At 43.5% G+C, this 144,179-nt stretch overlaps 1 protein-coding gene and 5 long non-coding RNA genes across 7 annotated transcripts; all 6 read right to left on the bottom strand.

Annotated features, from left to right (window-relative positions):
- Positions 1 to 17,627: 17,627 nt before the first annotated feature.
- Positions 17,628 to 22,712, bottom strand: LOC140693882 (uncharacterized). Of its 2 annotated transcripts, none has more exons than XR_012069589.1 (3): positions 22,661 to 22,712; positions 18,101 to 18,213; positions 17,628 to 17,892 (listed from the first exon to the last, which is right to left on the bottom strand). It is a non-coding gene; the product is annotated as an uncharacterized lncRNA (long non-coding RNA). The 2 variants fall into 2 exon arrangements; XR_012069588.1 differs by lacking the exon at positions 22,661 to 22,712 and adding an exon at positions 19,269 to 19,529 and having other exon boundaries at positions 18,101 to 18,171.
- Positions 22,713 to 38,847: 16,135 nt separating this feature from the next.
- LOC140693879 (uncharacterized) lies at positions 38,848 to 43,932 on the bottom strand. The gene is made up of 3 exons (XR_012069585.1): positions 43,881 to 43,932; positions 39,321 to 39,433; positions 38,848 to 39,112 (listed from the first exon to the last, which is right to left on the bottom strand). It is a non-coding gene; the product is annotated as an uncharacterized lncRNA (long non-coding RNA).
- Positions 43,933 to 44,152: 220 nt separating this feature from the next.
- Positions 44,153 to 49,237, bottom strand: LOC140693878 (uncharacterized). Its single transcript, XR_012069584.1, has 3 exons — positions 49,186 to 49,237; positions 44,626 to 44,738; positions 44,153 to 44,417 (listed from the first exon to the last, which is right to left on the bottom strand). It is a non-coding gene; the product is annotated as an uncharacterized lncRNA (long non-coding RNA).
- A 220-nt stretch (positions 49,238 to 49,457) lies between these two features.
- LOC140693880 (uncharacterized) lies at positions 49,458 to 54,542 on the bottom strand. Its single transcript, XR_012069586.1, has 3 exons — positions 54,491 to 54,542; positions 49,931 to 50,043; positions 49,458 to 49,722 (listed from the first exon to the last, which is right to left on the bottom strand). It is a non-coding gene; the product is annotated as an uncharacterized lncRNA (long non-coding RNA).
- A 220-nt stretch (positions 54,543 to 54,762) lies between these two features.
- Positions 54,763 to 59,847, bottom strand: LOC140693881 (uncharacterized). Its single transcript, XR_012069587.1, has 3 exons — positions 59,796 to 59,847; positions 55,236 to 55,348; positions 54,763 to 55,027 (listed from the first exon to the last, which is right to left on the bottom strand). It is a non-coding gene; the product is annotated as an uncharacterized lncRNA (long non-coding RNA).
- Positions 59,848 to 70,683: 10,836 nt separating this feature from the next.
- On the bottom strand, positions 70,684 to 136,636 carry LOC140693687 (uncharacterized). Its single transcript, XM_072957395.1, has 18 exons — positions 136,633 to 136,636; positions 134,841 to 136,225; positions 133,275 to 133,360; positions 132,874 to 132,993; positions 132,687 to 132,768; positions 131,993 to 132,031; positions 131,328 to 131,393; positions 130,472 to 130,535; positions 129,053 to 129,120; positions 126,972 to 127,103; positions 125,516 to 125,623; positions 123,554 to 123,664; positions 123,107 to 123,169; positions 120,796 to 120,880; positions 109,630 to 109,755; positions 102,095 to 102,247; positions 101,230 to 101,337; positions 70,684 to 70,942 (listed from the first exon to the last, which is right to left on the bottom strand). Exons 1-3 carry the CDS (start codon positions 136,634 to 136,636, stop codon positions 133,352 to 133,354), a joined length of 1,398 nt encoding a protein of 465 aa, XP_072813496.1. The 3' UTR covers positions 70,684 to 70,942; positions 101,230 to 101,337; positions 102,095 to 102,247; positions 109,630 to 109,755; positions 120,796 to 120,880; positions 123,107 to 123,169; positions 123,554 to 123,664; positions 125,516 to 125,623; positions 126,972 to 127,103; positions 129,053 to 129,120; positions 130,472 to 130,535; positions 131,328 to 131,393; positions 131,993 to 132,031; positions 132,687 to 132,768; positions 132,874 to 132,993; positions 133,275 to 133,351.
- Positions 136,637 to 144,179: the final 7,543 nt, after the last annotated feature.

The following is a 144,179-nucleotide window of genomic DNA, read 5'->3' as shown; positions in this document are numbered from 1 at the left end:
CGTCCAAAGGAGGTGGAATCCCAATAGACCTACCAGCAGCTGTATGATTCAAATCAACGAAGTTCATGAGCATCCCAGGGATTTAAAATGCCCCTGGAGGAAAGCAACATTGTCAGAAGAGAACCTCCAGAGGGGTTACAGCTGATATATCGGCAGCAATATTGCAGGACAGGGAGGAGTGCCAGGACATAGACCAAACCCTGAAGGGCAAAATGTGGCCATCTATAGTAGCCTAGGCCACATGACCGCCATTTCTAATAACGGCAGAGCTAGAGAATTCCACAGACCGGCAAATCTTAAAAGAATTCAGCAGTTCGAAACTTATCCTAAAAGAAAGGTTGAGAATTCTCCCCTGAATAGAAAAGCAGCAAGATGAAATGAAAAGAAGAAAACCATTATTGGAAATGCAAGAAGAGCATGAGTGGCAAAGAAGAAACCAGAAGAAGGCAAGGAGGACATCAATACCCTAAAGATGGGAGAGGGAAGCAGGAAATCATAGGTGATTGGAAGCACTATCTTAAGTGAATCAGCTTATATGACTCTCTGTTTGAAGCGAACGGAGAGATGCATGGCCTGACGTGTTTGCAAAACAAACGAGAAGCAGACCAACAAAAATCAAACAAACAAACATGCACCCAAAGGGTACGGTTGGCTGACATATACCAAGTGAACCAAGATTACTCAAAAGGAAATACTCAAGGTGATGTCAAGGATCATTCAGTACGCATCGACCCAGTATCGCTGCTTGCATGTACTCAGCACACTTGTATTCGGAAATCAGAAGCGTGCATTTATATTCGTTAATGTTGATTAATAAGAGCATATCGTGACCTAACCCAAATGCCGATTTGGAGTCAAATGGATTCCTAGTCCGTGATATAGACTTGCAAGTCTTCCAACAGGATGAATGAATGCCATATAAAACCCTACTTCGAGAAGAAATGGCATAAGCCTTTAACAAAGACAAGTAGATCTGCAACAGTGTACTAAGAGCAAAAGAGACAGACAGTAAATTGCACATTTGGGTTGGTTTCATTTCAAGGAATTTCAGCCCCCATGAAACCAATGGATCCATGTCCTGAGAGTGCGGGTGTTTCAGGAGACATCAACTGACGGAAATGTATTCCGGGTGGACAGATATTACAGGAACATAAGTTTCCTTTAGAGGGTCTCTGTGTACTGTGAACTGTTAGAAAGTTTAAAGACGTGTGAAACCATCAACAGAAAATGGACACACTTGCCTCCGTTGGTACTGTGCATACAGATCTGAAGAAAAGGAAAGAGGGAAGAACAAAGGCCCATGGGACGCTAGTGGGTAGAATCACATTTAGCTTAAGAACCTCTCGTCGGATGCAGCCCCTCCCCCAACACTGACAAGGTGCAGCAGCCATTTTGGATGGCAGTTACCCGTTGGATTCCAGGTGGAATGTTGCTGTGTACCGCGCGGCTTGTTGTGGCCGATGGATCCTAGGTAACCGGGCAGAGTTCTGTGGGTGGATCAGTGTGATGGAGGGGCTGCCGCCCTCTGTGGAGCTTAGCTTAGGTCTTTGGTCCGGGAAGCTCTGTCAGTTCGAGATACTGCTGCTGCCCAAAGACCTGAGTTCACGGGTCAGTTTCCAGAACCTGAAAGGGCAGACCGTGGAAGATCTGCCTGCCACCAGCTTACTGGTGAGGCTCCGAGGTACTTTCAGACATGCCCAGTCCTGTTGAAGTCGACTGTATGGGAGATACGAAGAGAAGCTGGCCGAAAAGCTGGCTGCACGGATTGAGGAGAGATGCGAACACATTGATGAGAGATGTTCTGCTACAATGGAGATTACTGGCCTGGAGACAGCTGTAGAGGATACCAGGCTCGAAAGACATTCATGAGACCTACTGAACCAAGCTGATACTGGCAGAAACATACGGAGTGCCAACGTGGACTTGAGGAAATTCCTCAAATCTCTGCTCCAAGAACGGGTCCAAGATCCCTGACATCTAAAAGAGAAGAGATGGCAGAGGTGATCAAAATGCTCATGTTCTTGGAAGAGGTCGTGAGAATCCACACGTCCCAAGGGGCATTTCCAAGCCATTCAGACCAAAGTGCACCAAGCCCAGGTAAGCCTTTTCCCAGGTTTGGGCCTAGATAACAAGCACTTGCTCTTCCCTCCCCTCCACTCAGGCATCCATTTGGAAGGATCAGTACCTGAGCTGCAATGAAGCCAGTTCGAGAATGGCAAGCCCCTCCTCGAATCAGAGTTCCTCCAGCTTTACCCTCTGTGAACAACAGTGAACTCCTTAAAGGTCTAAAAGTCTCGACTGAAATAGATAACATATGAATAATTACCTCACACAAAGAAACGATGGCCTTCCACTAGATTCAGCAAATGCTGGGTTTGTGTCTTCTCTGGGGTGAAGGGAGTGTGGTAAGTGAGGGGACTCTTTGACTGAACTTGTATATGTATTTGGCCTCAGTTTTTCAAGACAGTATAGGTAAATATTATAAGTCAGATAGTGAACGGAACTGTAAAAGTCGCCAATGACATTAAAGACACAGCTTATGTGGACATTCTTTCATTGAGTCAAGACCCCGTGGGCACTATATCATGGGGGTGCAGACTCGGTTGCTTTAAATTGCTTTACCCAACATGATCGGATGATTAAGCGTTCTCATCACTGATAGAAGAACACCTGGTTCTCAATAGACTAGCATAGCTGCAGCAGGGTTCTCAAAGCTATAATGCCTCTAGGTGATTTTGGATTCAAACCTAAATGTATATATTTGGTTTGTTTCCTCTTGTATTTTCCTAGAGAGGGATGTTACCCCTTGAAATGCCAACATTGGCCAGTAGGTGTCATTGGGAGTAAATTGCACCACATGCACAAGTGAAACCAAGGTTGGGGGTTATATCATGTTTCCAATAGCTATTTCATGGTTCCTGTTGGTTTCGGAGGCTTCAACAGTAAAGAGTTGACATGACCCCTTTTACAGTTTGGACTGATACTTTGCATTCTATCTGTCTATGTTTTCCTTAGAACTGACAAAATGTTACCGAAATTGACAAGTCTGGCTTCTAGGTCGATTTAGGATGTTTCAAAAACTAACTTCATTTTCGTATAACTCTCAAAACATGGAAATCAAATCTATTAAACTTTTTAAAGGCTGCAAATGAGAGATCAACACAATGTCAAAACTGGAGTCTTCGGAAAATCCCTCCCACCATGGCTGTATAGAAACACAGAGCTAAACAAAAATCACATATCTGGGAAGTGTATCTGGAAAGTGGTGATTCATCGATGCCCAGTTGGCAGAGAAGCATTACCAACTGCGCTCACTCGCTCCCATGTACACAGCAATGGAAACATCCACTCACCCAGCCCTTGGCACAGGACACTTGCCGAAGAGAGGTCTGTTACTCCCAAAGACAGGATAAGGCCTCAGAACCCCTGGAAGCAGGAGAAGGCAAAGCAGGGAATGGAAACCAATGCAAGGTCTGACCCCTGGTGATGGAGCAGCAAAGGTGAAACTCTGTTTAACTTGGACGCACACTCTCAAGCGGACAGGAGACATGGGATTGAAGGTGATGCGCTGAGTGTTAGAAGAGTGCAGAGCAGATGCTTGGCTGACAGAACTCAAAGAAACCAGCGCAAAATATCCCCACAGTTGATTCTGAGACCAAGATCCGAGCTGCCAAATTTGACGTAGCAGAGGCAGCGGTCAGGGAGGGATAGGGCTATGGATGATGGCACACGCTGAGTCTCAGGGATCTGGAGTGCGTTGTGGGATGTGGTGTGTCCTATCAAGAGAGCAAACCGACCTGTGACCCCAGTGAGAAGGCCACCACACCGGCACGCGAGGTTGAGTTTATCGATATGTCCCATGGCCACACCCAGTGCATCTGCAGGACCAGGGACCAATTGGGCATTTTGCCAATAGAGCACGTGTGGGGCTGAATCAGAGATATCGTGCATCTGGTCTGAGTGATCTAGGTGGCCTTGGGTTTGAAATCAGAATGAAAAGCCTTAGGATCTGCTACATTCATAACCTGGGCTGGGATTATGGTTTGGTTTCAGGCACAGGATACGCAACAGCTCTGTAGTTGCCTTCCTGCACCCGTGCCACAAGGATGAGAGGACAAGGAAGAGTGGTCCAAGTCCACAGCGTGAGAAGATGAAGCATTTCCTTCAGCATTATCTCCCAAAAGCAGATGCTCCATTTTAGATGGCACCGGCACGGTACGGCACCGAGGACACCAAGGTCGGTCTGCGGGATCATTCCACTGGCCCTGACGTGTGACATCCATTGATATGCTTCCACTGGTGTTTCTGTAGGCAGAGAAGCTCTGGGAAGAACTGGTTTCATTGGGACATTCCCGTGGCACTACAAAGCACAAGCGCACTCTCAGTTTGCAGTTTTGGAAACACTCCAAAGTGCCATGGAGCAGAATGCAGAGCTGAGAACCTTTAGAAGCTTCATTTCCACCAGAGGAAGTGTCCTGTGCACTTTTAGAATTGTGAGATAAGCGTAATCAAACTACGGTTATGCTAATCGAAATAGTATGGGGTGTTCATCACAATAAAGGCAACACCAGCAATTGGAGATATACCAGACAACAAACACAGGAACAGGACATGGCATCAATGTCTAGGAGAAACTGTCCTCACAGAAATCCCATGGAATTGCATAGAGCCAAGATTCCAAATTTTTCACTTAACAAAGCCCTAGAAGTCTACATTAGATACCTGATATTACCTGACCAGTAGAGGTGAAGAAGTGCAATGAAAGAAACAGGAAATACCATTTTCAGTTCCAAAGAGATTGAAGGCCCAAAACATAAGCTTTCAAAAACCTAGACTGCAAAACGCAATCCAGAGAAATAATTGAAAATGGAGGTGAGGGAAACACTGAAGAACAACAGTGTCTCAGAATCATAAAAGGCAGAATACCAGAAAAGGGGAAGAGAAAGCCTAAAGGCGAAACAAATAGTATCAGAAAACTCAGTGGATGAGATAATATCAGGGCTAAAATTCAGTCCTAAGCAGAACAAATAATGCAGAGGGACGCGTGAATGAATGTGAAGACAGGGGAACAGTAAACCCTCGGTCAGAAGCAGACATAGGAAAGCAAGTGCAAACCAATGAAAACATTGCTGTTGAATCCTGGGGTAAGACAAGGCATGAAAGACTAGCATTCGTAAGAGTCCCAGATGGAAAAGCAAGAGGTAAAGAAACAAAATATGTCTGAAAAGTTATCTGTAGAAAAATCAGACTGAAACTTGCTGAAAGCCTAGAAAGAATCATCTATGCGAATTCAGGAAGTACACAGCGTCCAAAGGAGGTGGAATCCCAATAGACCTACCAGCAGCTGTATGATTCAAATCAACGAAGTTCATGAGCATCCCAGGGATTTAAAATGCCCCTGGAGGAAAGCAACATTGTCAGAAGAGAACCTCCAGAGGGGTTTCAGCTGATATATCGGCAGCAATATTGCAGGACAGCGAGGAGTGCCAGGACATAGACCAAACCCTGAAGGGCAAAATGTGGCCATCTATAGTAGCCTAGGCCACATGACCGCCATTTCTAATAACGGCAGGGCTAGAGAATTCCACAGACCGGCAAATCTTAAAAGAATTCAGCAGTTCGAAACTTATCCTACAAGAAAGGTTGAGAATTCTCCCCTGAATAGAAAAGCAGCAAGATGAAATGGAAAGAAGAAAACCATTATTGGAAATGCAAGAAGAGCATGAGTGGCCAAGAAGAAACCAGAAGAAGGCAAGGAGGACATCAATACCCTAAAGATGGGAGAGGGAAGCAGGAAATCATAGGTGATTGGAAGCACTATCTTAAGTGAATCAGCTTATATGACTCTCTGTTTGAAGCGAACGGAGAGATGCATGGCCTGACGTGTTTGCAAAACAAACGAGAAGCAGACCAACAAAAATCAAACAAACAAACATGCACCCAAAGGGTACGGTTGGCTGACATATACCAAGCGAACCATGATTACTCAAAAGGAAATACTCAAGGTGATGTCAAGGATCATTCAGTACGCATCGACCCAGTATCGCTGCTTGCATGTACTCAGCACACTTGTATTCGGAAATCAGAGGCGTGCATTTATATTCGTTAATGTTGATTAATAAGAGCATATCGTGACCTAACCCAAATGCCGATTTGGAGTCAAATGGATTCCTAGTCCGTGATATAGACTTGCAAGTCTTCCAACAGGATGAATGAATGCCATATAAAACCCTACTTCGAGAAGAAATGGCATAAGCCTTTAACAAAGACAAGTAGCTCTGCAAAAGTGTACTAAGAGCAAAAGAGACAGACAGTAAAGTGCACATTTGGGTTGGTTTCATTTCTAGGAATTTCAGCCCCCATGAAACCAATGGATCCATGTCCTGAGAGTGCGGGTGTTTCAGGAGAAATCAACCGACGGTTATGTATTCCGGGTGGACAGATATTACAGGAACATAAGTTTCCTTTAGAGGGTCTCTGTGTACTTTGAACTGTTAGAAAGTTTAAAGACGTGTGAAACCATCAACAGAAAATGGACACACTTGCCTCCGTTGGTACTGTGCATACAGATCTGAAGAAAAGGAAAGAGGGAAGAACAAAGGCCCATGGGACGCTAGTGGGTAGAATCACATTTAGCTTAGGAACCTCTCGTCGGATGCAGCCCCTCCCCCAACACTGACAAGGTGCAGCAGCCATTGGGGATGGCAGTTACCCGTTGGATTCCAGGTGGAATGTTGCTGTGTACCGCGCGGCTTGTTGTGGCCGGTGGATCCTAGGTAACCGGGCAGAGTTCTGTGGGTGGATCAGTGTGATGGAGGGGCTGCCGCCCTCTGTGGAGCTTAGCTTAGGTCTTTGGTCCGGGAAGCTCTGTCAGTTCGAGATACTGCTGCTGCCCAAAGACCTGAGTTCACGGGTCAGTTTCCAGAACCTGAAAGGGCAGACCATGGAAGATCTGCCTGCCACCAGCTTACTGGTGAGGCTCCGAGCTACTTTCAGACATGCCCAGTCCTGTTGAAGTCGACTGTATGGGAGATACGAAGAGAAGCTGGCCGAAAAGCTGGCTGCACGGATTGAGGAGAGATGCGAACACATTGATGAGAGATGTTCTGCTACAATGGAGATTACTGGCCTGGAGACAGCTGTAGAGGATACCAGGCTCGAAAGACATTCATGAGACCTACTGAACCAAGCTGATACTGGCAGAAACATACGGAGTGCCAACGTGGACTTGAGGAAATTCCTCAAATCTCTGCTCCAAGAACGGGTCCAAGATCCCTGACATCTAAAAGAGAAGAGATGGCAGAGGTGATCAAAATGCTCATGTTCTTGGAAGAGGTCGTGAGAATCCACACGTCCCAAGGGGCATTTCCAAGCCATTCAGACCAAAGTGCACCAAGCCCAGGTAAGCCTTTTCCCAGGTTTGGGCCTAGATAACAAGCACTTGCTCTTCCCTCCCCTCCACTCAGGCATCCATTTGGAAGGATCAGTACCTGAGCTGCAATGAAGCCAGTTCGAGAATGGCAAGCCCCTCCTCGAATCAGAGTTCCTCCAGCTTTACCCTCTGTGAACAACAGTGAACTCCTTAAAGGTCTAAAAGTCTCGACTGAAATAGATAACATATGAATAATTACCTCACACAAAGAAACGATGGCCTTCCACTAGATTCAGCAAATGCTGGGTTTGTGTCTTCTCTGGGGTGAAGGGAGTGTGGTAAGTGAGGGGACTCTTTGACTGAACTTGTATATGTATTTGGCCTCAGTTTTTCAAGACAGTATAGGTAAATATTATAAGTCAGATAGTGAACGGAACTGTAAAAGTCGCCAATGACATTAAAGACACAGCTTATGTGGACATTCTTTCATTGAGTCAAGACCCCGTGGGCACTATATCATGGGGGTGCAGACTCGGTTGCTTTAAATTGCTTTACCCAACATGATCGGATGATTAAGCGTTCTCATCACTGATAGAAGAACACCTGGTTCTCAATAGACTAGCATAGCTGCAGCAGGGTTCTCAAAGCTATAATGCCTCTAGGTGATTTTGGATTCAAACCTAAATGTATATATTTGGTTTGTTTCCTCTTGTATTTTCCTAGAGAGGGATGTTACCCCTTGAAATGCCAACATTGGCCAGTAGGTGTCATTGGGAGTAAATTGCACCACATGCACAAGTGAAACCAAGGTTGGGGGTTATATCATGTTTCCAATAGCTATTTCATGGTTCCTGTTGGTTTCGGAGGCTTCAACAGTAAAGAGTTGACATGACCCCTTTTACAGTTTGGACTGCTACTTTGCATTCTATCTGTCTATGTTTTCCTTAGAACTGACAAAATGTTACCGAAATTGACAAGTCTGGCTTCTAGGTCGATTTAGGATGTTTCAAAAACTAACTTCATTTTCGTATAACTCTCAAAACATGGAAATCAAATCTATTAAACTTTTTAAAGGCTGCAAATGAGAGATCAACACAATGTCAAAACTGGAGTCTTCGGAAAATCCCTCCCACCATGGCTGTATAGAAACACAGAGCTAAACAAAAATCACATATCTGGGAAGTGTATCTGGAAAGTGGTGATTCATCGATGCCCAGTTGGCAGAGAAGCATTACCAACTGCGCTCACTCGCTCCCATGTACACAGCAATGGAAACATCCACTCACCCAGCCCTTGGCACAGGACACTTGCCGAAGAGAGGTCTGTTACTCCCAAAGACAGGATAAGGCCTCAGAACCCCTGGAAGCAGGAGAAGGCAAAGCAGGGAATGGAAACCAATGCAAGGTCTGACCCCTGGTGATGGAGCAGCAAAGGTGAAACTCTGTTTAACTTGGACGCACACTCTCAAGCGGACAGGAGACATGGGATTGAAGGTGATGCGCTGAGTGTTAGAAGAGTGCAGAGCAGATGCTTGGCTGACAGAACTCAAAGAAACCAGTGCAAAATATCCCCACAGTTGATTCTGAGACCAAGATCCGAGCTGCCAAATTTGACGTAGCAGAGGCAGCGGTCAGGGAGGGATAGGGCTATGGATGATGGCACACGCTGAGTCTCAGGGATCTGGAGTGCGTTGTGGGATGTGGTGTGTCCTATCAAGAGAGCAAACCGACCTGTAACCCCAGTGAGAAGGCCACCACACCGGCACGCGCGGTTGAGATTATCGATATGTCCCATGGCCACACCCAGTGCATCTGCAGGACCAGGGACCAATTGGGCATTTTGCCAATAGAGCACGTGTGGGGCTGAATCAGAGATATCGTGCATCTGGTCTGAGTGATCTAGGTGGCCTTGGGTTTGAAATCAGAATGAAAAGCCTTAGGATCTGCTACATTCATAACCTGGGCTGGGATTATGGTTTGGTTTCAGGCACAGGATACGCAACAGCTCTGTAGTTGCCTTCCTGCACCCGTGCCACAAGGATGAGAGGACAAGGAAGAGTGGTCCAAGTCCACAGCGTGAGAAGATGAAGCATTTCCTTCAGCATTATCTCCCAAAAGCAGATGCTCCATTTTAGATGGCACCGGCACGGTACGGCACCGAGGACACCAAGGTCGGTCTGCGGGATCATTCCACTGGCCCTGACGTGTGACATCCATTGATATGCTTCCACTGGTGTTTCTGTAGGCAGAGAAGCTCTGGGAAGAACTGGTTTCATTGGGACATTCCCGTGGCACTACAAAGCACAAGCGCACTCTCAGTTTGCAGTTTTGGAAACACTCCAAAGTGCCATGGAGCAGAATGCAGAGCTGAGAACCTTTAGAAGCTTCATTTCCACCAGAGGAAGTGTCCTGTGCACTTTTAGAATTGTGAGATAAGCGTAATCAAACTACGGTTATGCTAATCGAAATAGTATGGGGTGTTCATCACAATAAAGGCAACACCAGCAATTGGAGATATACCAGACAACAAACACAGGAACAGGACATGGCATCAATGTCTAGGAGAAACTGTCCTCACAGAAATCCCATGGAATTGCATAGAGCCAAGATTCCAAATTTTTCACTTAACAAAGCCCTAGAAGTCTACATTAGATACCTGATATTACCTGACCAGTAGAGGTGAAGAAGTGCAATGAAAGAAACAGGAAATACCATTTTCAGTTCCAAAGAGATTGAAGGCCCAAAACATAAGCTTTCAAAAACCTAGACTGCAAAACGCAATCCAGAGAAATAATTGAAAATGGAGGTGAGGGAAACACTGAAGAACAACAGTGTCTCAGAATCATAAAAGGCAGAATACCAGAAAAGGGGAAGAGAAAGCCTAAAGGCGAAACAAATAGTATCAGAAAACTCAGTGGATGAGATAATATCAGGGCTAAAATTCAGTCCTAAGCAGAACAAATAATGCAGAGGGACGCGTGAATGAATGTGAAGACAGGGGAACAGTAAACCCTCGGTCAGAAGCAGACATAGGAAAGCAAGTGCAAACCAATGAAAACATTGCTGTTGAATCCTGGGGTAAGACAAGGCATGAAAGACTAGCATTCGTAAGAGTCCCAGATGGAAAAGCAAGAGGTAAAGAAACAAAATATGTCTGAAAAGTTATCTGTAGAAAAATCAGACTGAAACTTGCTGAAAGCCTAGAAAGAATCATCTATGCGAATTCAGGAAGTACACAGCGTCCAAAGGAGGTGGAATCCCAATAGACCTACCAGCAGCTGTATGATTCAAATCAACGAAGTTCATGAGCATCCCAGGGATTTAAAATGCCCCTGGAGGAAAGCAACATTGTCAGAAGAGAACCTCCAGAGGGGTTTCAGCTGATATATCGGCAGCAATATTGCAGGACAGCGAGGAGTGCCAGGACATAGACCAAACCCTGAAGGGCAAAATGTGGCCATCTATAGTAGCCTAGGCCACATGACCGCCATTTCTAATAACGGCAGGGCTAGAGAATTCCACAGACCGGCAAATCTTAAAAGAATTCAGCAGTTCGAAAATTATCCTACAAGAAAGGTTGAGAATTCTCCCCTGAATAGAAAAGCAGCAAGATGAAATGGAAAGAAGAAAACCATTATTGGAAATGCAAGAAGAGCATGAGTGGCCAAGAAGAAACCAGAAGAAGGCAAGGAGGACATCAATACCCTAAAGATGGGAGAGGGAAGCAGGAAATCATAGGTGATTGGAAGCACTATCTTAAGTGAATCAGCTTATATGACTCTCTGTTTGAAGCGAACGGAGAGATGCATGGCCTGACGTGTTTGCAAAACAAACGAGAAGCAGACCAACAAAAATCAAACAAACAAACATGCACCCAAAGGGTACGGTTGGCTGACATATACCAAGCGAACCATGATTACTCAAAAGGAAATACTCAAGGTGATGTCAAGGATCATTCAGTACGCATCGACCCAGTATCGCTGCTTGCATGTACTCAGCACACTTGTATTCGGAAATCAGAGGCGTGCATTTATATTCGTTAATGTTGATTAATAAGAGCATATCGTGACCTAACCCAAATGCCGATTTGGAGTCAAATGGATTCCTAGTCCGTGATATAGACTTGCAAGTCTTCCAACAGGATGAATGAATGCCATATAAAACCCTACTTCGAGAAGAAATGGCATAAGCCTTTAACAAAGACAAGTAGCTCTGCAAAAGTGTACTAAGAGCAAAAGAGACAGACAGTAAAGTGCACATTTGGGTTGGTTTCATTTCTAGGAATTTCAGCCCCCATGAAACCAATGGATCCATGTCCTGAGAGTGCGGGTGTTTCAGGAGAAATCAACCGACGGTTATGTATTCCGGGTGGACAGATATTACAGGAACATAAGTTTCCTTTAGAGGGTCTCTGTGTACTTTGAACTGTTAGAAAGTTTAAAGACGTGTGAAACCATCAACAGAAAATGGACACACTTGCCTCCGTTGGTACTGTGCATACAGATCTGAAGAAAAGGAAAGAGGGAAGAACAAAGGCCCATGGGACGCTAGTGGGTAGAATCACATTTAGCTTAGGAACCTCTCGTCGTATGCAGCCCCTCCCCCAACACTGACAAGGTGCAGCAGCCATTGGGGATGGCAGTTACCCGTTGGATTCCAGGTGGAATGTTGCTGTGTACCGCGCGGCTTGTTGTGGCCGGTGGATCCTAGGTAACCGGGCAGAGTTCTGTGGGTGGATCAGTGTGATGGAGGGGCTGCCGCCCTCTGTGGAGCTTAGCTTAGGTCTTTGGTCCGGGAAGCTCTGTCAGTTCGAGATACTGCTGCTGCCCAAAGACCTGAGTTCACGGGTCAGTTTCCAGAACCTGAAAGGGCAGACCGTGGAAGATCTGCCTGCCACCAGCTTACTGGTGAGGCTCCGAGCTACTTTCAGACATGCCCAGTCCTGTTGAAGTCGACTGTATGGGAGATACGAAGAGAAGCTGGCCGAAAAGCTGGCTGCACGGATTGAGGAGAGATGCGAACACATTGATGAGAGATGTTCTGCTACAATGGAGATTACTGGCCTGGAGACAGCTGTAGAGGATACCAGGCTCGAAAGACATTCATGAGACCTACTGAACCAAGCTGATACTGGCAGAAACATACGGAGTGCCAACGTGGACTTGAGGAAATTCCTCAAATCTCTGCTCCAAGAACGGGTCCAAGATCCCTGACATCTAAAAGAGAAGAGATGGCAGAGGTGATCAAAATGCTCATGTTCTTGGAAGAGGTCGTGAGAATCCACACGTCCCAAGGGGCATTTCCAAGCCATTCAGACCAAAGTGCACCAAGCCCAGGTAAGCCTTTTCCCAGGTTTGGGCCTAGATAACAAGCACTTGCTCTTCCCTCCCCTCCACTCAGGCATCCATTTGGAAGGATCAGTACCTGAGCTGCAATGAAGCCAGTTCGAGAATGGCAAGCCCCTCCTCGAATCAGAGTTCCTCCAGCTTTACCCTCTGTGAACAACAGTGAACTCCTTAAAGGTCTAAAAGTCTCGACTGAAATAGATAACATATGAATAATTACCTCACACAAAGAAACGATGGCCTTCCACTAGATTCAGCAAATGCTGGGTTTGTGTCTTCTCTGGGGTGAAGGGAGTGTGGTAAGTGAGGGGACTCTTTGACTGAACTTGTATATGTATTTGGCCTCAGTTTTTCAAGACAGTATAGGTAAATATTATAAGTCAGATAGTGAACGGAACTGTAAAAGTCGCCAATGACATTAAAGACACAGCTTATGTGGACATTCTTTCATTGAGTCAAGACCCCGTGGGCACTATATCATGGGGGTGCAGACTCGGTTGCTTTAAATTGCTTTACCCAACATGATCGGATGATTAAGCGTTCTCATCACTGATAGAAGAACACCTGGTTCTCAATAGACTGGCATAGCTGCAGCAGGGTTCTCAAAGCTATAATGCCTCTAGGTGATTTTGGATTCAAACCTAAATGTATATATTTGGTTTGTTTCCTCTTGTATTTTCCTAGAGAGGGATGTTACCCCTTGAAATGCCAACATTGGCCAGTAGGTGTCATTGGGAGTAAATTGCACCACATGCACAAGTGAAAACAAGGTTGGGGGTTATATCATGTTTCCAATAGCTATTTCATGGTTCCTGTTGGTTTCGGAGGCTTCAACAGTAAAGAGTTGACATGACCCCTTTTACAGTTTGGACTGCTACTTTGCATTCTATCTGTCTATGTTTTCCTTAGAACTGACAAAATGTTACCAAAATTGACAAGTCTGGCTTCTAGGTCGATTTAGGATGTTTCAAAAACTAACTTCATTTTCGTATAACTCTCAAAACATGGAAATCAAATCTATTAAACTTTTTAAAGGCTGCAAATGAGAGATCAACACAATGTCAAAACTGGAGTCTTCGGAAAATCCCTCCCACCATGGCTGTATAGAAACACAGAGCTAAACAAAAATCACATATCTGGGAAGTGTATCTGGAAAGTGGTGATTCATCGATGCCCAGTTGGCAGAGAAGCATTACCAACTGCGCTCACTCGCTCCCATGTACACAGCAATGGAAACATCCACTCACCCAGCCCTTGGCACAGGACACTTGCCGAAGAGAGGTCTGTTACTCCCAAAGACAGGATAAGGCCTCAGAACCCCTGGAAGCAGGAGAAGGCAAAGCAGGGAATGGAAACCAATGCAAGGTCTGACCCCTGGTGATGGAGCAGCAAAGGTGAAACTCTGTTTAACTTGGACGCACACTCTCAAGCGGACAGGAGACATGGGATTGAAGGTGATGCGCTGAGTGTTAGAAGAGTGCAGAGCAGATGCTTGGCTGACAGAACTCAAAGAAACCAGTGCAAAATATCCCCACAGTTGATTCTGAGACCAAGATCCGAGCTGCCAAATTTGACGTAGCAGAGGCAGCGGTCAGGGAGGGATAGGGCTATGGATGATGGCACACGCTGAGTCTCAGGGATCTGGAGTGCGTTGTGGGATGTGGTGTGTCCTATCAAGAGAGCAAACCGACCTGTAACCCCAGTGAGAAGGCCACCACACCGGCACGCGCGGTTGAGATTATCGATATGTCCCATGGCCACACCCAGTGCATCTGCAGGACCAGGGACCAATTGGGCATTTTGCCAATAGAGCACGTGTGGGGCTGAATCAGAGATATCGTGCATCTGGTCTGAGTGATCTAGGTGGCCTTGGGTTTGAAATCAGAATGAAAAGCCTTAGGATCTGCTACATTCATAACCTGGGCTGGGATTATGGTTTGGTTTGAGGCACAGGATACGCAACAGCTCTGTAGTTGCCTTCGTGCACCCGTGCCACAAGGATGAGAGGACAAGTAAGAGTGGTCCAAGTCCACAGCGTGAGAAGATGAAGCATTTCCTTCAGCATTATCTCCCAAAAGCAGATGCTCCATTTTGTATGGCACCGGCACGGTACGGCACCGCGGACACCAAGGTCGGTCTGCGGGATCATTCCACTGGCCCTGACGTGTGACATCCATTGATATGCTTCCACTGGTGTTTCTGTAGGCAGAGAAGCTCTGGGAAGAACTGGTTTCATTGGGACATTCCCGTGGCACTACAAAGCACAAGCGCACTCTCAGTTTGCAGTTTTGGAAACACTCCAAAGTGCCATGGAGCAGAATGCAGAGCTGAGAACCTTTAGAAGCTTCATTTCCACCAGAGGAAGTGTCCTGTGCACTTTTAGAATTGTGAGATAAGCGTAATCAAACTACGGTTATGCTAATCGAAATAGTATGGGGTGTTCATCACAATAAAGGCAACACCAGCAATTGGAGATATACCAGACAACAAACACAGGAACAGGACATGGCATCAATGTCTAGGAGAAACTGTCCTCACAGAAATCCCATGGAATTGCATAGAGCCAAGATTCCAAATTTTTCACTTAACAAAGCCCTAGAAGTCTACATTAGATACCTGATATTACCTGACCAGTAGAGGTGAAGAAGTGCAATGAAAGAAACAGGAAATACCATTTTCAGTTCCAAAGAGATTGAAGGCCCAAAACATAAGCTTTCAAAAACCTAGACTGCAAAACGCAATCCAGAGAAATAATTGAAAATGGAGGTGAGGGAAACACTGAAGAACAACAGTGTCTCAGAATCATAAAAGGCAGAATACCAGAAAAGGGGAAGAGAAAGCCTAAAGGCGAAACAAATAGTATCAGAAAACTCAGTGGATGAGATAATATCAGGGCTAAAATTCAGTCCTAAGCAGACCAAATAATGCAGAGGGATGCGTGAATGAATGTGAAGACAGGGGAACAGTAAACCCTCGGTCAGAAGCAGACATAGGAAAGCAAGTGCAAACCAATGAAAACATTGCTGTTGAATCCTGGGGTAAGACAAGGCATGAAAGACTAGCATTCGTAAGAGTCCCAGATGGAAAAGCAAGAGGTAAAGAAACAAAAAATGTCTGAAAAGTTATCTGTAGAAAAATCAGACTGAAACTTGCTGAAAGCCTAGAAAGAATCATCTATGCGAATTCAGGAAGTACACAGCGTCCAAAGGAGGTGGAATCCCAATAGACCTACCAGCAGCTGTATGATTCAAATCAACGAAGTTCATGAGCATCCCAGGGATTTAAAATGCCCCTGGAGGAAAGCAACATTGTCAGAAGAGAACCTCCAGAGGGGTTTCAGCTGATATATCGGCAGCAATATTGCAGGACAGGGAGGAGTGCCAGGACATAGACCAAACCCTGAAGGGCAAAATGTGGCCATCTATAGTAGCCTAGGCCACATGACCGCCATTTCTAATAACGGCAGAGCTAGAGAATTCCACAGACCGGCAAATCTTAAAAGAATTCAGCAGTTCGAAACTTATCCTACAAGAAAGGTTGAGAATTCTCCCCTGAATAGAAAAGCAGCAAGATGAAATGGAAAGAAGAAAACCATTATTGGAAATGCAAGAAGAGCATGAGTGGCAAAGAAGAAACCAGAAGAAGGCAAGGAGGACATCAATACCCTAAAGATGGGAGAGGGAAGCAGGAAATCATAGGTGATTGGAAGCACTATCTTAAGTGAATCAGCTTATATGACTCTCTGTTTGAAGCGAACGGAGAGATGCATGGCCTGACGTGTTTGCAAAACAAACGAGAAGCAGACCAACAAAAATCAAACAAACAAACATGCACCCAAAGGGTACGGTTGGCTGACATATACCAAGCGAACCATGATTACTCAAAAGGAAATACTCAAGGTGATGTCAAGGATCATTCAGTACGCATCGACCCAGTATCGCTGCTTGCATGTACTCAGCACACTTGTATTCGGAAATCAGAGGCGTGCATTTATATTCGTTAATGTTGATTAATAAGAGCATATCTTGACCTAACCCAAATGCCGATTTGGAGTCAAATGGATTCCTTGTCCGTGATATAGACTTGCAAGTCTTCCAACAGGATGAATGAATGCCATATAAAACCCTACTTCGAGAAGAAATGGCATAAGCCTTTAACAAAGACAAGTAGCTCTGCAAAAGTGTACTAAGAGCAAAAGAGACAGACAGTAAATTGCACATTTGGGTTGGTTTCTTTTCTAGGAATTTCAGCCCCCATGAAACCAATGGATCCATGTCCTGAGAGTGCGGGTGTTTCAGGAGAAATCAACCGACGGTTATGTATTCCGGGTGGACAGATATTACAGGAACATAAGTTTCCTTTAGAGGGTCTCTGTGTACTGTGAACTGTTAGAAAGTTTAAAGACGTGTGAAACCATCAACAGAAAATGGACACACTTGCCTCCGATGGTACTGTGCATACAGATCTGAAGAAAAGGAAAGAGGGAAGAACAAAGGCCCATGGGACGCTAGTGGGTAGAATCACATTTAGCTTAGGAACCTCTCGTCGGATGCAGCCCCTCCCCCAACACTGACAAGGTGCAGCAGCCATTGGGGATGGCAGTTACCCGTTGGATTCCAGGTGGAATGTTGGTGTGTACCGCGAGGCTTGTTGTGGCCGGTGGATCCTAGGTAACCGGGCAGAGTTCTGTGGGTGGATCAGTGTGATGGAGGGGCTGCCGCCCTCTGTGGAGCTTAGCTTAGGTCTTTGGTCCGGGAAGCTCTGTCAGTTCGAGATACTGCTGCTGCCCAAAGACCTGAGTTCACGGGTCAGTTTCCAGAACCTGAAAGGGCAGACCGTGGAAGATCTGCCTGCCACCAGCTTACTGGTGAGGCTCCGAGCTACTTTCAGACATGCCCAGTCCTGTTGAAGTCGACTGTATGGGAGATACGAAGAGAAGCTGGCCGAAAAGCTGGCTGCACGGATTGAGGAGAGATGCGAACACATTGATGAGAGATGTTCTGCTACAATGGAGATTACTGGCCTGGAGACAGCTGTAGAGGATACCAGGCTCGAAAGACATTCATGAGACCTACTGAACCACGCTGATACTGGCAGAAACATACGGAGTGCCAACGTGGACTTGAGGAAATTCCTCAATTCTCTGCTCCAAGAACGGGTCCAAGATCCCTGACATCTAAAAGAGAAGAGATGGCAGAGGTGATCAAAACGCTCATGTTCTTGGAAGAGGTCGTGAGAATCCACACGCCCCAAGGGGCATTTCCAAGCCATTCAGACCAAAGTGCACCAAGACCAGGTAAGCTTTTTCCCAGGTTTGGGCCTAGATAACAAGCACTTGCTCTTCCCTCCCCTCCACTCAGGCATCCATTTGGAAGGATCAGTACCTGAGCTGCAATGAAGCCAGTTCGAGAATGGCAAGCCCCTCCTCGAATCAGAGTTCCTCCAGCTTTACCCTCTGTGAACAACAGTGAACTCCTTAAAGGTCTAAAAGTCTCGACTGAAGTAGATAGCATATGAATAATTATCTCACACAAAGAAACGATGGCCTTCCACTAGATTCAGCAAATGCTGGGTTTGTGTCTTCTCTGGGGTGAAGGGAGTGTGGTAAGGGAGGGGACTCTTTGACTGAACTTGTATATGTATTTGGCCTCAGTTTTTCAAGACAGTATAGGTAAATATTATAAGTCAGATAGTGAACGGAACTGTAAAAGTCGCCAATGACATTAAAGACACAGCTTATGTGGACATTCTTTCATTGAGTCAAGCCCCCGTGGGCACTATATCATGGGGGTGCAGACTCGGTTGCTTTAAATTGCTTTACCCAACATGATCGGATGATTAAGCGTTCTCATCACTGATAGAAGAACACCTGGTTCTCAATAGACTAGCATAGCTGCAGCAGGGTTCTCAAAGCTATAATGCCTCTAGGTGATTTTGGATTCAAACCTAAATGTATATATTTGGTTTGTTTCCTCTTGTATTTTCCTAGAGAGGGATGTTACCCCTTGAAATGCCAACATTGGCCAGTAGGTGTCATTGGGAGTAAATTGCACCACATGCACAAGTGAAAACAAGGTTGGGGGTTATATCATGTTTCCAATAGCTATTTCATGGTTCCTGTTGGTTTCGGAGGCTTCAACAGTAAAGAGTTGACATGACCCCTTTTACAGTTTGGACTGCTACTTTGCATTCTATCTGTCTATGTTTTCCTTAGAACTGACAAAATGTTACCGAAATTGACAAGTCTGGCTTCTAGGTCGATTTAGGATGTTTCAAAAACTAACTTCATTTTCGTATAACTCTCAAAACATGGAAATCAAATCTATTAAACTTTTTAAAGGCTGCAAATGAGAGATCAACACAATGTCAAAACTGGAGTCTTCGGAAAATCCCTCCCACCATGGCTGTATAGAAACACAGAGCTAAACAAAAATCACATATCTGGGAAGTGTATCTGGAAAGTGGTGATTCATCGATGCCCAGTTGGCAGAGAAGCATTACCAACTGCGCTCACTCGCTCCCATGTACACAGCAATGGAAACATCCACTCACCCAGCCCTTGGCACAGGACACTTGCCGAAGAGAGGTCTGTTACTCCCAAAGACAGGATAAGGCCTCAGAACCCCTGGAAGCAGGAGAAGGCAAAGCAGGGAATGGAAACCAATGCAAGGTCTGACCCCTGGTGATGGAGCAGCAAAGGTGAAACTCTGTTTAACTTGGACGCACACTCTCAAGCGGACAGGAGACATGGGATTGAAGGTGATGCGCTGAGTGTTAGAAGAGTGCAGAGCAGATGCTTGGCTGACAGAACTCAAAGAAACCAGCACAAAATATCCCCACAGTTGATTCTGAGACCAAGATCCGAGCTGCCAAATTTGACGTAGCAGAGGCAGCGGTCAGGGAGGGATAGGGCTATGGATGATGGCACACGCTGAGTCTCAGGGATCTGGAGTGCGTTGTGGGATGTGGTGTGTCCTATCAAGAGAGCAAACCGACCTGTGACCCCAGTGAGAAGGCCACCACACCGGCACGCGCGGTTGAGATTATCGATATGTCCCATGGCCACACCCAGTGCATCTGCAGGACCAGGGACCAATTGGGCATTTTGCCAATAGAGCACGTGTGGGGCTGAATCAGAGATATCGTGCATCTGGTCTGAGTGATCTAGGTGGCATTGGGTTTGAAATCAGAATGAAAAGCCTTAGGATCTGCTACATTCATAACCTGGGCTGGGATTATGGTTTGGTTTCAGGCACAGGATACGCAACAGCTCTGTAGTTGCCTTCGTGCACCCGTGCCACAAGGATGAGAGGACAAGTAAGAGTGGTCCAAGTCCACAGCGTGAGAAGATGAAGCATTTCCTTCAGCATTATCTCCCAAAAGCAGATGCTCCATTTTGGATGGCACCGGCACGGTACGGCACCGAGGACACCAAGGTCGGTCTGCGGGATCATTCCACTGGCCCTGACGTGTGACATCCATTGATATGCTTCCACTGGTGTTTCTGTAGGCAGAGAAGCTCTGGGAAGAACTGGTTTCATTGGGACATTCCCGTGGCACTACAAAGCACAAGCGCACTCTCAGTTTGCAGTTTTGGAAACACTCCAAAGTGCCATGGAGCAGAATGCAGAGCTGAGAACCTTTAGAAGCTTCATTTCCACCAGAGGAAGTGTCCTGTGCACTTTTAGAATTGTGAGATAAGCGTAATCAAACTACGGTTATGCTAATCGAAATAGTATGGGGTGTTCATCACAATAAAGGCAACACCAGCAATTGGAGATATACCAGACAACAAACACAGGAACAGGACATGGCATCAATGTCTAGGAGAAACTGTCCTCACAGAAATCCCATGGAATTGCATAGAGCCAAGATTCCAAATTTTTCACTTAACAAAGCCCTAGAAGTCTACATTAGATACCTGATATTACCTGACCAGTAGAGGTGAAGAAGTGCAATGAAAGAAACAGGAAATACCATTTTCAGTTCCAAAGAGATTGAAGGCCCAAAACATAAGCTTTCAAAAACCTAGACTGCAAAACGCAATCCAGAGAAATAATTGAAAATGGAGGTGAGGGAAACACTGAAGAACAACAGTGTCTCAGAATCATAAAAGGCAGAATACCAGAAAAGGGGAAGAGAAAGCCTAAAGGCGAAACAAATAGTATCAGAAAACTCAGTGGATGAGATAATATCAGGGCTAAAATTCAGTCCTAAGCAGACCAAATAATGCAGAGGGACGCGTGAATGAATGTGAAGACAGGGGAACAGTAAACCCTCGGTCAGAAGCAGACATAGGAAAGCAAGTGCAAACCAATGAAAACATTGCTGTTGAATCCTGGGGTAAGACAAGGCATGAAAGACTAGCATTCGTAAGAGTCCCAGATGGAAAAGCAAGAGGTAAAGAAACAAAAAATGTCTGAAAAGTTATCTGTAGAAAAATCAGACTGAAACTTGCTGAAAGCCTAGAAAGAATCATCTATGTGAATTCAGGAAGTACACAGCGTCCAAAGGAGGTGGAATCCCAATAGACCTACCAGCAGCTGTATGATTCAAATCAACGAAGTTCATGAGCATCCCAGGGATTTAAAATGCCCCTGGAGGAAAGCAACATTGTCAGAAGAGAACCTCCAGAGGGGTTTCAGCTGATATATCGGCAGCAATATTGCAGGACAGGGAGGAGTGCCAGGACATAGACCAAACCCTGAAGGGCAAAATGTGGCCATCTATAGTAGCCTAGGCCACATGACCGCCATTTCTAATAACGGCAGAGCTAGAGAATTCCACAGACCGGCAAATCTTAAAAGAATTCAGCAGTTCGAAACTTATCCTACAAGAAAGGTTGAGAATTCTCCCCTGAATAGAAAAGCAGCAAGATGAAATGGAAAGAAGAAAACCATTATTGGAAATGCAAGAAGAGCATGAGTGGCAAAGAAGAAACCAGAAGAAGGCAAGGAGGACATCAATACCCTAAAGATGGGAGAGGGAAGCAGGAAATCATAGGTGATTGGAAGCACTATCTTAAGTGAATCAGCTTATATGACTCTCTGTTTGAAGCGAACGGAGAGATGCATGGCCTGACGTGTTTGCAAAACAAACGAGAAGCAGACCAACAAAAATCAAACAAACAAACATGCACCCAAAGGGTACGGTTGGCTGACATATACCAAGCGAACCATGATTACTCAAAAGGAAGTACTCAAGGTGATGTCAAGGATCATTCAGTACGCATCGACCCAGTATCGCTGCTTGCATGTACTCAGCACACTTGTATTCGGAAATCAGAGGCGTGCATTTATATTCGTTAATGTTGATTAATAAGAGCATATCGTGACCTAACCCAAATGCCGATTTGGAGTCAAATGGATTCCTTGTCCGTGATATAGACTTGCAAGTCTTCCAACAGGATGAATGAATGCCATATAAAACCCTACTTCGAGAAGAAATGGCATAAGCCTTTAACAAAGACAAGTAGCTCTGCAAAAGTGTACTAAGAGCAAAAGAGACAGACAGTAAATTGCACATTTGGGTTGGTTTCATTTCTAGGAATTTCAGCCCCCATGAAACCAATGGATCCATGTCCTGAGAGTGCGGGTGTTTCAGGAGAAATCAACCGACGGTTATGTATTCCGGGTGGACAGATATTACAGGAACATAAGTTTCCTTTAGAGGGTCTCTGTGTACTGTGAACTGTTAGAAAGTTTAAAGACGTGTGAAACCATCAACAGAAAATGGACACACTTGCCTCCGATGGTACTGTGCATACAGATCTGAAGAAAAGGAAAGAGGGAAGAACAAAGGCCCATGGGACGCTAGTGGGTAGAATCACATTTAGCTTAGGAACCTCTCGTCGGATGCAGCCCCTCCCCCAACACTGACAAGGTGCAGCAGCCATTGGGGATGGCAGTTACCCGTTGGATTCCAGGTGGAATGTTGGTGTGTACCGCGAGGCTTGTTGTGGCCGGTGGATCCTAGGTAACCGGGCAGAGTTCTGTGGGTGGATCAGTGTGATGGAGGGGCTGCCGCCCTCTGTGGAGCTTAGCTTAGGTCTTTGGTCCGGGAAGCTCTGTCAGTTCGAGATACTGCTGCTGCCCAAAGACCTGAGTTCACGGGTCAGTTTCCAGAACCTGAAAGGGCAGACCGTGGAAGATCTGCCTGCCACCAGCTTACTGGTGAGGCTCCGAGCTACTTTCAGACATGCCCAGTCCTGTTGAAGTCGACTGTATGGGAGATACGAAGAGAAGCTGGCCGAAAAGCTGGCTGCACGGATTGAGGAGAGATGCGAACACATTGATGAGAGATGTTCTGCTACAATGGAGATTACTGGCCTGGAGACAGCTGTAGAGGATACCAGGCTCGAAAGACATTCATGAGACCTACTGAACCAAGCTGATACTGGCAGAAACATACGGAGTGCCAACGTGGACTTGAGGAAATTCCTCAATTCTCTGCTCCAAGAACGGGTCCAAGATCCCTGACATCTAAAAGAGAAGAGATGGCAGAGGTGATCAAAACGCTCATGTTCTTGGAAGAGGTCGTGAGAATCCACACGCCCCAAGGGGCATTTCCAAGCCATTCAGACCAAAGTGCACCAAGACCAGGTAAGCTTTTTCCCAGGTTTGGGCCTAGATAACAAGCACTTGCTCTTCCCTCCCCTCCACTCAGGCATCCATTTGGAAGGATCAGTACCTGAGCTGCAATGAAGCCAGTTCGAGAATGGCAAGCCCCTCCTCGAATCAGAGTTCCTCCAGCTTTACCCTCTGTGAACAACAGTGAACTCCTTAAAGGTCTAAAAGTCTCGACTGAAGTAGATAGCGTATGAATAATTACCTCACACAAAGAAACGATGGCCTTCCACTAGATTCAGCAAATGCTGGGTTTGTGTCTTCTCTGGGGTGAAGGGAGTGTGGTAAGGGAGGGGACTCTTTGACTGAACTTGTATATGTATTTGGCCTCAGTTTTTCAAGACAGTATAGGTAAATATTATAAGTCAGATAGTGAACGGAACTGTAAAAGTCGCCAATGACATTAAAGACACAGCTTATGTGGACATTCTTTCATTGAGTCAAGCCCCCGTGGGCACTATATCATGGGGGTGCAGACTCGGTTGCTTTAAATTGCTTTACCCAACATGATCGGATGATTAAGCGTTCTCATCACTGATAGAAGAACACCTGGTTCTCAATAGACTAGCATAGCTGCAGCAGGGTTCTCAAAGCTATAATGCCTCTAGGTGATTTTGGATTCAAACCTAAATGTATATATTTGGTTTGTTTCCTCTTGTATTTTCCTAGAGAGGGATGTTACCCCTTGAAATGCCAACATTGGCCAGTAGGTGTCATTGGGAGTAAATTGCACCACATGCACAAGTGAAAACAAGGTTGGGGGTTATATCATGTTTCCAATAGCTATTTCATGGTTCCTGTTGGTTTCGGAGGCTTCAACAGTAAAGAGTTGACATGACCCCTTTTACAGTTTGGACTGCTACTTTGCATTCTATCTGTCTATGTTTTCCTTAGAACTGACAAAATGTTACCGAAATTGACAAGTCTGGCTTCTAGGTCGATTTAGGATGTTTCAAAAACTAACTTCATTTTCGTATAACTCTCAAAACATGGAAATCAAATCTATTAAACTTTTTAAAGGCTGCAAATGAGAGATCAACACAATGTCAAAACTGGAGTCTTCGGAAAATCCCTCCCACCATGGCTGTATAGAAACACAGAGCTAAACAAAAATCACATATCTGGGAAGTGTATCTGGAAAGTGGTGATTCATCGATGCCCAGTTGGCAGAGAAGCATTACCAACTGCGCTCACTCGCTCCCATGTACACAGCAATGGAAACATCCACTCACCCAGCCCTTGGCACAGGACACTTGCCGAAGAGAGGTCTGTTACTCCCAAAGACAGGATAAGGCCTCAGAACCCCTGGAAGCAGGAGAAGGCAAAGCAGGGAATGGAAACCAATGCAAGGTCTGACCCCTGGTGATGGAGCAGCAAAGGTGAAACTCTGTTTAACTTGGACGCACACTCTCAAGCGGACAGGAGACATGGGATTGAAGGTGATGCGCTGAGTGTAAGAAGAGTGCAGAGCAGATGCTTGGCTGACAGAACTCAAAGAAACCAGCGCAAAATATCCCCACAGTTGATTCTGAGACCAAGATCCGAGCTGCCAAATTTGACGTAGCAGAGGCAGCGGTCAGGGAGGGATAGGGCTATGGATGATGGCACACGCTGAGTCTCAGGGATCTGGAGTGCGTTGTGGGATGTGGTGTGTCCTATCAAGAGAGCAAACCGACCTGTGACCCCAGTGAGAAGGCCACCACACCGGCACGCGCGGTTGAGATTATCGATATGTCCCATGGCCACACCCAGTGCATCTGCAGGACCAGGGACCAATTGGGCATTTTGCCAATAGAGCACGTGTGGGGCTGAATCAGAGATATCGTGCATCTGGTCTGAGTGATCTAGGTGGCCTTGGGTTTGAAATCAGAATGAAAAGCCTTAGGATCTGCTACATTCATAACCTGGGCTGGCATTATGGTTTCGTTTGAGGCACAGGATACGCAACAGCTCTGTAGTTGCCTTCGTGCACCCGTGCCACAAGGATGAGAGGACAAGTAAGAGTGGTCCAAGTCCACAGCGTGAGAAGATGAAGCATTTCCTTCAGCATTATCTCCCAAAAGCAGATGCTCCATTTTGGATGGCACCGGCACGGTACGGCACCGAGGACACCAAGGTCGGTCTGCGGGATCATTCCACTGGCCCTGACGTGTGACATCCATTGATATGCTTCCACTGGTGTTTCTGTAGGCAGAGAAGCTCTGGGAAGAACTGGTTTCATTGGGACATTCCCGTGGCACTACAAAGCACAAGCGCACTCTCAGTTTGCAGTTTTGGAAACACTCCAAAGTGACATGGAGCAGAATGCAGAGCTGAGAACCTTTAGAAGCTTCATTTCCACCAGAGGAAGTGTCCTGTGCACTTTTAGAATTGTGAGATAAGCGTAATCAAACTACGGTTATGCTAATCGAAATAGTATGGGGTGTTCATCACAATAAAGGCAACACCAGCAATTGGAGATATACCAGACAACAAACACAGGAACAGGACATGGCATCAATGTCTAGGAGAAACTGTCCTCACAGAAATCCCATGGAATTGCATAGAGCCAAGATTCCAAATTTTTCACTTAAGAAAGCCCTAGAAGTCTACATTAGATACCTGATATTACCTGACCAGTAGAGGTGAAGAAGTGCAATGAAAGAAACAGGAAATACCATTTTCAGTTCCAAAGAGATTGAAGGCCCAAAACATAAGCTTTCAAAAACCTAGACTGCAAAACGCAATCCAGAGAAATAATTGAAAATGGAGGTGAGGGAAACACTGAAGAACAACAGTGTCTCAGAATCATAAAAGGCAGAATACCAGAAAAGGGGAAGAGAAAGCCTAAAGGCGAAACAAATAGTATCAGAAAACTCAGTGGATGAGATAATATCAGGGCTAAAATTCAGTCCTAAGCAGACCAAATAATGCAGAGGGACGCGTGAATGAATGTGAAGACAGGGGAACAGTAAACCCTCGGTCAGAAGCAGACATAGGAAAGCAAGTGCAAACCAATGAAAACATTGCTGTTGAATCCTGGGGTAAGACAAGGCATGAAAGACTAGCATTCGTAAGAGTCCCAGATGGAAAAGCAAGAGGTAAAGAAACAAAAAATGTCTGAAAAGTTATCTGTAGAAAAATCAGACTGAAACTTGCTGAAAGCCTAGAAAGAATCATCTATGCGAATTCAGGAAGTACACAGCGTCCAAAGGAGGTGGAATCCCAATAGACCTACCAGCAGCTGTATGATTCAAATCAACGAAGTTCATGAGCATCCCAGGGATTTAAAATGCCCCTGGAGGAAAGCAACATTGTCAGAAGAGAACCTCCAGAGGGGTTTCAGCTGATATATCGGCAGCAATATTGCAGGACAGGGAGGAGTGCCAGGACATAGACCAAACCCTGAAGGGCAAAATGTGGCCATCTATAGTAGCCTAGGCCACATGACCGCCATTTCTAATAACGGCAGAGCTAGAGAATTCCACAGACCGGCAAATCTTAAAAGAATTCAGCAGTTCGAAACTTATCCTACAAGAAAGGTTGAGAATTCTCCCCTGAATAGAAAAGCAGCAAGATGAAATGGAAAGAAGAAAACCATTATTGGAAATGCAAGAAGAGCATGAGTGGCAAAGAAGAAACCAGAAGAAGGCAAGGAGGACATCAATACCCTAAAGATGGGAGAGGGAAGCAGGAAATCATAGGTGATTGGAAGCACTATCTTAAGTGAATCAGCTTATATGACTCTCTGTTTGAAGCGAACGGAGAGATGCATGGCCTGACGTGTTTGCAAAACAAACGAGAAGCAGACCAACAAAAATCAAACAAACAAACATGCACCCAAAGGGTACGGTTGGCTGACATATACCAAGCGAACCATGATTACTCAAAAGGAAGTACTCAAGGTGATGTCAAGGATCATTCAGTACGCATCGACCCAGTATCGCTGCTTGCATGTACTCAGCACACTTGTATTCGGAAATCAGAGGCGTGCATTTATATTCGTTAATGTTGATTAATAAGAGCATATCGTGACCTAACCCAAATGCCGATTTGGAGTCAAATGGATTCCTTGTCCGTGATATAGACTTGCAAGTCTTCCAACAGGATGAATGAATGCCATATAAAACCCTACTTCGAGAAGAAATGGCATAAGCCTTTAACAAAGACAAGTAGCTCTGCAAAAGTGTACTAAGAGCAAAAGAGACAGACAGTAAATTGCACATTTGGGTTGGTTTCATTTCTAGGAATTTCAGCCCCCATGAAACCAATGGATCCATGTCCTGAGAGTGCGGGTGTTTCAGGAGAAATCAACCGACGGTTATGTATTCCGGGTGGACAGATATTACAGGAACATAAGTTTCCTTTAGAGGGTCTCTGTGTACTGTGAACTGTTAGAAAGTTTAAAGACGTGTGAAACCATCAACAGAAAATGGACACACTTGCCTCCGATGGTACTGTGCATACAGATCTGAAGAAAAGGAAAGAGGGAAGAACAAAGGCCCATGGGACGCTAGTGGGTAGAATCACATTTAGCTTAGGAACCTCTCGTCGGATGCAGCCCCTCCCCCAACACTGACAAGGTGCAGCAGCCATTGGGGATGGCAGTTACCCGTTGGATTCCAGGTGGAATGTTGGTGTGTACCGCGAGGCTTGTTGTGGCCGGTGGATCCTAGGTAACCGGGCAGAGTTCTGTGGGTGGATCAGTGTGATGGAGGGGCTGCCGCCCTCTGTGGAGCTTAGCTTAGGTCTTTGGTCCGGGAAGCTCTGTCAGTTCGAGATACTGCTGCTGCCCAAAGACCTGAGTTCACGGGTCAGTTTCCAGAACCTGAAAGGGCAGACCGTGGAAGATCTGCCTGCCACCAGCTTACTGGTGAGGCTCCGAGCTACTTTCAGACATGCCCAGTCCTGTTGAAGTCGACTGTATGGGAGATACGAAGAGAAGCTGGCCGAAAAGCTGGCTGCACGGATTGAGGAGAGATGCGAACACATTGATGAGAGATGTTCTGCTACAATGGAGATTACTGGCCTGGAGACAGCTGTAGAGGATACCAGGCTCGAAAGACATTCATGAGACCTACTGAACCAAGCTGATACTGGCAGAAACATACGGAGTGCCAACGTGGACTTGAGGAAATTCCTCAATTCTCTGCTCCAAGAACGGGTCCAAGATCCCTGACATCTAAAAGAGAAGAGATGGCAGAGGTGATCAAAACGCTCATGTTCTTGGAAGAGGTCGTGAGAATCCACACGCCCCAAGGGGCATTTCCAAGCCATTCAGACCAAAGTGCACCAAGACCAGGTAAGCTTTTTCCCAGGTTTGGGCCTAGATAACAAGCACTTGCTCTTCCCTCCCCTCCACTCAGGCATCCATTTGGAAGGATCAGTACCTGAGCTGCAATGAAGCCAGTTCGAGAATGGCAAGCCCCTCCTCGAATCAGAGTTCCTCCAGCTTTACCCTCTGTGAACAACAGTGAACTCCTTAAAGGTCTAAAAGTCTCGACTGAAGTAGATAGCGTATGAATAATTACCTCACACAAAGAAACGATGGCCTTCCACTAGATTCAGCAAATGCTGGGTTTGTGTCTTCTCTGGGGTGAAGGGAGTGTGGTAAGGGAGGGGACTCTTTGACTGAACTTGTATATGTATTTGGCCTCAGTTTTTCAAGACAGTATAGGTAAATATTATAAGTCAGATAGTGAACGGAACTGTAAAAGTCGCCAATGACATTAAAGACACAGCTTATGTGGACATTCTTTCATTGAGTCAAGCCCCCGTGGGCACTATATCATGGGGGTGCAGACTCGGTTGCTTTAAATTGCTTTACCCAACATGATCGGATGATTAAGCGTTCTCATCACTGATAGAAGAACACCTGGTTCTCAATAGACTAGCATAGCTGCAGCAGGGTTCTCAAAGCTATAATGCCTCTAGGTGATTTTGGATTCAAACCTAAATGTATATATTTGGTTTGTTTCCTCTTGTATTTTCCTAGAGAGGGATGTTACCCCTTGAAATGCCAACATTGGCCAGTAGGTGTCATTGGGAGTAAATTGCACCACATGCACAAGTGAAAACAAGGTTGGGGGTTATATCATGTTTCCAATAGCTATTTCATGGTTCCTGTTGGTTTCGGAGGCTTCAACAGTAAAGAGTTGACATGACCCCTTTTACAGTTTGGACTGCTACTTTGCATTCTATCTGTCTATGTTTTCCTTAGAACTGACAAAATGTTACCGAAATTGACAAGTCTGGCTTCTAGGTCGATTTAGGATGTTTCAAAAACTAACTTCATTTTCGTATAACTCTCAAAACATGGAAATCAAATCTATTAAACTTTTTAAAGGCTGCAAATGAGAGATCAACACAATGTCAAAACTGGAGTCTTCGGAAAATCCCTCCCACCATGGCTGTATAGAAACACAGAGCTAAACAAAAATCACATATCTGGGAAGTGTATCTGGAAAGTGGTGATTCATCGATGCCCAGTTGGCAGAGAAGCATTACCAACTGCGCTCACTCGCTCCCATGTACACAGCAATGGAAACATCCACTCACCCAGCCCTTGGCACAGGACACTTGCCGAAGAGAGGTCTGTTACTCCCAAAGACAGGATAAGGCCTCAGAACCCCTGGAAGCAGGAGAAGGCAAAGCAGGGAATGGAAACCAATGCAAGGTCTGACCCCTGGTGATGGAGCAGCAAAGGTGAAACTCTGTTTAACTTGGACGCACACTCTCAAGCGGACAGGAGACATGGGATTGAAGGTGATGCGCTGAGTGTAAGAAGAGTGCAGAGCAGATGCTTGGCTGACAGAACTCAAAGAAACCAGCGCAAAATATCCCCACAGTTGATTCTGAGACCAAGATCCGAGCTGCCAAATTTGACGTAGCAGAGGCAGCGGTCAGGGAGGGATAGGGCTATGGATGATGGCACACGCTGAGTCTCAGGGATCTGGAGTGCGTTGTGGGATGTGGTGTGTCCTATCAAGAGAGCAAACCGACCTGTGACCCCAGTGAGAAGGCCACCACACCGGCACGCGCGGTTGAGATTATCGATATGTCCCATGGCCACACCCAGTGCATCTGCAGGACCAGGGACCAATTGGGCATTTTGCCAATAGAGCACGTGTGGGGCTGAATCAGAGATATCGTGCATCTGGTCTGAGTGATCTAGGTGGCCTTGGGTTTGAAATCAGAATGAAAAGCCTTAGGATCTGCTACATTCATAACCTGGGCTGGCATTATGGTTTCGTTTGAGGCACAGGATACGCAACAGCTCTGTAGTTGCCTTCGTGCACCCGTGCCACAAGGATGAGAGGACAAGTAAGAGTGGTCCAAGTCCACAGCGTGAGAAGATGAAGCATTTCCTTCAGCATTATCTCCCAAAAGCAGATGCTCCATTTTGGATGGCACCGGCACGGTACGGCACCGAGGACACCAAGGTCGGTCTGCGGGATCATTCCACTGGCCCTGACGTGTGACATCCATTGATATGCTTCCACTGGTGTTTCTGTAGGCAGAGAAGCTCTGGGAAGAACTGGTTTCATTGGGACATTCCCGTGGCACTACAAAGCACAAGCGCACTCTCAGTTTGCAGTTTTGGAAACACTCCAAAGTGACATGGAGCAGAATGCAGAGCTGAGAACCTTTAGAAGCTTCATTTCCACCAGAGGAAGTGTCCTGTGCACTTTTAGAATTGTGAGATAAGCGTAATCAAACTACGGTTATGCTAATCGAAATAGTATGGGGTGTTCATCACAATAAAGGCAACACCAGCAATTGGAGATATACCAGACAACAAACACAGGAACAGGACATGGCATCAATGTCTAGGAGAAACTGTCCTCACAGAAATCCCATGGAATTGCATAGAGCCAAGATTCCAAATTTTTCACTTAAGAAAGCCCTAGAAGTCTACATTAGATACCTGATATTACCTGACCAGTAGAGGTGAAGAAGTGCAATGAAAGAAACAGGAAATACCATTTTCAGTTCCAAAGAGATTGAAGGCCCAAAACATAAGCTTTCAAAAACCTAGACTGCAAAACGCAATCCAGAGAAATAATTGAAAATGGAGGTGAGGGAAACACTGAAGAACAACAGTGTCTCAGAATCATAAAAGGCAGAATACCAGAAAAGGGGAAGAGAAAGCCTAAAGGCGAAACAAATAGTATCAGAAAACTCAGTGGATGAGATAATATCAGGGCTAAAATTCAGTCCTAAGCAGACCAAATAATGCAGAGGGACGCGTGAATGAATGTGAAGACAGGGGAACAGTAAACCCTCGGTCAGAAGCAGACATAGGAAAGCAAGTGCAAACCAATGAAAACATTGCTGTTGAATCCTGGGGTAAGACAAGGCATGAAAGACTAGCATTCGTAAGAGTCCCAGATGGAAAAGCAAGAGGTAAAGAAACAAAAAATGTCTGAAAAGTTATCTGTAGAAAAATCAGACTGAAACTTGCTGAAAGCCTAGAAAGAATCATCTATGCGAATTCAGGAAGTACACAGCGTCCAAAGGAGGTGGAATCCCAATAGACCTACCAGCAGCTGTATGATTCAAATCAACGAAGTTCATGAGCATCCCAGGGATTTAAAATGCCCCTGGAGGAAAGCAACATTGTCAGAAGAGAACCTCCAGAGGGGTTTCAGCTGATATATCGGCAGCAATATTGCAGGACAGGGAGGAGTGCCAGGACATAGACCAAACCCTGAAGGGCAAAATGTGGCCATCTATAGTAGCCTAGGCCACATGACCGCCATTTCTAATAACGGCAGAGCTAGAGAATTCCACAGACCGGCAAATCTTAAAAGAATTCAGCAGTTCGAAACTTATCCTACAAGAAAGGTTGAGAATTCTCCCCTGAATAGAAAAGCAGCAAGATGAAATGGAAAGAAGAAAACCATTATTGGAAATGCAAGAAGAGCATGAGTGGCAAAGAAGAAACCAGAAGAAGGCAAGGAGGACATCAATACCCTAAAGATGGGAGAGGGAAGCAGGAAATCATAGGTGATTGGAAGCACTATCTTAAGTGAATCAGCTTATATGACTCTCTGTTTGAAGCGAACGGAGAGATGCATGGCCTGACGTGTTTGCAAAACAAACGAGAAGCAGACCAACAAAAATCAAACAAACAAACATGCACCCAAAGGGTACGGTTGGCTGACATATACCAAGCGAACCATGATTACTCAAAAGGAAGTACTCAAGGTGATGTCAAGGATCATTCAGTACGCATCGACCCAGTATCGCTGCTTGCATGTACTCAGCACACTTGTATTCGGAAATCAGAGGCGTGCATTTATATTCGTTAATGTTGATTAATAAGAGCATATCGTGACCTAACCCAAATGCCGATTTGGAGTCAAATGGATTCCTTGTCCGTGATATAGACTTGCAAGTCTTCCAACAGGATGAATGAATGCCATATAAAACCCTACTTCGAGAAGAAATGGCATAAGCCTTTAACAAAGACAAGTAGCTCTGCAAAAGTGTACTAAGAGCAAAAGAGACAGACAGTAAATTGCACATTTGGGTTGGTTTCATTTCTAGGAATTTCAGCCCCCATGAAACCAATGGATCCATGTCCTGAGAGTGCGGGTGTTTCAGGAGAAATCAACCGACGGTTATGTATTCCGGGTGGACAGATATTACAGGAACATAAGTTTCCTTTAGAGGGTCTCTGTGTACTGTGAACTGTTAGAAAGTTTAAAGACGTGTGAAACCATCAACAGAAAATGGACACACTTGCCTCCGATGGTACTGTGCATACAGATCTGAAGAAAAGGAAAGAGGGAAGAACAAAGGCCCATGGGACGCTAGTGGGTAGAATCACATTTAGCTTAGGAACCTCTCGTCGGATGCAGCCCCTCCCCCAACACTGACAAGGTGCAGCAGCCATTGGGGATGGCAGTTACCCGTTGGATTCCAGGTGGAATGTTGGTGTGTACCGCGAGGCTTGTTGTGGCCGGTGGATCCTAGGTAACCGGGCAGAGTTCTGTGGGTGGATCAGTGTGATGGAGGGGCTGCCGCCCTCTGTGGAGCTTAGCTTAGGTCTTTGGTCCGGGAAGCTCTGTCAGTTCGAGATACTGCTGCTGCCCAAAGACCTGAGTTCACGGGTCAGTTTCCAGAACCTGAAAGGGCAGACCGTGGAAGATCTGCCTGCCACCAGCTTACTGGTGAGGCTCCGAGCTACTTTCAGACATGCCCAGTCCTGTTGAAGTCGACTGTATGGGAGATACGAAGAGAAGCTGGCCGAAAAGCTGGCTGCACGGATTGAGGAGAGATGCGAACACATTGATGAGAGATGTTCTGCTACAATGGAGATTACTGGCCTGGAGACAGCTGTAGAGGATACCAGGCTCGAAAGACATTCATGAGACCTACTGAACCAAGCTGATACTGGCAGAAACATACGGAGTGCCAACGTGGACTTGAGGAAATTCCTCAATTCTCTGCTCCAAGAACGGGTCCAAGATCCCTGACATCTAAAAGAGAAGAGATGGCAGAGGTGATCAAAACGCTCATGTTCTTGGAAGAGGTCGTGAGAATCCACACGCCCCAAGGGGCATTTCCAAGCCATTCAGACCAAAGTGCACCAAGACCAGGTAAGCTTTTTCCCAGGTTTGGGCCTAGATAACAAGCACTTGCTCTTCCCTCCCCTCCACTCAGGCATCCATTTGGAAGGATCAGTACCTGAGCTGCAATGAAGCCAGTTCGAGAATGGCAAGCCCCTCCTCGAATCAGAGTTCCTCCAGCTTTACCCTCTGTGAACAACAGTGAACTCCTTAAAGGTCTAAAAGTCTCGACTGAAGTAGATAGCGTATGAATAATTACCTCACACAAAGAAACGATGGCCTTCCACTAGATTCAGCAAATGCTGGGTTTGTGTCTTCTCTGGGGTGAAGGGAGTGTGGTAAGGGAGGGGACTCTTTGACTGAACTTGTATATGTATTTGGCCTCAGTTTTTCAAGACAGTATAGGTAAATATTATAAGTCAGATAGTGAACGGAACTGTAAAAGTCGCCAATGACATTAAAGACACAGCTTATGTGGACATTCTTTCATTGAGTCAAGCCCCCGTGGGCACTATATCATGGGGGTGCAGACTCGGTTGCTTTAAATTGCTTTACCCAACATGATCGGATGATTAAGCGTTCTCATCACTGATAGAAGAACACCTGGTTCTCAATAGACTAGCATAGCTGCAGCAGGGTTCTCAAAGCTATAATGCCTCTAGGTGATTTTGGATTCAAACCTAAATGTATATATTTGGTTTGTTTCCTCTTGTATTTTCCTAGAGAGGGATGTTACCCCTTGAAATGCCAACATTGGCCAGTAGGTGTCATTGGGAGTAAATTGCACCACATGCACAAGTGAAAACAAGGTTGGGGGTTATATCATGTTTCCAATAGCTATTTCATGGTTCCTGTTGGTTTCGGAGGCTTCAACAGTAAAGAGTTGACATGACCCCTTTTACAGTTTGGACTGCTACTTTGCATTCTATCTGTCTATGTTTTCCTTAGAACTGACAAAATGTTACCGAAATTGACAAGTCTGGCTTCTAGGTCGATTTAGGATGTTTCAAAAACTAACTTCATTTTCGTATAACTCTCAAAACATGGAAATCAAATCTATTAAACTTTTTAAAGGCTGCAAATGAGAGATCAACACAATGTCAAAACTGGAGTCTTCGGAAAATCCCTCCCACCATGGCTGTATAGAAACACAGAGCTAAACAAAAATCACATATCTGGGAAGTGTATCTGGAAAGTGGTGATTCATCGATGCCCAGTTGGCAGAGAAGCATTACCAACTGCGCTCACTCGCTCCCATGTACACAGCAATGGAAACATCCACTCACCCAGCCCTTGGCACAGGACACTTGCCGAAGAGAGGTCTGTTACTCCCAAAGACAGGATAAGGCCTCAGAACCCCTGGAAGCAGGAGAAGGCAAAGCAGGGAATGGAAACCAATGCAAGGTCTGACCCCTGGTGATGGAGCAGCAAAGGTGAAACTCTGTTTAACTTGGACGCACACTCTCAAGCGGACAGGAGACATGGGATTGAAGGTGATGCGCTGAGTGTTAGAAGAGTGCAGAGCAGATGCTTGGCTGACAGAACTCAAAGAAACCAGCGCAAAATATCCCCACAGTTGATTCTGAGACCAAGATCCGAGCTGCCAAATTTGACGTAGCAGAGGCAGCGGTCAGGGAGGGATAGGGCTATGGATGATGGCACACGCTGAGTCTCAGGGATCTGGAGTGCGTTGTGGGATGTGGTGTGTCCTATCAAGAGAGCAAACCGACCTGTGACCCCAGTGAGAAGGCCACCACACCGGCACGCGCGGTTGAGATTATCGATATGTCCCATGGCCACACCCAGTGCATCTGCAGGACCAGGGACCAATTGGGCATTTTGCCAATAGAGCACGTGTGGGGCTGAATCAGAGATATCGTGCATCTGGTCTGAGTGTTCTAGGTGGCCTTGGGTTTGAAATCAGAATGAAAAGCCTTAGGATCTGCTACATTCATAACCTGGGCTGGCATTATGGTTTCGTTTGAGGCACAGGATACGCAACAGCTCTGTAGTTGCCTTCGTGCACCCGTGCCACAAGGATGAGAGGACAAGTAAGAGTGGTCCAAGTCCACAGCGTGAGAAGATGAAGCATTTCCTTCAGCATTATCTCCCAAAAGCAGATGCTCCATTTTGGATGGCACCGGCACGGTACGGCACCGAGGACACCAAGGTCGGTCTGCGGGATCATTCCACTGGCCCTGACGTGTGACATCCATTGATATGCTTCCACTGGTGTTTCTGTAGGCAGAGAAGCTCTGGGAAGAACTGGTTTCATTGGGACATTCCCGTGGCACTACAAAGCACAAGCGCACTCTCAGTTTGCAGTTTTGGAAACACTCCAAAGTGACATGGAGCAGAATGCAGAGCTGAGAACCTTTAGAAGCTTCATTTCCACCAGAGGAAGTGTCCTGTGCACTTTTAGAATTGTGAGATAAGCGTAATCAAACTACGGTTATGCTAATCGAAATAGTATGGGGTGTTCATCACAATAAAGGCAACACCAGCAATTGGAGATATACCAGACAACAAACACAGGAACAGGACATGGCATCAATGTCTAGGAGAAACTGTCCTCACAGAAATCCCATGGAATTGCATAGAGCCAAGATTCCAAATTTTTCACTTAACAAAGCCCTAGAAGTCTACATTAGATACCTGATATTACCTGACCAGTAGAGGTGAAGAAGTGCAATGAAAGAAACAGGAAATACCATTTTCAGTTCCAAAGAGATTGAAGGCCCAAAACATAAGCTTTCAAAAACCTAGACTGCAAAACGCAATCCAGAGAAATAATTGAAAATGGAGGTGAGGGAAACACTGAAGAACAACAGTGTCTCAGAATCATAAAAGGCAGAATACCAGAAAAGGGGAAGAGAAAGCCTAAAGGCGAAACAAATAGTATCAGAAAACTCAGTGGATGAGATAATATCAGGGCTAAAATTCAGTCCTAAGCAGACCAAATAATGCAGAGGGACGCGTGAATGAATGTGAAGACAGGGGAACAGTAAACCCTCGGTCAGAAGCAGACATAGGAAAGCAAGTGCAAACCAATGAAAACATTGCTGTTGAATCCTGGGGTAAGACAAGGCATGAAAGACTAGCATTCGTAAGAGTCCCAGATGGAAAAGCAAGAGGTAAAGAAACAAAAAATGTCTGAAAAGTTATCTGTAGAAAAATCAGACTGAAACTTGCTGAAAGCCTAGAAAGAATCATCTATGCGAATTCAGGAAGTACACAGCGTCCAAAGGAGGTGGAATCCCAATAGACCTACCAGCAGCTGTATGATTCAAATCAACGAAGTTCATGAGCATCCCAGGGATTTAAAATGCCCCTGGAGGAAAGCAACATTGTCAGAAGAGAACCTCCAGAGGGGTTTCAGCTGATATATCGGCAGCAATATTGCAGGACAGGGAGGAGTGCCAGGACATAGACCAAACCCTGAAGGGCAAAATGTGGCCATCTATAGTAGCCTAGGCCACATGACCGCCATTTCTAATAACGGCAGAGCTAGAGAATTCCACAGACCGGCAAATCTTAAAAGAATTCAGCAGTTCGAAACTTATCCTACAAGAAAGGTTGAGAATTCTCCCCTGAATAGAAAAGCAGCAAGATGAAATGGAAAGAAGAAAACCATTATTGGAAATGCAAGAAGAGCATGAGTGGCAAAGAAGAAACCAGAAGAAGGCAAGGAGGACATCAATACCCTAAAGATGGGAGAGGGAAGCAGGAAATCATAGGTGATTGGAAGCACTATCTTAAGTGAATCAGCTTATATGACTCTCTGTTTGAAGCGAACGGAGAGATGCATGGCCTGACGTGTTTGCAAAACAAACGAGAAGCAGACCAACAAAAATCAAACAAACAAACATGCACCCAAAGGGTACGGTTGGCTGACATATACCAAGCGAACCATGATTACTCAAAAGGAAGTACTCAAGGTGATGTCAAGGATCATTCAGTACGCATCGACCCAGTATCGCTGCTTGCATGTACTCAGCACACTTGTATTCGGAAATCAGAGGCGTGCATTTATATTCGTTAATGTTGATTAATAAGAGCATATCGTGACCTAACCCAAATGCCGATTTGGAGTCAAATGGATTCCTTGTCCGTGATATAGACTTGCAAGTCTTCCAACAGGATGAATGAATGCCATATAAAACCCTACTTCGAGAAGAAATGGCATAAGCCTTTAACAAAGACAAGTAGCTCTGCAAAAGTGTACTAAGAGCAAAAGAGACAGACAGTAAATTGCACATTTGGGTTGGTTTCATTTCTAGGAATTTCAGCCCCCATGAAACCAATGGATCCATGTCCTGAGAGTGCGGGTGTTTCAGGAGAAATCAACCGACGGTTATGTATTCCGGGTGGACAGATATTACAGGAACATAAGTTTCCTTTAGAGGGTCTCTGTGTACTGTGAACTGTTAGAAAGTTTAAAGACGTGTGAAACCATCAACAGAAAATGGACACACTTGCCTCCGATGGTACTGTGCATACAGATCTGAAGAAAAGGAAAGAGGGAAGAACAAAGGCCCATGGGACGCTAGTGGGTAGAATCACATTTAGCTTAGGAACCTCTCGTCGGATGCAGCCCCTCCCCCAACACTGACAAGGTGCAGCAGCCATTGGGGATGGCATTTACCCGTTGGATTCCAGGTGGAATGTTGGTGTGTACCGCGAGGCTTGTTGTGGCCGGTGGATCCTAGGTAACCGGGCAGAGTTCTGTGGGTGGATCAGTGTGATGGAGGGGCTGCCGCCCTCTGTGGAGCTTAGCTTAGGTCTTTGGTCCGGGAAGCTCTGTCAGTTCGAGATACTGCTGCTGCCCAAAGACCTGAGTTCACGGGTCAGTTTCCAGAACCTGAAAGGGCAGACCGTGGAAGATCTGCCTGCCACCAGCTTACTGGTGAGGCTCCGAGCTACTTTCAGACATGCCCAGTCCTGTTGAAGTCGACTGTATGGGAGATACGAAGAGAAGCTGGCCGAAAAGCTGGCTGCACGGATTGAGGAGAGATGCGAACACATTGATGAGAGATGTTCTGCTACAATGGAGATTACTGGCCTGGAGACAGCTGTAGAGGATACCAGGCTCGAAAGACATTCATGAGACCTACTGAACCACGCTGATACTGGCAGAAACATACGGAGTGCCAACGTGGACTTGAGGAAATTCCTCAATTCTCTGCTCCAAGAACGGGTCCAAGATCCCTGACATCTAAAAGAGAAGAGATGGCAGAGGTGATCAAAACGCTCATGTTCTTGGAAGAGGTCGTGAGAATCCACACGCCCCAAGGGGCATTTCCAAGCCATTCAGACCAAAGTGCACCAAGACCAGGTAAGCTTTTTCCCAGGTTTGGGCCTAGATAACAAGCACTTGCTCTTCCCTCCCCTCCACTCAGGCATCCATTTGGAAGGATCAGTACCTGAGCTGCAATGAAGCCAGTTCGAGAATGGCAAGCCCCTCCTCGAATCAGAGTTCCTCCAGCTTTACCCTCTGTGAACAACAGTGAACTCCTTAAAGGTCTAAAAGTCTCGACTGAAGTAGATAGCGTATGAATAATTACCTCACACAAAGAAACGATGGCCTTCCACTAGATTCAGCAAATGCTGGGTTTGTGTCTTCTCTGGGGTGAAGGGAGTGTGGTAAGGGAGGGGACTCTTTGACTGAACTTGTATATGTATTTGGCCTCAGTTTTTCAAGACAGTATAGGTAAATATTATAAGTCAGATAGTGAACGGAACTGTAAAAGTCGCCAATGACATTAAAGACACAGCTTATGTGGACATTCTTTCATTGAGTCAAGCCCCCGTGGGCACTATATCATGGGGGTGCAGACTCGGTTGCTTTAAATTGCTTTACCCAACATGATCGGATGATTAAGCGTTCTCATCACTGATAGAAGAACACCTGGTTCTCAATAGACTAGCATAGCTGCAGCAGGGTTCTCAAAGCTATAATGCCTCTAGGTGATTTTGGATTCAAACCTAAATGTATATATTTGGTTTGTTTCCTCTTGTATTTTCCTAGAGAGGGATGTTACCCCTTGAAATGCCAACATTGGCCAGTAGGTGTCATTGGGAGTAAATTGCACCACATGCACAAGTGAAAACAAGGTTGGGGGTTATATCATGTTTCCAATAGCTATTTCATGGTTCCTGTTGGTTTCGGAGGCTTCAACAGTAAAGAGTTGACATGACCCCTTTTACAGTTTGGACTGCTACTTTGCATTCTATCTGTCTATGTTTTCCTTAGAACTGACAAAATGTTACCGAAATTGACAAGTCTGGCTTCTAGGTCGATTTAGGATGTTTCAAAAACTAACTTCATTTTCGTATAACTCTCAAAACATGGAAATCAAATCTATTAAACTTTTTAAAGGCTGCAAATGAGAGATCAACACAATGTCAAAACTGGAGTCTTCGGAAAATCCCTCCCACCATGGCTGTATAGAAACACAGAGCTAAACAAAAATCACATATCTGGGAAGTGTATCTGGAAAGTGGTGATTCATCGATGCCCAGTTGGCAGAGAAGCATTACCAACTGCGCTCACTCGCTCCCATGTACACAGCAATGGAAACATCCACTCACCCAGCCCTTGGCACAGGACACTTGCCGAAGAGAGGTCTGTTACTCCCAAAGACAGGATAAGGCCTCAGAACCCCTGGAAGCAGGAGAAGGCAAAGCAGGGAATGGAAACCAATGCAAGGTCTGACCCCTGGTGATGGAGCAGCAAAGGTGAAACTCTGTTTAACTTGGACGCACACTCTCAAGCGGACAGGAGACATGGGATTGAAGGTGATGCGCTGAGTGTAAGAAGAGTGCAGAGCAGATGCTTGGCTGACAGAACTCAAAGAAACCAGCGCAAAATATCCCCACAGTTGATTCTGAGACCAAGATCCGAGCTGCCAAATTTGACGTAGCAGAGGCAGCGGTCAGGGAGGGATAGGGCTATGGATGATGGCACACGCTGAGTCTCAGGGATCTGGAGTGCGTTGTGGGATGTGGTGTGTCCTATCAAGAGAGCAAACCGACCTGTAACCCCAGTGAGAAGGCCACCACACCGGCACGCGCGGTTGAGATTATCGATATGTCCCATGGCCACACCCAGTGCATCTGCAGGACCAGGGACCAATTGGGCATTTTGCCAATAGAGCACGTGTGGGGCTGAATCAGAGATATCGTGCATCTGGTCTGAGTGATCTAGGTGGCCTTGGGTTTGAAATCAGAATGAAAAGCCTTAGGATCTGCTACATTCATAACCTGGGCTGGCATTATGGTTTCGTTTGAGGCACAGGATACGCAACAGCTCTGTAGTTGCCTTCGTGCACCCGTGCCACAAGGATGAGAGGACAAGTAAGAGTGGTCCAAGTCCACAGCGTGAGAAGATGAAGCATTTCCTTCAGCATTATCTCCCAAAAGCAGATGCTCCATTTTGGATGGCACCGGCACGGTACGGCACCGAGGACACCAAGGTCGGTCTGCGGGATCATTCCACTGGCCCTGACGTGTGACATCCATTGATATGCTTCCACTGGTGTTTCTGTAGGCAGAGAAGCTCTGGGAAGAACTGGTTTCATTGGGACATTCCCGTGGCACTACAAAGCACAAGCGCACTCTCAGTTTGCAGTTTTGGAAACACTCCAAAGTGCCATGGAGCAGAATGCAGAGCTGAGAACCTTTAGAAGCTTCATTTCCACCAGAGGAAGTGTCCTGTGCACTTTTAGAATTGTGAGATAAGCGTAATCAAACTACGGTTATGCTAATCGAAATAGTATGGGGTGTTCATCACAATAAAGGCAACACCAGCAATTGGAGATATACCAGACAACAAACACAGGAACAGGACATGGCATCAATGTCTAGGAGAAACTGTCCTCACAGAAATCCCATGGAATTGCATAGAGCCAAGATTCCAAATTTTTCACTTAACAAAGCCCTAGAAGTCTACATTAGATACCTGATATTACCTGACCAGTAGAGGTGAAGAAGTGCAATGAAAGAAACAGGAAATACCATTTTCAGTTCCAAAGAGATTGAAGGCCCAAAACATAAGCTTTCAAAAACCTAGACTGCAAAACGCAATCCAGAGAAATAATTGAAAATGGAGGTGAGGGAAACACTGAAGAACAACAGTGTCTCAGAATCATAAAAGGCAGAATACCAGAAAAGGGGAAGAGAAAGCCTAAAGGCGAAACAAATAGTATCAGAAAACTCAGTGGATGAGATAATATCAGGGCTAAAATTCAGTCCTAAGCAGACCAAATAATGCAGAGGGACGCGTGAATGAATGTGAAGACAGGGGAACAGTAAACCCTCGGTCAGAAGCAGACATAGGAAAGCAAGTGCAAACCAATGAAAACATTGCTGTTGAATCCTGGGGTAAGACAAGGCATGAAAGACTAGCATTCGTAAGAGTCCCAGATGGAAAAGCAAGAGGTAAAGAAACAAAAAATGTCTGAAAAGTTATCTGAAGAAAAATCAGACTGAAACTTGCTGAAAGCCTAGAAAGAATCATCTATGTGAATTCAGGAAGTACACAGCGTCCAAAGGAGGTGGAATCCCAATAGACCTACCAGCAGCTGTATGATTCAAATCAACGAAGTTCATGAGCATCCCAGGGATTTAAAATGCCCCTGGAGGAAAGCAACATTGTCAGAAGAGAACCTCCAGAGGGGTTTCAGCTGATATATCGGCAGCAATATTGCAGGACAGGGAGGAGTGCCAGGACATAGACCAAACCCTGAAGGGCAAAATGTGGCCATCTATAGTAGCCTAGGCCACATGACCGCCATTTCTAATAACGGCAGAGCTAGAGAATTCCACAGACCGGCAAATCTTAAAAGAATTCAGCAGTTCGAAACTTATCCTACAAGAAAGGTTGAGAATTCTCCCCTGAATAGAAAAGCAGCAAGATGAAATGGAAAGAAGAAAACCATTATTGGAAATGCAAGAAGAGCATGAGTGGCAAAGAAGAAACCAGAAGAAGGCAAGGAGGACATCAATACCCTAAAGATGGGAGAGGGAAGCAGGAAATCATAGGTGATTGGAAGCACTATCTTAAGTGAATCAGCTTATATGACTCTCTGTTTGAAGCGAACGGAGAGATGCATGGCCTGACGTGTTTGCAAAACAAACGAGAAGCAGACCAACAAAAATCAAACAAACAAACATGCACCCAAAGGGTACGGTTGGCTGACATATACCAAGCGAACCATGATTACTCAAAAGGAAATACTCAAGGTGATGTCAAGGATCATTCAGTACGCATCGACCCAGTATCGCTGCTTGCATGTACTCAGCACACTTGTATTCGGAAATCAGAGGCGTGCATTTATATTCGTTAATGTTGATTAATAAGAGCATATCGTGACCTAACCCAAATGCCGATTTGGAGTCAAATGGATTCCTTGTCCGTGATATAGACTTGCAAGTCTTCCAACAGGATGAATGAATGCCATATAAAACCCTACTTCGAGAAGAAATGGCATAAGCCTTTAACAAAGACAAGTAGCTCTGCAAAAGTGTACTAAGAGCAAAAGAGACAGACAGTAAATTGCACATTTGGGTTGGTTTCATTTCTAGGAATTTCAGCCCCCATGAAACCAATGGATCCATGTCCTGAGAGTGCGGGTGTTTCAGGAGAAATCAACCGACGGTTATGTATTCCGGGTGGACAGATATTACAGGAACATAAGTTTCCTTTAGAGGGTCTCTGTGTACTGTGAACTGTTAGAAAGTTTAAAGACGTGTGAAACCATCAACAGAAAATGGACACACTTGCCTCCGATGGTACTGTGCATACAGATCTGAAGAAAAGGAAAGAGGGAAGAACAAAGGCCCATGGGACGCTAGTGGGTAGAATCACATTTAGCTTAGGAACCTCTCGTCGGATGCAGCCCCTCCCCCAACACTGACAAGGTGCAGCAGCCATTGGGGATGGCAGTTACCCGTTGGATTCCAGGTGGAATGTTGGTGTGTACCGCGAGGCTTGTTGTGGCCGGTGGATCCTAGGTAACCGGGCAGAGTTCTGTGGGTGGATCAGTGTGATGGAGGGGCTGCCGCCCTCTGTGGAGCTTAGCTTAGGTCTTTGGTCTGGGAAGCTCTGTCAGTTCGAGATACTGCTGCTGCCCAAAGACCTGAGTTCACGGGTCAGTTTCCAGAACCTGAAAGGGCAGACCGTGGAAGATCTGCCTGCCACCAGCTTACTGGTGAGGCTCCGAGCTACTTTCAGACATGCCCAGTCCTGTTGAAGTCGACTGTATGGGAGATACGAAGAGAAGCTGGCCGAAAAGCTGGCTGCACGGATTGAGGAGAGATGCGAACACATTGATGAGAGATGTTCTGCTACAATGGAGATTACTGGCCTGGAGACAGCTGTAGAGGATACCAGGCTCGAAAGACATTCATGAGACCTACTGAACCACGCTGATACTGGCAGAAACATACGGAGTGCCAACGTGGACTTGAGGAAATTCCTCAATTCTCTGCTCCAAGAACGGGTCCAAGATCCCTGACATCTAAAAGAGAAGAGATGGCAGAGGTGATCAAAACGCTCATGTTCTTGGAAGAGGTCGTGAGAATCCACACGCCCCAAGGGGCATTTCCAAGCCATTCAGACCAAAGTGCACCAAGACCAGGTAAGCTTTTTCCCAGGTTTGGGCCTAGATAACAAGCACTTGCTCTTCCCTCCCCTCCACTCAGGCATCCATTTGGAAGGATCAGTACCTGAGCTGCAATGAAGCCAGTTCGAGAATGGCAAGCCCCTCCTCGAATCAGAGTTCCTCCAGCTTTACCCTCTGTGAACAACAGTGAACTCCTTAAAGGTCTAAAAGTCTCGACTGAAGTAGATAGCGTATGAATAATTACCTCACACAAAGAAACGATGGCCTTCCACTAGATTCAGCAAATGCTGGGTTTGTGTCTTCTCTGGGGTGAAGGGAGTGTGGTAAGGGAGGGGACTCTTTGACTGAACTTGTATATGTATTTGGCCTCAGTTTTTCAAGACAGTATAGGTAAATATTATAAGTCAGATAGTGAACGGAACTGTAAAAGTCGCCAATGACATTAAAGACACAGCTTATGTGGACATTCTTTCATTGAGTCAAGCCCCCGTGGGCACTATATCATGGGGGTGCAGACTCGGTTGCTTTAAATTGCTTTACCCAACATGATCGGATGATTAAGCGTTCTCATCACTGATAGAAGAACACCTGGTTCTCAATAGACTAGCATAGCTGCAGCAGGGTTCTCAAAGCTATAATGCCTCTAGGTGATTTTGGATTCAAACCTAAATGTATATATTTGGTTTGTTTCCTCTTGTATTTTCCTAGAGAGGGATGTTACCCCTTGAAATGCCAACATTGGCCAGTAGGTGTCATTGGGAGTAAATTGCACCACATGCACAAGTGAAAACAAGGTTGGGGGTTATATCATGTTTCCAATAGCTATTTCATGGTTCCTGTTGGTTTCGGAGGCTTCAACAGTAAAGAGTTGACATGACCCCTTTTACAGTTTGGACTGCTACTTTGCATTCTATCTGTCTATGTTTTCCTTAGAACTGACAAAATGTTACCGAAATTGACAAGTCTGGCTTCTAGGTCGATTTAGGATGTTTCAAAAACTAACTTCATTTTCGTATAACTCTCAAAACATGGAAATCAAATCTATTAAACTTTTTAAAGGCTGCAAATGAGAGATCAACACAATGTCAAAACTGGAGTCTTCGGAAAATCCCTCCCACCATGGCTGTATAGAAACACAGAGCTAAACAAAAATCACATATCTGGGAAGTGTATCTGGAAAGTGGTGATTCATCGATGCCCAGTTGGCAGAGAAGCATTACCAACTGCGCTCACTCGCTCCCATGTACACAGCAATGGAAACATCCACTCACCCAGCCCTTGGCACAGGACACTTGCCGAAGAGAGGTCTGTTACTCCCAAAGACAGGATAAGGCCTCAGAACCCCTGGAAGCAGGAGAAGGCAAAGCAGGGAATGGAAACCAATGCAAGGTCTGACCCCTGGTGATGGAGCAGCAAAGGTGAAACTCTGTTTAACTTGGACGCACACTCTCAAGCGGACAGGAGACATGGGATTGAAGGTGATGCGCTGAGTGTTAGAAGAGTGCAGAGCAGATGCTTGGCTGACAGAACTCAAAGAAACCAGCGCAAAATATCCCCACAGTTGATTCTGAGACCAAGATCCGAGCTGCCAAATTTGACGTAGCAGAGGCAGCGGTCAGGGAGGGATAGGGATATGGATGATGGCACACGCTGAGTCTCAGGGATCTGGAGTGCGTTGTGGGATGTGGTGTGTCCTATCAAGAGAGCAAACCGACCTGTGACCCCAGTGAGAAGGCCACCACACCGGCACGCGTGGTTGAGATTATCGATATGTCCCATGGCCACACCCAGTGCATCTGCAGGACCAGGGACCAATTGGGCATTTTGCCAATAGAGCACGTGTGGGGCTGAATCAGAGATATCGTGCATCTGGTCTGAGTGATCTAGGTGGCCTTGGGTTTGAAATCAGAATGAAAAGCCTTAGGATCTGCTACATTCATAACCTGGGCTGGCATTATGGTTTCGTTTGAGGCACAGGATACGCAACAGCTCTGTAGTTGCCTTCGTGCACCCGTGCCACAAGGATGAGAGGACAAGTAAGAGTGGTCCAAGTCCACAGCGTGAGAAGATGAAGCATTTCCTTCAGCATTATCTCCCAAAAGCAGATGCTCCATTTTGGATGGCACCGGCACGGTACGGCACCGAGGACACCAAGGTCGGTCTGCGGGATCATTCCACTGGCCCTGACGTGTGACATCCATTGATATGCTTCCACTGGTGTTTCTGTAGGCAGAGAAGCTCTGGGAAGAACTGGTTTCATTGGGACATTCCCGTGGCACTACAAAGCACAAGCGCACTCTCAGTTTGCAGTTTTGGAAACACTCCAAAGTGACATGGAGCAGAATGCAGAGCTGAGAACCTTTAGAAGCTTCATTTCCACCAGAGGAAGTGTCCTGTGCACTTTTAGAATTGTGAGATAAGCGTAATCAAACTACGGTTATGCTAATCGAAATAGTATGGGGTGTTCATCACAATAAAGGCAACACCAGCAATTGGAGATATACCAGACAACAAACACAGGAACAGGACATGGCATCAATGTCTAGGAGAAACTGTCCTCACAGAAATCCCATGGAATTGCATAGAGCCAAGATTCCAAATTTTTCACTTAAGAAAGCCCTAGAAGTCTACATTAGATACCTGATATTACCTGACCAGTAGAGGTGAAGAAGTGCAATGAAAGAAACAGGAAATACCATTTTCAGTTCCAAAGAGATTGAAGGCCCAAAACATAAGCTTTCAAAAACCTAGACTGCAAAACGCAATCCAGAGAAATAATTGAAAATGGAGGTGAGGGAAACACTGAAGAACAACAGTGTCTCAGAATCATAAAAGGCAGAATACCAGAAAAGGGGAAGAGAAAGCCTAAAGGCGAAACAAATAGTATCAGAAAACTCAGTGGATGAGATAATATCAGGGCTAAAATTCAGTCCTAAGCAGACCAAATAATGCAGAGGGACGCGTGAATGAATGTGAAGACAGGGGAACAGTAAACCCTCGGTCAGAAGCAGACATAGGAAAGCAAGTGCAAACCAATGAAAACATTGCTGTTGAATCCTGGGGTAAGACAAGGCATGAAAGACTAGCATTCGTAAGAGTCCCAGATGGAAAAGCAAGAGGTAAAGAAACAAAAAATGTCTGAAAAGTTATCTGTAGAAAAATCAGACTGAAACTTGCTGAAAGCCTAGAAAGAATCATCTATGCGAATTCAGGAAGTACACAGCGTCCAAAGGAGGTGGAATCCCAATAGACCTACCAGCAGCTGTATGATTCAAATCAACGAAGTTCATGAGCATCCCAGGGATTTAAAATGCCCCTGGAGGAAAGCAACATTGTCAGAAGAGAACCTCCAGAGGGGTTTCAGCTGATATATCGGCAGCAATATTGCAGGACAGGGAGGAGTGCCAGGACATAGACCAAACCCTGAAGGGCAAAATGTGGCCATCTATAGTAGCCTAGGCCACATGACCGCCATTTCTAATAACGGCAGAGCTAGAGAATTCCACAGACCGGCAAATCTTAAAAGAATTCAGCAGTTCGAAACTTATCCTACAAGAAAGGTTGAGAATTCTCCCCTGAATAGAAAAGCAGCAAGATGAAATGGAAAGAAGAAAACCATTATTGGAAATGCAAGAAGAGCATGAGTGGCAAAGAAGAAACCAGAAGAAGGCAAGGAGGACATCAATACCCTAAAGATGGGAGAGGGAAGCAGGAAATCATAGGTGATTGGAAGCACTATCTTAAGTGAATCAGCTTATATGACTCTCTGTTTGAAGCGAACGGAGAGATGCATGGCCTGACGTGTTTGCAAAACAAACGAGAAGCAGACCAACAAAAATCAAACAAACAAACATGCACCCAAAGGGTACGGTTGGCTGACATATACCAAGCGAACCATGATTACTCAAAAGGAAATACTCAAGGTGATGTCAAGGATCATTCAGTACGCATCGACCCAGTATCGCTGCTTGCATGTACTCAGCACACTTGTATTCGGAAATCAGAGGCGTGCATTTATATTCGTTAATGTTGATTAATAAGAGCATATCGTGACCTAACCCAAATGCCGATTTGGAGTCAAATGGATTCCTTGTCCGTGATATAGACTTGCAAGTCTTCCAACAGGATGAATGAATGCCATATAAAACCCTACTTCGAGAAGAAATGGCATAAGCCTTTAACAAAGACAAGTAGCTCTGCAAAAGTGTACTAAGAGCAAAAGAGACAGACAGTAAATTGCACATTTGGGTTGGTTTCATTTCTAGGAATTTCAGCCCCCATGAAACCAATGGATCCATGTCCTGAGAGTGCGGGTGTTTCAGGAGAAATCAACCGACGGTTATGTATTCCGGGTGGACAGATATTACAGGAACATAAGTTTCCTTTAGAGGGTCTCTGTGTACTGTGAACTGTTAGAAAGTTTAAAGACGTGTGAAACCATCAACAGAAAATGGACACACTTGCCTCCGATGGTACTGTGCATACAGATCTGAAGAAAAGGAAAGAGGGAAGAACAAAGGCCCATGGGACGCTAGTGGGTAGAATCACATTTAGCTTAGGAACCTCTCGTCGGATGCAGCCCCTCCCCCAACACTGACAAGGTGCAGCAGCCATTGGGGATGGCAGTTACCCGTTGGATTCCAGGTGGAATGTTGGTGTGTACCGCGAGGCTTGTTGTGGCCGGTGGATCCTAGGTAACCGGGCAGAGTTCTGTGGGTGGATCAGTGTGATGGAGGGGCTGCCGCCCTCTGTGGAGCTTAGCTTAGGTCTTTGGTCTGGGAAGCTCTGTCAGTTCGAGATACTGCTGCTGCCCAAAGACCTGAGTTCACGGGTCAGTTTCCAGAACCTGAAAGGGCAGACCGTGGAAGATCTGCCTGCCACCAGCTTACTGGTGAGGCTCCGAGCTACTTTCAGACATGCCCAGTCCTGTTGAAGTCGACTGTATGGGAGATACGAAGAGAAGCTGGCCGAAAAGCTGGCTGCACGGATTGAGGAGAGATGCGAACACATTGATGAGAGATGTTCTGCTACAATGGAGATTACTGGCCTGGAGACAGCTGTAGAGGATACCAGGCTCGAAAGACATTCATGAGACCTACTGAACCACGCTGATACTGGCAGAAACATACGGAGTGCCAACGTGGACTTGAGGAAATTCCTCAATTCTCTGCTCCAAGAACGGGTCCAAGATCCCTGACATCTAAAAGAGAAGAGATGGCAGAGGTGATCAAAACGCTCATGTTCTTGGAAGAGGTCGTGAGAATCCACACGCCCCAAGGGGCATTTCCAAGCCATTCAGACCAAAGTGCACCAAGACCAGGTAAGCTTTTTCCCAGGTTTGGGCCTAGATAACAAGCACTTGCTCTTCCCTCCCCTCCACTCAGGCATCCATTTGGAAGGATCAGTACCTGAGCTGCAATGAAGCCAGTTCGAGAATGGCAAGCCCCTCCTCGAATCAGAGTTCCTCCAGCTTTACCCTCTGTGAACAACAGTGAACTCCTTAAAGGTCTAAAAGTCTCGACTGAAGTAGATAGCGTATGAATAATTACCTCACACAAAGAAACGATGGCCTTCCACTAGATTCAGCAAATGCTGGGTTTGTGTCTTCTCTGGGGTGAAGGGAGTGTGGTAAGGGAGGGGACTCTTTGACTGAACTTGTATATGTATTTGGCCTCAGTTTTTCAAGACAGTATAGGTAAATATTATAAGTCAGATAGTGAACGGAACTGTAAAAGTCGCCAATGACATTAAAGACACAGCTTATGTGGACATTCTTTCATTGAGTCAAGCCCCCGTGGGCACTATATCATGGGGGTGCAGACTCGGTTGCTTTAAATTGCTTTACCCAACATGATCGGATGATTAAGCGTTCTCATCACTGATAGAAGAACACCTGGTTCTCAATAGACTAGCATAGCTGCAGCAGGGTTCTCAAAGCTATAATGCCTCTAGGTGATTTTGGATTCAAACCTAAATGTATATATTTGGTTTGTTTCCTCTTGTATTTTCCTAGAGAGGGATGTTACCCCTTGAAATGCCAACATTGGCCAGTAGGTGTCATTGGGAGTAAATTGCACCACATGCACAAGTGAAAACAAGGTTGGGGGTTATATCATGTTTCCAATAGCTATTTCATGGTTCCTGTTGGTTTCGGAGGCTTCAACAGTAAAGAGTTGACATGACCCCTTTTACAGTTTGGACTGCTACTTTGCATTCTATCTGTCTATGTTTTCCTTAGAACTGACAAAATGTTACCGAAATTGACAAGTCTGGCTTCTAGGTCGATTTAGGATGTTTCAAAAACTAACTTCATTTTCGTATAACTCTCAAAACATGGAAATCAAATCTATTAAACTTTTTAAAGGCTGCAAATGAGAGATCAACACAATGTCAAAACTGGAGTCTTCGGAATATCCCTCCCACCATGGCTGTATAGAAACACAGAGCTAAACAAAAATCACATATCTGGGAAGTGTATCTGGAAAGTGGTGATTCATCGATGCCCAGTTGGCAGAGAAGCATTACCAACTGCGCTCACTCGCTCCCATGTACACAGCAATGGAAACATCCACTCACCCAGCCCTTGGCACAGGACACTTGCCGAAGAGAGGTCTGTTACTCCCAAAGACAGGATAAGGCCTCAGAACCCCTGGAAGCAGGAGAAGGCAAAGCAGGGAATGGAAACCAATGCAAGGTCTGACCCCTGGTGATGGAGCAGCAAAGGTGAAACTCTGTTTAACTTGGACGCACACTCTCAAGCGGACAGGAGACATGGGATTGAAGGTGATGCGCTGAGTGTTAGAAGAGTGCAGAGCAGATGCTTGGCTGACAGAACTCAAAGAAACCAGCGCAAAATATCCCCACAGTTGATTCTGAGACCAAGATCCGAGCTGCCAAATTTGACGTAGCAGAGGCAGCGGTCAGGGAGGGATAGGGCTATGGATGATGGCACACGCTGAGTCTCAGGGATCTGGAGTGCGTTGTGGGATGTGGTGTGTCCTATCAAGAGAGCAAACCGACCTGTGACCCCAGTGAGAAGGCCACCACACCGGCACGCGCGGTTGAGATTATCGATATGTCCCATGGCCACACCCAGTGCATCTGCAGGACCAGGGACCAATTGGGCATTTTGCCAATAGAGCACGTGTGGGGCTGAATCAGAGACATCGTGCATTTGGTCTGAGGGATCCAGGGGGCCTTGGGTTTGAAATCAGAATGAAAAGCCTTAGGATCTGCTACATTCATAACCTGGGCTGGGATTATGGTTTGGTTTGAGGCACAGGATGCGCAACAGCTCTTTAGTTGCCTTCGTGCACCCGTGCCACAAGGATGAGAGGACAAGTAAGAGTGGTCCAAGTCCACAGCGTGAGAAGATGAAGCATTTCCTTCAGCATTATCTCCCAAAAGCAGATGCTCCATTTTGGATGGCACCGGCACGGTACGGCACCGAGGACACCAAGGTCGGTCTGCGGGATCATTCCACTGGCCCTGACGTGTGACATCCATTGATATGCTTCCACTGGTGTTTCTGTAGGCAGAGAAGCTCTGGGAAGAACTGGTTTCATTGGGACATTCCCGTGGCACTACAAAGCACAAGCGCACTCTCAGTTTGCAGTTTTGGAAACACTCCAAAGTGCCATGGAGCAGAATGCAGAGCTGAGAACCTTTAGAAGCTTCATTTCCACCAGAGGAAGTGTCCTGTGCACTTTTAGAATTGTGAGATAAGCGTAATCAAACTACGGTTATGCTAATCGAAATAGTATGGGGTGTTCATCACAATAAAGGCAACACCAGCAATTGGAGATATACCAGACAACAAACACAGGAACAGGACATGGCATCAATGTCTAGGAGAAACTGTCCTCACAGAAATCCCATGGAATTGCATAGAGCCAAGATTCCAAATTTTTCACTTAACAAAGCCCTAGAAGTCTACATTAGATACCTGATATTACCTGACCAGTAGAGGTGAAGAAGTGCAATGAAAGAAACAGGAAATACCATTTTCAGTTCCAAAGAGATTGAAGGCCCAAAACATAAGCTTTCAAAAACCTAGACTGCAAAACGCAATCCAGAGAAATAATTGAAAATGGAGGTGAGGGAAACACTGAAGAACAACAGTGTCTCAGAATCATAAAAGGCAGAATACCAGAAAAGGGGAAGAGAAAGCCTAAAGGCGAAACAAATAGTATCAGAAAACTCAGTGGATGAGATAATATCAGGGCTAAAATTCAGTCCTAAGCAGACCAAATAATGCAGAGGGACGCGTGAATGAATGTGAAGACAGGGGAACAGTAAACCCTCGGTCAGAAGCAGACATAGGAAAGCAAGTGCAAACCAATGAAAACATTGCTGTTGAATCCTGGGGTAAGACAAGGCATGAAAGACTAGCATTCGTAAGAGTCCCAGATGGAAAAGCAAGAGGTAAAGAAACAAAAAATGTCTGAAAAGTTATCTGTAGAAAAATCAGACTGAAACTTGCTGAAAGCCTAGAAAGAATCATCTATGCGAATTCAGGAAGTACACAGCGTCCAAAGGAGGTGGAATCCCAATAGACCTACCAGCAGCTGTATGATTCAAATCAACGAAGTTCATGAGCATCCCAGGGATTTAAAATGCCCCTGGAGGAAAGCAACATTGTCAGAAGAGAACCTCCAGAGGGGTTTCAGCTGATATATCGGCAGCAATATTGCAGGACAGGGAGGAGTGCCAGGACATAGACCAAACCCTGAAGGGCAAAATGTGGCCATCTATAGTAGCCTAGGCCACATGACCGCCATTTCTAATAACGGCAGAGCTAGAGAATTCCACAGACCGGCAAATCTTAAAAGAATTCAGCAGTTCGAAACTTATCCTACAAGAAAGGTTGAGAATTCTCCCCTGAATAGAAAAGCAGCAAGATGAAATGGAAAGAAGAAAACCATTATTGGAAATGCAAGAAGAGCATGAGTGGCAAAGAAGAAACCAGAAGAAGGCAAGGAGGACATCAATACCCTAAAGATGGGAGAGGGAAGCAGGAAATCATAGGTGATTGGAAGCACTATCTTAAGTGAATCAGCTTATATGACTCTCTGTTTGAAGCGAACGGAGAGATGCATGGCCTGACGTGTTTGCAAAACAAACGAGAAGCAGACCAACAAAAATCAAACAAACAAACATGCACCCAAAGGGTACGGTTGGCTGACATATACCAAGCGAACCATGATTACTCAAAAGGAAATACTCAAGGTGATGTCAAGGATCATTCAGTACGCATCGACCCAGTATCGCTGCTTGCATGTACTCAGCACACTTGTATTCGGAAATCAGAGGCGTGCATTTATATTCGTTAATGTTGATTAATAAGAGCATATCGTGACCTAACCCAAATGCCGATTTGGAGTCAAATGGATTCCTTGTCCGTGATATAGACTTGCAAGTCTTCCAACAGGATGAATGAATGCCATATAAAACCCTACTTCGAGAAGAAATGGCATAAGCCTTTAACAAAGACAAGTAGCTCTGCAAAAGTGTACTAAGAGCAAAAGAGACAGACAGTAAATTGCACATTTGGGTTGGTTTCATTTCTAGGAATTTCAGCCCCCATGAAACCAATGGATCCATGTCCTGAGAGTGCGGGTGTTTCAGGAGAAATCAACCGACGGTTATGTATTCCGGGTGGACAGATATTACAGGAACATAAGTTTCCTTTAGAGGGTCTCTGTGTACTGTGAACTGTTAGAAAGTTTAAAGACGTGTGAAACCATCAACAGAAAATGGACACACTTGCCTCCGATGGTACTGTGCATACAGATCTGAAGAAAAGGAAAGAGGGAAGAACAAAGGCCCATGGGACGCTAGTGGGTAGAATCACATTTAGCTTAGGAACCTCTCGTCGGATGCAGCCCCTCCCCCAACACTGACAAGGTGCAGCAGCCATTGGGGATGGCAGTTACCCGTTGGATTCCAGGTGGAATGTTGGTGTGTACCGCGAGGCTTGTTGTGGCCGGTGGATCCTAGGTAACCGGGCAGAGTTCTGTGGGTGGATCAGTGTGATGGAGGGGCTGCCGCCCTCTGTGGAGCTTAGCTTAGGTCTTTGGTCCGGGAAGCTCTGTCAGTTCGAGATACTGCTGCTGCCCAAAGACCTGAGTTCACGGGTCAGTTTCCAGAACCTGAAAGGGCAGACCGTGGAAGATCTGCCTGCCACCAGCTTACTGGTGAGGCTCCGAGCTACTTTCAGACATGCCCAGTCCTGTTGAAGTCGACTGTATGGGAGATACGAAGAGAAGCTGGCCGAAAAGCTGGCTGCACGGATTGAGGAGAGATGCGAACACATTGATGAGAGATGTTCTGCTACAATGGAGATTACTGGCCTGGAGACAGCTGTAGAGGATACCAGGCTCGAAAGACATTCATGAGACCTACTGAACCACGCTGATACTGGCAGAAACATACGGAGTGCCAACGTGGACTTGAGGAAATTCCTCAATTCTCTGCTCCAAGAACGGGTCCAAGATCCCTGACATCTAAAAGAGAAGAGATGGCAGAGGTGATCAAAACGCTCATGTTCTTGGAAGAGGTCGTGAGAATCCACACGCCCCAAGGGGCATTTCCAAGCCATTCAGACCAAAGTGCACCAAGACCAGGTAAGCTTTTTCCCAGGTTTGGGCCTAGATAACAAGCACTTGCTCTTCCCTCCCCTCCACTCAGGCATCCATTTGGAAGGATCAGTACCTGAGCTGCAATGAAGCCAGTTCGAGAATGGCAAGCCCCTCCTCGAATCAGAGTTCCTCCAGCTTTACCCTCTGTGAACAACAGTGAACTCCTTAAAGGTCTAAAAGTCTCGACTGAAGTAGATAGCGTATGAATAATTACCTCACACAAAGAAACGATGGCCTTCCACTAGATTCAGCAAATGCTGGGTTTGTGTCTTCTCTGGGGTGAAGGGAGTGTGGTAAGGGAGGGGACTCTTTGACTGAACTTGTATATGTATTTGGCCTCAGTTTTTCAAGACAGTATAGGTAAATATTATAAGTCAGATAGTGAACGGAACTGTAAAAGTCGCCAATGACATTAAAGACACAGCTTATGTGGACATTCTTTCATTGAGTCAAGCCCCCGTGGGCACTATATCATGGGGGTGCAGACTCGGTTGCTTTAAATTGCTTTACCCAACATGATCGGATGATTAAGCGTTCTCATCACTGATAGAAGAACACCTGGTTCTCAATAGACTAGCATAGCTGCAGCAGGGTTCTCAAAGCTATAATGCCTCTAGGTGATTTTGGATTCAAACCTAAATGTATATATTTGGTTTGTTTCCTCTTGTATTTTCCTAGAGAGGGATGTTACCCCTTGAAATGCCAACATTGGCCAGTAGGTGTCATTGGGAGTAAATTGCACCACATGCACAAGTGAAAACAAGGTTGGGGGTTATATCATGTTTCCAATAGCTATTTCATGGTTCCTGTTGGTTTCGGAGGCTTCAACAGTAAAGAGTTGACATGACCCCTTTTACAGTTTGGACTGCTACTTTGCATTCTATCTGTCTATGTTTTCCTTAGAACTGACAAAATGTTACCGAAATTGACAAGTCTGGCTTCTAGGTCGATTTAGGATGTTTCAAAAACTAACTTCATTTTCGTATAACTCTCAAAACATGGAAATCAAATCTATTAAACTTTTTAAAGGCTGCAAATGAGAGATCAACACAATGTCAAAACTGGAGTCTTCGGAAAATCCCTCCCACCATGGCTGTATAGAAACACAGAGCTAAACAAAAATCACATATCTGGGAAGTGTATCTGGAAAGTGGTGATTCATCGATGCCCAGTTGGCAGAGAAGCATTACCAACTGCGCTCACTCGCTCCCATGTACACAGCAATGGAAACATCCACTCACCCAGCCCTTGGCACAGGACACTTGCCGAAGAGAGGTCTGTTACTCCCAAAGACAGGATAAGGCCTCAGAACCCCTGGAAGCAGGAGAAGGCAAAGCAGGGAATGGAAACCAATGCAAGGTCTGACCCCTGGTGATGGAGCAGCAAAGGTGAAACTCTGTTTAACTTGGACGCACACTCTCAAGCGGACAGGAGACATGGGATTGAAGGTGATGCGCTGAGTGTTAGAAGAGTGCAGAGCAGATGCTTGGCTGACAGAACTCAAAGAAACCAGCGCAAAATATCCCCACAGTTGATTCTGAGACCAAGATCCGAGCTGCCAAATTTGACGTAGCAGAGGCAGCGGTCAGGGAGGGATAGGGCTATGGATGATTGCACACGCTGAGTCTCAGGGATCTGGAGTGCGTTGTGGGATGTGGTGTGTCCTATCAAGAGAGCAAACCGACCTGTGACCCCAGTGAGAAGACCACCACACCGGCACGCGCGGTTGAGATTATCGATATGTCCCATGGCCACACCCAGTGCATCTGCAGGACCAGGGACCAATTGGGCATTTTGCCAATAGAGCACGTGTGGGGCTGAATCAGAGATATCGTGCATCTGGTCTGAGTGATCTAGGTGGCCTTGGGTTTGAAATCAGAATGAAAAGCCTTAGGATCTGCTACATTCATAACCTGGGCTGGGATTATGGTTTGGTTTGAGGCACAGGATACGCAACAGCTCTGTAGTTGCCTTCGTGCAGCCGTGCCACAAGGATGAGAGGACAAGTAGGAGTGGTTCAAGTCCACAGCGTGAGAAGATGAAGCATTTCCTTCAGCATTATCTCCCAAAAGCAGATGCTCCATTTTGGATGGCACCGGCACGGTACGGCACCGCGGACACCAAGGTCGGTCTGCGGGATCATTCCACTGGCCCTGACGTGTGACATCCATTGATATGCTTCCACTGGTGTTTCTGTAGGCAGAGAAGCTCTGGGAAGAACTGGTTTCATTGGGACATTCCCGTGGCACTACAAAGCACAAGCGCACTCTCAGTTTGCAGTTTTGGAAACACTCCAAAGTGCCATGGAGCAGAATGCAGAGCTGAGAACCTTTAGAAGCTTCATTTCCACCAGAGGAAGTGTCCTGTGCACTTTTAGAATTGTGAGATAAGCGTAATCAAACTACGGTTATGCTAATCGAAGTAGTATGGGGTGTTCATCACAATAAAGGCAACACCAGCAATTGGAGATATACCAGACAACAAACACAGGAACAGGACATGGCATCAATGTCTAGGAGAAACTGTCCTCACAGAAATCCCATGGAATTGCATAGAGCCAAGATTCCAAATTTTTCACTTAAGAAAGCCCTAGAAGTCTACATTAGATACCTGATATTACCTGACCAGTAGAGGTGAAGAAGTGCAATGAAAGAAACAGGAAATACCATTTTCAGTTCCAAAGAGATTGAAGGCCCAAAACATAAGCTTTCAAAAACCTAGACTGCAAAACGCAATCCAGAGAAATAATTGAAAATGGAGGTGAGGGAAACACTGAAGAACAACAGTGTCTCAGAATCATAAAAGGCAGAATACCAGAAAAGGGGAAGAGAAAGCCTAAAGGCGAAACAAATAGTATCAGAAAACTCAGTGGATGAGATAATATCAGGGCTAAAATTCAGTCCTAAGCAGACCAAATAATGCAGAGGGACGCGTGAATGAATGTGAAGACAGGGGAACAGTAAACCCTCGGTCAGAAGCAGACATAGGAAAGCAAGTGCAAACCAATGAAAACATTGCTGTTGAATCCTGGGGTAAGACAAGGCATGAAAGACTAGCATTCGTAAGAGTCCCAGATGGAAAAGCAAGAGGTAAAGAAACAAAAAATGTCTGAAAAGTTATCTGTAGAAAAATCAGACTGAAACTTGCTGAAAGCCTAGAAAGAATCATCTATGCGAATTCAGGAAGTACACAGCGTCCAAAGGAGGTGGAATCCCAATAGACCTACCAGCAGCTGTATGATTCAAATCAACGAAGTTCATGAGCATCCCAGGGATTTAAAATGCCCCTGGAGGAAAGCAACATTGTCAGAAGAGAACCTCCAGAGGGGTTTCAGCTGATATATCGGCAGCAATATTGCAGGACAGGGAGGAGTGCCAGGACATAGACCAAACCCTGAAGGGCAAAATGTGGCCATCTATAGTAGCCTAGGCCACATGACCGCCATTTCTAATAACGGCAGAGCTAGAGAATTCCACAGACCGGCAAATCTTAAAAGAATTCAGCAGTTCGAAACTTATCCTACAAGAAAGGTTGAGAATTCTCCCCTGAATAGAAAAGCAGCAAGATGAAATGGAAAGAAGAAAACCATTATTGGAAATGCAAGAAGAGCATGAGTGGCCAAGAAGAAACCAGAAGAAGGCAAGGAGGACATCAATACCCTAAAGATGGGAGAGGGAAGCAGGAAATCATAGGTGATTGGAAGCACTATCTTAAGTGAATCAGCTTATATGACTCTCTGTTTGAAGCGAACGGAGAGATGCATGGCCTGACGTGTTTGCAAAACAAACGAGAAGCAGACCAACAAAAATCAAACAAACAAACATGCACCCAAAGGGTACGGTTGGCTGACATATACCAAGCGAACCATGATTACTCAAAAGGAAATACTCAAGGTGATGTCAAGGATCATTCAGTACGCATCGACCCAGTATCGCTGCTTGCATGTACTCAGCACACTTGTATTCGGAAATCAGAGGCGTGCATTTATATTCGTTAATGTTGATTAATAAGAGCATATCGTGACCTAACCCAAATGCCGATTTGGAGTCAAATGGATTCCTTGTCCGTGATATAGACTTGCAAGTCTTCCAACAGGATGAATGAATGCCATATAAAACCCTACTTCGAGAAGAAATGGCATAAGCCTTTAACAAAGACAAGTAGCTCTGCAAAAGTGTACTAAGAGCAAAAGAGACAGACAGTAAAGTGCACATTGGGGTTGGTTTCATTTCTAGGAATTTCAGCCCCCATGAAACCAATGGATCCATGTCCTGAGAGTGCGGGTGTTTCAGCAGAAATCAACCGACGGTTATGTATTCCGGGTGGACAGATATTACAGGAACATAAGTTTCCTTTAGAGGGTCTCTGTGTACTGTGAACTGTTAGAAAGTTTAAAGACGTGTGAAACCATCAACAGAAAATGGACACACTTGCCTCCGATGGTACTGTGCATACAGATCTGAAGAAAAGGAAAGAGGGAAGAACAAAGGCCCATGGGACGCTAGTGGGTAGAATCACATTTAGCTTAGGAACCTCTCGTCGGATGCAGCCCCTCCCCCAACACTGACAAGGTGCAGCAGCCATTGGGGATGGCAGTTACCCGTTGGATTCCAGGTGGAATGTTGGTGTGTACCGCGAGGCTTGTTGTGGCCGGTGGATCCTAGGTAACCGGGCAGAGTTCTGTGGGTGGATCAGTGTGATGGAGGGGCTGCCGCCCTCTGTGGAGCTTAGCTTAGGTCTTTGGTCCGGGAAGCTCTGTCAGTTCGAGATACTGCTGCTGCCCAAAGACCTGAGTTCACGGGTCAGTTTCCAGAACCTGAAAGGGCAGACCGTGGAAGATCTGCCTGCCACCAGCTTACTGGTGAGGCTCCGAGCTACTTTCAGACATGCCCAGTCCTGTTGAAGTCGACTGTATGGGAGATACGAAGAGAAGCTGGCCGAAAAGCTGGCTGCACGGATTGAGGAGAGATGCGAACACATTGATGAGAGATGTTCTGCTACAATGGAGATTACTGGCCTGGAGACAGCTGTAGAGGATACCAGGCTTGAAAGACATTCATGAGACCTACTGAACCACGCTGATACTGGCAGAAACATACGGAGTGCCAACGTGGACTTGAGGAAATTCCTCAATTCTCTGCTCCAAGAACGGGTCCAAGATCCCTGACATCTAAAAGAGAAGAGATGGCAGAGGTGATCAAAACGCTCATGTTCTTGGAAGAGGTCGTGAGAATCCACACGCCCCAAGGGGCATTTCCAAGCCATTCAGACCAAAGTGCACCAAGACCAGGTAAGCTTTTTCCCAGGTTTGGGCCTAGATAACAAGCACTTGCTCTTCCCTCCCCTCCACTCAGGCATCCATTTGGAAGGATCAGTACCTGAGCTGCAATGAAGCCAGTTCGAGAATGGCAAGCCCCTCCTCGAATCAGAGTTCCTCCAGCTTTACCCTCTGTGAACAACAGTGAATTCCTTAAAGGTCTAAAAGTCTCGACTGAAGTAGATAGCGTATGAATAATTACCTCACACAAAGAAACGATGGCCTTCCACTAGATTCAGCAAATGCTGGGTTTGTGTCTTCTCTGGGGTGAAGGGAGTGTGGTAAGTGAGGGGACTCTTTGACTGAACTTGTATATGTATTTGGCCTCAGTTTTTCAAGACAGTATAGGTAAATATTATAAGTCAGATAGTGAACGGAACTGTAAAAGTCGCCAATGACATTAAAGACACAGCTTATGTGGACATTCTTTCATTGAGTCAAGCCCCCGTGGGCACTATATCATGGGGGTGCAGACTCGGTTGCTTTAAATTGCTTTACCCAACATGATCGGATGATTAAGCGTTCTCATCACTGATAGAAGAACACCTGGTTCTCAATAGACTAGCATAGCTGCAGCAGGGTTCTCAAAGCTATAATGCCTCTAGGTGATTTTGGATTCAAACCTAAATGTATATATTTGGTTTGTTTCCTCTTGTATTTTCCTAGAGAGGGATGTTACCCCTTGAAATGCCAACATTGGCCAGTAGGTGTCATTGGGAGTAAATTGCACCACATGCACAAGTGAAAACAAGGTTGGGGGTTATATCATGTTTCCAATAGCTATTTCATGGTTCCTGTTGGTTTCGGAGGCTTCAACAGTAAAGAGTTGACATGACCCCTTTTACAGTTTGGACTGCTACTTTGCATTCTATCTGTCTATGTTTTCCTTAGAACTGACAAAATGTTACCGAAATTGACAAGTCTGGCTTCTAGGTCGATTTAGGATGTTTCAAAAACTAACTTCATTTTCGTATAACTCTCAAAACATGGAAATCAAATCTATTAAACTTTTTAAAGGCTGCAAATGAGAGATCAACACAATGTCAAAACTGGAGTCTTCGGAAAATCCCTCCCACCATGGCTGTATAGAAACACAGAGCTAAACAAAAATCACATATCTGGGAAGTGTATCTGGAAAGTGGTGATTCATCGATGCCCAGTTGGCAGAGAAGCATTACCAACTGCGCTCACTCGCTCCCATGTACACAGCAATGGAAACATCCACTCACCCAGCCCTTGGCACAGGACACTTGCCGAAGAGAGGTCTGTTACTCCCAAAGACAGGATAAGGCCTCAGAACCCCTGGAAGCAGGAGAAGGCAAAGCAGGGAATGGAAACCAATGCAAGGTCTGACCCCTGGTGATGGAGCAGCAAAGGTGAAACTCTGTTTAACTTGGACGCACACTCTCAAGCGGACAGGAGACATGGGATTGAAGGTGATGCGCTGAGTGTTAGAAGAGTGCAGAGCAGATGCTTGGCTGACAGAACTCAAAGAAACCAGCGCAAAATATCCCCACAGTTGATTCTGAGACCAAGATCCGAGCTGCCAAATTTGACGTAGCAGAGGCAGCGGTCAGGGAGGGATAGGGCTATGGATGATGGCACACGCTGAGTCTCAGGGATCTGGAGTGCGTTGTGGGATGTGGTGTGTCCTATCAAGAGAGCAAACCGACCTGTAACCCCAGTGAGAAGGCCACCACACCGGCACGCGCGGTTGAGATTATCGATATGTCCCATGGCCACACCCAGTGCATCTGCAGGACCAGGGACCAATTGGGCATTTTGCCAATAGAGCACGTGTGGGGCTGAATCAGAGATATCGTGCATCTGGTCTGAGTGATCTAGGTGGCCTTGGGTTTGAAATCAGAATGAAAAGCCTTAGGATCTGCTACATTCATAACATGGGCTGGGATTATGGTTTGGTTTGAGGCACAGGATACGCAACAGCTCTGTAGTTGCCTTCGTGCACCCGTGCCACAAGGATGAGAGGACAAGTAAGAGTGGTCCAAGTCCACAGCGTGAGAAGATGAAGCATTTCCTTCAGCATTATCTCCCAAAAGCAGATGATCCATTTTGGATGGCACCGGCACGGTACGGCACCGAGGACACCAAGGTCGGTCTGCGGGATCATTCCACTGGCCCTGACGTGTGACATCCATTGATATGCTTCCACTGGTGTTTCTGTAGGCAGAGAAGCTCTGGGAAGAACTGGTTTCATTGGGACATTCCCGTGGCACTACAAAGCACAAGCGCACTCTCAGTTTGCAGTTTTGGAAACACTCCAAAGTGACATGGAGCAGAATGCAGAGCTGAGAACCTTTAGAAGCTTCATTTCCACCAGAGGAAGTGTCCTGTGCACTTTTAGAATTGTGAGATAAGCGTAATCAAACTACGGTTATGCTAATCGAAATAGTATGGGGTGTTCATCACAATAAAGGCAACACCAGCAATTGGAGATATACCAGACAACAAACACAGGAACAGGACATGGCATCAATGTCTAGGAGAAACTGTCCTCACAGAAATCCCATGGAATTGCATAGAGCCAAGATTCCAAATTTTTCACTTAAGAAAGCCCTAGAAGTCTACATTAGATACCTGATATTACCTGACCAGTAGAGGTGAAGAAGTGCAATGAAAGAAACAGGAAATACCATTTTCAGTTCCAAAGAGATTGAAGGCCCAAAACATAAGCTTTCAAAAACCTAGACTGCAAAACGCAATCCAGAGAAATAATTGAAAATGGAGGTGAGGGAAACACTGAAGAACAACAGTGTCTCAGAATCATAAAAGGCAGAATACCAGAAAAGGGGAAGAGAAAGCCTAAAGGCGAAACAAATAGTATCAGAAAACTCAGTGGATGAGATAATATCAGGGCTAAAATTCAGTCCTAAGCAGACCAAATAATGCAGAGGGACGCGTGAATGAATGTGAAGACAGGGGAACAGTAAACCCTCGGTCAGAAGCAGACATAGGAAAGCAAGTGCAAACCAATGAAAACATTGCTGTTGAATCCTGGGGTAAGACAAGGCATGAAAGACTAGCATTCGTAAGAGTCCCAGATGGAAAAGCAAGAGGTAAAGAAACAAAAAATGTCTGAAAAGTTATCTGTAGAAAAATCAGACTGAAACTTGCTGAAAGCCTAGAAAGAATCATCTATGCGAATTCAGGAAGTACACAGCGTCCAAAGGAGGTGGAATCCCAATAGACCTACCAGCAGCTGTATGATTCAAATCAACGAAGTTCATGAGCATCCCAGGGATTTAAAATGCCCCTGGAGGAAAGCAACATTGTCAGAAGAGAACCTCCAGAGGGGTTTCAGCTGATATATCGGCAGCAATATTGCAGGACAGGGAGGAGTGCCAGGACATAGACCAAACCCTGAAGGGCAAAATGTGGCCATCTATAGTAGCCTAGGCCACATGACCGCCATTTCTAATAACGGCAGGGCTAGAGAATTCCACAGACCGGCAAATCTTAAAAGAATTCAGCAGTTCGAAACTTATCCTACAAGAAAGGTTGAGAATTCTCCCCTGAATAGAAAAGCAGCAAGATGAAATGGAAAGAAGAAAACCATTATTGGAAATGCAAGAAGAGCATGAGTGGCAAAGAAGAAACCAGAAGAAGGCAAGGAGGACATCAATACCCTAAAGATGGGAGAGGGAAGCAGGAAATCATAGGTGATTGGAAGCACTATCTTAAGTGAATCAGCTTATATGACTCTCTGTTTGAAGCGAACGGAGAGATGCATGGCCTGACGTGTTTGCAAAACAAACGAGAAGCAGACCAACAAAAATCAAACAAACAAACATGCACCCAAAGGGTACGGTTGGCTGACATATACCAAGCGAACCATGATTACTCAAAAGGAAATACTCAAGGTGATGTCAAGGATCATTCAGTACGCATCGACCCAGTATCGCTGCTTGCATGTACTCAGCACACTTGTATTCGGAAATCAGAGGCGTGCATTTATATTCGTTAATGTTGATTAATAAGAGCATATCGTGACCTAACCCAAATGCCGATTTGGAGTCAAATGGATTCCTTGTCCGTGATATAGACTTGCAAGTCTTCCAACAGGATGAATGAATGCCATATAAAACCCTACTTCGAGAAGAAATGGCATAAGCCTTTAACAAAGACAAGTAGCTCTGCAAAAGTGTACTAAGAGCAAAAGAGACAGACAGTAAAGTGCACATTGGGGTTGGTTTCATTTCTAGGAATTTCAGCCCCCATGAAACCAATGGATCCATGTCCTGAGAGTGCGGGTGTTTCAGCAGAAATCAACCGACGGTTATGTATTCTGGGTGGACAGATATTACAGGAACATAAGTTTCCTTTAGAGGGTCTCTGTGTACTGTGAACTGTTAGAAAGTTTAAAGACGTGTGAAACCATCAACAGAAAATGGACACACTTGCCTCCGATGGTACTGTGCATACAGATCTGAAGAAAAGGAAAGAGGGAAGAACAAAGGCCCATGGGACGCTAGTGGGTAGAATCACATTTAGCTTAGGAACCTCTCGTCGGATGCAGCCCCTCCCCCAACACTGACAAGGTGCAGCAGCCATTGGGGATGGCAGTTACCCGTTGGATTCCAGGTGGAATGTTGGTGTGTACCGCGAGGCTTGTTGTGGCCGGTGGATCCTAGGTAACCGGGCAGAGTTCTGTGGGTGGATCAGTGTGATGGAGGGGCTGCCGCCCTCTGTGGAGCTTAGCTTAGGTCTTTGGTCCGGGAAGCTCTGTCAGTTCGAGATACTGCTGCTGCCCAAAGACCTGAGTTCACGGGTCAGTTTCCAGAACCTGAAAGGGCAGACCGTGGAAGATCTGCCTGCCACCAGCTTACTGGTGAGGCTCCGAGCTACTTTCAGACATGCCCAGTCCTGTTGAAGTCGACTGTATGGGAGATACGAAGAGAAGCTGGCCGAAAAGCTGGCTGCACGGATTGAGGAGAGATGCGAACACATTGATGAGAGATGTTCTGCTACAATGGAGATTACTGGCCTGGAGACAGCTGTAGAGGATACCAGGCTCGAAAGACATTCATGAGACCTACTGAACCAAGCTGATACTGGCAGAAACATACGGAGTGCCAACGTGGACTTGAGGAAATTCCTCAATTCTCTGCTCCAAGAACGGGTCCAAGATCCCTGACATCTAAAAGAGAAGAGATGGCAGAGGTGATCAAAACGCTCATGTTCTTGGAAGAGGTCGTGAGAATCCACACGCCCCAAGGGGCATTTCCAAGCCATTCAGACCAAAGTGCACCAAGACCAGGTAAGCTTTTTCCCAGGTTTGGGCCTAGATAACAAGCACTTGCTCTTCCCTCCCCTCCACTCAGGCATCCATTTGGAAGGATCAGTACCTGAGCTGCAATGAAGCCAGTTCGAGAATGGCAAGCCCCTCCTCGAATCAGAGTTCCTCCAGCTTTACCCTCTGTGAACAACAGTGAATTCCTTAAAGGTCTAAAAGTCTCGACTGAAGTAGATAGCGTATGAATAATTACCTCACACAAAGAAACGATGGCCTTCCACTAGATTCAGCAAATGCTGGGTTTGTGTCTTCTCTGGGGTGAAGGGAGTGTGGTAAGTGAGGGGACTCTTTGACTGAACTTGTATATGTATTTGGCCTCAGTTTTTCAAGACAGTATAGGTAAATATTATAAGTCAGATAGTGAACGGAACTGTAAAAGTCGCCAATGACATTAAAGACACAGCTTATGTGGACATTCTTTCATTGAGTCAAGCCCCCGTGGGCACTATATCATGGGGGTGCAGACTCGGTTGCTTTAAATTGCTTTACCCAACATGATCGGATGATTAAGCGTTCTCATCACTGATAGAAGAACACCTGGTTCTCAATAGACTAGCATAGCTGCAGCAGGGTTCTCAAAGCTATAATGCCTCTAGGTGATTTTGGATTCAAACCTAAATGTATATATTTGGTTTGTTTCCTCTTGTATTTTCCTAGAGAGGGATGTTACCCCTTGAAATGCCAACATTGGCCAGTAGGTGTCATTGGGAGTAAATTGCACCACATGCACAAGTGAAAACAAGGTTGGGGGTTATATCATGTTTCCAATAGCTATTTCATGGTTCCTGTTGGTTTCGGAGGCTTCAACAGTAAAGAGTTGACATGACCCCTTTTACAGTTTGGACTGCTACTTTGCATTCTATCTGTCTATGTTTTCCTTAGAACTGACAAAATGTTACCGAAATTGACAAGTCTGGCTTCTAGGTCGATTTAGGATGTTTCAAAAACTAACTTCATTTTCGTATAACTCTCAAAACATGGAAATCAAATCTATTAAACTTTTTAAAGGCTGCAAATGAGAGATCAACACAATGTCAAAACTGGAGTCTTCGGAAAATCCCTCCCACCATGGCTGTATAGAAACACAGAGCTAAACAAAAATCACATATCTGGGAAGTGTATCTGGAAAGTGGTGATTCATCGATGCCCAGTTGGCAGAGAAGCATTACCAACTGCGCTCACTCGCTCCCATGTACACAGCAATGGAAACATCCACTCACCCAGCCCTTGGCACAGGACACTTGCCGAAGAGAGGTCTGTTACTCCCAAAGACAGGATAAGGCCTCAGAACCCCTGGAAGCAGGAGAAGGCAAAGCAGGGAATGGAAACCAATGCAAGGTCTGACCCCTGGTGATGGAGCAGCAAAGGTGAAACTCTGTTTAACTTGGACGCACACTCTCAAGCGGACAGGAGACATGGGATTGAAGGTGATGCGCTGAGTGTTAGAAGAGTGCAGAGCAGATGCTTGGCTGACAGAACTCAAAGAAACCAGCGCAAAATATCCCCACAGTTGATTCTGAGACCAAGATCCGAGCTGCCAAATTTGACGTAGCAGAGGCAGCGGTCAGGGAGGGATAGGGCTATGGATGATGGCACACGCTGAGTCTCAGGGATCTGGAGTGCGTTGTGGGATGTGGTGTGTCCTATCAAGAGAGCAAACCGACCTGTGACCCCAGTGAGAAGGCCACCACACCGGCACGCGCGGTTGAGATTATCGATATGTCCCATGGCCACACCCAGTGCATCTGCAGGACCAGGGACCAATTGGGCATTTTGCCAATAGAGCACGTGTGGGGCTGAATCAGAGACATCGTGCATTTGGTCTGAGGGATCCAGGGGGCCTTGGGTTTGAAATCAGAATGAAAAGCCTTAGGATCTGCTACATTCATAACCTGGGCTGGGATTATGGTTTGGTTTGAGGCACAGGATGCGCAACAGCTCTTTAGTTGCCTTCGTGCACCCGTGCCACAAGGATGAGAGGACAAGTAAGAGTGGTCCAAGTCCACAGCGTGAGAAGATGAAGCATTTCCTTCAGCATTATCTCCCAAAAGCAGATGCTCCATTTTGGATGGCACCGGCACGGTACGGCACCGAGGACACCAAGGTCGGTCTGCGGGATCATTCCACTGGCCCTGACGTGTGACATCCATTGATATGCTTCCACTGGTGTTTCTGTAGGCAGAGAAGCTCTGGGAAGAACTGGTTTCATTGGGACATTCCCGTGGCACTACAAAGCACAAGCGCACTCTCAGTTTGCAGTTTTGGAAACACTCCAAAGTGACATGGAGCAGAATGCAGAGCTGAGAACCTTTAGAAGCTTCATTTCCACCAGAGGAAGTGTCCTGTGCACTTTTAGAATTGTGAGATAAGCGTAATCAAACTACGGTTATGCTAATCGAAATAGTATGGGGTGTTCATCACAATAAAGGCAACACCAGCAATTGGAGATATACCAGACAACAAACACAGGAACAGGACATGGCATCAATGTCTAGGAGAAACTGTCCTCACAGAAATCCCATGGAATTGCATAGAGCCAAGATTCCAAATTTTTCACTTAACAAAGCCCTAGAAGTCTACATTAGATACCTGATATTACCTGACCAGTAGAGGTGAAGAAGTGCAATGAAAGAAACAGGAAATACCATTTTCAGTTCCAAAGAGATTGAAGGCCCAAAACATAAGCTTTCAAAAACCTAGACTGCAAAACGCAATCCAGAGAAATAATTGAAAATGGAGGTGAGGGAAACACTGAAGAACAACAGTGTCTCAGAATCATAAAAGGCAGAATACCAGAAAAGGGGAAGAGAAAGCCTAAAGGCGAAACAAATAGTATCAGAAAACTCAGTGGATGAGATAATATCAGGGCTAAAATTCAGTCCTAAGCAGACCAAATAATGCAGAGGGACGCGTGAATGAATGTGAAGACAGGGGAACAGTAAACCCTCGGTCAGAAGCAGACATAGGAAAGCAAGTGCAAACCAATGAAAACATTGCTGTTGAATCCTGGGGTAAGACAAGGCATGAAAGACTAGCATTCGTAAGAGTCCCAGATGGAAAAGCAAGAGGTAAAGAAACAAAAAATGTCTGAAAAGTTATCTGTAGAAAAATCAGACTGAAACTTGCTGAAAGCCTAGAAAGAATCATCTATGCGAATTCAGGAAGTACACAGCGTCCAAAGGAGGTGGAATCCCAATAGACCTACCAGCAGCTGTATGATTCAAATCAACGAAGTTCATGAGCATCCCAGGGATTTAAAATGCCCCTGGAGGAAAGCAACATTGTCAGAAGAGAACCTCCAGAGGGGTTTCAGCTGATATATCGGCAGCAATATTGCAGGACAGGGAGGAGTGCCAGGACATAGACCAAACCCTGAAGGGCAAAATGTGGCCATCTATAGTAGCCTAGGCCACATGACCGCCATTTCTAATAACGGCAGAGCTAGAGAATTCCACAGACCGGCAAAACTTAAAAGAATTCAGCAGTTCGAAACTTATCCTACAAGAAAGGTTGAGAATTCTCCCCTGAATAGAAAAGCAGCAAGATGAAATGGAAAGAAGAAAACCATTATTGGAAATGCAAGAAGAGCATGAGTGGCAAAGAAGAAACCAGAAGAAGGCAAGGAGGACATCAATACCCTAAAGATGGGAGAGGGAAGCAGGAAATCATAGGTGATTGGAAGCACTATCTTAAGTGAATCAGCTTATATGACTCTCTGTTTGAAGCGAACGGAGAGATGCATGGCCTGACGTGTTTGCAAAACAAACGAGAAGCAGACCAACAAAAATCAAACAAACAAACATGCACCCAAAGGGTACGGTTGGCTGACATATACCAAGCGAACCATGATTACTCAAAAGGAAATACTCAAGGTGATGTCAAGGATCATTCAGTACGCATCGACCCAGTATCGCTGCTTGCATGTACTCAGCACACTTGTATTCGGAAATCAGAGGCGTGCATTTATATTCGTTAATGTTGATTAATAAGAGCATATCGTGACCTAACCCAAATGCCGATTTGGAGTCAAATGGATTCCTTGTCCGTGATATAGACTTGCAAGTCTTCCAACAGGATGAATGAATGCCATATAAAACCCTACTTCGAGAAGAAATGGCATAAGCCTTTAACAAAGACAAGTAGCTCTGCAAAAGTGTACTAAGAGCAAAAGAGACAGACAGTAAAGTGCACATTGGGGTTGGTTTCATTTCTAGGAATTTCAGCCCCCATGAAACCAATGGATCCATGTCCTGAGAGTGCGGGTGTTTCAGCAGAAATCAACCGACGGAAATGTATTCCGGGTGTACGGATATTACTGGAACATAAGTTTCCTTTAGAGGGTCTCTGGGTACTGTGAACTGTTAGAAAGTTTAAAGACGTGTGAAACCATCAACTGAAAATGGACACACTTGCCTCCGTTGGTACTGTGCATACAGATCTGAAGAAAAGGAAAGAGGGAAGTACAAAGGCCCATTGGACGCTAGTGGGTAGAATCACATTTAGCTTAGGAACCTCTCGTCGGATGCAGCCCCTCCCCCAACACTGACAAGATGCAGCAGCCTTTGGGGATGGCAGTTACCGGTTGGATTCCAGGTGGAATGTTGGTTTGTACCGCGAGGCTTGTTGTGGCCGGTGGATCCTAGGTAACCGGGCAGAGTTCTGTGGTTGGATCCGTGTGATGGAGGGGCTGCCACTCTCTGTGGAGCTCAGCTTAGGTCTTTGGTCCGGGAAGCTCTGTCAGTTCGAGATACTGCTGCTGCCCAAAGACCTGAGTTCACGGGTCAGTTTCCAGAACCTGAAAGGGCAGACCGTGGAAGATCTGCCTGCCACCAGCTTACTGGTGAGGCTCCGAGCTACTTTCAGACATGCCCAGTCCTGTTGAAGTCGACTGTATGGGAGATACGAAGAGAAGCTGGCCGAAAAGCTGGCTGCACGGATTGAGGAGAGATGCGAACACATTGATGAGAGATGTTCTGCTACAATGGAGATTACTGGCCTGGAGACAGCTGTAGAGGATACCAGGCTTGAAAGACATTCATGAGACCTACTGAACCACGCTGATACTGGCAGAAACATACGGAGTGCCAACGTGGACTTGAGGAAATTCCTCAATTCTCTGCTCCAAGAACGGGTCCAAGATCCCTGACATCTAAAAGAGAAGAGATGGCAGAGGTGATCAAAACGCTCATGTTCTTGGAAGAGGTCGTGAGAATCCACACGCCCCAAGGGGCATTTCCAAGCCATTCAGACCAAAGTGCACCAAGACCAGGTAAGCTTTTTCCCAGGTTTGGGCCTAGATAACAAGCACTTGCTCTTCCCTCCCCTCCACTCAGGCATCCATTTGGAAGGATCAGTACCTGAGCTGCAATGAAGCCAGTTCGAGAATGGCAAGCCCCTCCTCGAATCAGAGTTCCTCCAGCTTTACCCTCTGTGAACAACAGTGAATTCCTTAAAGGTCTAAAAGTCTCGACTGAAGTAGATAGCGTATGAATAATTACCTCACACAAAGAAACGATGGCCTTCCACTAGATTCAGCAAATGCTGGGTTTGTGTCTTCTCTGGGGTGAAGGGAGTGTGGTAAGTGAGGGGACTCTTTGACTGAACTTGTATATGTATTTGGCCTCAGTTTTTCAAGACAGTATAGGTAAATATTATAAGTCAGATAGTGAACGGAACTGTAAAAGTCGCCAATGACATTAAAGACACAGCTTATGTGGACATTCTTTCATTGAGTCAAGCCCCCGTGGGCACTATATCATGGGGGTGCAGACTCGGTTGCTTTAAATTGCTTTACCCAACATGATCGGATGATTAAGCGTTCTCATCACTGATAGAAGAACACCTGGTTCTCAATAGACTAGCATAGCTGCAGCAGGGTTCTCAAAGCTATAATGCCTCTAGGTGATTTTGGATTCAAACCTAAATGTATATATTTGGTTTGTTTCCTCTTGTATTTTCCTAGAGAGGGATGTTACCCCTTGAAATGCCAACATTGGCCAGTAGGTGTCATTGGGAGTAAATTGCACCACATGCACAAGTGAAAACAAGGTTGGGGGTTATATCATGTTTCCAATAGCTATTTCATGGTTCCTGTTGGTTTCGGAGGCTTCAACAGTAAAGAGTTGACATGACCCCTTTTACAGTTTGGACTGCTACTTTGCATTCTATCTGTCTATGTTTTCCTTAGAACTGACAAAATGTTACCGAAATTGACAAGTCTGGCTTCTAGGTCGATTTAGGATGTTTCAAAAACTAACTTCATTTTCGTATAACTCTCAAAACATGGAAATCAAATCTATTAAACTTTTTAAAGGCTGCAAATGAGAGATCAACACAATGTCAAAACTGGAGTCTTCGGAAAATCCCTCCCACCATGGCTGTATAGAAACACAGAGCTAAACAAAAATCACATATCTGGGAAGTGTATCTGGAAAGTGGTGATTCATCGATGCCCAGTTGGCAGAGAAGCATTACCAACTGCGCTCACTCGCTCCCATGTACACAGCAATGGAAACATCCACTCACCCAGCCCTTGGCACAGGACACTTGCCGAAGAGAGGTCTGTTACTCCCAAAGACAGGATAAGGCCTCAGAACCCCTGGAAGCAGGAGAAGGCAAAGCAGGGAATGGAAACCAATGCAAGGTCTGACCCCTGGTGATGGAGCAGCAAAGGTGAAACTCTGTTTAACTTGGACGCACACTCTCAAGCGGACAGGAGACATGGGATTGAAGGTGATGCGCTGAGTGTTAGAAGAGTGCAGAGCAGATGCTTGGCTGACAGAACTCAAAGAAACCAGCGCAAAATATCCCCACAGTTGATTCTGAGACCAAGATCCGAGCTGCCAAATTTGACGTAGCAGAGGCAGCGGTCAGGGAGGGATAGGGCTATGGATGATGGCACACGCTGAGTCTCAGGGATCTGGAGTGCGTTGTGGGATGTGGTGTGTCCTATCAAGAGAGCAAACCGACCTGTAACCCCAGTGAGAAGGCCACCACACCGGCACGCGCGGTTGAGATTATCGATATGTCCCATGGCCACACCCAGTGCATCTGCAGGACCAGGGACCAATTGGGCATTTTGCCAATAGAGCACGTGTGGGGCTGAATCAGAGATATCGTGCATCTGGTCTGAGTGATCTAGGTGGCCTTGGGTTTGAAATCAGAATGAAAAGCCTTAGGATCTGCTACATTCATAACATGGGCTGGGATTATGGTTTGGTTTGAGGCACAGGATACGCAACAGCTCTGTAGTTGCCTTCGTGCACCCGTGCCACAAGGATGAGAGGACAAGTAAGAGTGGTCCAAGTCCACAGCGTGAGAAGATGAAGCATTTCCTTCAGCATTATCTCCCAAAAGCAGATGATCCATTTTGGATGGCACCGGCACGGTACGGCACCGAGGACACCAAGGTCGGTCTGCGGGATCATTCCACTGGCCCTGACGTGTGACATCCATTGATATGCTTCCACTGGTGTTTCTGTAGGCAGAGAAGCTCTGGGAAGAACTGGTTTCATTGGGACATTCCCGTGGCACTACAAAGCACAAGCGCACTCTCAGTTTGCAGTTTTGGAAACACTCCAAAGTGACATGGAGCAGAATGCAGAGCTGAGAACCTTTAGAAGCTTCATTTCCACCAGAGGAAGTGTCCTGTGCACTTTTAGAATTGTGAGATAAGCGTAATCAAACTACGGTTATGCTAATCGAAATAGTATGGGGTGTTCATCACAATAAAGGCAACACCAGCAATTGGAGATATACCAGACAACAAACACAGGAACAGGACATGGCATCAATGTCTAGGAGAAACTGTCCTCACAGAAATCCCATGGAATTGCATAGAGCCAAGATTCCAAATTTTTCACTTAACAAAGCCCTAGAAGTCTACATTAGATACCTGATATTACCTGACCAGTAGAGGTGAAGAAGTGCAATGAAAGAAACAGGAAATACCATTTTCAGTTCCAAAGAGATTGAAGGCCCAAAACATAAGCTTTCAAAAACCTAGACTGCAAAACGCAATCCAGAGAAATAATTGAAAATGGAGGTGAGGGAAACACTGAAGAACAACAGTGTCTCAGAATCATAAAAGGCAGAATACCAGAAAAGGGGAAGAGAAAGCCTAAAGGCGAAACAAATAGTATCAGAAAACTCAGTGGATGAGATAATATCAGGGCTAAAATTCAGTCCTAAGCAGACCAAATAATGCAGAGGGACGCGTGAATGAATGTGAAGACAGGGGAACAGTAAACCCTCGGTCAGAAGCAGACATAGGAAAGCAAGTGCAAACCAATGAAAACATTGCTGTTGAATCCTGGGGTAAGACAAGGCATGAAAGACTAGCATTCGTAAGAGTCCCAGATGGAAAAGCAAGAGGTAAAGAAACAAAAAATGTCTGAAAAGTTATCTGTAGAAAAATCAGACTGAAACTTGCTGAAAGCCTAGAAAGAATCATCTATGCGAATTCAGGAAGTACACAGCGTCCAAAGGAGGTGGAATCCCAATAGACCTACCAGCAGCTGTATGATTCAAATCAACGAAGTTCATGAGCATCCCAGGGATTTAAAATGCCCCTGGAGGAAAGCAACATTGTCAGAAGAGAACCTCCAGAGGGGTTTCAGCTGATATATCGGCAGCAATATTGCAGGACAGGGAGGAGTGCCAGGACATAGACCAAACCCTGAAGGGCAAAATGTGGCCATCTATAGTAGCCTAGGCCACATGACCGCCATTTCTAATAACGGCAGGGCTAGAGAATTCCACAGACCGGCAAATCTTAAAAGAATTCAGCAGTTCGAAACTTATCCTACAAGAAAGGTTGAGAATTCTCCCCTGAATAGAAAAGCAGCAAGATGAAATGGAAAGAAGAAAACCATTATTGGAAATGCAAGAAGAGCATGAGTGGCAAAGAAGAAACCAGAAGAAGGCAAGGAGGACATCAATACCCTAAAGATGGGAGAGGGAAGCAGGAAATCATAGGTGATTGGAAGCACTATCTTAAGTGAATCAGCTTATATGACTCTCTGTTTGAAGCGAACGGAGAGATGCATGGCCTGACGTGTTTGCAAAACAAACGAGAAGCAGACCAACAAAAATCAAACAAACAAACATGCACCCAAAGGGTACGGTTGGCTGACATATACCAAGCGAACCATGATTACTCAAAAGGAAATACTCAAGGTGATGTCAAGGATCATTCAGTACGCATCGACCCAGTATCGCTGCTTGCATGTACTCAGCACACTTGTATTCGGAAATCAGAGGCGTGCATTTATATTCGTTAATGTTGATTAATAAGAGCATATCGTGACCTAACCCAAATGCCGATTTGGAGTCAAATGGATTCCTTGTCCGTGATATAGACTTGCAAGTCTTCCAACAGGATGAATGAATGCCATATAAAACCCTACTTCGAGAAGAAATGGCATAAGCCTTTAACAAAGACAAGTAGCTCTGCAAAAGTGTACTAAGAGCAAAAGAGACAGACAGTAAAGTGCACATTGGGGTTGGTTTCATTTCTAGGAATTTCAGCCCCCATGAAACCAATGGATCCATGTCCTGAGAGTGCGGGTGTTTCAGCAGAAATCAACCGACGGAAATGTATTCTGGGTGGACAGATATTACAGGAACATAAGTTTCCTTTAGAGGGTCTCTGTGTACTGTGAACTGTTAGAAAGTTTAAAGACGTGTGAAACCATCAACAGAAAATGGACACACTTGCCTCCGATGGTACTGTGCATACAGATCTGAAGAAAAGGAAAGAGGGAAGAACAAAGGCCCATGGGACGCTAGTGGGTAGAATCACATTTAGCTTAGGAACCTCTCGTCGGATGCAGCCCCTCCCCCAACACTGACAAGGTGCAGCAGCCATTGGGGATGGCAGTTACCCGTTGGATTCCAGGTGGAATGTTGGTGTGTACCGCGAGGCTTGTTGTGGCCGGTGGATCCTAGGTAACCGGGCAGAGTTCTGTGGGTGGATCAGTGTGATGGAGGGGCTGCCGCCCTCTGTGGAGCTTAGCTTAGGTCTTTGGTCCGGGAAGCTCTGTCAGTTCGAGATACTGCTGCTGCCCAAAGACCTGAGTTCACGGGTCAGTTTCCAGAACCTGAAAGGGCAGACCGTGGAAGATCTGCCTGCCACCAGCTTACTGGTGAGGCTCCGAGCTACTTTCAGACATGCCCAGTCCTGTTGAAGTCGACTGTATGGGAGATACGAAGAGAAGCTGGCCGAAAAGCTGGCTGCACGGATTGAGGAGAGATGCGAACACATTGATGAGAGATGTTCTGCTACAATGGAGATTACTGGCCTGGAGACAGCTGTAGAGGATACCAGGCTCGAAAGACATTCATGAGACCTACTGAACCAAGCTGATACTGGCAGAAACATACGGAGTGCCAACGTGGACTTGAGGAAATTCCTCAATTCTCTGCTCCAAGAACGGGTCCAAGATCCCTGACATCTAAAAGAGAAGAGATGGCAGAGGTGATCAAAACGCTCATGTTCTTGGAAGAGGTCGTGAGAATCCACACGCCCCAAGGGGCATTTCCAAGCCATTCAGACCAAAGTGCACCAAGACCAGGTAAGCTTTTTCCCAGGTTTGGGCCTAGATAACAAGCACTTGCTCTTCCCTCCCCTCCACTCAGGCATCCATTTGGAAGGATCAGTACCTGAGCTGCAATGAAGCCAGTTCGAGAATGGCAAGCCCCTCCTCGAATCAGAGTTCCTCCAGCTTTACCCTCTGTGAACAACAGTGAATTCCTTAAAGGTCTAAAATTCTCGACTGAAGTAGATAGCGTATGAATAATTACCTCACACAAAGAAACGATGGCCTTCCACTAGATTCAGCAAATGCTGGGTTTGTGTCTTCTCTGGGGTGAAGGGAGTGTGGTAAGTGAGGGGACTCTTTGACTGAACTTGTATATGTATTTGGCCTCAGTTTTTCAAGACAGTATAGGTAAATATTATAAGTCAGATAGTGAACGGAACTGTAAAAGTCGCCAATGACATTAAAGACACAGCTTATGTGGACATTCTTTCATTGAGTCAAGCCCCCGTGGGCACTATATCATGGGGGTGCAGACTCGGTTGCTTTAAATTGCTTTACCCAACATGATCGGATGATTAAGCGTTCTCATCACTGATAGAAGAACACCTGGTTCTCAATAGACTAGCATAGCTGCAGCAGGGTTCTCAAAGCTATAATGCCTCTAGGTGATTTTGGATTCAAACCAAAATGTATATATTTGGTTTGTTTCCTCTTGTATTTTCCTAGAGAGGGATGTTACCCCTTGAAATGCCAACATTGGCCAGTAGGTGTCATTGGGAGTAAATTGCACCACATGCACAAGTGAAAACAAGGTTGGGGGTTATATCATGTTTCCAATAGCTATTTCATGGTTCCTGTTGGTTTCGGAGGCTTCAACAGTAAAGAGTTGACATGACCCCTTTTACAGTTTGGACTGCTACTTTGCATTCTATCTGTCTATGTTTTCCTTAGAACTGACAAAATGTTACCGAAATTGACAAGTCTGGCTTCTAGGTCGATTTAGGATGTTTCAAAAACTAACTTCATTTTCGTATAACTCTCAAAACATGGAAATCAAATCTATTAAACTTTTTAAAGGCTGCAAATGAGAGATCAACACAATGTCAAAACTGGAGTCTTCGGAAAATCCCTCCCACCATGGCTGTATAGAAACACAGAGCTAAACAAAAATCACATATCTGGGAAGTGTATCTGGAAAGTGGTGATTCATCGATGCCCAGTTGGCAGAGAAGCATTACCAACTGCGCTCACTCGCTCCCATGTACACAGCAATGGAAACATCCACTCACCCAGCCCTTGGCACAGGACACTTGCCGAAGAGAGGTCTGTTACTCCCAAAGACAGGATAAGGCCTCAGAACCCCTGGAAGCAGGAGAAGGCAAAGCAGGGAATGGAAACCAATGCAAGGTCTGACCCCTGGTGATGGAGCAGCAAAGGTGAAACTCTGTTTAACTTGGACGCACACTCTCAAGCGGACAGGAGACATGGGATTGAAGGTGATGCGCTGAGTGTTAGAAGAGTGCAGAGCAGATGCTTGGCTGACAGAACTCAAAGAAACCAGCGCAAAATATCCCCACAGTTGATTCTGAGACCAAGATCCGAGCTGCCAAATTTGACGTAGCAGAGGCAGCGGTCAGGGAGGGATAGGGCTATGGATGATGGCACACGCTGAGTCTCAGGGATCTGGAGTGCGTTGTGGGATGTGGTGTGTCCTATCAAGAGAGCAAACCGACCTGTGACCCCAGTGAGAAGGCCACCACACCGGCACGCGCGGTTGAGATTATCGATATGTCCCATGGCCACACCCAGTGCATCTGCAGGACCAGGGACCAATTGGGCATTTTGCCAATAGAGCACGTGTGGGGCTGAATCAGAGACATCGTGCATTTGGTCTGAGGGATCCAGGGGGCCTTGGGTTTGAAATCAGAATGAAAAGCCTTAGGATCTGCTACATTCATAACCTGGGCTGGGATTATGGTTTGGTTTGAGGCACAGGATGCGCAACAGCTCTTTAGTTGCCTTCGTGCACCCGTGCCACAAGGATGAGAGGACAAGTAAGAGTGGTCCAAGTCCACAGCGTGAGAAGATGAAGCATTTCCTTCAGCATTATCTCCCAAAAGCAGATGCTCCATTTTGGATGGCACCGGCACGGTACGGCACCGAGGACACCAAGGTCGGTCTGCGGGATCATTCCACTGGCCCTGACGTGTGACATCCATTGATATGCTTCCACTGGTGTTTCTGTAGGCAGAGAAGCTCTGGGAAGAACTGGTTTCATTGGGACATTCCCGTGGCACTACAAAGCACAAGCGCACTCTCAGTTTGCAGTTTTGGAAACACTCCAAAGTGACATGGAGCAGAATGCAGAGCTGAGAACCTTTAGAAGCTTCATTTCCACCAGAGGAAGTGTCCTGTGCACTTTTAGAATTGTGAGATAAGCGTAATCAAACTACGGTTATGCTAATCGAAATAGTATGGGGTGTTCATCACAATAAAGGCAACACCAGCAATTGGAGATATACCAGACAACAAACACAGGAACAGGACATGGCATCAATGTCTAGGAGAAACTGTCCTCACAGAAATCCCATGGAATTGCATAGAGCCAAGATTCCAAATTTTTCACTTAAGAAAGCCCTAGAAGTCTACATTAGATACCTGATATTACCTGACCAGTAGAGGTGAAGAAGTGCAATGAAAGAAACAGGAAATACCATTTTCAGTTCCAAAGAGATTGAAGGCCCAAAACATAAGCTTTCAAAAACCTAGACTGCAAAACGCAATCCAGAGAAATAATTGAAAATGGAGGTGAGGGAAACACTGAAGAACAACAGTGTCTCAGAATCATAAAAGGCAGAATACCAGAAAAGGGGAAGAGAAAGCCTAAAGGCGAAACAAATAGTATCAGAAAACTCAGTGGATGAGATAATATCAGGGCTAAAATTCAGTCCTAAGCAGACCAAATAATGCAGAGGGACGCGTGAATGAATGTGAAGACAGGGGAACAGTAAACCCTCGGTCAGAAGCAGACATAGGAAAGCAAGTGCAAACCAATGAAAACATTGCTGTTGAATCCTGGGGTAAGACAAGGCATGAAAGACTAGCATTCGTAAGAGTCCCAGATGGAAAAGCAAGAGGTAAAGAAACAAAAAATGTCTGAAAAGTTATCTGTAGAAAAATCAGACTGAAACTTGCTGAAAGCCTAGAAAGAATCATCTATGCGAATTCAGGAAGTACACAGCGTCCAAAGGAGGTGGAATCCCAATAGACCTACCAGCAGCTGTATGATTCAAATCAACGAAGTTCATGAGCATCCCAGGGATTTAAAATGCCCCTGGAGGAAAGCAACATTGTCAGAAGAGAACCTCCAGAGGGGTTTCAGCTGATATATCGGCAGCAATATTGCAGGACAGGGAGGAGTGCCAGGACATAGACCAAACCCTGAAGGGCAAAATGTGGCCATCTATAGTAGCCTAGGCCACATGACCGCCATTTCTAATAACGGCAGAGCTAGAGAATTCCACAGACCGGCAAAACTTAAAAGAATTCAGCAGTTCGAAACTTATCCTACAAGAAAGGTTGAGAATTCTCCCCTGAATAGAAAAGCAGCAAGATGAAATGGAAAGAAGAAAACCATTATTGGAAATGCAAGAAGAGCATGAGTGGCAAAGAAGAAACCAGAAGAAGGCAAGGAGGACATCAATACCCTAAAGATGGGAGAGGGAAGCAGGAAATCATAGGTGATTGGAAGCACTATCTTAAGTGAATCAGCTTATATGACTCTCTGTTTGAAGCGAACGGAGAGATGCATGGCCTGACGTGTTTGCAAAACAAACGAGAAGCAGACCAACAAAAATCAAACAAACAAACATGCACCCAAAGGGTACGGTTGGCTGACATATACCAAGCGAACCATGATTACTCAAAAGGAAATACTCAAGGTGATGTCAAGGATCATTCAGTACGCATCGACCCAGTATCGCTGCTTGCATGTACTCAGCACACTTGTATTCGGAAATCAGAGGCGTGCATTTATATTCGTTAATGTTGATTAATAAGAGCATATCGTGACCTAACCCAAATGCCGATTTGGAGTCAAATGGATTCCTTGTCCGTGATATAGACTTGCAAGTCTTCCAACAGGATGAATGAATGCCATATAAAACCCTACTTCGAGAAGAAATGGCATAAGCCTTTAACAAAGACAAGTAGCTCTGCAAAAGTGTACTAAGAGCAAAAGAGACAGACAGTAAAGTGCACATTGGGGTTGGTTTCATTTCTAGGAATTTCAGCCCCCATGAAACCAATGGATCCATGTCCTGAGAGTGCGGGTGTTTCAGCAGAAATCAACCGACGGAAATGTATTCCGGGTGTACGGATATTACTGGAACATAAGTTTCCTTTAGAGGGTCTCTGGGTACTGTGAACTGTTAGAAAGTTTAAAGACGTGTGAAACCATCAACTGAAAATGGACACACTTGCCTCCGTTGGTACTGTGCATACAGATCTGAAGAAAAGGAAAGAGGGAAGTACAAAGGCCCATTGGACGCTAGTGGGTAGAATCACATTTAGCTTAGGAACCTCTCGTCGGATGCAGCCCCTCCCCCAACACTGACAAGATGCAGCAGCCTTTGGGGATGGCAGTTACCGGTTGGATTCCAGGTGGAATGTTGGTTTGTACCGCGAGGCTTGTTGTGGCCGGTGGATCCTAGGTAACCGGGCAGAGTTCTGTGGTTGGATCCGTGTGATGGAGGGGCTGCCACTCTCTGTGGAGCTCAGCTTAGGTCTTTGGTCCGGGAAGCTCTGTCAGTTCGAGATACTGCTGCTGCCCAAAGACCTGAGTTCACGGGTCAGTTTCCAGACCTGAAAGGCCAGATGGTGGAAGATCTGCCTGTCATCACCTTACTGGTGAGTCTCCGAGGTACCTTCAGACTTGCCCAGTCCTGTTGAAGTCGACTGTATGGGAGACACGAAGAGAAGCTGTCCGAAAAGCTGGCTGCATGGATTGAGGAGAGATGCGAACACATTGATGAGAGAAGTTCTGCTACAATGGAGATTACTGGCCTGGAGACAGCTGTAGAGGATACCAGGCTCGAAAGACATTCATGAGACCTATTGAACCTCGCTGATACTGGCAGAAACATACGGAGTGCCAACGTGGACTTGAGGAAGTTCCTCAATTCTCTGCTCCAAGAACGGGTCCAAGAACCCTGACGTCTAAAAGGGAAGAGATGGCAGAGGTGATCAAAACGCTCATATTCTTGGAAGAGGCCTTGAGAATCCACACGTCCCAAGGGACATTTCCAAGCCATTCAGACCAAAGTGCACCAAGACCAGGTAAGCCTTTTACCATGTTAGGGCCCAGCTAACAAGCACTTGCTCTTCCGTCCACTCCACTCAGGCATCCATTTGGGAGGATCAGTACCTGAGCTGCAATGAAGCCAGTACGGGAAGGGCAAGCCCCTCCTCGAATTAGATTTCCTCCAGCTACACACTCTGCGAAAACAGTGAACTCCTTAAAGGTCAAAGAGTCTCGACTGAAATAGATAGGAATTGAATACTTAGCACACACAAAGAAACGAAGGCCTTCCGCTAGATTCAGCAAATGCTGGGTTTGTGTCTTCTCTGGGGTGAAGGGAGAGTGGTAAATGAGGGGAAATTTGACGAACTTGAATATGTACTAGGCCTCAGTTTTTCAAGACAGTATAGGTAAATATTATAAGTCAGATAGTGAACTGAACTGTAAAAGTCGCCAATGACATTAAAAACACAGCTTATGTGGACAGTCTTTCAATTGAGTTAAGCCCACGGGTGCACTATATCATGGGGCTGCAGACACGGTTGCGTTAAATTGCTTTACCCAACATGATCGGATGATTAAGCGTTCTCATCACTGATAGAAGAACACCTTGTTCTCAATAGCCTAGCATAGCTGCAGCAGCGTTCTCTAAGCTATAATGCCTCTAGGTGCTTTTGGATTCAAACCTAAAGTATATATTTGGTTTGTTTTTTCTTGTATTTTCCTAGAGAGGGATGTTACCCCTTGAAATGCCAACATTGGCCACTAGGTGTCATTGGGAGTAAAGGGCACCACATGCACAAGTGAATTTAAGGTTGGGGGTTATTTCATGTTTCCAGTAGCTATTTCATGATTCCTGTTGGTTTCGGAGGCTTCAACAGTAAAGAGTTGATATGACCACTTTTACACTTTGGACTGCTACTTTGCATTCTATCTGTCTATATTTTCCTTAGAGCTGACAAAATGTTACCGAAATTGACAAGTCTGACTTCTAGGTCGATTTAGGATTTTGGAAAAACTAACTTTATTTTCGTATAACTCCCAAAACATGGAAATCAATTCTATTAAACTTTTTAAAGACTGCAAATTAGACACCAACACCATGTGAAAACTGGAGTCTTCCGACAATCTCTCCCCCCACGGCTGTATAGAAACAAAGAGCTAAACAAAAATCACATATCTGGGAAGTGTATCTGGAAAGTGTTGATTCACCGATGCCCAGTTGGCAGAGAAACAGTGCAACCTGCGCTCACTCGCTCCCATGTACACAGCAATGGAAACATCCTCTCACCCAGCCCTTGGCACAGGACACTTGCCGAAGAGTGGTCTGTTACTTCCAAAGACAGGATGAGGCCTCAGAACACCTGGAAGCTGGAGAAGGCAAAGCAGGGAATGGAAACCAGTGCACGGTCTGACCCCTGGTGATGGAGCAGCAAAGGTGAAACTCTGTTTAACTTGGACGCACACTCTCAAGCGAAGAGTAGACATGGGATTGAAGGTTATGCACTGAGTGTTAGAAGAGTGCACAGCAGATGCTTGGCTGACAGAACTCAAAGAAACCAGCGCAAAATATCCCCACAGTTGATTCTGAGACCAAGATCCGAGCTGCCAAATTTGACGTAGCAGAGGCAGCGGTCAGGGAGTGTTAGGGCTACGGATGAGGGCACACGCTGAGTCTCAGGGATCTGGAGTGCGTTGTGGGATGTGGTGGTCCCTATCAAGAGAGCAAACCGACTTGTGACCCCAATGAGAAGGCCACCACACCGGCACACGCGGTTGAGATTATCGATATGTCCCATGGCCACACCCAGTGCATCTGCAGGACCAGGGACCAATTGGGCATTTTGCCAATAGAGCACGTGTGGGGCTGAATCAGAGATATCGTGCATTTGGTCTGAGGGATCCAGGGGGCCTTGGGTTTGAAATCAGAATGAAAAGCCTTAGGATCTGCTACATTCATAACCTGGGCTGGGATTATGGTTTGGTTTGAGGCACAGGATGCGCAACAGCTCTGTGGTTGCCTTCGTGCACCCGAGCCACAAGGATGAGAGGACAAGGAAGTGTGGTCCAAGTCCACAGCGTGAGAAGATGAAGCATATCCTTCAGCATTATCTCCCAAAATCAGATGCTACATTTTGGATGGCACCGGCACGGTACGGCACCGAGGACACCAAGGTCGGTCTGCGGGATCATTCCACTGGCCCTGATGTGTGACATCCATTGATATGCTTCCACTGGTGTTTCTGTAGGCAGAGAAGCTCTGGGAAGAACTGGTTTCATTGGGACATTCTCATGGAACTTCAAAGCACAAGCGCACTCTCAGTTGGCTGTTTTGGAAACACTCCAAAGTGACATAGAGCAGAATGCAGAGCTGAGAACCTTTAGAAGCTTCATTTCCACCAAAGGAAGTGTACTGTGCACTTTCAGAAATGTGAGATAAGCGTAATCAAAATGAGGTTTTGCTAATCGAAATAGTATGGGTTGTTCATCACATCAAAGGCAACACCAGCAAATGGAGATATACCAGACAACACACAGGAACAGGACATGGCATCAATGTCTAGGAGAATTTGTCCTCACAGAAATCCCATGGAATTGCATAGAGTCAAGATTCCAAATTTTTCACTTAACAAAGCTCTAGAAGTCTATATTAGATACCTGATATTACCTGACCAGTAGAATTGACGAAGTACAGTAAAAGAAACAGGAAGTACCATTTTCAGTTCCAAAGAGATTGAAGGCCCAAAAGATAAGCTTTCAAACAACTAGACTGCAAAACGCAATCCAGAGAAAGCATTGAAAACGGAGGTGAGGGAAACACTGAAGAACAACAGTGTCTCAGAATCACAAAAGGCAGAATACCAGAAAAGGGGAAGAGAAAGCCTAATAACGAGCCAAATAATATCAGAAAACTCAATGGATGAGATAATATCTGGGCTAAAATTCAGTCCTAATCAGACTAGATAATGCAGAGTGACGCGTGAATGACTGTGAAGACATGGGAACAGAAATCCCTCGGTCAGAAGCTGACAGAGGAAAGCAAGTGCAAACCAATGAAAACATTGCTGTTGAATCCTCGGGTTAGACAAGGCATGAAAGACTAGGATTCGTAAGAGTCCCAGATGGAAAAGCAAGAGATAAAGTAACAAAAATTTTCTGAAAAGTTATCTGTAGAAAAATCAGACTGAAACTTGCCGAAAGCCATGATAGAATCTTCTATGCGAATTCAGGAAGTACACAGCATCCAAAGGAGGTGGAATCCCAATAGACCTACCAGCAGCTGTATGATTCAAATCAACGAAGTTCATGAGCATCCCAGGGATTTAAAATGCGCCTGGAGGAAAGCAACATAGTCACAAGAGAACCTCCAGAGGGGTTTCAGCTGATATATCGGCAGCAATATTGCAGGACAGGGAGGAGTGCCAGGACATAGACCATATCCTGAATGGTATTTGGGTATTTCAAGCTGATACCTAAATATGGCAACTCTGTCTTTTAGTTAGATTTAGCATATTTCTAAAACTATCTTAATTTTTTACCCTTCCCATAGTATGTAATTCATTTCTGTTAACTATTTAAAGTCTGCAATGGAGGTATGTACACATTGTCAGACTTGGATACTTCGAACACATCCTTCCACCATTGATATAGAGAAAAATATCTAAACAAGGATTAAGTGTCTGTGAGTTATGTCTAAATTGTGTTAATTTATCCATGCCAAACTGGCAGAGTACCAGTGCAATCTTCGCTCACTCTCTCCCATGTATACAGCAAGATAAGCATCCACTCTCACGGCCCTTGGCTCAGGATCCCTGCTGAATAATGGCCAAACATCTCTTACTTCAAAAGTCAGAAAGAATTCTCACATAACCTGGAAAGAGTAGAAGGCAAAGTAGAGAATGGAAATCAGTGCAGGACCTGACCTTTGGTGAAGGAGCAGTAAAGGGGAAACTGTGTTTTACTAGGATGCACACTCTAAAGTTGACAGGTCATTTAAGATGGAAGACGATGCGCTGAGGGTTAAAACAGTGCCTAGTGGAGTTTGATTGACATAACGGAAAGCAATAATCACAAAATTTCTCTTCAATTGATTCCCAGACCAAGACTCCATCTGCCAATTTTGAGCTAGGTGTGCCTGTGGAATCTGTGTGTTAGGGGTGTGGCTGATGTCTCAAATTTATTCCCAGGGATTTCGAGATTGTTTTGGGCTGTGGTTGGTACTATCTAGAGAACAGATCTGCCTGGGTCCTCTCTTAATATTAAATCTGCTGGCATATGTGTTGTAGATTAGCTTAGTAACCCAGGGCCTTAATCACAGCCATTTCACATTCACAGTATAATTGCTTATTTTCTCCATAAAGGAGAAATGGTCTCAATCAGAGCCATCTTTATCTGGTTTCTAGAATCCAGGGCAATTAATCTTGAAATAAGATTCTATAGCCAAAAGATCTGCAACTTTCATAGGCAGGATTGAAATTTCTTATTGTCCAATGCAGAGGTTTTTGAAATGCTCCATGCTTGCCTTTGAGTTCCCATGCCTTATTGACAAGAGTTCTTGGAGCAGAGATCTGCTGAAAAATAGGAGAATTTGAAGCTTTTCCATCAACCTTGCCTACCACATGCTAATGCAACTATAGTTGTGGTGCTGACCCAGTACTACACTTAGGACCCAATTGTGGCACTGCAGGATTGTTTCAGCAGTTTCTAATGCGTGACATCATTAGATTTGTTTCCACTTTTGTTTTTGCTTGCAGAGAATCTGAGGGCACCCATTATAAAATTTTGACTTTTCCGTGGCAACAGTAAGGACGAATGTACTTTCATGAGTGTATATTGGAAAAATTCCCTCTCTACATATCCAGCCTGCAGCCCAGAAACCATTTGGAAACCTCTATTCCAGCAAAAATTACTAGTCCCAGCACTGTCAGAGCTATGATAAACATTTAACCAAAATGACACTCTGCTAACTTTACTAGAATAGGTTATATTCACCACAACAAAAACCACAGTAGCAATCATAGATATAACAGGCAACGGACACAGAAGGAATGCATGGCATCATTACATACCAAAAACAATCCTCACAGCATTAAAACTAAATGTGCACAGAAATGATTTCACTTACAAAAGCCGTTCAAGCCTATAATAGATAACTGATAATCCTTAACCCATAGCGATAGAGAGATATAATAAAGTTAAAAGAACTATTCCAAATTTTCAAAAGACAGGAGTCTCCTGAAAGAACATCCAATGTATTAGACCCCCAAAATTTACTAGAACATGACTTGAAAAGGGAGGACATAAAAACACTGAAGGAAATCTTGAGTCTATGAATACAAATGCAGGCTAGTATAAATGGAAAGAGAAACACTTTAGATGAGCCAAATATAATCGGAAAACTCAATGGTGAGAATAGCTAAGCTAAAGACAGTCCAAATCGGACTAGATAATGCACAGGAACAAATAAATGACTTAGAAAACAGGATAACCGCAATCACTCAGTCAGAACACGACATAGAAAAGCAAGTGAAAACCAATGCAAGCAATGCAACTGAAACCTGGGATAAGAGAAAACATACCAGTGTATGACTCATAGGGATCCCACATGGAAAAGAATAAAGACAAATGGTTTGAAAAGGTATTTGAAGAAATCAGACTGAAATTTTCTTAAACCAAATATAGAACCGGCTATCTCAACACAGCAAGCACAGAGCGTCCAAGCATAATGAACCCCAGTAGGCCTACGACAATATATATTCTAATTTAAATGGCAAAAATTGATAATAAGGAAATGATTCTAAATGCACCAAAATAGAAACAAGTGTATTGCAAGAGAACTTTTTAATGTCTTCAGCTGATTTCTCAACAGATAGATTGGTAATTTTTTCTTCCCTCTTTCCTTTTGTGTTGATCTCTATTCCAAGAACTGATGAAAGGCAGAGTCCTTCAGTCTAAACAAGATGAGTTGGCAGAGATTCTAAAAGTGTTCAAGTTCTTGGAAGAGGTCATCAGAATCAACACATCTCAAGGGGCTTTTTCAGAAAATACGAGACCATGCACCAAGCCCTGTTTATCCTTTTCCCAGGAGTGGGCCAATGTATTAAGACTTGCTGTTCCTTCACACTCAACCAGCCATGCAGGTATACCCTCAGTCTGCTACTGCAGGAGAATTAGAGTCAGGTCCAATTTTACCAATACTGTAGGGAGAACCTGAACCTGCTACTGCAGGAGACACAGCACTGTGTCCCATTTCACCAATCTTTCAAGGAGACCCTAAGCCTACTCCTGCAGGAGACTCAGAGCCGAATCACATTCCACCAGCTTTGTAGGAAGACCATCATGCCTTCACTTGCAATGGATCCAGGAATGTGTCCAATTACACTAGCCTTGTAGGGAGACCTTGAGCCTGTTCCTGCAGGAGAAACAGATCTCTGTCATATTCCACCATCCCTCCAGGAAGATGCAGGGCCTCCTCCTGCAGGAGACTCAGGAATTGGTCCAATTTCACCAGTCCTGCAGGAGACCCAGGACTGGGTCCCATTACATCAATCATGCACTAAGACCTTGAATTGGGTCCAATTCCACTAGCCTTGCTGGGTGACCCGCAAGCCTGATCCTGCAGGAAAATTAGAGATACGTCATATTCCAGAAGCCCTGCAGGAAGACTGAAAGCCTGCTTCTGCAGGAGACCCAGGAATAGGTCCAAATACGCCAGCCTTGCTGGGAGAGCACAAACCTGATCCTGCAGGTGATACACAGTGAGGTCCAATTCCAACAGCCCTGCAGGGATATCCTGAGGCCACTTCGGCAGGAAACACATGACTGGGTCACATTCCAATACCCCAGAAGGGAGACCGTGAGCCTGCTACTCCAGGAAACCCAGAACTTCGTCCCATTCCACCAAACCTGCAGTCCAACACTAAGACTGCATCTGCAGAAAACACAGTGCGGGTCACATAACACCAGCCCTGTAGTGAGACTACAAACCTACTCCTGGGGGAGACCAAGCCATTCACAGAGAACATGAGCCAGCTCCTGCAGAAGAACAAGAGTTGTGTGACATTCTACCAGCTCTGCAGGTAATCCATAGGCTTGCTCCTGCAGAAGACAGACATCCCAGTCCAATTCCATCAGCCTCTCCAGGGAGAACCCCAGCCTCCTCCTGCAGGAGAGCCAGAACTAGATCCCATTCCACCAACCCTGCATGGAAACACTGAGCTTGCTCCTGCAGCATACCCACAGCCAAGTCATATTCCACAAACCCTGCAGGGAGACACTGAGCCTGCAGTTGTAAGAGACCTAGGACTGGGACCAATTCCAACAGCTCTCCAGGGAATCCCTCACCTGCTCCCATAGGAGACTAAGAGCCATCAGTTCTGGTGGGGTCCCTGAGCCTGCATCTGCAAAAGAACCACAGGGTGGAGTCATATTCCACCAGCCCTGCAAAGAGAACAGAACCTGCTACTGCAGGAGACACAGGACTAGGTCCCATTCCACCAACCTTGCAGGGATACCCTGAGCCTTGGACCAAGGAATGGGACAAATTCTGCTAACCTTCTAGGGAGACCATGAGCTTCTCCTGCAAGAGAACCAGAGATGGGTCATATTACAGTATTCTTCCAGGAAGACCCAAGGCCTGCTCCTGCAGGAGATGCAAGAGCAGGCCCAATTCCACCAGCCTGAAGGCAGAGTCCAAATCTGTTCTGGCAGGTGACCTAGAGAAGGGGCCCATTCCACCAGCCCTACAGGGAGACTCTGAGCCTACTACTACAGGAGACTCAGGAATGGGTCCCACTAAACCAACCCTGAAGGGAGACACAGAATATACACTTGCAGGAACCACAGAGCCAGGACACATTTCATCAGCCCTGTAGTGACCCCTGAGCTGGGTCCAATTACACTATCCTTGCAAGGAGACTCTGTGCCTACTCCTGAAGCAGAACCAGTGATGGGTCATGTTCCAACAGCCCTGCAGGAAGACCTGGAGCTACTTCTGCAGAAGACTCAGGACAGGGTCTGATTCCACCATCCCAGCAGTGAGAAAACTAGCCTGCTCCTGCAAGTGACCAAGGTCTGAGTCATATTCAACTAGCCATGCAGGAAGAACATAAGCCTGCTATTGCAGGAAACTCAGAACCATGTGCCATTCCAGCAACACTGCTAGGAGACTCTGAGCCTGCCCCTGCAGGAAACAGAAACCCAGTCACATTCCACAAGCCCTGCAGGGATACCAGAGCCTGCACATGCAGGAGACCCAGGCCTGGGCCAATTCTACCAACCCTGTGGAAAGACCCTGAATCAGCTCTAGCATTAGACTAAGAGCCATGTCACATTCCACCAGCCCTACAGGTAATTTATCAGCCTGCAACCTACACCTTCAAAAGACCCAAGAATTGGACCAATTCCAATGGCACTGCAGGGAGACCATGAGCCATGTCCAATTCCACTAGCCCTGCAGGAAGGCCCCGAGCCTACTCCTGCAGGAGAACCTGAGATTGGTCATGTTGCAAGATGAGCCTGCTCCTCCAGGAGACCCAGCACTATGTCCCATCTACCAGCCCTGCAGGGAAACCCTGAGACTGTCCCTTCAGGAGAACCACAACTGAGTCACATTTCACTAGCAATGCAGGGAGACTTAGAGCCTACACCTTCAAGACACCCAAGAATTGGAACAATTCCAGCAGCACTGCAGGGACACCATTAGCCAGGTCCAATTCCTCTAGCCCTGCATGTAGACCCTGAGCATGCTCCTGTAGGAGACCCAGCACTGGGTCTCATTCCACAAGGCTTGCAGGGAGAAACTCTGCCTGTTTCTGCAAGAGACAAACAGCTGAGTCACATTTCACCAGCCCTGAAGGGAGACCCCAGTCCTGCACCTGCAAAGGACCTAAGACTGGAACAAAATCGACTAGCCCTGTAGGGGGACCCTGAGCCTGCTTCTGAAAGAGAATCAGAGATGGGTCATATTCCAACAACCCAGCAGGGACAGTCCAAGCCTGCTCCTGCAGGAGATATAGAGCAGGGTGAAATTGAAAAACCTTGCAGGGACACCCTGAATCTGCTGCTGCAGGAGAAAAATGATGGGGTCTCATTCCACAAGCCTTACAAGGATACCCTGAGCCTGGTCTTGCATGAGATCCTGATCTGGCTCCTGCAGGAGACCCAGGACTGGGTCCCATTCCAACAACCCTGCTGGGGAACCCGAGCCTGCACCTGCAAAACACACAGAACCGTGTCACATCCCATCAGCTCTGCAGACTGTAAGACTAGCCCTACAGGAGACCTAGAGCCAAGTTACATTACCAGTCCTGCAGGGAGTCCCTGAGCCTGATCTTGTAGCTCCCCCTGAACCTACACACATACTTCTATGAGACCCAGAGCCAATTCAGGCATCACCACCCTTACGGGCTGAGATGTCTCTGCAACCACCAACACTGTCATCTAATTCTAAGAATCAACCCACTCCCAGACCCGAACTTTACTTCCCTTCTCCTGGCATCATTTTTGTTTGTTTTTTCTGTCATTTCCTTGTTTTCTTTCATGTCATTTAGAGTACCATCTATTTTTAAGTTTTAAGTTTACCATAATAAAATTTAGATGTTTTTCCATTTTAAATTGTGCAATTCAGGAGCATTAAGTGCATTCACAATGCTGTGTAACCATCGTCACTGTCTAGTTTCAGACTGTTTCTTTCCTCAAAATAAAACCCCGTATCCAAAGCACACATTCTCTTTTATCCCTCCCCCAACCCCTGACAAGCCCTAATCCTCTTTCTCTCTGTGTGTCTTTCCCTACACTGGATGTTCCCTATCAATGAAATCATACAAAAGTTGGCTGTTTGTGTCTGCTGTCATATTTTAACAAGGGATTGGTGTTTTTTTTTTTTTACTTGAAGTAGCATTTTGGTTATTTCAAAGGGAAATCCAGGTGGATTAAATATGAGATATACAAAACGAATATTTTTAGTAACTATGTGCATAATCTCGAGATAGGCACTGCTATTCTATGTGTGAAACCAGAGCCAGGAGGGAGATGCTTAGCTCTTCCTGTGGCAAAACATAACCTAACAAAATAAAAAAAATAATAATAATCAAAATCCATGAAAGACAAACCATAACATGGAAAAATCATTTTTCATAACCTAAAGTCAGAGAAAGGTTTCACATCCCTGTGGTCCAAAAATATTTTGAAACACTGTGTTCTAAACAGAAACAGAACAAACACATGCAATTCCAACAAGAGGCAATGCAGGTGGCCAGTGTATATTAGAGATGCTCGACCTCTCAAGTGAGGATGCATGAAGATGTCCACACTTCGGAGACAGCATTGGTCAACATCACACTGGCAGGCCTTTAGCCTGGAGACAACCAGCTCTAGTGACAACATGAGGAGGCAGAGGCCACAGTAGATCCCCTGGAGGGAAGATTGAGCAGACTCTTCTCTCTGGGAGAACAGTATGCAGAATGCATCACAGTTCCACAAGTGCACCACTTTCCGAGCAGTGCTGATGCTTAGTGTTGATCATACTAAAATTCTTGCACAATTTTTCAAAGATGTCTTTTCAAGGATGTTCATCACAATCCTGGTTAAACTACTAGGGAAATGGAAGCAACACTAATGTTCATGGAGAGGGGGTGGGATTCATCAGTTCTGGTTCACATGGAGGAATGATTGTTGTGCAGCTGGAAAAATGAGTGCTAGGTCTTTGCCTGATGTCAAGGAAGCCCTCAGTTTGGATGCCTGTTAATCCATCATCTACATCCCAGATGTCATCTCTATAACCACATATGTGTCAAATCATCATAGATGTAAATGAATCTTGTGGTGTGTGAGACACAGAGGCAGAGAGAATGAGAGAGATAGAGACTGAGAGATGTTCACCAAACCATTAATGACGGTCACTTCTGGGAGTGGGATTTGCAAATCTCTGCACTTTTCCTTTAGGCAACATTTCAAGCGTTTATAATGTATCTATATTGCTTTACTAATTCTAAGGTATTAAAAGCATATGTTACTTGAGATTCATTCATATTTCATCTATAGAATAAAGTTTATTATTTTTATTTTAAAATATATGTTACAAGTACTATCAGCATTTATGAGAGTAAAATGATAAATTCTAAAGAATTAAGAATCAGATAAAGAACAAAACCTTTTGGTGATTCAGACACAGGCCAGCTAGTTGGCAGTAAATGGCAGGGTGGGACAGGTTTCTCTAGAAGGTTGTGTATGTTCTGAATCAGCATCCAATAGAGGCAAGGAAAAATTACAAGACATGTACGCTGAAAACTACAACAGCTTGTTGAGAGTAATTAAGAAAGAACTAGCCCTATTTTAAAATTTGAAGGAGCCAAAATGGCAGAGTAGACAGACTCACAGCTTGACCTCTCCCACAAATACTCAAAGAATTACATCTACAAAAACATTGAATTGCACAGAAACCTCCTGAACTCTGGTAGAGTGTCTCTTATTTTGAAATACAGGAAGATTCTCACAAAATATGGTAAGGAATAAAAAGAGAAAAGAAAAATTCAGTGCAGGACTGATCCTGCAGGGAAAGAGTAGCATAGGAATAAAGGCACCCTCACACTGGGACACAACCTCTCTAGCTGGGAGATCAGCTAGGAAAGAAGCAGAGCTTCCAAGGTTTGGAGGAGACAGTGGCAACTGCATGGCAGGCAGAACTGGGGAAAACTGACACAGAGGGTCCCTGTGATGACCAGCCCTAGACATGAGCTAGCAGGGATGAGCCAGAACAGGCTACTGGAGTCAGTGAAGAGCCCAGGCAGAGGGCTGGGTCACACTGCAGAGAGGCAGCCTCAGGAAACTAGAGGGCAGTGTGAGCTCTGGCTGTGTGTGTGTGTGTGGAACAGAACAGACTGAAACTCTCATAAAAAAGCACCAATTTTGATATAATGGGGGAGGAATGAAACACAGCTGTGCCAAAGTCACTTACTCCACTTGGCTCCATTGCTGGTGTGTTCTCGTGAGAAGAGAAATGGGGCTTGGTGAGAGCCAACACTGCTGAACAAAGGCAGAGCTGAATGTTGACTCCATACCCTGTGCCATTGCAACTTCACAGGCGGGACTGAGATTTGTTTACAGCCCCAGACAGAGAGGGTGGATTTGCTGTATCTGGTCACTTTGTGGATCCACACCTCTGAGACTTACAGGTAGTGAGTGGAGTTCTTACTCAAGAAGGGTGGCCAGTGAGGGTATTTACAACAGGGTGGTGTATGGTTCCATATGTGAGTGCGGGATTGGGGTTTGAGCTGAACCTGTAGTGGACCACAAATTCATATGTGTGACTGCACACTTGCTAAGGCAGGTCCAAGGGACTGACACTGCTGGATCTGCACTGATGTTTCCTGGGGCTCAGAACCTGAGTGGCACCAGAGTAGGTGGCTGACATTCCCATAGCTAAGGCAGGGATAAAGCCAAAATCAACAAATAGTACTTTGTAAGTCTGCATAACAAGTGACAGGCAACACCACAGAGAGAACTCCCCAGTGAACATCTTCTGCCTATTTTTCTTCACAACTGAAGTGCTCCAACCCTGCCTACTACATGTAACAGCTCAGAAACGGGTCTAGAAGAAATACATAGAGCCAGAGAAATATAAGTAAAATAAAGAAGCCGAGGAACCACTTTCAATTAAAAGAACAAGACAAATCCCCTGAAAGAACAAGCAGTAAAATAGACTTTGATAGTCTACTAGACTTGAAAAAGGGAATGATCAAATCACTGAAAGAACTAAAAGAGACTATCAATAGAGACAGAAAACTTTAAAAAGAAAATTTAAACTATAAAGAAGAGCTAGTTAAAAATAGAAAATTCAAATACAGGCAATCAAAAAAGACTAGATAATGCAGAGGAATGAATAAATGACTTAGGAGACAAGATAAAAGAAATAACCCAAAAAGAACAGCAGACAGAAAAGTCAATAAAAACCAATTAAAGCAAGATAATATAATGTGTGCCAGCCTATGCATAATGGTGAGTCCCAGAAGGAGAAGAAAGAGAAAGGGGGATTGAAAAGTTAGTTAAAGAAATCATGACTGAAAACTTTCCAAACCTTAAGAAGGAAAGAACTATCCAAGTACAGGAGGCACAGAGGGTCCCAAACAAGGAGAAACCAAACAGATCTACACCAAGACATATTATAGTTAAAATGGCTAAAGTTAAATAAAATATTCTAAAGGCAGTGAGAGAAAAACAAAGTGTTTGTTACAAGGGAGTCCCATAAGCATTCAGCAGATTTCACTACCTAAAAACTTCTGGCCAGAAGGGAGTGGCAAGATATATTCAAAGTCCTGAATAAGAAAAGGCTGCAAACTAGGATATTCTATCTAGAAAGACTATCCTTTAGAACAGAAAGAGAGAAAGAATTTTACAGACAAGCAAAAACTAAATGAATTCAGCAGTATTAAATCTATGCTAAAAAAAAATTTGAAAGTTCTAATCTAAATAAAAAATAAACAGGAAGCTATAGAAATTAAGAAACCATAATTGGAAATGCGATAAATTCAGTGAGTTGCAAGGGAAAACATGAGGATATAAATAAGTCAGTAAGTCAATAAAGAAAACAAGAAAGCAAACAAGAAAGAGAGAATAGCAAAATCATGAAAGGTGGAAGAGGAGAGCAAGAGAATATATATTTTTTCTCACTTTTTTCTTTTTTCTCTTTGTCTTCTTTCTTTTTAGGATGCACTTGAGCCCACATGACTATGAACTAAAATCAAACAGATGAAGTAAGGGGTTACCATATTTGAATGACAAGATAACCACAAATCAGAAGTATATATTAGAGTCATAAAACCCAAAAAGAAACCAAGCTAATAGAAAAGGAATTTATCAAACCACAAAAATAAAAATAATTAAAAGAAAGAAACAAATAATTACCAAAATCAACCGGAAAACAAATTTCAAAATGGCAATAAACCCTCATCTATAAAATAACTACTATAAATGTCAATGGACTAAATGTTCCAATCAAAAGAAAAAGAGTGAAGGAGGAGGAAAGATGGTGGAGTAAAAAAGATGCTCGAGAACTCACCCTCTCCCACAAATTCACCAAGAGTGACATCCACAGACACACCCACCACCCAGAATACCTGCTGAACTTTGAGAGAATATTGGCTTCTTCAAAAGATAAAATTTTCCACAAATCTGGTGGGAGAACAGGAGAAAAGAAGAAAAAGGAAAATAGTTCTGGACCATTCCAATGGGGAGGCAGCTGCAAAGTAGGAATAACATTAATACACTGGGTCTCCCCAACTCCAATGGCCAGTTCAGCAGGATGGAGATGGAACCTCAGAGGCTCAGATCTGTATAGAATAGACTTTGACTGACAGAACTAAGTTAATTGGGCATAAAGGGTCCCAACGATCCCCAGCCCTTGACGCGAACCAGCAGGGGTGGGATGGGACAGGCTGTCTGAGTTGAGCAGAGGACTCGGGCTGACTCTACAGAGGAAACCTTGGGGGACTGCAATGTTCTGTGTGCCATGGCTGGGAAAGTATACAGAACAGCCTGGGTACCCCATAAAATACAAAAAAAAAAAAAAGGCAGAAAACACTGCTGGTGTGCCCTGGGGGAAAGGGGAGCCATAGCCTTTGTGTCTGCAGACCCACAGTGCCATTATTGGAGACTTCTTGGGAGAAGAGAGTCAAGGTTCAGCCATAGCCACCATATTTTCTGGTGCATGGTTCCCAGGTAGAGGAGGGTTCAAAACCCGTATCCCTACCTAGGGGCTCCACAACCTCATAGGTGGGACTGAGATTTGTTTACAGTCCCAAGAAGAAGGGACCATTACACACCGATGCCTCTCTGAGTTGGCTCTTCTAAGACAAATGCACAAGAAGAAGTGTTCTAGAACAGAGCAGGGGTGAGGGCTAGTGCAGCTGTTTCCTCTGAGTCCACCTACAAAGCATGGACCTAATGCGGCAGGGGAGCTACCTGCCAACTACCTTGCACAAGTGTGGTCCTGGGACCAGGCATCTGGTGGGGGGTGCAGACCACCCATTTACTGATGCTGGGACACAGACCAGGGGCACGACTAGACGGCCTCTGGAACCAGCAAGTGGAGTTTTCACAGCTGGATATGGGCAGGAGTGTGACAACCACAGGAAAAAAGGAGCTCCTGCTCAATATCCAGGGCAGATTCAGGCCACCAGAACACCAGCCACACCACCAACATAGGGGATAACAGGTAAAAGGCGTGGAAGGAAGACTTGGCAACCACCCATAGTTAAAAATAACCTTATGACAAAATTATTAAGAGTGTATATTCTTGGAGAAAGGCCAAGATAGTGGAGTATAAGGATGCTTGTATCTTATACTCTTCAATAAATTCACCAAGACTGACATTCACAGACACACCCATCCACTCAGGACATCTGCTGAACTTTGATAAAACATTGCCATATTCAAAAGACAAAATGTGCCACCAATCTGGTAGGAGAAAAGGAAAAAAGAAGGAAGAAAATGCAAAATGGCTTGGGGTTGGTCCTTTGAAGAGGGAGCAGCAAAGGAGGGATAGTGCTGGTTGACTGGGTCTCCCTGTTTCCAACAGAGAGGTCAGCAGGATGGACAGGGAACCTCTGAGGCTCAGATGTGTACAGAACCACCCTTGACTGACAGAATTAAGTTAAATGGGCACAAAGTGTGTCAACAACCCCCAAACCTAGAAGTGAATCAGGGATGGGAAGGGACAGGCTGCTGGATCCAGGCAGACTCTGGTTGACTGTACATAGGTAACCCTGGGGGACTGCAGTGTGCTGTGGACAACTGCTTGGATTGTATACAGATCAGAACAGCCTGGGCCTCAAATAAAATAAGAAACAAATAAAGCAAAGCAATATTGCTAGCTTGCCTGGGGGAAGGGGTGTTTCGTCCTTTGTTTCTACTGACTCATGGCAACATAACTGGTGTTTTCTCAGAATAAGAGAGATGAGGCTCAGCCACAGCCATCATACCCACCCAGGCAGACATGGGGTTGAAACCTGAATATGTACCTGGCAGTTCTGCAACCTCATAGGTGGGACTGAGACTTGTTTACATCCCCAGACATATAGGACGTTTCTGTCCTGGTGTCTCTACGAACTCACACCTCTAAGACAAATGAACAAGGAGCAACGTTCTGGCAAAGAGCAGGGACTAGGGCTGGTGTGGCCATTTGCCTCAAGCCCACCCACAGAGTGTGAAACAGATGTGGAGTGGGGAGTAGCACTGAATAGGGGAGCAACCAACCCAACTACTGTGGAGGACTGCTGCACCTGGACATGGCATTGAGAAGGGGCACAACCTGCCCACCTACCATGCAGGAGTGCAGCACCAAGATGCAGCACTGGGAGGAGAAGTGACATGTCTACCTACAGGCACTGGGAGCAGCACAGACCAAGGGTATGACCAGAAGGTCTCTGGAAACAACGAGCTGAGTTCATGAAGCAAGGCAAGGGCAGGAGCTTTGACAACAACAAAACAAAGAGGAGTCCCCATTCAATAGCCAGGGTAGGCTCTGGTTAACAGGTTAATGGCCACATCATTAACCAAAGGGATAACAGACAAAAGGCACAGAAGTAAGACTTGGTAACCACACATATTTAAGAAGGACCTCTTGATAAAATTACTAAGGGCACACAATCTCCATGGGAACATACTCTTTTCCTTTTCTGTTCCATTTTCTTTTACTTTTTAAATGTTACTTCTTAAATAATTTTTATATTTCTATTTTTAATCCCTTTTAAAATTTTCTTTTAAAATACTTTTATTATTATCTTACAATTTGTCCAATTTCAGTTTTATCCTTGTTTTGTTCTTCTGTTGTGATTATACTCTGTTCTCAAATATTTTTTCTTCCTTTAATATTTTAAAAATTCATCCCAACTCAATTGTTATCTTGTTTCAATATGTTCTTCTGTTATTGATTATACTGCTTTTAAAACTAATTTCTTTGTGCTTAGTTTTATTTCTGCATCCACTTTATATAAATAAATAAACTCTTAAAAGACCACAGTAGATAATTGATACTCCATAAGCCATAGTGCCAGAGAGATATAAGCAAGATAAAAAAGCAGAGCAACCTGTCTCAATTAAAAGAACAAGATAAACCCCCTGAAAGAACAATCAATGAAATAGACATTGATAGTCTACTAGATGATTTCAAAAAAGGAGTGATCAAAGTACTGAAGAAACTAAAAGAGATTGTGTATAGAGACAGAGAATATGTCAAATAACGAAATTGAAACTCTAAAGAGGAGCCAGTGAAAATTGGAAAACTCATTTGCTGAGAGGAGAGTTGAGGTAAAGGCTGTAAAATGTAGGCTGGATAATTGAGAGGAATGAATATGTGACTTAGAAGACAGGACAACAAAACAGCTGAAAGACAACAAATAAAAACCAATGAAAGCAATATACGGGACCTATGGAATAACATAAAGCATGCCAACCTACTCATATTGGGGGTCCCAGAAGGAGAAGAAAGAACAAAGGAGATTGAAGAGATATTTGAAGAAATCATGACTGAAAACTTCCCAAACCTAAAGAAGGAATCAGATATCCAAGTACAGGAAACACAGAGCGTCCCAAACAAGGAGGACCCAAACAGACCCACACCAAGACATATTACAATCAGGATGACCAGGGTTGAGAATGGGAAATGATTCTAAAGGGAGAAAGAGAAAAACAAAGAATGAGATACAAGGGAACCCCCATAAGATTTTCAGCTGATTTCTCTACAAAAACAGTACAGGCCAGAAGGGAGAAGCAAGGTGTATTCAAAGTCCTGAATGAAAAAATGATGCAGCCTAGGATACTTTATCCAGCAAGGGTATCCTTTAGAATAGAAGGAGAGATAAAGAACTTCACAGAGAAACAAAAACTAAAAGACGTTAGCAACACTAAACCTATGCTAAAGGAAATATTGAAAGACCTACTCTAAATAGAAAAGAAGCAGGATGCTACAAAAAGGAGAAAACCATAATTGGAAAGGTGATTGCTACAATGAATTACAACAGAATAAACATGAAATCATAAAAGACGGCATCTAAATCATTAAGGGTGGGAGAGGCGAGCAAGAAAATATGCAGGTTTCTCTCTCTTTCTCTCTGTCTCTCTCTCTTTTTTGTTCTTGGTAGGATGGGTTTGAGCTTATATTATTATCTGTTTAAAACAAACAGATATAGTAATGGGTTAATATATGTACAAAGTAGGGTAGCCACAAGCCAAAAAGTTACAATAGAGTCACAAAACTAAAAAGACACCAAGATAATACAAAGGAAAATTATCAAACCACAAAAAGAAAAAGTAAGGAACAAAGAGGAAATACAAAATGAACTCCAAAACAAAGTTCAAATTGTGATAAACACATTTCTATTAATAATTACTATAAATGTCAACGGACTAAATGCTTTAATCAAAGGACATACAGTGCAGAGTGGATAATAAAGCAAGTATCTACAATACGCTGTATACAAGTGACCCACGTTAGGGAGAAGGACACACATAGATTGAAAGTGAGAGGATTGAAAAAGATATTCCACACAAATGGAAATCACAAGAAAGCAGGAATATCAACAGTGATTTCAAATAAAATAGACTTTAAAACAAAGATTATAAAGAAAGATTAAGAAGGACATTTTATAATGATTAAAGGAGTCATAGATGAAGATATTACACTCATTAACATATATGAACACAACATAGGAGCACCTAAATATATAACAGACAAAAAGAGAATACTAACAGATAAAAAGGGAAAATTTGATCTGAATACAATCACGGTAGAAGACTTTAACAATCCATTAACATCACTGGACAGATCTTCCATACATAAAATTAATAAGACAACATAGAAATTAAATGATACAATAGAACAATTTGTTTTGGGTAATATTTTCAGAACTTTATATTTCCCTAAAATAGAACATACATTCTTCTCAAGTGCACATACCACATTTTCTAGAATAGATCATATACTTTGGCACAAAAGAAGCATTAACAATTTGAAGAAGATAGAAAATATTTGAAGCAACTTTTTCTGACCACAATAACATGAAACTAGAAATTAACTACAGAAAAATAAAGGAGAAATAAATGACAGTATGGAGGTTAAACAACATACTACTTTAAATAAAATGGGTGGATGATGAAATCAAAGAAGCAATAAAAAACACATTGAGACAAATGATGATGAAAACACAACCACACAGAACCTATGGGATCCAGAAAAGGCAGTGCTTAGAGGGAAGTTTATAGCGAGAGAATCAGGTCTACCTCAAAAACGAGGAACAACTGCAATAAACAATCAAACCTACCACCTAAAAGAATTAGAAAAAGAAGAGCAAAAATAACAAAAGTAAGCAGAAGGAAGGAAATAATAAAGATCAGGGAGGAAGAAAATAAAATAGAGATATAAGGAACATTTGAAAAAATCAAGCCAAGAGATGGTTTCTTGAAAGAGTAAACACAATTGACAAAATTATGTTCTATGCTGGAAATTGACACAACAATGCAAACTGACTATAACTCAATAAAATAAAAATTAAAAAATAAATATATTAACAAAAGAAAAAAGAAAAGGTAGTTTCTACTCACCAGACTGGATGAGGGGACTGCAACCTATGCGGGGTCACACCCCATGGGAAAGCCTGGGGTCAGGATCGGAGGAGCAGGGTGCTGTGGACATGATCTGTCACAGGGTTTCTGCAGGAGGGGAGTGTGAGGCATGTGAGCAGGCTGAGGACTGGCCATTTGAGTAAGTTCATGGGCTCTGGAGTGGAGGGACTCCCCCAAGTGTCTGGACTTGACTCTGGGTGAGTTGGGCAGGTGGACAGTGGCTCAGTGTGAGTCCAAGTCCAGTGGAGGAGGTAGTGATTTAGATCTAGAAGGACTCCTTCTGGGGTGGGAGGGCCCAAAAGGCAGGCAGGAGGCCAAGTCCAGGTGACTGAGAACAGGGTGTGTCCTGCATAGGGCTGCAGGGCAGATGAAAGCATCCAGTCTACAGAAGGTGGAAACACGGTCCATACAAGGGCTCAGCTCAGATGTCACCTCCTCAGAGGAGCCTTCTCTGCCTGCACAGTCTACAGGGACAGCCTCCTCCACGCACATCTCCCCAGCAGACACCTGCTCCATTTCCTGCATAGCACTCAGGAACCGGGCCCCTGCTCCGTACCCAGCCATGGTTCCGCTGCCCTGAGGAAAAGCTCTCACAGGAGCCATAAAGCCCTGCACGACCTGGGCCCCACCTCTCTGTCTCCTCTGGCACCACTGTCTCCACCTGGCCCTCTTCTCCTCCACTCCTGCACTCCTGACTTCTCCCAGCCCTGTGTGGTCTCCAGAGCACATGTCCCTCCTAACATGCTGTGTGTGCTCACTGTGTCTAATCCACTGCATGCCTCCCACCCAGGTCAGTATCCAGCACACAGTAGGGCTCAGTAAGTAGAGAATGAATGACTCTTACCATGACTGCTGGGAAGACTTTTGTCTGTGGCCTACAGTGATCACACACCCGTCACACAATCTCTGAGGTCCTACTGTGTGTTGGGTGGGTTCCAGATACTGGGCACAGCAGGTAGTGAAGCAGTCAGTTCTCCATCCTCATGCAGCAGACAGCCTGGTGGGGGACACAGAGAAAATTAAGTAAAATATACACAATGTCCGGAGGTGATATGTTCCATGGAGAAAAATAAGGTCAGGGAGGACATTTGAGCAGATTCCTGGAGGTGTTTAAGAAGCAGGCGGAGAGAGATCCTGGCTGGAAGAGCAGCCATCGCAAAGGCCCTAAGGGCAAAGTGGGATGTATGTGGAGGGTCTTAGTTATCCGTGTGAGTTCTTAGTCCTGCCTTGAGTATGTATGTTGCTTTTATTTGTAAACCTTGATTTCAGCTTTATAGCAAATTAACCTGCATCATCAATTTGCATAATTTAGCCAACTCTGTTTCAGGTGTTGTGGGCACAATGGCAGGCTAATTACTTGGGTTGGTAAAGAAATACCAGCGTCTGAGAAGGGTTTAGGAAAGTTCAATAGGGACACTGCTATAGACAACATCAGGCCACACAGGCAAGAGGTGCCTACACGAGCGCCAAGGTTGAGTGTGTGGGGTCTGTTATTGGGGGGGTGCTGTACACACAAGGAGGAGGGGGCTGCACGATCAATTCATGCACAGGTACCTGGTTGGTTATGAGATCTGACAGGGGCTTCTCTGAACAAAAGGCTTTACCACTTTAATAAGGGAAGGATGTGAGGCCTCTCTTCCTGGGGCAATGAGGTTTCATAGGGTAAACACACAGCAAGAGAAGATGCTTTATAGCTTGTGGAAATGCAGGTGTGCAAAGGGTCCTGCAGTGGGGAGTGGGAGGTAAGGGGCCACTGGGCTCTAGGCACACAGAGAGCCCAGGGGTGAGGGTGTATGACTCTGAAGAGTGCCTGCTGGCTTCACACCAGGGACTTTATGTGGAAAGAGGAGAATCTAGGTTATCGGCACGTGTCTACTCAGTGACCTCCCTAAGCCTAACTCTGTCAGGCACCAGGTGGCTGTGAAATGAACATGAAGGTCCCCACCCTGAGGACCCCAATGAATGAACATCTTGATATCCTCAAGCCCCTTCCCCTGCGCCACCGCCCCACCTCATCTGGGTCTCAGGCTTTGACCCTGACATCAGTGGCATCTTCATTCCCTACATCCAGCTCCTCTGGACATCTCTGTGATGAGCTGTTCCATGTCAGCAAGCCCCAAACTGAGCTCTGCCTTTTCCCCATGATTGCTTCCTCCCTGTGAAGCCCCTCGTGAAAGAGCCACCACTAGCAGGATCCTACAGCTCTGGGCTCTGCCTTCCCCACCCCTCCGATGACTCCCAGCCCATGATCCCCTCTGGAGGTCCCTATTATCCTCTCCCTCCCACTTCAGTCTTGGGCTGCACACCAAATTCCTCTTCAAAATCTCCCACAAGACAGGTCCAGGTCCACTTGGGGACACTGAGGTGACACAGGCGGGTGTTCCTCGGAATGAAGAGAAGGATACTGAAGCAGAGGAGAGAAAAGGGCTCCCAATCCACCAGAACACATGCTAAAGTGGTGGCAAGACACCCATAAAGGGTGAGGCGGGCATCAAACTGCAGCCCCGCCCTCTGCTCCCCCAGGGTGCCCTGTGTTTCCTGCTTTGGCCTAGGGGACTCCCCCGCTCACTCTCTGTTAGAGGGGTGCCATTTCATTCATTCACACCCTCATTAACCATGTACATGGGTCCTGCTCAGTGTCAGGCCTCAGCTAGATGACAGCTCATCCTTGGGGACACAGCTCAGATCTCACCTCCTCCATGAAGCAGTTCTGGATTCCCACCCCCCCCTGAAGCTCCTCTGGCCTCAATTGAGACCACTAGGGCTGTGACCACACTCTGATTACATCCCAAGTCTGTGATCTCTGTGAAAGCCCTGGGCCCAATGTAGAAAGAGACTCAGAAAAATGGGGCCAAAACGGGCTAAGAGAAATGTTACTATTCTCTATTACAGAGAATGGCACTGAGCAGAGGGAGGGCAGTGTCCAACCAAAGCCACAGAGGAGGGTCTCAGTGAGCCCTCCCATGGCCCTGTTACTAGTTCTCTGTTACAGATGAGGACACTGAGCCACAGAGAGGGAGCAGAGCACTGCTATAGCCTTGGCCCCACGGCCTGTGTCCTTTATGACTAGCTTCATGCTGCCAGCAGGGATGTAGGCCTGGAATGGACGTTGAAAGCAGCCTGACCCCCAGGCCCCCTTCATACACAATGTCAGTCTCAGGAAACACCCCTCAAGACCTACCTTATACCCCTGGGATTGGGACCTGATTGCTGTTCCTGGAAGCTGGCTGGGCTTCCCTGTGAATTGCCCCAGGAGATGCTTGGGACAGCCACAGGGCCCCTGAGGCTTCCTGTCCCCAGCTGAGCATCTCTGGTCCCCTTGACTGTCCCTGGCCCAGGCCTGATTACACGGGGTTTTGGCCGGGTAGCCAGCTGTGGAGATGAGGAAATGGGGGCAACATGCAGGTACATGCAGAGGTTCAGTTATTCACTCAACAATCATTGATTCAGGCTTTGCAGTGTGGCTGGCCTGGGCCCAGGCCTGGGTGTCCAGTAGTGAATACAGTCAACCCCTTGAGCCTTCTGGGAAAGCAGTCCTCAGAGAAACGGGCCCTCAGTGCACCCATCCTGCTCCCCATGAACAATCACACTGAGATGAGGCTGCGGCCATGGGTCCCAGTGGAGGATGAAGGGAGGAGGAAAACCCAGAGTGGGCACTGACCATGAGCCTGGACACTGGAACCAGATGACCTGGGCTCTGTAATCTGGGGTGGTCACCTCAGCTGTTCTCTCTGTGCCTCAGTTACTTCTGCAGAAATGGGTGATAATGCCTGTCCCTGCCCCACAGATTTTCGTGAGGAGTCAGTGAGCTTCTCTTAGGCGTGTAGGGCAGTTCCTGGCTATGGGTCAGGATCCTGCTCACCTCACAAGAGTCTGTCCCACTTTAAAGATGATAAAACCAAAGCTAAGGGGGTTATGAGACCAGCCTGGGCTAGCCCCCTTCTCATGGTCTGCTGTCCAGGTCTCCTGCTTTTACATCATACCTCTGCCCCCATATCCACCCAGCAAAGTAGGTGCTGAGAATCTGAGCAAATCAGAGTATGAATGGAGGCACACCCTCTCCCCATCTTGGGCTCTTGGGGTGGTGGGCAGGTTGGGGATATCGGGCTCCTCCAGACTGTCCAGGAGGCCCAGCATGTCGGTCACCTCATTTCCACTCAACACGGAGTAGGTGTGTGTCCAAGGGCCAGAGGGCGCTGGAGTAACCCAGGGTGGGTGGATGCTAGGTAGGTGTGGGAGGCACAGAGTGGCCCCTGGAAGACAGTGTCTAGGCAGCCAAGGTGCGATGAATGAGGGTCCCCAAAAGGGGCAGAGGACAGAGTCCAGCCTGGACACCACCCCCTGCTGGACCCTGATCTGGGGTGAGAATTGGGACAAGCCAGGGCCCCGCTGGGACTCTACATCCAGCAAAGAGGTGAGGAAAAGTTAAGGAGACCGTGCTCCCTGTGTGAGGGTGCTGCTTCCAGGATCCTGGAGGTTCCTTAGACCCTTGTGAAGTGGCTGCTGTTTCCAGCCCCATGTGGGCAGAAGAACTGAGGCAGGGAGGACAGAGTGACTCAGGACAGAGCTAGGATTCATCCAAGAGTGTGTGCTGAGCCTCTTGCTAAGAGCAGCCTCTGGGCATCATGGACTCAGGAAGTGCCTTGTCGTCCCTCTTAAGGCTCCTTGCATGTTAGGCAGGAAAGGTCCCAGTGCCCATACCTGGGCCTCTCTGGGTGATTCTGACATGTGGGATCATGATGGTCCTGGGAAAGGAGAGAGAATGTGGGCTGGGCGTCAGGTCTGCATCAGACCCTAATGATGCGCCTAATGTTGTGTGACCTGGAAACTCCCTGACCTCTCTGTGCCTGGCTTTCCAGCCCTGACTCAGAGGACTGCTGTGCTTGGCACACAGTAGGACCTCAATCAAAGGAAAAAGCCAGCCCTTCCCCAGGAACCTCTCCTCTTACATTCCCAAAGCTAAGCCCATGTTCCACACATCACCAGAGCTGAAACTTGACACACAGGGCAAGTGAAATCCAGCAACTCCTCCCTCCTGCCTGAGGCCCTTCGCTCCTCAGTGACAGTGGCTCAGAGCAGGTCTCTGCATCCCAGAAGTCTGAACTGAGCCTTGTGACCTGGAGGATTCCCTGTTCCACACAACTTTGTTTCCAGGTCCTTCCAACAAGACACAAGAGCACCTGGTCTGTGTCTTAGCTGCAAGGTCCTCCCTTTGCAAATTGCCCCATCACATCCGGGCTAGTTGATGTGAGTTCCAGAGCACATGACCATCCAAATGATGACTTCAGGGAAACATCCCTGCCCACACTGCACTCTTCAGAGCCCACCTCCTAAAATAAGGGGTAGTGACCCACGGTTGTGTACACTTTTATCAGAACACAGCCCTCACCCAACCAACATTGGAAACACGTGAGAAGCAGAGATTCCCAAGTGCCTGACCCCTGTCATCCAGAAAGCAGAGGGTAGGGTAACAGACAGAAGGGGAGAAAGTACTTTCAAACTATATATCTGATAAGGGGTTAACACTCAAAACATATAAAGAACTCTTACAATTCAACAGCAAAAAAAAAAAGCAATGTGATTTAAAAAGTGGGCAGAGGAACTGAATAGACATTTTTCCAAAGAAGGCACACAGATGTCTAACAGGTACATGAAAAGGTGCTCAACATCACTCACCATCAGGGAAATGCAAATCAAAACCACAATGAGATACCCCTCTCACCTGTCAGGGTGGGTGTCATCAAAATATAAGAGACAACATGTGATGGTGGTGGTGTGAAGAAAAGGGAAACTTGTGCAATGTTGGTGGGAATGTAAATTGGTGCCATCACTCGGGAAAAGAGTATGAAGGCTCCCCCAAAATTTAAAATTAGAACTTCCATATGATCCAGCAAGTCCATTGCAGGGAATATATCCAAAGGAAATGAAATCACTATGTCAATGAGACAACTGCACCCTCATGTTCACTGTATCATTATTTACAATAACCAAGACATGTAAACAACCTAAGTGTCCATCAGCAGATGAATGGGTACAGAAAACGTGATGCATATATATGTATATAAAATGGAATCTTATTCAGACATTATAAAAGTGAAATCCTGCCATTTGTGACAACTTGGGAGGACCTTCAGGGTATTATGCTAAGTGAAATAAATAAGACAGAAAGACAAATACCTATGATCTCATTTATATGTGGAATCTACAAAATAAACCGAAACACATAGAAACAGATATCAGGTTGGTGGTTGCCAGAGGTGAGTCAGGGGATGATTGAAATTCGGAAAGATAATCAAAATGTACAAACTTCCAGTTAGAAGATAAACAAGTCCTGGGGACATAATGTACTGCAAGGTGACTGTAGTTAACAGCACTGCATTGTGCATTTGATAGTTAAGAGAGTACCTCTTAAAATTTCTCATCACAAGGAAAATAGTGTGTGACTATGGGTGATGACAGACGTCAGGTAAACTTAATGCACTGATCATTTCACAATATGCACATGTAAAAAGTCATTATGCTGCACACCTAAAGCCAACAAAGTTATGTGAAAACTGTATCTCAGGAATACTTATGTCAGGAAGCGGGGGTGCGAGACTGGACTACCTACTGCAGGAGCTGTCTTTGCCCTCCAACAGCAGAGGGTGGTAGTTGTGACAGGGACTGTAGGTCCCTCAAAGCCTAGAATGTTTACTGTCTGGACCTTCACAGGGAGAGAGTGCAGACCCTGCCCTGGAAGACAGTGGTCATGGCAGCAACAACGGCCTGCCTGTATGCAGGCTCAGCCCAGACAGCTCCTGTGCTCTGCTGTCACCGCATTTACTTACCTCCACACCCTCAGAGGGAGAGGCTTCAAAGTTCTCATTTTACACATGAGAAAACTGAGGCTCATTTGCTTTGAATTATTGACAAAGTGGTGGGGGAAGCTTTGAACTCCAGTGTTCTGACTTCAGAGCCACATCTCAGTCCTGATTTTTAGAAGGTGGAGGTCCAGGCACTGGGGACCCTCCACCTTCCTCACTTGTAGTCGTACTCCAGGGCTGCCACCCCCAAGGCGTCTGGGTGAACACAGTTAATCCGCTTACTCTGCACCAGCTGAGCCCTTGGCTGCCAGTCTGTTGTCACTGCCTGAAACCAGCTGAGGTTTTGCAAGTGAACCATCACCCCCTGCCAGCCCACCTGCCCTGCCATGTGGGGCAGACCCCTCCTAGCCTGGACATTCTAAACCCTTAGCTCACACATTTGCACAACTGCATCAAAAGGGCCCTACTCCCTGAGTGGAGATATCGACAAGGGGAAGGGAGGGGAGTTTGGGGTGGCCGCTTACTGTGAAGGTGACACATGAAAGGGACATGTTCATGTCCATAATGACACTCAATTTGAAGCTAAGAACATGGTCACAGCGAGGGGTAAAAGCTGAGTGGCTACAAGGCTGCCTAGAAAGGGGCTTGACTATTGAATTGTAAATGTGTAATTTAATTTAAAAATTAGCCCCCTGGGTGATAAGAATTTGCCCCTAAGGCCAGAATTGGCGAACTGACCCCTGGGAACCCCTCAATTCCAGGATGTAATCATCTGAGCAAGGAGGGGGCTTAAATTGGAGTGTTGTCCTCTCAGTCATGGTGCACCTGCCCACGTGTGCACCCATGATCTGCAGTGCTCACACATCAAGGAGGTCCAGGTCATAAGGAAGGGATGACAGACTGTGAGGTCACACGTGTGCCCCTGCAGGGGTGAATGTTGTATAGAGAAGAGACCCCACTCTCACCTCCAGGAGGGGTGCTGGAGGAAGCAGGGCTCCTGAGCCCCTAGGCTTAGCAAGCATCCTGGCTGAGGGTGGGGAGGCTGTCCACTCTGAAGTCATAGGTCAGAAGGTAGATTGGGGTCCCACCCCCACATCTCACCAGTGAGACCGTCTAGTCTGTTTTCTCTGTAAACTGGAACCCAGTCACCCTCACCCTCAGAACTGGGGGCAGCCTGTGTAAATTACAACACAAAGCCCTGGGCTGTTTCAGGTGCCCGGGGGTGTCCAGCGCCCCTAGGCCCGGCAGGTGGGAGAGGAGAGGTGTGGGTTAGCAGGTGTGGCAGCAGAGCTGAGACTTGGCTGAGTGCATGCACTCTAATATCCAGGAACTGGGAGCTACCAGTAGCAAATCTGTTCACTGAGGCCATGTGTACTCTCCCTTGTCATTTACAATCCCCTGTTTGAACAGAGGCCTCTGGACTCTATTAGCCACATTGTTGCCTGTCACCTCACTGTTGCAGTTCCAGGGTCTCCATTTAGCCAGCTTGAAGGAATAGTCAAACTTTTTCTTAAAACCAGTGACAGAAAACCAAAGTGGCTTAATGAAGCAAAGAGGGCAGGAGAGAATGACTTACCTAACTGAGACGTCCACAGGGAGATAGCTTCAGGCAGGTCTGTACCTGGTGCTCAGTGACATCAACAGAAGTCATCCTTCCCCACCTCTGGGCTCTGCCACTGGTGTCATCTTCACATGGCTCTGCCTTTATGAAAGCAAGATGGTCACCAACTGCCACAGGCTGATATCACCACCCCTCAACTCCCAACTGAAATAGAACTTCTCTGCTCCCAGGATTCCAGCAACTAGGCCTGACCTCCGTGGAGCCTGATTGGGCTGGTGCCCAGCCCTGAGCCAATCACAGTGTCCAGGGAGGATGGAAAATGCTGATCGGCCAGATCAAGGCCATGTGACCATCCTCTCCAGGAAACCTGTGAGCTGTTCACCTGTTTCCAGCTTGGGAGAGTGTGATGTCTCCCAGAGGATCCTGCTTCTAGCACAACCTGCTGGTGGCACAATGAGCTGGAATGAGCCTGTCTGCTTGGTGACAAGTGACAGGTCACTTAGTGGTTCCTTGCTCCAGGGAGGGAGGCATGTCCACACAGTATTGGGGCTTCAGAGCCAGAATGTAGTAGAAAAGCCTCCTGGTCTCCCAAAAGGTGGGAAAGTGAGCAGTGACACTGGAAAGGCACTCCTCTCTGTGGCCCTTGGCTTTCTCCTTGTTACAGTGGAGAGTGCAGTGCTGCCCCTGACAGCCCACTTCCCTGCTGGGAGGCCTTTGCAACAGGTGGAGAGTGCTTGGAAAAGCCCATTTATTCTGAGGAACTGTTATTGCTCCTGGTGGGATCATTATTTTCATGTCACTTGTGAGGTGGGCCCTGAGGGGTCCCTGATCTGGGGGCACAGACACCCACACAAACTTGGCCCAGTATTGCTGTTCATTCAACAATGTCTTACCAAGCACCTACTGTGTGCCAGATTCCCAGGGTAGAGCAGTGATGTTGACAGCACAGGTCCCTGCCTCACCTCATCTCTGCATCCCAGGTGGGGTCACCAGAGTGGGAGTTCAGGAAGCAGAGGATGTGGCCGAAGCCTTGTGGGAACCCCTGGGTTTTTCTCTGTGCTGAGGGACCTAGCAGCACACCGATTGTGGGACTCAATACCCGCAGGACCCAGCATTGATGGGTAAAGGAGAGGGGTATTTCTACAAGCCCATCCTCACTAACCCCAGTCTCTGAAGAGCAGCTCCAGTCTGCTCAAACCCAGGGGGCATCTTCTGCCATCCTGATCACCCTCTGGTATTACTCCCCGCTAAGATGCAATTTTCCCTGTGGCAGCTACTCTCAGAATATGTGTTTGTTTCTCTCCCATGTGGTTAAGTGGACTTCAGAAGCATGATAGCGATGGAGTGGCTAAGCCTCTGGGCAGATTGCTGGGTGACCCGCGGAACTTGCTGCACATGGTGAGCTCCCTTCTGCCAACCAATGGGCCAGGCCCCACCACTGTTCTGTCTGTTCTACCTCACTTAATCTGCACAGACACTCTGTGCGGGACATCCTGTTATCCCCCATCTCTGCTGACCTTGGGTGGACAAAGCTTGGGTTTGAGAAAGTTGCCCAGGTCACATGGTTGACAAGTGGGGAGCTGGGGATTTGCACCCTGGTCCCAGGAGTCTGGATCATGGAAAGGCCTGGGTGGGGCAGCTTATTGCAAAGGGAAGTCCTGCCCAAGCCCCTCCCATGAGAGCCCACCCAGCAGCATATCTAGCAGAGTCAGCATTTCCTGGACAAGATGGACAGAACCTCAAAACTTCTTTGCAGATTGTTTCCATGTTCTTTTGCAAGCACAGAAAGGCCGCAGGCCAGGGAAGAATAAGGCCAAGAGTGTTTTCATTGGGAAGAGTGAAGGACAAGTGTGAAGACACACAGCACTCCCAGCAGCCCTCTCGGCAGAGAGTGCCACTGGGTGAGCAGCTACTGTGACTACCTACCATAACCCTGTGAGGTTTATGCCTGTACAACTCTGCCTGTGAGAAGAGCAAAGTGAAGCTCAGAGAGGTGTGGGGACATTCCAAAAACAAACAGATAAGGTGGGATCATCACCACCATGCCATGCTGGGACAGTCACCTGTCACACTGCTCAGGCATGGCCTGCTGGGAGTAGTGAAGGCCTGATAGGAGCACAGGAACACTGTGGTGAAGTTGACGTTTCTACCTGGGACAGCTGGTACCGGGGACTCTAGCTGGTTCTTCATTGTGCCTGCTTTGAGTGTCAGCATGTTGCAGCCTCATGTAGGGGAAAGGCTGTCTCCTTTCCACACGGGTGCAAAAGGAAGAGCATGTACACACTGGCATCACCATAGACCACCGGCAGGATCAGGATCTGGAGCTCAGAGCAGAAACTGCCAACACCCCAGGAACTGGTGCAAGAGGAGGACCTCAGTGCCCCCTGAAACATTTCTAGTTTTAAAAACATACTTCATTAGGGGGAAGTGATAAACTGTTTATCCCTTCAAAATATTCTGTTATCCAAGGAACAATAGCACCTCAGCATTGTAAGAGGATTAACTCAGTCGTCAATAACCATCACTATAGGTATGAGAAAACAGAGTGTTAGGAGTTACAAAAGGGTCTCAAGATCATGCAGGTCAGAACTGAGAACCATTCAAAGCATGTGCTGCATGATAGCCTCTCTAAGCTACCTGAGGCTTGGTCTGCTCCTGACACAGGGCAGATGGTTCTGAGAAAACCACACTCCTCAGGGGACCCCAGGGAGTTGGCAGAGTTGAGTTTGGGTTCCTGGTCATCTTCTAAGTCTGGAATTTTGAGATTCTTCTTCACCTGTCCTTCCTCCAGAACAGAATCTGATTCAGACGGGATTCCAAGGACTGAGGCATGTGCCAGGCAAGAGAGCAGGCATAGCTGGATGAGAGCATCACCAGTGCCATTAAAAAAGAGGCCAGGGCACTGAGATTTCCAGTGATTTAGCATCGTGGGTGGGAGGAGTCATGTGTTCTACAATGAGTTCCGAGTATCCTGCACCGTCCTCGAGGACCTGCAGAGGGTGCACGAAGCCAGCGTGTCTTAGGTAGCGGTGCGCATGCGCAGTCCGCATCAGCAGCCAGCGTCTTCCTTGGGGGCGGAGCTTGTTTTCCTCAGGACTGAGCGGGCGGCTCCAAGGAGGCTCCGGGACAGCGCTGCCTGCGTGTCTGCGGGAGGATGCTCCCCGCTCTCTGTCTGAAGTTACTCCGGTTTCCCACAGCCTGAGCCCGCTTCCTGCCGGGATGTGTGTGGACCTGACCGAGCTGGGGCCCCGGCCGGCAGGGCAGGAGGGGACGGGTGCGCTGGCGGGCCCTCTTCGACTATTCTCCTTGCCCGCCGGGAGCGGGTGAGTGTCCGTGTCCATCGGGGCCGCTAGGGTGTCCGCGCCCCTGGTCCTCACCACCTGGGTCCCCTCTTCCCCTGTGTGATCGCAGGTGTGTACACCGCGGGTCAGGAGCGGGGATTCGGGTGTGAGTGTCCGTGTCCATCCGGGCCGCGGGGGTGTCCGCGCCCCTGGTCCTCACCGCCCGGGTCCCGCCTTCCTCCGTGTGAACGGAGGTGTGTACACCAAGGGTCAGGAGCAGGGACGCGGGTGTAATGGGAAAGGGGCTGAGAAAGTACTGAGAGTTACACAGAAGTGTGTAAAATTACATTATGTTAATTTTTATATTTTAAGTGTGTCAAAGTCAGAGTTTATCATGCTTTTACTTTCTTGTCTTTAAAGGAGTGCTATCATTTAGTTTATACTTAAAATATGCTTCTCAGCTTATCTCATTTTCAAGTCAAAATACTGCCACGGTTGACATTTTCCCATAATACAGTGACAATCTTAAACATTTGTGAATATAAACTCATTGAAAAAATCTTGCAGTATTCCATGATGAGTTGTCTTGTTAAAAATAATATCCAGGCCATTACTAAATTATTACAAAAATATAAATTTTTTGAAGCACTTTTAGAAGTTCCACACACAGTGGTATTTTTAAAACACCAACCACTGCATAGTGCTTAAGATCATTTAAGATGAAATATATTCAAACCTAAAACTTTAGAATACTCAAAAGGCAGGGTAATGGCTGCTTTTTCATTGCAAATACATTTTTTTCTTCATAAGTGCAAAATACGAAGGTATTCAGCTAAATTTTGTATATCTTTATTCAAAAGGTGAAATTAGAATATAATCTCCTTATTTTTGATTTTAAGGCTATTTCCCATAAAAATTGGTATTTTTATCTGTAGGACCTTAATTGTCTATTCATTTGTTTTTTTCTATTCGTTTATTTTCTTTAACAGAGAGTGCATTCTTGTGTCTTGTTAGAGTTTTTAATTCTCCTAACTTATTCCAAGACTTTCTGACACTGATGGTAAATAATGGGAGAGGCCTTATAGTAACTGTGCATCTTTTCATGTAGTCAGGATTTTTTTTTTTTTGGGTAACTTTTTTTTTTACAATTTCCACTTGGTTCACAATATTATCCCATTATCACAACTCAATAAAAAATTGTAATCTGTTTACACCAAGACACTTATGTCAGCAAAGTGCTTTTGCTGATATGATTTTACGTTAGATTATAATATTTGATTTGATTTACATATAGACTAATACCTATTTTATATATTTACACACATATATGAATATCTGCTAAATGCCATTAATTTGCATGGGGTGGTAGCTGATAACATGTGATCTTTCTGACCATTGGCTATTCTTATGTGTGTCTAACGTACTTCTTAGAACAGATACTAGAACATCACACCTCTCATTATACAGTATTTTAAAGGTTATATTTTATTTTACTTATTTTTAAACATTTTTTATTGAGTAATAGTCATTTTACAATGTTATGACAAATTCCAGTGTAGAGCACAATTTTTCAGTTATACATGAACGTACATATATTCATTGTCACTTTTTTTTTTTTGCTGTGAGTTACCACAAGATCTTGCATATATTTAAGATTCCACACATGAGTGATCTCACATGGTATTCCTCTTTCTCTTTCTGTTCTGCTCCACCTAGAATAACATTCTTCAGGAGCATCCATATCTCTGCAAATGGCGTTATGTAGTCAGTTTTTGTGGCTGAATAGTATCCCATCATATAAATATCCCACATCATTATCCAGTCATCTGTTGATGGACATTTTAGGCTGTTTCCATGTCTTAGCTGTTGTAAATAGTGTAGAAAAATCAGCTGAAAACCTTATGGGGGTTCCCTTGTAACTCACTCTTTGTTTTTCTCTTGCTACCTTTAGGATCATTTCTTTATCCTTGAATCTGGCTATCTTGATTAGGATATGCCTTGGTGTGGGTCTGTTTCGGTTCTTCCTGCTTGGGACCCTCTGAGCCTCCTGTGCTTGGATATGATTCCTTCTCTAGGTTTGGGAAGTTTTCAGTCATGAGTCCTTCCCATACCTTTTCAACCCGCTTTGTTCTTTTTCCCCTTCTGGAACTCCTATTATGCATACATTGACACAGTTTATATTACCCCATAGGTCCCATATATTGTTTTGTTTTTCATTTGTTTTTCTCTCAGCTGTTCTGATTGGGTGCTTTCTGTTGTCCTGTCTTCTAGGTCACTTATTTATTCTTCTGTATTTTCTTGTCTGCTTTGCACAGCCTTTAGGTCAGCTCTCATCTCAGCCAATGAGTTTACTAATTCTACCTAGTTCTTCTTTATAGTTTCTATTTCATTTTTGATACATTTTATATACCAAAACACTATTTCTTTTAGTTCCTTCAGTACTTTGATCACTCTTTTTTGAAATCTTGATCTAACAGACCATCAATGTCTATTTCCTTGATCATGCTTTCAGGGGATTTCTCTTGAATTTTTCATTGGGAGTGGTTTCTCTTCTTCTTCACATTGCTCATATCTCTCTGGCACCGTGGCTTAAGGAGTAGCAGTTACCTCCTTATCCTGGAGATGGTGTGCCCTTAATGATTTTATCGAGAGGTCTTTGTGTCTTTGCCCTGCTTCACGAACTCAGCTTGCTGTTTCATAGGCCTTCTGTTGGCACCCTCATCTGTGCTGCTCTCAGTGGCTGTTGGCCAGCAGATTGTGCCCCCTCCTAACACTAGGTCAGGAACTGAGCTCTTATCCAGTGGGTGGGCAGGTCACTCCCCCTCCTGATGCCACAGTCAGATGCTGTGCTTGGGGGAAAGCAGGTGGGCAGATCACACCCCACCCCAGCACCGTGGTCAGGTGCTGTGTTCCTGCCAGGAAGGTGGGTGGCTGCCCACCTGCCCTCTCCTGGTGCTGGTCACTCTGCTGCTCTGTGCAGCAGCCTGCTCTGCCTCGGGTAGGCGGTCTGTAGGTGGGCTCAGGGAAGACCACAGAACAGCCCCGCCTACGCTCTGTGCCAAATCTGAGCTCCTTGTTTCCCTTGGCAGCACAAGTTCTCTGAGGTGTCAGGGTAGAAAAATCCTCTCTGCCTCAGGCTATAAACAAGTCTCAGTCCTGCCTAAAAGGTTGTGGAGCCCCCATGTGCAGATTCAGGTCTCAGCCCTGCCCCCACCCGGGCACTATGCACAGGAGGAGATGGTAGCTGTGGCTGAGCCCTGCCTCTCTTCTTGCGAGATGTGCCAGTAATGGCACAGGTCTGAGGAGACAAAGGCTTCAGCACCCCTCCCCCCAGGGCACATGCCTGTTTATAGTTTTGTTTACCTTCTGAGTTAAAATTTACCTGACAATGAAATGTATAAATTAGGCTTTTGAGGTTCATCCTTGTATCAGTAGTTGATTCTTTTTTATTGTTGAATTGTATTCCATTGTTTGAATATAATATCATTTGTTTTATCCATTCTCCTACTGATAAATACTTAGGTTTTGGATATCTTTTTTTGCAGCAAACATTTTTTTAAAAAATGCAAATATAATATACATGCTTAAATGTGAGCATATCTTAAGTATACAGCTCAGTGATTTTTCACAAAGTAAACACATCTATGTAACCTTCATCCAGTCAAGAAACAGAACATTGCTGTTCCACTTTGGGTTTCTTCCCAGATACTATGGCACCCCTTTGATGGATTCACCATCCTAAATTCAGCCACCATGGATTTTTTTTTTTGCTTTTGAAAGTTTTAGTCCCATACATTCCACTCAACATTACGTAAGATTCATCCACTAGTGTTTTCTGTAAACTGGTATATTTATTTTTATTGCTTTAAAGTATACAATTTGTATGCATGTGCCACCACTTATGGTTATGTATTTATTGTTGACAGGTGTTTGGGTCATTTTCTATTTGGGGCTATAACAAATAGTGATTATGAGAATTTTCTGGATGTCCTTTTGTGCTCAGATGTAGAAGCTTCTGAAGGGTACACAGGGAGTGTGTGTGTGTGTGTGTATGTATGTATGTGTGTGTGTGTGTGTACATACATACACACACACATATACATATATAACTTTCATTCAAAAAGCCTACTTTCAAAGTATTTGAAAGAATTTATATTCCCACTGGCCATGTGTAAGAGTCCCCATTGCGTGTTACCCTCACCAATGCTTCATGTCACTTAACAACTAACTATTCTAGTGGATGTCTAATGGTGTTCCAAGTGTGGTTTTAGTACGTATTTTTATTATTACTAAAGAGGTCAGCCACTTTTCATAGCTTATTTGGATTTTTCTTTTTGTGTGTGAAGCACTTGTTCAATTTTTTTGCACATTTTAATATTGAGGTTTTGCCTTTTTCTCCACTGGTTTTTGTTCTCTATATGCCCTAGATACAAGTCTTTTGTTGGATATAGGTATAGCAAATATATTTTCCCACCGTGTGGCTTTTCACTTTCTTAATGGTATCTCTTGATAAAAATAATTCTTAATTTTACTGAAGTCTAACTTAAAACTCTTCTTTTATGTTTAGTGCTGTGTCCTGTTTAAGAACTCTTTGCCACTTCAAAGTCATTAAAATATCTCCTACACTATTTCCTAGATGCTTTATTTTGGTGGGGGATTAGGTTATTTATTTTAATGGAGGTACTGGGAGTTGAACCCAAAACCTTATGCATGCTAAGCACACATTCCACCTGAGCTTTACCCTCCCCCAGATGCTTTGCTTTTTGTTTCAAATTTATTAGATTTATAATCTATCTAAAATTACTGTTCATGTATGGTACAGGGTTTAATTCAATACTGTTCCATTGGTCTATATGTCTAACTTTAGGTAGTTATCACATAGACTTAATATTGTTTTATAGTAAGTTCTTTAACATTGTTCTTTAATATCATCTTGGCTATTGTTGGCTCTTCAAGCTTCTCTATGTATTTAGAATCAGCTTGTCAATTTCTACAAATAAACAGTAACAACAATTAAGTTTTGGGGATTTTGATGTGCACATATAAATCTTTGAATCAGTTGAAGGGGACCTGACATCTTTAAAATGTTGAGCCCTCCAATCCATAAATTTGGATTACCTCCCCCATATTTATTTTTATCACTGCTGTAACAAATTATCACAAATTTTGCAGCTTAAAGCAACACAAACTTATTATTTTATGGTTCTGTAGGTCAAGTGAGGAACAGGTATCACTTGGCTAAAAATCAAGATGTCAGCAGGGCTGTATGCCCTTCTGTAAGTCAAAGGAAGAATATATTTCCTTGTCTTTTCCGGCTTCTTGTGTTCACCCACATTTCTTTACCCATGGCCCTTCCTCTATCTTCAAAGCTAACAGCTTTACAGCTTTCTAATCCTTCTTCCAAAGTCATATCTTTCTGACCACATCTGGGAAAGATTTTCAATTTTTAAGGACTCCTGTTGTTAGACTAGGCCCATGTAGATAATCCAGGCTAATCTCCCTGTCTCAGAGTCCTTAACCTGATACATCTGCAAAATCCCCTTTGGGATGTAAAATAACATATTCACAGATTTCAGGATTAGATCATGGATATAGGTAGGGGTCAGTGTGGTGCACTATTCTGTTTATCAAACTGTTTAACATTTCATGCTTTCTGACAAACGTACAAGATAGAAGATCCTGATCATGTTTAGAATGCTTCCTCTGCAAAATATTGGGCACTGAGTTTATTTGAAAGGACTGAAAATAATATTACCACAGGAATGGTTTCCTAATTCTACTGACATTTACTTACTTTATACTTAAATACCCAAAATGGTCAGCCAGGAGTGGGATCTTGGCAAATAAAATAAAAGTATAATTCAAGCTTTTATCACTGAATTTATTAGCTAATTCTATTTTAGAAACAGACAGAAAATAAAACAATTTAGAGTAAGTCTGTTTACTTATATATTAAGTGAACATAAAGTTTTAAAAGCATGTCTGAATATGGGATAAAGTGAGCATCATAAAATGTAATGTTAATATTTAGTACCTGCAAATCTCAAACTCCCAAGTCATAAACAAGTTCATACTGTATAGCACAGGGAACTATATCCAATACTGTTTTGTAGTAACTTATGGTGAAAAAGAGTATGAAAATGAATATATGTATGTTCATGTATGACTGAAGCATTGTGCTGCACACCAGAAATTGACACAACATTGTAAACTGACTACATATATATATATATATATATTTGAAAGGACTAAAAGGACTATATATACCAAGAAAAAAATTAGATTGGTAACCAACAAGAAATCTGTCAGTAATATAATGCTAGAAACCCTGAGACACAAAAGAAAATTTCAGGCATAAATCTGTTTATAGAGTCATAGAAAAAATAGTGCCTATGCAAGTCCCTGATAAGCATGAGAAAATAGGAAAGGCAATATAAAAGTTCAAAATGCTTTGCTATGTAAGAGCTGCCAGATGACTCAGACACAAACTTAAGTGGTCAAAATATCTATATAATTAATGATAACAAAGTAATTGAGGGCATCATTTTAAATGAGATAAAAATAGCTGCTCAATTTTCATATTACTAAGCAAGTCATTTCTGTTTATAGTAGGTTTATATTATTTTTACATGTATTTATATTTTATAAAGACATCAACTTAGATCCTGGCAGATAACTGACAGTGGACCAACTGATTGATTTAAATGGGCATCACAGGCTTATCAGATTTCATATGATTTAAATATACATTAGTTATTAGCTGTCAGGAAGAGTTCAATTTTCATTTATTCTAACATAGCTGTGCCACAGGCAGGTTACTCTGTATTCACAATGGAGGATCATGATAGATATGAAGATATCAAGCCTTATTGATCTTCATAGGGGTGCTTTTATAAGAAAAGGAGAATAAAATAAGAAAAATCTAAAATACTACCTTTTTTATAGTGTTCTAACAGTTTTATCTTTTATTTTTTAACTGAGTTATAGTCCATTTACAATGTTGTGTCAATTTCTGGTGTACAGCACAATTTTTCAGTCCTTTATGAATATACGTATATTTGTTTTCATATTTTTTCACCATGAGCTACTACAAATTCTTGAATATATTTCCCTGTGCTATGCAGTATAAGCTTGTTTATCTATACTATATATACCTGTCAGTATTTACAAATCTTGAACTTCCAGTCTGTCCCTACTCACACCCCTCCCCCTGTAAAATACTATTAAATCAACATATATTTTTGAAGAATTATGAAAAATGGGAAACTATAAGTTGTTTCTTTAAATTGGAGCAAAGAGAACTACTTTAACTGGGAAAATAGTTAAAATCTGGCAAGTTTTATGATTTCATGTTCACCCCTGACAGCTTTTCTTTCCTCCTTTCTCCTTCAATCTTTATTGGACCTTCTAAAGAATTAAATTACAAAAAAGAAAAAAAGAAAGAAAGAAAGAAAATTAAGAAACAGCTCTGCATCTAAAATAACCTCCTAACTGGAAAGATGGTATACTTTGTGAAAAATTTACAGCTGCCAACTTATGATCTATGTCTCTGTCCACACTGCCTTACTTGTTAGGGAGGGTCTTAAAAAAAAAGTAAAGAAAAATAGCAAATTATAATGGCTTTTTCATTTTAAATTCTTTTTTATGTGTCTACAATCTGCTCTATCAAGAGTAATTAAGATAGACATTATCAGCTATACTCTACTTTCCTATCATGCACATTGTGACTCTGAGAAGCAGGCACGCTCTAACTTACCATCTGCAGGTGGTGTACAGGTTAATGCAGTTCTTTTGACAATATATGGTTTTGTAGTCTAGTTGTCTAACTACTACATAATGGAAAAGATGTAGAACTACTGGTACCACTGCCCTCGGTCTCTGTCATTTACCTTAAACATACCTGGAAAAGTAGATTCAAAAACTCATTGGCAAGAACATTTTTCACACTCCAGATCTGATATTCTTCTAGAGTTAAGATGGCCATTCTGAAAGAGAAACAATATTTAAGAATATCTTAAATCTTCATTTTCTTATATTATTTGAATTAAATTTGTTTTATTAAACTTGCAATGGTCATTTGTCTGAAAGAAAACTAATGATTTAATGTAGATGCTATGTATTCATCTGAAAGTAGGCCAGCAAGAGTAAGTTCAAAAGTAACCAAACTCTGAAGTAGTCAGTCATAACGTGGGCAATTTATCACCAAAAATCTTCCTCAAGTAAGACCTGGGAAATAACTCACAGTATCTTCTGGCTCAAGGTGAAGTTTACTAACAGAACCCACAAAAGGTTCTGGGTAGAGAAAAAGGACTATTTACTAACTTTGAAAGCATTTTTCCAAACTCTTTGGATTATGCCCTTTGACCCTAACAATTTTCTAAGATCTTTAAAACATCTGGCAATATTATTAGACTTCTTAAGAGATTTAAAAAAACTAAATATATATAATAAATGAGTATCTATATTAACATTTCCTCAAAATAAAATTTAACATTACATTCACAAGTTGAGTAAAGCAGTATTTTTTTTTTTTTGGTGTCAAAGTGTACCAAAAATTACATTTATATACAGCAGACAATATTTCTTGGCAGGCAAAAATATAACCAAATGCTTCTTACTTCATGTTTTGAACAATCACCTTAACAATCCTAGATGAATAATAATGTTCTTAGCTTTTATTACTTAATTATATTTTTATTATCTAATGATTTATTATTTAATGATATATAATAATATTTATTATTAATGATATTCATGTATTCATTCGATATATATTACCATTTATTATAAGGAAAGATTTTAAAGCACTGTGATGGTAATTATTGGCTTTCATGATGCAACTTCCATTGAAGTATATTAACACCAACGTAATGGTACAAAATAATGGGTAATATTGTCACCATCTAGTCACCAGTGAATATGGGTAATAGGTTTGGTTGAAAGGTCCAAATTCTATTCTAAATTTTTACCATTTCATTATTATGGTTACATGGAGATGGAGTAGCTAAATGATCTTTTTTTTAATGTTCAAAAGTACAGCCATAAGAAGAAACTCGGTCTTATATAAAAATAGACAGCAATGATAACCTTCATACTTATCAAACACCCAGAAGAAAGGCGATGGAAATTGTATCTCTACATAAGGTATTTCCTAGTAGAAACTTTCCTGTGTTTCTGTTTTCATATATACCAAATAGAAATGGCTACCTTAGTTTTGGGCAGAAAAGTAAATGAAGACGGTTATCTGAATTGCCAAACAAAGATCAAGCCCTGAAAAATTCATTTGTATTATTTATTTCTATTGAGTGTCAGTTAATAAGACTATGATGATTTCTTCTGGATTTGTGATTGAAAAAAATGTTACTTGTTTTTCTAAGCCTGTGTAAGGCCACTATGGTCTACGTCCAACCATCTGCAACTTGGTACATGTCAACATTTGAATAGAAAGGGTCAAATTAACTCATATGTGTCTCACATATATGGATTATCTTCAGTTTCACAGGGATACATAGACATGAAGGCAAACCTATTATAATATCTTTAATAAATGTTGTGAAACTAAAAAAATTCAAAGCTTTATTCTTTGTAAAGTACATGCTTGTTTCTGCTATTATACACTTATTCTGGCTGCTATTAAAGAACTTAGGACAGACCCTCACCAATATTATTGAAAAAAAATTTTAAAAACTATATACACCACCCAGATTGAGATAAAAAATAATTTCCATCATCCCAGATATCCTATGGTCCTTCTCAGTTAAGTCACCCATCTCCAAAATCACTATTGTAACACTTATTAACATTAGTTCTGTCTCTGTTCTAGAACTTCATATAAATTAAATTGTACAATGTGTTCTTTTATTCTGTGGCTTCTTTTGCTCAATATAAGTTTTGTCTTACCATAATGTATTAAACTGGGAGAAGTAAAGATTATAAACTACAGATGGCAAGGGTTGTCTCTACTTCATTTTTACAAAATGCCTAGCTTATAAAATATAATGTTTTTATGTACATAACACTTAATGGAGTTGTTTAAAGGTCGAATGGGCTTTCCTTAGGGACAACTTAGAGTTATTGTAACCACAGGTCCAAATAAGCATTTAGCAGGGATGATGTAGAAGAGATTCAAGTATGTATATGTAAGGTATGTATACCAATTCAGAATATAATGTATTTTTAGAAAAGAATAAATTAGTCTCTGCTAGACTCACCTTTGTGGTGTCATGTGCATTCTATGTGTCGTCTACAATGTTGGATAGATCCACAAGTAATTCCTTTAAAACCAGAAACCCAAATCAGTAGTTAGGAAAGAGAAGGTATCATTTTTATTAGCCAGTAGCTGAAGTATAAAATATTTTTTCGGTCAAGTTTTTTTTTTTTTTTTAATTCCAGAAATAGATTGCTTGTTTGCCTTAAAAATTTATGACAATTTTCCAGTGGTTTCATTTTTTTTTTACATAATACATTCAGTTTATTAAATTTTTTTAGGCAAATTCTCTTCCCAATTTTGCATCTTTGGCTATGAATATTTTGAGTAGCATAATATAGAACCTAGAAGTAGTAAGAAATCTTTTTCTCAACCTCTTTTAAAAAAATTCTTCACTCTATGTTCCTGTTGGAAGTTTACATGCAAGAAGATGTATACAATCAGACTTTACCAGGGTATCATCGGTGCAGTTGTCCTTCCAGACCTCTGTGCAACCACGTGTCTCTCAGTTCAACCCTAGAAAGAACTCCATCACCGTCAACATCAAATACCTTGAAGCAAACTAAAGAAAAGAAACTCTTATGGAGGAAAATTACTTTTATATTCTGAAGTATAATACATTTTATTACAAGCTGCCCTAGTGAAATTACTTAGTTCCTCAAACAACTACATTCTGGATTAAGTTCTTATTTGGAGGAGATTGTGTCATTAAATTCCTTTGAACTTGTAGGAATTCCTGTACACTTCACAAGTCTCTCTCCTTATATCATTAGCCAGCTGTGAGAACTCTATCCTTCACCTAAACCTAAAGTTAAATTTCTTGCAAACTGAAAAAGAAAGGCCAAGTTACTATAGAATATCTCACAGATTTTGAGAAGTTAATTCAAGCTTTTAAATTAATTTCTAATATTTATAACTGATCACTTCAGAGTTGATTCTTACAATGCTGAAAATATTCCATCTACATTAAGAATCAACAAAAAGCTGCTACAGTCAGCTCCCCGTATCCATTGGTTCTGCATTCACAGGTATAAACAATAGATCAAAATATATATATATATAAATTTTCCCAGAAAGTTCTCAAAAGCAAAACTTGAATTTGCTATGCACTGACAACTATTCACATATCATTTACATTGTACTTACAAATAATTACATTGTATTAGGTATTACAAGTAACCTAGAGATGATTTAAAGTATACAAGAGGATGTGCATAGATTATATGCAAATACTATGCCATTTTACATAAGGACATGAGCATCCATGGATTTGGTATCTGAGGGGGTCTCAGAACCAATCCTCAGCAGATAATGAGAGATGACTGTATAACGATTTTGCCTCTCCAATGTAATTAATGTGCACCCAATATTTTTGCCTAAGAACAATTTCAAATCTTCAATGAAGTTTATATACAACAAGCTAAAAATCCAAAATATCAGCACTTTGCTAATTAACATCAATATCAGCAAAATTGCTAGTTAGTCTAGTTGGTTAACTTCCACTAGTCCACTGGCAAAAAAATAAATTTAAAAAAAATTTAAGACAACAATTAACCTCAATTGAGAAACAAAGACTTCAGCCTCTTTAATACCAGAACTTTAATGTGAACAAATAATCTATCACAAAGCCAGGTTAGAGTAATGGTATACTATCAGGGAAGATAAAAGAAATCTAAATTTTTAAGATTAAATAATTATCTACTTCACACACCCATGTAATATTTATGCTATTAAATTAACTAAGTGCATCACAGTACAACATTACTAAAGAATATTGAACTATTAAGTATCATACCCAAAATATGCAGTATTTGTAAAGCTGTATTTTAGAAAGATGCAGAGATAATTACCCTAGTGAATATGTAAGAATTATGTTCCAATTAAATGTAAACTGCTGCATTTTCCTAAACAAATATGGTTAAGATTTAGGAATGTAATATGCTTATAAATTATGCCATAATATTTTAGATAGGTTTAAAAGATAAATTTAGTATTTAATAAAATTGTTTTATCATAAATTTAATTTTGCTAATAAAATATCAATATACACAGTGATAGAAAATAAGTTGGAATTCAAGTTAAGCAAGACAAATTTTCTATATAGACTACCAGAAAATATTTTCTATATGCTTAACATTTTTAAACACATCATGATTGATGTAGTTCACTTATCATGAATTGTACATTTATCTGGAAAATCAACCGTTATTAATAACAAAGATCTTAAATTACTCCACAGTAAAAAAGAATAGATGATTGAACCTTTACACTGACCTCAGTAAAACCTCAGCAAGAGACTGCTATTTGCCAAAGGGATGAAAATTCAAGCCTTAATCAGATGATTTTTTACATGAATGGATGCTATGTTTTTCTCTGTATAGCTTCCAAATTTTGTGATGTTTAACACACTTACATTTCTGTCTTTCAGCCAGAGGTCCTCTGCAACAAGCTGATAGCCCACAGGATATCTCCTTAAAATCTATGTGGCTGTCATGATTTCCACCAAAAGCATTAAATAAACCTGTAAAATAGGAACACAGACAGAATAAATCACAGCCAACAAACTTCCTGTTAATAATGACATGCTTATGAAAGGAGGCATGACTCGCATAAACTGATTTAGTTTTTAAAAGTTATCAGTAGTTTCCACTGTCTTAGGAAGTTTATTTTTTTCACCCTGGCATAATTATAACCAAAATTTAACTTCCTAGAAGAAAATACTATCATTTAGTGTTTGGTTTTGTCTGCATACCTATCTCTATCTTATATTAATTCCAAAAGTCAAAAGTGATTGTAGAATGTAAAAAATAAAAATGTATTTTAAAAATTTAACTGGAAAAAAGTCAGAGACCATAATTATCCTAATTTGGAAAGACTAAGAAGAAAAAGGAAAAAGGAAGAAGAAAAGTTGAACTCTATCAAAGATATACTGTGTTGTTATTAATGAGCTTCATACGGCTCCTTCATGAAGCAAAGAAAACTAACACACTATAAGAGACAGAAATTCTGTACTGCAGTCTTCATTGTACCACTTAATCTGTATAACTAAATATATTAAATTTCAGAAATAAAGGGCAATTTATAATCTAATCCTGTGGTTTTTAAACTTTTCATAAAAAATAAATGGAATCATTTTATTTTCAAATGAAATGATTTCTCAATCTCTAATTATAAAAAGGTAAAACATAACTGCACTGCTGAAGTGGAAACCCTGTCTGTTCTAGCTCCCCTAACAAATAAATATTTCTAAAACACACTAGAAACCTGAAGAATACAGACTGTCTATTTCAAGAATCTAATTCTGTGCCCTCAAAGAGCAGAAAATTGGAGCTAAGAAGTAGTTAAATGACTTGCTAAAACTAAGAAATTTTTTTAAAAAGGTCTGAATCAGAAGAAAAACCCAAGCTTTCAGATTTCAAATACAGTTTTTGTGATTATCACCCACAACTGTTCCTTGTAAACCTCATTTAAAATAAATATATATATATAGTAGTGAAAAGTTTAGAGCTAAGTGGGGACCTTAGAGATGGTCTAGTGGTTTCTTAATTTTTTAAGGGTGGGGGAAGGATACAGCAGTGGAACCTTCTTCTATATAAAAGAAATACAATAGACACTTCTCAGCTGAGGAAGAGGTGGGGTCAGGTGTGGAAGCTAGAGCTTTGCCTATTCAGTGTCCACCACCCTGACCCTGCACCAGATGCTGAGGCACTGCACTGAAGCACACTTTCATGATTGTCTTGGTCAAACTGATCTTATATATGAGAATATTCAAGTGCAGAAAGGTAAACCGACTTACACAAGGCTCCAAAGTTGGAACAAGGCTCACGTGTTTAGCAAAGAACATTTCTAGGAAATAGAAGGATTCCCACCTTCACTCAGAGATGGACGAATTGGTGGTGAAGCCAATGGGCCAAATGCCTCTAAATCAAATCATCCAGTTTGGGATTGAGCCCTCAGCAACCAATAGCATTTCTCCAGATTAATGATGTCTGATTCTTCCACTGACAATCAAATCAAACAAGATTATAAAATCTCACTCTTCTCTTCTGGACAATCAATTAGTTCCCTGATAATGTAACTTCTAAATATACATTTTAATTTCCCAGTTAAACTGTTAAAATCTATCTAAAACAAAAACTCTGAAAGACAAATATATTGTATCTTAAGTGGCATGAAAATTAAATTCAAATTAACATAAAAGAGACTTTAAAATGGGAAAAAATTTGCAATTTCCCATTAAGCAGGCTGTTTAATTCCAACATGTAAAATAATAAACTAAGATACTTATTTTTTGCTTCCCACACTTTTATTTGTATTCGCTTTGGTGATTTTAATCACTATCTTGGATTTGAAAATTCTTGATCATAGTCTCTCCAGGCTACACAGGTAACACACTAATAGCAGAAACTATGTTTGATTTATCCTGTCACTATGGTAACCACTTACACATTTAATACTTATTAAATAAATGCACAAAGGGGATAGACCTAAGCTTCCCCTTCTTGGCCCTAAAATTCTTACTACACCTCCTATAAAGGCAGGAGCCTCCTCTGTAGGACAGAGAGTAAATGTATCTCCTGAGAAGGATTCCCCAACAAGGGCTGTCTTTTCAGCGTGCTTTTAGATGTTTTTATGGGACATTTCAATAAAAGGATCAAGGACCTAAGCTTCCCAGTATGGTGGGAGTTGTGATGGGCATGGGAGGATGCTCACTTGGGAGGATGAGATGTTAAAGACACTAACAGTGAAAAGGACAGGGCAAGATGAAGGGCGTTTTGGAAACAGGACCACAGAGATGTGACATTTACTTCCCATTGTCATCTAAGTGATACCTACTTGAAAGAAACATTTCTACAGTTAAATTCTATAATGGGGGTTATTTAAATGAAGCACACATATACTCAATGAGTAGATCACATAATTTTTAGAGATTCAGAGTGCAGTAGCATTTTCAGAGTACTTTTTACATCAATAACTAGTATTTATAAATTCCTGTGTGCTAAATAAGTATGTGGAATTATTTCCATTTTGCTTTTAGACTTACTACAGCTTAACGTATTCATTGCACTGATACAGAGTAATTTTTCTAATGAATAAAAATGATAATGTACAACCTTGTTAAAGATTCTTTAATTTCACCATCACCAGATTTATGAACATTTAGGCCTATGTGTCAGGCCCCGTTTCTTACCAGCTTTTTCACCAACACCTTACATTGAGGTTATATTGCATTACCCAGAGGTCAGGAAATGTTCTTTCACACATCCACATCTTTATTAGGTCCTGTGTCCTCTGAGGAGAAACATTCTCCCCACTTTCACATTCTTCCATTTTACATCTTAACCACTAATCCTTCTCTAAACACCTTCTAATGTTTTCCAAACTCACCAGCTACCCCAGGATTTTAACTTCTCTCTTCTGCAACTGTCCTCCACTGTATATAGTATCCAATATTCAAGTGAAGTATGAGTCCTCATTTACAGGTCTGTGGCCTCTCTAGATTACAAAGTATTTGGATTCAGTAACCTTGTCCTTTTATCACTGTTGCTGCAAGAGTTCCTTTCATAGGACCTGATACATAGTAACCACACAATAAATACTTCCTGAATGAATGAATGAATGAATAGCCAAGGCAATCTTCACAGCCAAGGCTTCCCCAACCCAGCTCAGTAATCTTTCTGTTATATCAAAGAGACTCTGCCCCATGAAACAATAGACCCTGCACATTTTAACAAATGTATACAATTATTAGGAACTATTATTAGAACAGAGACTAGCACTACTGTTCTCATAGTTATGTTACATAAGTAGTGTATTAAAGCTCGTTCTGATTTCTTGTTTATACAAATCAGCTATGTCTGTCACCAGTTTAAATATTAGTAATTTAGAAAACAAAAGTTATTGATTTATCTACTCATCAGAAATCATTATGACAGATCTATTTACATACCTCTTTTGTCAGTTTATATACCAACTGGAAAAGAAGGGGTGTACAGTCAACTCTGAGAGTATAATTGCCTGCAAAATAAATAAGAGAGAATTTTAATACCTCCAAATGGACTACAAACCTGTATTTAATTCTAACTTTATTTTCTAATTATAAACAATATATAACAGATTTCAAATTGAAGGCATCATTCCTGGAGAATTAAAAATAGGGTGGACCCTACAGATTATCATATTCAGTGAAGTATGTCAGACAGAGAAAGGCAAATATCAAATTCTATCACTTATATGTGGAATGTAAACAAACAAAAAAAGATACAAATGAACTTGTTTACAAACCAGAAATAGACTCATGACATAGAAAAGAAACTATGGTTACCCAAGGGGAAAGGGGGAAGGGAAGAGATATGTTAGGAGTTCAGGATTAACAGATATACACTATTATATATGAAACAGATAACCAACAAGGACCTACTGTATAGCACAGGGAATTATATTCAGTATCTTATAATAACCTATAATGTAAAAGAATCTAAAAACAATGTATATGTATATGTATATGTATATGTATATGTATATGTATATGTATATAACTGAGTAACTTTGCTGTACACCTGAAACTAATATTACAAATCAGATGTACTTCAGTAAAAAGAAATAAATAAAATTTTAGAATAGATAGACAGGTAGGGAGATAAATAGACAGACAGGCAGTCTGGCTAAAACTAAAACACAAGGTGGAAATAACCCTTCAGGAGTCAGAGAGGCTGCAGCACACACTCAGGATAGGAGACTGCAGAGGTGGACTCTGCTGCTAAGGCGGCAGCTCCTGCAGTAACAGTAAGGGTCATTGCTCATTACGGCAGCAGTACCTAGGGGTCTTTGGCAAAGGAAGTGGTAAGGCCATAATGTTCATGTTTTTATTCATTCATTCAATTCAATATCAAGACTTTAGGCTAGAGCATGTCAGTAACTAACATGTGTCCTCTGACACTTACCTAGAAATAACCATAATACGATGAAAGCCTACAGATGCACATGCCACATATCAGGGTCAAAAGGAAATCTGTAGTGGGTGCTTATCCCAGAGTTGTTCCAATACATACAGGAACTATTTCTGTATGAAATATTTTAGCCCAACTTTTAAAAATAGCTCCACAGGAAGAATGTCGAAAGTACTAGAGTTTTAAGTAGTAATCCAAGATAGGCAAATGGTAAATATACTAAAGAAATTAGGATCAATAGCTTAGTTATGAATCATATTGATTCATTTGAATCATAATAATGTTCTCTCTGGTAAAATGGAGAAATGGAGGTATTATTGAGGCATCTCATAGAAAGAGGATAATCCTAGTTTATGAGTTGGAGTTGATAGACTTAAATACTGGTATACTATTTAATGACAATCTGAAATAAAATTTACCTTCTGTGTATGAGTCTGCATTGATATATGCAACCTCTCTCTCCTGGAGTGTTTTCACATTCTCCTGTAGTTGAAGCAAAGCAGTCACTTAACTCACAGCGTTTACAATAGTGGAAATACAAGCAAAACAAATTAATTCAGTAAAAGAGTGGTTTGCAGGTGCCATTATAAATCAAACACCTATGCTTTTGACCATAATTTTAAGAAAATACTATTAACTGGTTGATAATATTAATGCAATTAAAACAAGAAAGAAAAATAGTAGTGATGCTGTAGCCACTGTTCATAGCAGCAGCAGGGAGACCCAGAGGAAAACTGCCCCTGATCCCCTGCACCATAATATGAAGGGGGAAGGCTCGAGATGCTCAGCATCACCCTGGATCTACTGGAAGAGGACTGCTCAAAGTAAGGCCTGGAAATCTGTATTTTTAAAAGTTGTCCCTGGCAATCCTTACAGACATTAAAGTATGAGATCCCTTGATGTTGGGGATCCAAGTAACTTTACCATATTAAAAGTGAGGAAGTTGGAAATTAGATTTATCAAGAATTTTTTGAAAGAGAAGATATTAATGAAAAAGAAAAATATAGGAGGGGAGGATAGAGAAAAAACTAGAGGGAGAGAAGAGTGGCTATTAGGACAAAGACAAGACATTTCTCACACATACATGCACACACGCACACACATTCTAGAGAAATACAGCAGAAGAAGACTAATGCCATCACACACATGGGAATATGCAGAGAGAACTCTTTTCTTCTCTCTGTTTCTCTCTCTCTAGCTTGCTACCTTATAAAAGCAGTTACAGTAAAAACATTTAAAGCTGTGAGTGGTCATCCCACAAATGAGAATTCTCACCTCTGCACTTGGCCACATGGGATAGATGACAGCTGATTCTGCTGCAGAGTTTCAATTATGACAGAGCTACAGTAGAAATAAAAAGATTCCTTAACTATATGTAAAGGTAAAGGTGCTGCTGAATATGATCAAGATAGTAGAAAATGGGAAACAATATTCAAATTGTCTTTTAATTCACATGAATTTAAATTAATGCAAGGCATATTATCTTGTATCTTGGATTTATTTTATCTGTATTTTAAGCTGCTTAAATTATAGAAAGACACATGTATTTCTATATACATGTATTCACAAGAAATTACACATTTCTAAAAGTAGATGACCTTAATGAATAAGATCTGATTCATCTAAATAAGTGTATTATGAAATGCATGTTCATAACACCAACATAATAATAAGACTTTGCCATATAAATGGAATCAAATGTTATACAAGTAACTGTGATTTTATTCCCATACTTATTTGATTCATATTATTCTTTTAAAGTATGCAGAAATGAGTCAGAAAGAAAGCATTTTAAAAACCAGACACAATAATAAGAAACATATGACATTCTTTAAATCAATTCTATAAAATTTGGACTCATAAATGATGAACAAAAGAGAGGATAGTCACAGGAAAGTGCTTTTTGGTGCACCTGCCTTTAAAAAAATACACAAGCCTACCTTGAACATGTAAGAACTTAGAGTTACCGGACAGAGAGCCTAAGGGAAGAAGATGAAAGAAGGGGGTCTATGAGAGACACTTTAAAATAAAGCATTAAGAGCCAGTGACAAATGAAAATTAATCATAATTGAATTAAAAATAAATCCTTGAAATTTTAGAGTAATTCAATTTACAAAATCATTGTACTATACTTCCCAACCAGGCACTTTTGTAAATGGTAAAATATACCTATGGTTACAATTTAGTGTGGAATCCATAAAGGAGAGACTATAATCAGAGTATAGTCATCTTAAAAGAGCATGTTGTTTTCCTGGATAGAAGAAATCCAAGGAAACTGTAAAAAATTGAAAATTAATGCCAAGGATCTAAATCAGATTTTCAATAAGCTAATTCACTTGTCAGAAGCAGCTTCCTAGGTTTGACTATTTTCTGAGCTTACAGATTTTACTTACTTATCACAAAACAAATATAAATAGAAACTAAAATATTTTAAAATTAATGAAAAAATTGGTTTGTGCTTAGTAATTAAGAGGTTTTTCTGTTTTGTCAAACTGATGTAAAAGCAAAACCAAACTCTATTTCTTAAATTTTCTTGTTTTTATCCAAATTAAAACAGTATCAGGTAATGGAACACATCTGTGATTACCCTGAGATACATGTTGACCAAGAAGATATGTTTACTGTCTTAGTTACCTCAGTCCATTTGTGAAACCCAGAAGTCCAAATTTTTCTGCATCCCAGCTGGCAAAAATGGCAGTTCTTCTCGGTCTCCAGCCTGTAATCATTGTTAACATACATGGTTAGGTACACCTGCCTAAAAACAAAGGAAAATTCACTGAAGTCACTTTCTGTCATCACTTGCCAAGGAAACATTATTTACCTCTACTAATCAGTTTTCCAAAATTCTGGACAACTTCTTACAAATCAGCAGTTCCACTGGTTAGGTCAATACCTCCAAATACCCAGAAGTCCTGATGATCTCCCAGAATAACACATCTGTCTGGAAAAGAAAGCATTCAAAAGAATGACAACTTAGAATGTATTATAAAGAGCAGTAATTTATGTTTTTAAATTAAACTTCCTCCTGCTTGAGTTTCCTCCATAGAAAACCATCAAGGTAGTGTCTCCTTTTAGAATTTACCTTTTTTTCCCCACATTTAATTATATCACATCAACCAGGAAAAAAATATTAAGAGTTGATTAAGATGTATCTTCTCTTACTCCTGTAATCTTTGTAAAAACAAAATGTTTTACGACATTTTAAAAAATTCACCAACTCACCAAGTTTCACAGATCCTCAGGTAGTTCTGATTACATCGTAAATGCTTGTGATTTTCTTGATGTTATGAACATGCATTTTAACCTTCCTAGAATTTCACAAAGGGAACAAATTACTTCACATAGAGCATTATGTCTAACAGGTTCCTTCCAATGTTTTATTATAAGTCTCAGAAGTACAGAAAACTGTTTAATAGGATGATAAATTCCCATATGCCCACCACCTAAACTCAATCATTGTTAATACTGTTGAACTATTTGCAAGCGAGTTGCGCAAATCATGACAGTTCTCTCCTATGTATTTAAGAATGCACCTTACGGTGAAATAAAAAAAAATCAGTATTTTATATTTTGCCTCCCTCATAGCTCCATTGTTGGTATTTATTTAAACTTCAAAGTTATTACTCAACGTGAAAAACAATCTTGTTCTTAAGCAATTTAAAAAAAAAATGTGTATTTGTCCATTTAGAGCTCAAATCAATTAAGGGATATAAGCCCCAGGTGCTTTTTTTGATAGTTTGACCAGGGAAAATTTCTGTTTCTGACTTTTCTCTTAAACTGTTACTGAAGTTACATGCTCTGTTTTCCTTGTGTCTGTATGTATCTGTTTATAAATCACATTTTTCATTGTGTACCTCTAGAGGGTATTAATACATGAGATAATAAAGTCTCCTATGTTAAAGGAACTCTGTTCTAATTGAGTTAAATAAACACTTTTTAAAAAATTCTTATAAAATAAAACAACTTCTAATACCTTAAGAGTTCTGAAATTTTAAAACAAGCTTCTTACAGAACTTATAAAATACTTGCAGAATCCAAATTCACATTGCTAAGGCAAATCATTAACCAACAAGGCTCATTCAACCATTTTAGTTTAATAAAAAACAGCTATCTCCTCTCTGATTCATCAGTGTGAAGTTTCCCTTTCCCTCTACATTTCAAGCCAGTCAAACTAAAGTTCTGATCATGCCATGCTGTTTCCCAGCCCTGCACAAGCTGTCCTCTGCAGCTGGCGTTTACTGCCTGTCTTGATTCCGTGTAAATTTTACTGTTTGTGTAAAATTAAGCTCAATGAGCACATGTTCTGTGGTCATGCCTCCTTAATAACAGGGCTGTCCGGGGTTAGTAACAGTAACGACTATGATGGTAAGCGCACGGGGCCATGTAGCAGTTACGCGTCCACCACTGTGACCACCTAACCCACCCCCACAGAAGTGACCAGTGAACTTCGCTCCTTTCCCCCTTCTCTCCTACTCCTTCCCTTAAGTTGACCTAGTATTTTGCATGCACAGTGTTTTGACAGTTATCTGAAACACTGTTTTAAGCCGTCAGTTGAAAAGGGAAGACAAAATGTTACACCTGGCCCGGACGAGGAGAGGGGTGCGGAGTGGCCCAGAGGAAGCCGAACGGGACGCGCGGCCTCGGATCACAACACAGCCCCGTTCCTTCCCGAGTTTCGCAGCCGGGAAAGAAGAGGCCTGGGGCCCGGACAGCATCGGGGCCTTCGTGGGAGGCCGAGGGAGGGACGGAGACCCGCGCAGGGTTGGGGAGGGGCCCGCAGGGACTCACCGTCTGTGCAGCGGTTCCTGACCCACAGCTGGGCGGGCGGCGGTGGCGGTTGAGGCGGCGGTGGCGGCTGAGGGGTCCGAGGAGGCGGCGGCTGCGGTGCCGGCTGAAGGGGCCGAGGCGGCATCGGCGGCGGTACCGGCCAAAGGGGCTGAAGCGGCGGCTGAGGTTCCGGCTGAGGGGGCCGAGGCGGCGGCGGCTGCGGTGCCGGCTGAGGCGGCTGTTCCGGCTGAGGGGTTCGAAGCGGCGGCGGCTGCGGTGCCGGCTGAAGGGGCCCAGGAGGCGGCGGCTGAGGCTGCGGTGACGGCTGAGGGGGCTGGGCGGGCGGCGGTGGCGGTAGAGGCTGCGGTGCCGGCTGAAAGGACTGAAGCGGCGGCGGCTGCGGTGCCGGCTGAAGGGGCCCAGGAGGCGGCGGCTGAGGCGGCTGTTCGGGCTGAGGGGGTCGAAGCGGCGGCGGCTGCGGTGCCGGCTGAGGGGACTGAAGCGGCGGCGGCTGCGGTGCCGGCTGAAGGGGCTGAGGCGGCATCGGCGGCGGTACCGGCTGAAGCGGCGGCGGCTGCGGTACCGGCTGAGGGGGCTGAGGGGGCCGAGGCGGCGGCGGCTGCGGTGCCGGCTGAGGGGGCTGGGCGGGCGGCGGTGGCGGTAGAGTCTGCAGTGCCGGCTGAAGGGACTGAAGCGGCTGCGGCTGCGGTGCCGGCTGAAGGGGCCCAGGAGGCGGCGGCTGAGGCTGCGGTGACGGCTGCGGTGCCGGCTGAAGGGGCTGGGCGGGCGGCGATGGCGGTTGAGGCTGCGGTGCCGGCTGAGGCGGCTGTTCCGGCTGAGGGGCCCGAGGCGGCGGCTGCGGTGCCGGGTGAAGGGGCTGAGGCGGCGGCGGCTGCGGTACCGGCTGAGGGGGCTGAGGGGGCCGAGGCGGCGGCGGCTGCGGTGCCGGCTGAGGGGGCTGGGCGGGCGGCGGTGTCGGTGGCGGTTGAGGCTGCGGTGCCGGCTGAGGGGGCTGAGGCGTCGCCAGCGACTGCTGGAAAGACTTGTGGGATTCGAAGGCTTTCGCCAGGTTTTCCAGGGTCGCCATGGCGGCCTCCCGCCCCGCGTGTACAGACCCCGGATTCGCCGGCCCGACCAGCGGCTCCGGTCAGCAGCGGTGGCAGTGAACGGAGCTCGGGGCCGCCAGCCGGTGCGGACCCCAAGCGCGCGGCCATCTTGGAACCGTCCCGACAGTCCCCGCGGCCCTGCGTCCTGCCACGCTCCGCCGGTGGGGCGGGGCCGGGTCACGGGATTGACAGCCGGAGGCAGCGGCCTCCGCCAATGGCTGCATCGCTCTCCCCTTGCGCTCAAAGAGCCGCCACGGCTCTTGGAGTCACTGCGTTCTTCCCGGCGAGGGGCGGGGGTTACTGCACGGAGATCGGGAGGGCGGTTCGGGGGCGGGGTTGCAAGGCATGGCGAGGAGGGTGGGGAGGGCGGGTGACTTGTGATTGAGGGTCTCTCTGCGAGGGGCATCCCCAGATGACGCATAGCATGTGGCAGGGAGGCCGGGCAGTGGGCTGGGAGCCCGAGACCCCCGCGGGGCGCTTGCCCACCCCGCGGCGCGGGCGGAGGGCCTGCTCGCAGGACAGCCTGCTATAATATGCTGACTGTTACATATTTGGCCTTACCCTTGTTAGTAGCCTCAAATCACTTCTTGTTCACCTTCAGGATCATTACCATAGATATACTTCTTACAATCCTCGTACTTAACTATGTTCCCTCATGCTACAGGGGCATACACATGCTATTCTCACTCTTAGAAATAATCGTTTACACATCAATCCCCTACTCCCCTCAAGAGATTTGCCTATCTAATTCCAATCACTCTGAGTGCTCAGCTAATTTGTGAATTCATAAAGCCCATTACATTAACATAATTCCTTAACACCATGTAATGCTCCTTTATCACACTTATTAAAGTATACTTTATAATAACATAAAAACTCTTCCATGCATTAAGGTAGATATTAAACAATTAACTTCACAATATAAAGTTGTAAGTACATATACTTTATATTATGAAAAATGTTAAGGAATTACATACTATAGTTAAATTCATTCATAATTTTTCATAGAAATATGAGAATATTTATTCCAAGTTGGATCATCACTATATGTGTGTGTGTATATATGTATATATCTTTCATCCTTCATTCACAATACAAGTTCTGATAAAATATTGCCAACAATTAACTTTTATACCAAGAAAGGAAAGAAGGAAGGAAGGAAGGAAAGAAGGAAATGGAGGGGTTTTAGATCTCTTGAGATTGAGACATATTAGATACTCAAATCTGTACATTTGCATATGATAATTATTTTCCTGAAAGTATATAAAAACACATAAAGAAAACTGAAAGCTAAATATAAAATTATTTACAACCCAAATTTGAGGTTAATTTATATCTTCAATTGATATGCATTTTTTTAATTTAATATTACACTGTTCCATTGCTATAATCAAATTCATAAACAGAAAACTATATATGATATGTAATCCTCTCACCATTTATAACATCTCTGAAAGCATTTTTGAAGTAGAATATTTTATATTTAAAGTTTTTATCATTAGAAAGGCTTTGAATATTTTAACATTATTAGATTTAATTTACTTCATCGTATTATTTTTTCCAATACATGAGAAATAATATCTTATATGGTTTTGATTCATTCTTTAAGTAGTTTGTTAATATTGTGTAATAAGTGAATTCATGGAATATTGTTATAGAGTTAGACATTTTTATTTGAAGATGTCATCTTTTGTAGTATAATAATAAGGCCATTATTGTAGGAATGTGAAGGAGTTAGACAATGCTTTTAGTAAAATCATCACTCTAAAGGGCATATTGGCAATAGCAGCATGTGGTTAAGATCATGTCAATTTTTTGTAAATCTTTAACAAATTCTGAAATCACTCTGGTTGCTTACAAATTTATAAAACACAATTACTTATAGGAAGAACAAGGCTATACTCACCACATGACAAAGGAATGCTGCTTAATAAATAAGTGAGAAGAATTAAGTTTAATTCAAGGAAAGCAGCATTCTTAAAATATTTTGAATTGATTGGAGAAACAGAGATTTATGATTATTTATTTAGCAGAGTTTACATAGACATTTATGTGTGTGTGTGTGTGTGTATCCTTCATCTCTGTATCAATTCAAATAAGATTTTGCCAAAAAAATAAATTTTAGAGCCAAAAATACCAATCAAAAAGAAAGAAAAGAAGAGGGAAGGAAAGCAGGAAGGCAACTTAACATCAAAAAATTTCATCATTATTTAAAGTAAAGATCTATATCAACTAAACATTTGTATTGTGACCTCCACATTCCACTAAAACTTATGCCATTTACCTACAAATATAAGCTTTTATTTGCTTCTACAATAAATAATACATAAATTTAATGAAACTGCAGCTCAAAAGACGGAAATAGCATTAGAAATTCAGTCATCCAGTGCAGTAGCTAAAGCATGGGTATGACCTGACTCTAAGCAATCAGAGAACAACCAAGAAAATGTGCCAAACTGTTGGATACCCAGATTTGTTCCCAGGGCAGGGAAATAGGCATATCAAGATAAGTAAAAGAATATACCATGTTTAAAGCTTAATTATAATACAAAATACATATATATCTATATGTATTTCAAAATGTTAAACTTAAAAGTGGACCAGAAAAAAAAAATAAACAAAATTACTTCTATAGAGAAAACAAAGAATAGCCTTGTCTTCTTCTATTAAAGACTGACTAGCCACAAAATATTATGGAAATAGCTATAAAGCTTTGAGAAAAAATATAATAATACTATAATTGTGTTACCACTAAGGTTGTTATGTTTGTAGTTAAGCCAAAGTAATACCAAGACATTCAAAGAATCAGAAGGAATGGTAACCATATATTTATCCTAAAAAATAAAAATAAATACTAAGAAAAGGATACATTTATTAAAATTTAAGAAGAAAGATATGATTATTTAAATGCTATGTTAAAGGGTATTGAATCTACAGGTAGACAAAATAAGGATCACGTCTATTTTGAAAATATTTCAAAATAAATGCCAATAAATAAAAATAATTCTTAAAATGATACTTCCGTCTAACTTGTTTGATTTTGTAAGTGCATGTTACTTTATATCAATTTGCATTATTGATTATTATATGCTTAATAACACAGATACAATTAAAAGAATATTATAAAAAAGTTGAGATAGCAAAAATAACTTTCTTTTCTAATATTTACATATTAAAGTTTTAACAGTGAATTTTTATCAATCATAAGTCTTTATATTTTCAGTAAAATAGAAAATTATAATGGAGAAAAAGTAAGCAAAAAATGATTCAAATAAAAATGCTAAGGGGAATAATCGTTTATAACATTTGCCATCTACCTCTGCTTGGTACTATAACCAATCACAAGCCACTGTATCCGCTGACCTCCAACACTCCCTGAAAGTTCACAGTGGAGATAAGGAATGGGGCACTTTGTGCTGTTGGAAAAATGACAAAATACAGCTTCAGATAAATGTTTTCAGGAGAAGATTTTATAAGCCCCAATTCTTGCATCTCCTTATATCTATAAGAGCACTAAATTCATTAATGGTGACATCTGCTCCTCATAACTGGCAAAAGAACTCAATGTGTGTTTGACTGCACATACTCCCTTTCACTAAAATTACATATATAATATTGAGTTTCCCCCTGCCTCTTCAGAAAAGGTCCTCAGAGCCATCTGAGGTTCTGTCTTCTAGATTATAGTCCTCATTTTGCCCCAAATAAAACTTAATCCACAACTCTCATGTTATAAAATTGTATTTCAGTAAACAGCATGTATATTAAAATAGTTCAAAACATTGATGTCACAATTGGTGAAAAGATACCTCTGCCTATATAATTTCAAATTGAAATAAAAAAATAAACTGGGCCACCATGATAATGAATCTGTGTAAGGAGAGACATTTTCAGCATGATGAAGGGAAGATAAATCACTCTAAGCTTATAACTATGCATCTGGACAAATTAGCAGTTGTGAGAGTAATAACCAAATATACTTCTAGAAATAAAAAGGATGAAAAAAAATTTACACCCAGACATCTTCACAGAGAGAATTTCTGGAGGGTGTACTTCAGCCCAGTCTGCTTGATGATCCACGAACTGGTCCAACACAGAGGGGAAGGAGAGACCATAGAAAGAAGCAGAGCCCTGCAGCTTAGTGGGCGGCAGGTTTTATCAGCAAGATAACTTACTTATGAGACTTGTCTTGAGCAGCCACAAGAGTCTCCCTGCAACCCCACCAGAATCTTAAAAGTTTATATAGAAGCCTTAAAATACTGTCCGGGTGGTCTCGGCAACAACCACATTACTGTCACAAGGCTGAGTACTTGGTGGGGCTTCTGCAGGGAAGGCAAGAGAAACGCATTCCAGTAGTCATGTCCTCTTGATGATCCCTTCAACACTAATCCGTATCAGGTATAAGTATTGGGGAAAAAGAAGAAAAGGAAAACAGAGTTAATGACTTTTTGGATATGTAAAACATTTTAAAATTTCTGTGCAAAATTTATGATTACAACACTGAGTATATTTTTAATGGTACCATTCTGGAAGTCTCTATATCTAAGATTAAATTTAGTTAATTATGGGCTTGTGAGTAATATTTTTTTGTTTCTAAATTTAATAACCTATATTATTCACTAAAAATTTTTAAGAATTTAATTTCAAAGTTAAAATCATTTTAATTGTATAAATAAAGAGATATTAGAATGGTTATTTTAATAGAAAAATGACAGTGTGAAGCATTAAAAACAATGTAACAACATCAGTAAAACTGAGTAATTATATTTCTTATGGTTTTCACAAATAAAAAGTTATTTTATTAATAATTATATTTACAGTCTTTTAAAACCAAAAGGGATTCTCAATATAGAATGTCTAATGTTCATAGAGCAAAATTGTGTGCATAATTTGATTCAAGGACAAAATCATACATATATATAATATACACACACATAACTAATACCCAGGAATTACATACAAAAAAGTATGTTTAATTCTTTATTTGTTACATTACAGTAAGATTTGATTATAGTTTTTATTTGCATTTCTAAATTATGAAACATTTGATACATACAGGTTATGATTATAAAATATATATCCATTACTCTACCACCCAAACTGAGAAGTAAAACATGACATTTCCAATATATTTACCCTTGCTCTTTTATGTTGCTTAAAACTAAAACTGTTATAACTACATTTTATAGAAATAGGTATTTGTTTCTGGTGTTTCTTTTTCTATATTTTTATTTTCAATAATTTTTGCAGCATTTTTAATTGTTCCTCTTGCAAATATCCTAGAGATTCCCCCCAAATATCTGAGAATGTATGCATTTTAATGTCTTTTAATAGGAAAATTGACTCAATTAAGGCTTATCCATATGTATTATTGACTAATTTATTTATGACTTTATTTTGTTTTCCACATATAACTTTGTTCATTAATTTTCATTTTTTTGAGTGACTTTCTTTTGTTTTTCCTTCAGATGTGTTTTTCAGGCATTAAACACCTCATTCGTTATACCACTGAAGATAATTTCATTAATTTCTTACTTGTATAATATTTTGGCTATTTCTAGAATTTAAAATTCAGGATGACTTTTCTATAAAAGATAAATTTCAAGAAGCTGTCTTCTTTAATCCAGTTTTGCCAATATTATATAAAAAAACAACCTGTTTATTGTTTTTTTCTGATAGTTATTATTCTATCCTACACAAGGATAGTTACATTTTTTCTAATTATATATTTTTATATATTTTCTACTTTATATCAAGAAAATAGTCATGTTAACTATTTTTTATATTATAAGTACATTATGGTATTTCGCTCCATCTTTGGAAATTTGGTTCTGCTATTTAAAGGATTATCTAGTCCATATTTTGACTTTGTTCACTTTACTTTTTGATATAGCACCAAAGGCATGATCAACGAAAGGAATCATTTCTAAGCTGGACTTTAAAAAAAATTACAATTGGTTTTCTTTGCAAAAGACATTGTCAAAAGAATGATAAGATGCCACAGATTGGGAGGCTGTATTTGCAAAAGATATATCAGATAAAAGGCTATTAGCCAAAATATATAAAGAATTCTAAAAAGCTCAACAATAGAACATTAAACAACCTGATTTAAAAAATGAGCAAATTACCTGAGCAGATCTCTCACCAAAGAAGGTAACAGATAGCAAGCAAACATATGAAAATATGTTCAGCATTATATGCCATTAGGAAACTACAATTTAAAACAAGAAGATACTACTACATACCTATTAGACTAACCAAATCTAGAACACTGACAACACCAAACATCCTGCCAAGATGTAGAACAACAGGAACTCTTACTTATTGCTGATGGAAATACAAAATGATTAAAACAGTTTGGAAGGCAGTTTGGCAGTTTCTTACAAAACTAAATGTGCTCTTACCATAAAATACTTCAAGTCTACTCTTTGCAGTTTACCTAAAGGAGCTGAAAACTATGTCCATATAAGAACCTACACAAGGATATTTACATCAGGTTTGTTTGTAATTATCAAAACATGGAAGCAACAAAAATATCCTTCAGTAGGAGAATGGATAAACCATAGTACAATCAGACAATGGATTATTATTCAGTGCTGAAAAGAAATGAGCTATTAAGCCATAAAAAGATAATATAGATCCTTAAATGTATAATGATAAGTGAAAGAAACCAATCTACAAAGGCTATGTATTATATGATTCCAACCTCATGATATTCTGGAAAAAACAATACTATGGAGAGAATAAAAAGATGAAAAGTTGCTAAGTGTTATGAGAAAGGGAAGATTGATTAGGTAAAGCACACAGGATTTTTAGGGCAGTGAAACAATTGTGTGTGGTACTGTAATAGTGGATAAATACCATTGTACACTTGTCCAGACACATAGAGTATTCAACACCAAGAGTGAGTCCAAAGGTAATTATGAGTTATTATAATGTGCCAGTGTAGATAAGTATATATTTATATATACTGCTGGGTCCTATATATCCCAGGACATGGGCTTTCTCTGGGAAGAATGATTGTTGCATCAGGGTCTTGGTCCTCTCATATATGTAGATATAGGGTAGACTGATAAAAAAAGAATGTCTGGATATTGAGAAACTCAAAATTAAAGTGAGAAGATTTACAATAATAAAAACCAACTAATCCCTTGAAGATTTCTAGAGTAATTAGACAAAAAATGTACAGAGAGGATTTTCTTATAGAGTTTCCAACCTTTGTCTAACAATTTGTACACCTCACAGAATATATATTTTTAAACGTACATATAAAAATGACAAAAAATAACTATATAGTAAGTCAGAAATGAAGTGTCCACAAATTTCATGATGATAAATTTGTACTATTTTCATAAAAATAAATAAGATAAAATTTAAACAACAAAAATGGCTAATTGTCTGGCTAATTGAAATTTATGAACCTTCTTTTTGACGTTAACTAATACATGTACTTTATTATTAAAGCCCTTAATGTGCTTTTATTTTTATCCTATTTACCTCTCTTTCTTCACTATGGAGTATCCTGAGATTTTAAAATGCATTCTCCTGCTTTTCTTTATTATTTCTTGAACACACATATATATCAATAAAATGATATCATTTAGTTTAAGTTGCCATTTATATTTATTAAATGTTATATTTTTTTCAATTTCCCCTGAAACATTCTCTTTACTGCAATTTTTATATTTAGAATTATTAATTTTTATAAAACTGAAATTTTTAGAATGGAACTTAAAAATTACTCCATTAATCCATTTTCCAAAAAGTGGATATTTGAGTTATTTACAATTTTTGATTACTATAAGCAATGATGTTATGAACATACTTGTATATTTATCTTGGTGCACACTGAACACAGGCAGAAGGTTGAAGGTAACTTAGGAAAGAAATTGCTAGAGTTCGTGTGTTGACACCTTTAATTTATAAGAATATTATAATTTTCTGAAGTTAATGTAAAAGAGGAGAACAAATCTGACTCTATCTTAGATCTGTTCCTTTAGCTTTGACCACTGTGCCCTGTTTCCGAGGCTTAGTCTTGCTAGATTTGCACTCACATAAAGATAACCAGCTGTAGAATAGAGAATAACATTTGTTTGTTGGAGGTTTACAGGGACACCATGAACTGACCCACATGGACAGCTGCAAGAACAAAGAATTTCTACAGCAAGATGTTTGCAACAACCAACCATATACCCTCCTTTATTTCTTGTTTGTTTGTTGTTCTTGTTTGTTTTTGTTTTTGTTTTGTATAAAAGAA

The sequence above is a fragment of the Vicugna pacos genome, unplaced genomic scaffold, assembly GCF_048564905.1.
Source record: "Vicugna pacos unplaced genomic scaffold, VicPac4 scaffold_20, whole genome shotgun sequence".
NCBI lineage: Eukaryota > Metazoa > Chordata > Mammalia > Artiodactyla > Camelidae > Vicugna > Vicugna pacos.
Note: the sequence above shows the minus strand (reverse complement) of the source record. Positions and strands in the feature narration are given on the sequence as shown.